Source organism: Cololabis saira, chromosome 15 (genome assembly GCF_033807715.1).
Source record: "Cololabis saira isolate AMF1-May2022 chromosome 15, fColSai1.1, whole genome shotgun sequence".
NCBI classification, from domain to species: Eukaryota; Metazoa; Chordata; class Actinopteri; order Beloniformes; family Belonidae; genus Cololabis; species Cololabis saira.
In genome coordinates this window covers 36603101-36747279 of record NC_084601.1, presented here as the reverse complement: position 1 = coordinate 36747279, position 144179 = coordinate 36603101, and the positions used below count along the sequence as shown (strand labels likewise).

The following is a 144179-nucleotide window of genomic DNA, read 5'->3' as shown; positions in this document are numbered from 1 at the left end:
AAAAACTCTCATTACACTTAGAACAAGAGTCATTACCAGAAAAATAACTTGTTATTTGACAATTTTCACCTGTTTCAAGTAAATTTTCACTTGAAATAAGTAGGAAAATCTGCCAGTGGGACAAGATTTATCTTCTCATTACAAGCAAAAAAATCTTCTTCCACTGGCAGATATTTCTACTTATTTTAAGTGAAAATCTACTTGAAACAGGTGAAAATTGTTGTTTTTTTCCAGTGATGAGTCTTAAGTGTAATGAGATTTTTTTTGACTAAAAATGAGACATTTTAACTAGAAATAAGACAAATATTCTTGTTAAGATTTTGAGTTTTTGCAGTGTGGCAACAGAAAATAGGAATGAAAAAATGTCTATAATTGGTCTGATGGTGCAACTTTTATAGCCTGAGAGTTTTCTTTCATCTTAATTAGGGCCCGAGCACCTTCAGAGCGAAGGCCCTATTGTATTTGCAGGAATTTTTATTATTATTAGGGCCCGAGCACCTTCAGTGCGAAGGCCCTATTGTATTTGCAGGAATTCTTTGTATTATTATTATTATTAGGGCCCGAGCACCTTCAGTGCGAAGGCCCTATTGTATCTGTAGGAATTCTTCGCGTTATTAGGGCCCGAGCACCTTCAGTGCGAAGGCCCTATTGTATCTGTAGGAATTCTTCGCGTTATTATTATTATTATTATTTTTCTGACGAAAGGAGGGCCTTTTTGCCCCCCTAAACGTGCCCAAAAAGTCACCAAATTTTGCACGCAAACCAGGCCTGGCGAAAAATTTGATATTTTATGGTTTGCATTAATGGGTGTGGCAAAATGGCTCAACAGCGCCCCCCGGAAAAATTTGTGCCTCAAGCCCCACGATACGGTTTGACCTACATGCACGAAAATCAGTAGACACCTGTATCATTGCACAACTTAAAGAAAAGTCTCTTGGGGTCATGCCCGAAACCGAACAGGATGTCGGCCATTTTGAATTAATCGTGTCATTTTGGCGAAATTTATGCCATTCCTTCGGCAGTTAATACGGCCCGAACCGTAACGTGCCCCCAAGTGTGTTATACATCAAAATGTGCGTCTCCATCCTCCGACACCACGCATTACTTTTCTCTCTCAAAAGCGTTACCGTGGCGACGCTAGACGCCAAAAAGCGCGCCCACCCATCATCTGATTGGTTCAGACAGAAAAAACTTTGCGCCTCAAGCCCCAGAATACGGTTTGACGTACATGAACGAAAATTGGTACACATCTTTATCATGTCGCTACTTAAAGAAAAGTCTCTTGGCGCCATGGCCTAAACCGAACAGGAAGTCGGCCATTTTGAACATTCTTAATTAATCACGTAATTTTGGAGCAATATATGCCATTCCTTCGAGAGTTAATACGGCCCGAACCGTATCGTGAACCCAGATGTGTTATACATCAAAATGTGCGTCTCCATCCTGCGACTATGCGAATTACTTTTCTCTTTCAAAAGTGTTACCGTGGCGACGCTAGACGCCAAAAAGCGCGCCCCCCCTTCATCTGATTGGTCCATATTTGATAGTTTCCCAAAAGTCACCAAATTTTGCATGCAAGCCAGACTTGGCGATAAATTTGATATTTCATGGTTTGCATTAATGGGCGTGGCCTAACGGCTCAACAGCGCCCCCTAGAAAACTTTTCTCTGCCATAACTTTTGAATGGTTTGACATAGGAAGTCGTGGGTGGTGTCATCAGATTCTTTATGGAGTCCTTGACCTTCATTGGCCTGAATTAGCCCCGCCCCTTCTTCTGATTGGTTGTCCCTTTTTTCTGCTATAAATTTTTAATGGTTTGACATAGGAAGTCGTGGGTGGTGTCATGGGACTCTGTAATGAGTTCTTAAGCTTCGTTGGCCTGAATTAGCCCCGCCCCTTCTTCTGATTGGTTGTCCATATTTTCTGACTATAACTTTTGAATGGTTTGACATATTTGAAATATGCTGGTAATGTGTCAGCCAACCACAAAAATCTCTGGAATTTTGGTGGAATCATTTATTTTTTGTCCTTGCCCGGTGCAAATGACATAAATAAAGTGCGTGGTTTGGTTGTGAAAAAATAAAAGTAATGTTACGTGAACAATAAATCAAACGCTCCCTTCCATGCAGTGTGTGTGTCTAGGAAGTAAAGACTGGAACATGCTATTCACAAAAGAACAAATAGTGGGGTTTTACTAATATTTATATCTTACAAATATTTTAAAAATTACGAAAAAACAATTCGGGACTCAGATTACATCGCTATGTTGGTATCTCCTAAGTCAGTCAGTCAGAAAATGGCCAAGCTGATTCGTGGCTCAGCGGTAATGTCACCGTCTTTCGTATGGGAGATCGTGGGATCGATCCCAGCTCAATGCAAAGATTATTGTCAGAAATGTGTGTGTTTTTTTTTTTACATCAACATGTGCGTGTCCTTCCTGCGACGACGCGCATTACTTTTCTCATTCAAAAGCGTTAACGTGGCAACACTCGACGCCAAAAAGTGCGCCCCCTTCATCTGATTGGTCCATATTTGATAGTTCTCCAAAAGTCACCAAATTTTGCACCAAGCCAGGCCTGGGGATAAATTTGATATTTCATGGTTTGCATGAATGGGCGTGGCCTAACGGCTCAACAGCGCCCCCTAGAATACTTTTTTCTGCTATAACTTTTGAATGGTTTGACATAGAGAGTCGTGGGTGGTGTCATCGGACTCGGTATTGAGTCCTTGACCATAATTGGTGCAAATTAGCCCCGCCCCTTCTTCTGATTGGTTGTCCCGATTTTCTGCTATAACTTTGGAATGGTTTGACATAGAGAGTCGTGGGTGGTGTCATCAGATTCTGTATGGAGTCCTTGACCTTCATTGGCCTGAATTAGCCCCACCCCTTCTTCTGATTGGTTGTCCCTTTTTTCTGCTATAACTTTTGAATGGTTTGACATAGGAAGTCGTGGGTGGTGTCGTTTCTGATATGCTTATGGGGGGCGGTGGCCGTGAGTGCGAGGGCCCGTTCATCGCTGCTTGCAGCTTTAATTATTATTATTATTTTTCTGACGAAAGGAGGGCCTTTTTGCCCCCCTAAACGTGCCCAAAAAGTCACCAAATTTTGCACGCAAACCAGGCCTGGCGAAAAATTTGATATTTTATGGTTTGCATTAATGGGCGTGGCAAAATGGCTCAACAGCGCCCCCCGGAAAACTTTGTGCCTCAAGCCCCACGATACAGTTTGACCTACATGCACGAAAATCAGTACACACCTGTATCATTGCACAACTTAAAGAAAAGTCTCTTGGAGTCATGCCCGAAACCGAACAGGATGTCGGCCATTTTGAATTAATCGTGTCATTTTGGCGAAATTTATGCCATTCCTTCGGCAGTTAATACGGCCCGAACCGTAACGAGCCCCCATGTGTGTTATACATCAAAATGTGCGTCTCCATCCTCCGACACCACGCATTACTTTTCTCTCTCAAAAGCGTTACCGTGGCGACGCTAGACGCCAAAAAGCGCGCCCACCCATTATCTGATTGGTTCAGACAGAAAAAACTTTGTGCCTCAAGCCCCAGAATACGGTTTGACGTACATGAACGAAAATCGGTACACATCTTTATCATGTCGCTACTTAAAGAAAAGTCTCTTGGCGCCATGGCCTAAACCGAACAGGAAGTCGGCCATTTTGAACATTCTTAATTAATCACGTAATTTTGGAGCAATATATGCCATTCCTTCGAGAATTAATACGGCCCGAACCGTATCGTGAACCCAGATGTGTTATACATCAAAATGTGCGTCTCCATCCTGCGACTATGCGCATTACTTTTCTCTTTCAAAAGTGTTACCGTGGCGACGCTAGACGCCAAAAAGCGCGCCCCCCCTTCATCTGATTGCTCCATATTTGATAGTTTCCCAAAAGTCACCAAATTTTGCATGCAAGCCAGACTTGGTGATAAATGTGATATTTCATGGTTTGCATTAATGGGCGTGGCCTAACGGCTCAACAGCGCCCCCTAGAAAACTTTTCTCTGCCATAACTTTTGAATGGTTTGACATAAGAAGTCGTGGGTGGTGTCATCAGATTCTTTATGGAGTCCTTGACCTTCATTGGCCTGAATTAGCCCCGCCCCTTCTTCTGATTGGTTGTCCCTTTTTTCTGCTATAACTTTTTAATGGTTTGACATAGGAAGTCGTGGGTGGTGTCAAGGGACTCTGTAATGAGTTCTTAAGCTTCGTTGGCCTGAATTAGCCCCTCCCCTTCTTCTGATTGGTTGTCCATATTTTCTGACTATAACTTTTGAATGGTTTGACATATTTGAAATATGATGGTAATGTGTCAGCCAACCACAAAAATCTCTGGAATTTTGGTGGAATCATTTATTTTTTGTCCTTGCCCGGTGCAAATGACATAAATAAAGTGCGTGGTTTGGTTGTGAAAAAATAAAAGTAATGTTACGTGAACAATAAATCAAACGCTCCCTTCCATGCAGTGTGTGTGTCTAGGAAGTAAAGACTGGAACATGCTATTCACAAAAGAACAAATAGTGGGGTTTTACTAATATTTATATCTTACAAATATTTTAAAAATTACGAAAAAACAATTCGGGACTCAGATTACATCGCTATGTTGGTATCTCCTAAGTCAGTCAGTCAGAAAATAGCCAAGTTGATTTGTGGCTCAGCGGTAATGTCGCCGTCTTTCGTGTGGGAGATTGCGGGATCGATCCCAGCTCAATGCAAAGATTATTGTCAGCAATTTGTGTGTTTTTTTTTTACATCAACATGTGCGTCTCCTTCCTGCGACGACGCGCATTACTTTTCTCATAACAAAAGCGTTAACGTGGCAACACTCGACGCCAAAAAGTGCGCCCCCTTCATCTGATTGGTCCATATTTGATAGTTCTCCAAAAGTCACCAAATTTTGCACCAAGCCAGGCCTGGTGATAAATTTGATATTTCATGGTTTGCATGAATGGGCGTGGCCTAATGGCTCAACAGCGCCCCCTAGAATACTTTTTTCTGCTATAACTTTGGAATGGTTTGACATAGAGAGTCGTGGGTGGTGTCATCGGACTCGGTATTGAGTCCTTGACCATAATTGGTGCAAATTAGCCCCGCCCCTTCTTCTGATTGGTTGTCCCGATTTTCTGCTATAACTTTGGAATGGTTTGACATAGAGAGTCGTGGGTGGTGTCATCAGATTCTGTATGGAGTCCTTGACCTTCATTGGCCTGAATTAGCCCCACCCCTTCTTCTGATTGGTTGTCCCTTTTTTCTGCTATAACTTTTGAATGGTTTGACATAGGAAGTCGTGGGTGGTGTCGTTTCTGATATGCTTATGGGGGGCGGTGGCCGTGAGTGCGAGGGCCCGTTCATCGCTGCTTGCAGCTTTAATTATTATTATTATTATTTTTCTGACAAAAGGAGGGCCTTTTTGCCCCCCTAAACGTGCCCAAAAAGTCACCAAATTTTGCACGCAAACCAGGCCTGGCGAAAAATTTGATATTTTATGGTTTGCATTAATGGGCGTGGCAAAATGGCTCAACAGCGCCCCCCGGAAAACTTTGTGCCTCAAGCCCCACGATACAGTTTGACCTACATGCACGAAAATCAGTACACACCTGTATCATTGCACAACTTAAAGAAAAGTCTCTTGGAGTCATGCCCGAAACCGAACAGGATGTCGGCCATTTTGAATTAATCGTGTCATTTTGGCGAAATTTATGCCATTCCTTCGGCAGTTAATACGGCCCGAACCGTAACGAGCCCCCATGTGTGTTATACATCAAAATGTGCGTCTCCATCCTCCGACACCACGCATTACTTTTCTCTCTCAAAAGCGTTACCGTGGCGACGCTAGACGCCAAAAAGCGCGCCCACCCATTATCTGATTGGTTCAGACAGAAAAAACTTTGTGCCTCAAGCCCCAGAATACGGTTTGACGTACATGAACGAAAATCGGTACACATCTTTATCATGTCGCTACTTAAAGAAAAGTCTCTTGGCGCCATGGCCTAAACCGAACAGGAAGTCGGCCATTTTGAACATTCTTAATTAATCACGTAATTTTGGAGCAATATATGCCATTCCTTCGAGAATTAATACGGCCCGAACCGTATCGTGAACCCAGATGTGTTATACATCAAAATGTGCGTCTCCATCCTGCGACTATGCGCATTACTTTTCTCTTTCAAAAGTGTTACCGTGGCGACGCTAGACGCCAAAAAGCGCGCCCCCCCTTCATCTGATTGCTCCATATTTGATAGTTTCCCAAAAGTCACCAAATTTTGCATGCAAGCCAGACTTGGTGATAAATGTGATATTTCATGGTTTGCATTAATGGGCGTGGCCTAACGGCTCAACAGCGCCCCCTAGAAAACTTTTCTCTGCCATAACTTTTGAATGGTTTGACATAAGAAGTCGTGGGTGGTGTCATCAGATTCTTTATGGAGTCCTTGACCTTCATTGGCCTGAATTAGCCCCGCCCCTTCTTCTGATTGGTTGTCCCTTTTTTCTGCTATAACTTTTTAATGGTTTGACATAGGAAGTCGTGGGTGGTGTCAAGGGACTCTGTAATGAGTTCTTAAGCTTCGTTGGCCTGAATTAGCCCCTCCCCTTCTTCTGATTGGTTGTCCATATTTTCTGACTATAACTTTTGAATGGTTTGACATATTTGAAATATGATGGTAATGTGTCAGCCAACCACAAAAATCTCTGGAATTTTGGTGGAATCATTTATTTTTTGTCCTTGCCCGGTGCAAATGACATAAATAAAGTGCGTGGTTTGGTTGTGAAAAAATAAAAGTAATGTTACGTGAACAATAAATCAAACGCTCCCTTCCATGCAGTGTGTGTGTCTAGGAAGTAAAGACTGGAACATGCTATTCACAAAAGAACAAATAGTGGGGTTTTACTAATATTTATATCTTACAAATATTTTAAAAATTACGAAAAAACAATTCGGGACTCAGATTACATCGCTATGTTGGTATCTCCTAAGTCAGTCAGTCAGAAAATAGCCAAGTTGATTCGTGGCTCAGCGGTAATGTCGCCGTCTTTCATGTGGGAGATCGCGGGATCGATCCCAGCTCAATGCAAAGATTATTGTCAGCAATTTGTGTGTTTTTTTTTTACATCAACATGTGCGTCTCCTTCCTGCGACGACGCGCATTACTTTTCTCATAACAAAAGCGTTAACGTGGCAACACTCGACGCCAAAAAGTGCGCCCCCTTCATCTGATTGGTCCATATTTGATAGTTCTCCAAAAGTCACCAAATTTTGCACCAAGCCAGGCCTGGTGATAAATTTGATATTTCATGGTTTGCATGAATGGGCGTGGCCTAATGGCTCAACAGCGCCCCCTAGAATACTTTTTTCTGCTATAACTTTGGAATGGTTTGACATAGAGAGTCGTGGGTGGTGTCATCGGACTCGGTATTGAGTCCTTGACCATAATTGGTGCAAATTAGCCCCGCCCCTTCTTCTGATTGGTTGTCCCGATTTTCTGCTATAACTTTGGAATGGTTTGACATAGAGAGTCGTGGGTGGTGTCATCAGATTCTGTATGGAGTCCTTGACCTTCATTGGCCTGAATTAGCCCCACCCCTTCTTCTGATTGGTTGTCCCTTTTTTCTGCTATAACTTTTGAATGGTTTGACATAGGAAGTCGTGGGTGGTGTCGTTTCTGATATGCTTATGGGGGGCGGTGGCCGTGAGTGCGAGGGCCCGTTCATCGCTGCTTGCAGCTTTAATTATTATTATTATTATTTTTCTGACAAAAGGAAGGCCTTTTTGCCCCCCTAAACATGCCCAAAAAGTCACCAAATTTTGCATGCAAGTCAGGCCTGGCGAAAAATTTGATATTTTATGGTTTGCATTAATGGGCGTGGCAAAATGGCTCAACAGCGCCCCCCGGAAAACTTTGTGCCTCAAGCCCCACGATACAGTTTGACCTACATGCACGAAAATCAGTACACACCTGTATCATTGCACAACTTAAAGAAAAGTCTCTTGGAGTCATGCCCGAAACCGAACAGGATGTCGGCCATTTTGAATTAATCGTGTCATTTTGGCGAAATTTATGCCATTCCTTCGGCAGTTAATACGGCCCGAACCGTAACGAGCCCCCATGTGTGTTATACATCAAAATGTGCGTCTCCATCCTCCGACACCACGCATTACTTTTCTCTCTCAAAAGCGTTACCGTGGCGACGCTAGACGCCAAAAAGCGCGCCCACCCATTATCTGATTGGTTCAGACAGAAAAAACTTTGTGCCTCAAGCCCCAGAATACGGTTTGACGTACATGAACGAAAATCGGTACACATCTTTATCATGTCGCTACTTAAAGAAAAGTCTCTTGGCGCCATGGCCTAAACCGAACAGGAAGTCGGCCATTTTGAACATTCTTAATTAATCACGTAATTTTGGAGCAATATATGCCATTCCTTCGAGAATTAATACGGCCCGAACCGTATCGTGAACCCAGATGTGTTATACATCAAAATGTGCGTCTCCATCCTGCGACTATGCGCATTACTTTTCTCTTTCAAAAGTGTTACCGTGGCGACGCTAGACGCCAAAAAGCGCGCCCCCCCTTCATCTGATTGCTCCATATTTGATAGTTTCCCAAAAGTCACCAAATTTTGCATGCAAGCCAGACTTGGTGATAAATGTGATATTTCATGGTTTGCATTAATGGGCGTGGCCTAACGGCTCAACAGCGCCCCCTAGAAAACTTTTCTCTGCCATAACTTTTGAATGGTTTGACATAAGAAGTCGTGGGTGGTGTCATCAGATTCTTTATGGAGTCCTTGACCTTCATTGGCCTGAATTAGCCCCGCCCCTTCTTCTGATTGGTTGTCCCTTTTTTCTGCTATAACTTTTTAATGGTTTGACATAGGAAGTCGTGGGTGGTGTCAAGGGACTCTGTAATGAGTTCTTAAGCTTCGTTGGCCTGAATTAGCCCCTCCCCTTCTTCTGATTGGTTGTCCATATTTTCTGACTATAACTTTTGAATGGTTTGACATATTTGAAATATGATGGTAATGTGTCAGCCAACCACAAAAATCTCTGGAATTTTGGTGGAATCATTTATTTTTTGTCCTTGCCCGGTGCAAATGACATAAATAAAGTGCGTGGTTTGGTTGTGAAAAAATAAAAGTAATGTTACGTGAACAATAAATCAAACGCTCCCTTCCATGCAGTGTGTGTGTCTAGGAAGTAAAGACTGGAACATGCTATTCACAAAAGAACAAATAGTGGGGTTTTACTAATATTTATATCTTACAAATATTTTAAAAATTACGAAAAAACAATTCGGGACTCAGATTACATCGCTATGTTGGTATCTCCTAAGTCAGTCAGTCAGAAAATAGCCAAGTTGATTCGTGGCTCAGCGGTAATGTCGCCGTCTTTCGTGTGGGAGATCGCGGGATCGATCCCAGCTCAATGCAAAGATTATTGTCAGCAATTTGTGTGTTTTTTTTTTACATCAACATGTGCGTCTCCTTCCTGCGACGACGCGCATTACTTTTCTCATAACAAAAGCGTTAACGTGGCAACACTCGACGCCAAAAAGTGCGCCCCCTTCATCTGATTGGTCCATATTTGATAGTTCTCCAAAAGTCACCAAATTTTGCACCAAGCCAGGCCTGGTGATAAATTTGATATTTCATGGTTTGCATGAATGGGCGTGGCCTAATGGCTCAACAGCGCCCCCTAGAATACTTTTTTCTGCTATAACTTTGGAATGGTTTGACATAGAGAGTCGTGGGTGGTGTCATCGGACTCGGTATTGAGTCCTTGACCATAATTGGTGCAAATTAGCCCCGCCCCTTCTTCTGATTGGTTGTCCCGATTTTCTGCTATAACTTTGGAATGGTTTGACATAGAGAGTCGTGGGTGGTGTCATCAGATTCTGTATGGAGTCCTTGACCTTCATTGGCCTGAATTAGCCCCACCCCTTCTTCTGATTGGTTGTCCCTTTTTTCTGCTATAACTTTTGAATGGTTTGACATAGGAAGTCGTGGGTGGTGTCGTTTCTGATATGCTTATGGGGGGCGGTGGCCGTGAGTGCGAGGGCCCGTTCATCGCTGCTTGCAGCTTTAATTATTATTATTATTATTTTTCTGACAAAAGGAAGGCCTTTTTGCCCCCCTAAACATGCCCAAAAAGTCACCAAATTTTGCATGCAAGTCAGGCCTGGCGAAAAATTTGATATTTAATGGTTTGTATTAATGGGCGTGGCAAAATGGCTCAACAGCGCCCCCTTGAAAACTTTGTGCCTCAAGCCCCACGATACGGTTTGACGTACATGCACGAAAATCGGTACACACCTGTATCATGACACAACTTAAAGAAAAGTCTCTTGGGGTCATGCCCGAAACCGAACAGGATGTCGGCCATTTTGAATTAGTTGTGTCATTTTGGCGAAATTTATGCCATTCCTTCGGCAGTTAATACGGCCCGAACCGTAACGTGCACCCAAGTGTGTTATACATCAAAATGTGCGTCTCCATCCTGCGACAACACGCATTACTTTTCTCTTTCAAAAGCGTTACCGTGGCGACGCTAGACGCCAAAAAGCCCACCCACCCTTCATCTGGTTGGTTCAGACAGAAAAAACTTTGCGCCTCAAGCCCCATAATACGGTTTGACGTACATGAACGAAAATCGGTACACATCTTTATCATGTCGCAACTTAAAGAAAAGTCTCTTGGCTCCATGGCGGAAACCGAACAGGAAGTCGGCCATTTTGTTCATTCTTAATTAATTGTGTAATTTTGGCGCAATTTATGCCATTCCTTTGCCAATTAATACGGCCCGAACCGTATCGTGAAGCCAGATGTGTTATACATCAAAATGTGCGTCTCCATCCTGCGACTACGCGCATTACTTTTCTCTTTCAAAAGTGTTACCGTGGCGACGCTAGACGCCAACAAGCGCACCCCCCCTTCATCTGATTGGTCCATATTTGATAGTTCCCCAAAAGGCACCAAATTTGGCATGCAAGCCAGGCATGGCGATAAATTTGATATTTAATGGTTTGCATTAATGGGCGTGGCCTAACGGCTCAACAGCGCCCCCTAGAATACTTTTCTCTGCCATAACTTTTGAATGGTTTGACATAGAGAGTTGTGGGTGGTGTCATGGGACTCTGTAATGAGTCCTCAAGCTTTGTTGGCCTTAATTAGCCCCGCCCCTTCTTCTGATTGGTTGTCCCTTTTTTCTGCTATAACTTTTGAATGGTTTGACATAGGAAGTCGTGGGTGGTGTCATGGACTCTGTAATGAGTCCTCAAGCTTTGTTGGCCTTAATTAGCCCCGCCCCTTCTTCTGATTGGTTGTCCCAATTTTCTGCTATAACTTTGGAATGGTTTGACATAGAGAGTCGTGGGTGGTGTCATCAGATTGTGTATGGAGTCCTTGACCTTCATTGGCTTGAATTAGCCCCGCCCCTTCTTCTGATTGGTTGTCCCTTTTTTCTGCTATAACTTTTCAATGGTTTGACATAGAGAGTCGTGGGTGGTTTCATTTCTGATACTTATGGGGGGCGGTGGCCGTGAGTGCGAGGGCCCGTTCATCGCTGCTTGCAGCTTTAATTATTATTATTATTATTTTCCTGACAAAGTGAAGGCCTTTTTGCCCCCCTTAACATGCCCAAAAAGTCACCAAATTTTGCACCCTAGTCAGGCCTGGCGAAAAATTTGATATTTAAAGGTTTGCATTAATGGGCGTGGCAAAATGGCTCAACAGCGCCCCCTTGAAAACTTTGTGCCTCAAGCCCCACGATACGGTTTGACGTACATGCACGAAAATCGGTACACACCTGTATCATGGGACAACTTAAACAAAAGTCTCTTGGGGTCATGCCCGAAAGCGAACAGGATGTCGGCCATTTTGAATTAGTCGTGTCATTTTGGCGAAATTTATGCCATTCCTTCGAAAGTTAATTCAGCCCGAACCGTAACGTGCCCCCAAGTGTGTTATACATCAAAATGTGCGTCTCCATCCTGCGACAACACGCATTACTTTTCTCTTTCAAAAGCGTTACCATGGCGGCGCTAGACGCCAAAAAGCGCGCCCACCCTTCATCTGATTGGTTCGACAGAAAAAACTTTGTGCCTCAAGCCCCATAATACGGTTTGACGTACATGAACGAAAATCGGTACACACCTGTATCATGTTGCAACTAAAAGAAAAGTCTCTTGGCGCCATGGCCGAAACCGAACAGGAAGTCGGCCATTTTGAACATTCTGAATTAATTGCGTAATTTTGGAGCAATATATGCCATTCCTTCGAGAGTTAATTCAGCCCGAACCGTATCGTGAACCCAGATGTGTTATACATCAAAATATGTGTCTCCATCCTGCGACTACACGCATTACTTTTCTCTTTCGAAAGTGTTACCGTGGCGACGCTAGACGCCAACAAGCGCACCCCCCCTTCATCTGATTGGTCCATATTTGATAGTTCCCCAAAAGGCACCAAATTTGGCATGCAAGCCATGCCTGGCGATAAATTTGATATTTCATGGTTTGCATTAATGGGCGTGGCAAAATGGCTCAACAGCGCCCCCCGGAAAATTTTGTGCCTCAAGCCCCACAATACGGTTTGACGTACATGCATGAAAATCGGTACACACCTGTATCATGGCACAACTTAAAGAAAAGTCTCTTGGAGCCATGGCCGAAACCGAACAGGATGTCGGCCATTTTGAATAAATTGTGTCATTTTGGCGAAATTTATGCCATTCCTTCGAGAATCAATTCAGCCCGAACCGTAACGTGAACACAGATGTGTTATACATCAAAATATGTGTCTCCATCCTGCGACTACACGCATTACTTTTCTCTTTCGAAAGTGTTACCGTGGCGACGCTAGACGCCAACAAGCGCACCCCCCTTCATCTGATTGGTCCATATTTGATAGTTCCCCAAAAGTCACCAAATTTTGCATGCAAGACAGACTTGGCGATAAATTTGATATTTCATGGTTTGCATTAATGGGCGTGGCCTAACGGCTCAACAGCGCACCCTAGAATACTTTTCTCTGCCATGACTTTTGAATGGTTTGACATAGGAAGTCGTGGGTGGTGTCATGGGACTCTGTAATGAGTCCTTAAGCTTCGTTAGCCTTAATTAGCCCCGCCCCTTCTTCTGATTGGTTGTCCCGATTTTCTGCTATAACTTTGGAATGGTTTGACATAGGGAGTCGTGGGTGGTGTCATCAGATTATTTATGGACTCCTTGACCTTCATTGGCCTGAATTAGCCCCGCCCCTTCTTCTGATTTGTTGTCCCTTTATTCTGTTATAACTTTTTAATGGTTTGACATAGGAAGTCGTGGGTGGTGTCATGGGACTCTGTAATGAGTCCTTAAGCTTCGTTGGCCTTAATTAGCCCCGCCCCTTCTTCTGATTGGTTGTCCCGATTTTCTGCTATAACTTTGGAATGGTTTGACATAGAGAGTCCCTCTTCCTGATTCAAACGTCTGCTGGCCCCGCCCCCGACCAATCAGTGGCGAGTAGGGTGATGACGGCCCCGCCCCCGACCAATCAGTGGCGAGTAGGGTGATGACAGCCCCGCTCCCCGACCAATCAGCTCCCTGTAATATGGTGATATCAGAAATAGACCCGTGCTCAGCCCGGTTAGAACCTCGGTAGAATGGTTACAGAAAAAGTAATAAAAATAGTAGTGTTTTACTAATATTTATACCTTACAAATATTAAAAAAATTAGGAAAAAAAAGTTCCAGGCATTTTATCGCTATGTTGGTCTCTCTTAAGCCAGTAAGTCGAAGTGAAAGGGATAGCTGAGACATAGCTCAGCCACAGCATTGCGGTCTTTGGTGCCAGAATTTGAGAGTTCGAACCTGGCTGTACCTATGATGAAATTTTTTGTCAGCAATTTTTGTGTTTTTACATCAAAATGTGCGTCTCTGTCCTGCGACGACGTACATTACTTTTCTCTTTCAAAAGTGTTACCGTGGCGACGCTAGACGCGAAAAAGCACGCGTCCCCTTCATCTGATTGGTCCATATTTGATAGTTCTCCAAAAGTCACCAAATTTTGCATGCAAGCCAGACCTGGTGATAAATTTGATATTTCATGGTTTGCATTAATGGGCGTGGCCTAACGGGTCAACAGCGCCCCCTAGAATACTTTTCTCTGCCATAACTTTTGAATGGTTTGACATAAAGAGTCGTGGGTGGTGTCATGGGACTCTGTAATGAGTCCTTGACCATAATTGGTGAAAATTAGCCCCGCCCCTTCTTCTGATTGGTTGTCCCGATTTTCTGCCATAACTTTTGAATGGTTTGACATAGAGAGTCGTGGGTGGTGTCATCAGACTCTGTATGGAGTCCTTGACCTTCATTGGCCTGAATTAGCCCCGCCCCTTCTTCTGATTGGTTGTTCCTTTTTTCTGCTATAACATTTGAATGGTTTGACATAGAGAGTCGTGGGTGGTGTCATTTCTGATATGCTTATGGGGTCGGTGGACGTGAGTGCGAGGGCCCGTTCATCGCTGCTTGCAGCTTTAATTATACTTATATTCTTCATGTAATACAGGACTGTCTCAGAAAATTAGAATATTGTGATAAAGTTCTTTATTTTCTGTTATGCAATTTAAAAAAACAAAAATGTCATACATTCTGGATTCATTACAAATCAACTGAAATATTTCAAGCCTTTTATTATTTTAATATTGTTGATTATGGCTTAGTTTAAGATTAAGATTCCCAGAATATTCTAATTTTTTGAGATAGGATATTTGAGTTTTCTTAAACTGTAAACCATGATCAGCAATATTAAAATAATAAAAGGCTTTCAATATTTCAGTTGATTTGTAATGAATCCAGAATGTATGACATTTTTGCATTACAGAAAATAAAGGACTTTATCGCAATATTCTAATTTTCTGAGACAGTTCTGTATTCCAAAAAAGGAAACTTTTTTTTTCCCATCATCTGAAATAAGGACAGAATAATGTACCCTGTTAACAGTTAACAAAGAGTTATGTAAGACCCAACACACGCCCAAGTGTGACTTACAGGAAACGACCGGCTGTATGTGAAAGTGAAAGTACAAGAGAGAAACCAAGAAAGCTGCTTCATGCCGGAGCAGCAGACAGAAACTCTGCTTTTCCAACTCTGATCAAGCGATTGAAAAGGCGATAGTTCTATTCCTGGCTCAAGGGCACGTGTGTTTCCAGCAGCATGCCGGGCACTCAGCTGTATCTGGAGGCCCTGTCTGCCCTCTCGGGCTGCAACGTCCAGCTCACCAGCGGGAACTCCCAGCTCACGTCGCAGGACTTTGTCAACATAGTGGCCCTGCGGGAGTTTTACAAGCAGGAGGGCCTGACGGAGCTGGAGTACCCGAGTCTGGGGACCCTGTCCCTGCAGGAAATAGACGACCTGGACAGCAAGGACATGTACAGTTCCCCACTGGCTCTCACTGCACCCGAGAGGAAACCTGCAAGTGCAACCACCGTCAAGATCAACCCTGCAGACTTCTTCGATCCTGCCTACAACTATGACTTTACCAACATAAAGGTGACGCTTTGTTTATTTGGTTACAAAAAGGCGATTGATTAAATGGATTCATTACAAAATCTTCATTACACTGCAAAAACTCAAAATCTTACCAGGAATATTTGTCTTATTTCTAGTTAAAATGTCTCATTTTTAGTCAAAAAAAATCTCATTACACCTAAAACAAGAGTCATTACCAGAAAAATAACTTATTAATAAGTTATTTGACAATGACAGAAAAATCTGCCAGTGGAACAAGATTTATCTTCTCATTACAAGCAAAAAAAATCTTGTTCCACTGGCAGATTCTTCTACTTATTTTAAGTACAAATCTACTTGAAACAGGTGAAAATTGTTGTTTTTTCCAACAAGAAATAAGACAAATATTCTTGTTAAGATTGTTTTTTTAAATGTTTTAAATGTTTTCTTGTTAAAATGTCTCATTTTTAGTCAAAAAAATCTCATTACACTTAAAACAAGACTCATCACTGGAAAATCAACAATTTTCACCTATTTCAAGTAGATTTTCACTTAAAATAAGTAGAAAAATCTGCCAGTGGAACAAGATTTTTTTGCTTGTAATGAGAAGATAAATCTTGTCCCACTGGCAGATTTTTCTACTTATTTCAAGTGAAAATTTACTTGAAACAGGTGAAAATTGTCAAATAATTTATTTTTCCAGTGATGAGTCTTGTTTTAAGTGTAATGAGATTTTTTGACTAAAAATTAGACATTTTAACTAGAAATAAGACAAATATTCTTGTTAAGATTTTGAGTTTTTTGCAGTGTATGCATGCAGCAATGTTTTTCTCACCATTCAATAAAAGAATACCTTTAACCTCAACGAGCTGAGTGAGATAGTGATCTGCATAAGAGTCCTCCTAAGTGTTTTTTTTTGTATAGATATCTTTATTGAGGGCAATAAAAAAAAGAAAAAAAGAAGATTTACAATAACAATATAATTATCAATACCCCCCCCCCTTTTTTTTTTTACTTTTCATAAAATTAATTAAACAAAAATAAATAAATAATAATAATAAGAGAGAAAAAAAATAAAAAATTTAAAAATAAAAAATAAAAAAAAAGAAATTTAAAAAATAAGAAAAAAAGAAATAAAAATAAATAAAACAACACACCCCTTTCCCCTTCCCTCCCTCATATGGTGAATAGATTACATCATTCAAAATCATTTAACTTCTTTTCACATATGCCTGTCAATACTGGAACAAATGAATAATAAATTAAATAATCAAGTCCTGCGTAAACACATTCATTAATATAGTAGATGATTCAGATCATTAGTCCAATAAAGGCAAAAAATCCAAAAAGGGTCCCCAAATAAGGTCAAAGTCAAGTCAAAGTCTCTCTTTTTTTTCTAACGGAATACAGTATTTTTTCTGCAGTACTATATGATGCAAGTTCATTGATCCGTCCTCCTACGTTTTTGACCGTTAGTTAACCCTTTGCTGACCTTGCAGGATGGAAGTGCAAAGTTCCTGCGCGGCGACGAGCCCTACGTCCGTCCCTGCGGGTGGAACCGGGTCGCCCTGCGGGTCATCAAGAAGTACGAGGACGGGGAGAAGTGGCTGGGGACGGGGAAGGACGCCTGGCCCGTCTCCTACCACGGACACAACATGGACGGCTCCCTGGGCATCATCCTCACCCACCAGGGAGACCCGGAGGACCAGCCCAGCTTCCTGGAGGCCGGGGCCAGCTTTCTCCTCAGCGAGGAGACCCGGGGCAAGGGCGTTTACTCCACACCGGAGATCAAGACGGCAGAGAAATACTGCAAAACCTTCAAGTCCAAGGCGGACGGGAAGACGTACAAAGTGGTTCTGCAGAACCGCATCAACCCAGAGAAAAGGGTGAAGTGCCAGAGGAAAGATATCTGGATGGTTTACATCCCCGACGGCTCCACTGAAGCCCAGAAGAGGGTGATCGTGCAGGAATCCATCCGTCCCTACGGGCTGCTGCTGAAGCAGGCGTGAGCCGCCGCCCAGGACGATTGTAGAATCCTATAATGTAGTTTCACCTGAATAACGCCTGAAAATGTAATAAAATCTGCACTTAACTCAATCGAAAATGTTATAAAACTTCCCCAATAATGTCATAAAATATCCTGACTGATATTGTAATACCATTTTTACCGATAATGTAATACCTTATTACGATATTGGGAATTTATTACATGGTACTTAAAGTCTGCAATTTAACACACTGCAAAACTCAAAATCTTAACAAGAATATTTCTCTTATTTCTAGTTAAAATGTCTTTTTAGCCAAAAAAAATCTCATTACACTTAAAACATCATTGGAAAAAACAACAATTTTCACTTGTTTCAAGTAGATTTTCACTTAAAATAAGTAGAAAAATCTGCCAGTGGAACAAGATTTTTTTGCTTGTAATGAGAAGATAAATCTTGTCCCGCTGGCTGATTTTTCTACTTATTTCAAGTGAAAATGTACTTGAAACAGGTGAAAATTTTCTAATAAGTTATTTTTCTGGTAATGACTCTTGTTTTAAGTGTAATGAGATTTATTGACTAAAAATGAGCCTTTTTAACTAGAAATCAGGTAAGATTTTGAGTTTTTGCAGTGCAATAGTCATTCTGGTGTTTCAAATCCAGTGTATATAACGTTCTTAGATGCTTAAAACACAAAATGTAGAACTCTGGACTGAAAATGAACATATATATTACATTATTTGTCAAGTTTCATTATCAGTTTTGGAAAAAAAAAAAAAAAGACCCACCTGAAAATGTAATAAATTCCCAATAATGTAATAAGGTATTACATTATCAGTAAAAATGTTATTACAATATCAGTCAGGATATTTTATTATATATTATTATTATATATTACATTATTGGTGAAGTTATTAAATTAATAGATTTTATTACATTTTTGATTGAGTTAAGTGCAAATTTTATTACATTTTCAGGAAATTATTACATTATAGGAGCTACAGGCTTAAATCACATCTCCAAAGTCACCGTGGATCAAAAAATCAGAAAAAAAAGCTCTCACTTTTGCCCTGGAATAATGTACAACAACGGCCTTTTAAAGCTGTGTTTATAAGTGTTATGTGGATATATTCAGTAAACAAGAGTTTACAGAAAAAAGACCTTTTATACCTCTGGCTGATCAAATATGATGACTCCTTGTCTGCTGCTAGATTTGATGTGAAGGTTGCAGTTAAAATTTAGAATTTTGGTCACTTTCCATTCAAATGAAAGTCTCTCCAACATCCAGGCGTGTTCCTGCACAACTCCTGAGTAACTCCTGAGCAGTCTGAAGGGAAAACTAATGCAGAAAATGAGGCCTGAGTGGAAACTGTGTCTGTGTCTAAACGCGCTTATGCTGCCACCTAGTGGCCATTCTTATTTAAAGAGGAAAGATCTTTCATAATGTGAAAACCTAATCAATTGAAATGATCTTACTATTATATCCTTTTTGAACATAAATGAACTGACTTAATAAACATGAAAAGGGTGATTTTTCAGTTAACCAATCTATTATAAAAATGAAATTTCCATGGCATATACAGGACTGTCTCAGAAAATTAGAATATCGTGATAAAGTCCTTTATTTTCTGTAATGCAAAAATGTCATACATTCAGGATTCATTACAAATCAACTGAAATATTGCAAGCCTTTTATTATTTTAATATTGCTGATCATGGTTTACAGCTTAAGAAAACTCAAATATCCTATCTCAAAAAATTAGATTATTCTGGGAATCTTAATCTTAAACTGTAAGCCATAATCAGCAATATTAAAATAATAAAAAGCTTGCAATATTTCAGTTGATTTATAATGAATCCAGAATGTATGACATTTTTATTTTTTTTAATTGCATTGCAGAAAATAAAGAACTTTATCACAATATTCTAATTTTCTGAGACAGTCCTGTAATCCAGCATGGGCATGTCTCGAGACCTTTAACTGGTGTAACACACTTGTATTTTCTTTTCTTATTTACAGCTCTCAGATTTATGATTTAACTTCTCTTATCCAAAGTGTTTTAACTCTAAGCAGAGCATAACTTTTGCACCATCAATTCTTTGTGGGTGTTTACCTTTTACTGTTTGCGTTAAGCTCTGCTGCCAAGGCCTGTAACGAAACTAAACTCTTCCGTGACTCAGTCCTCTGTTATGCTTTTTCATTTGTGTTATGTACCCTATCACCTATTCTAGTTCATAGTTAGAAGCACCATCATGTGTGGCAGATTCTCTCAACACATTCCCTTCACAGGCATAACAGATAACATCAGAGATTACTGTTTTATTGTTATGTAACTTCAGTTGGGAGCCTGCTTTCAAATTAAACACGATCGTGTACAAAGCTTTCTCCTAATAGTTTGAGTGTCTTTACACACATAAAAGCTTTTCCTGAATTATTATTTCTTCCAATATTCTTTTATGTCTGTAGATGATATTTTGGTATGATAACCTTCCTGAGTGGCAGCTGGATCAGAGTTATCAGCTCATGAAGTCACTCAGCCCCTTCAGAAAATTACATTTTAGATGCTGCTGCATATCCTGGTTTAGACTCATGTACAGGATATCTGTCAATGTTTCACAATATTGACCTTTAAAGCATTCATTCAAGCTAAGATGTGAATCTTTCTGACCAACATAGAGGTCACTGCAGCTCTTTAAACAACACACATTTTTACACCATTTTCACCTAAATGATATACTATCTTTTATCCCTGTGTCATCTAGGAACAACAGAGACACAAAATACAAAAACTGGAATACTCACAGGCCCATAAGGATTCAGGAAATGTATAAAATACCCCTACTATATCATTGTTACATGTCATTGTGAGCCTTAAACTAGAAGAGCATCATTAGGCTGCTATAAACTATAACAGCCACTAATGTCACAAACTGGTCTTTATCTGCAAATACACGACATAAAGGACATAACAATGAGATAAGGAACCAGCTTAGTTTTATAAACATAACAATATTGTAAACAAAATTAACATCATTATTAATGGGAATATGTCAAGATCTGATTATAGTTGGGCTATCAAGTTCTGTGTGTACCTAAGATAGTGTTAAGAAGGTTAACCAAGTAAAGAATCATCACATAATGTCACTCAAACTATGATACAGCTGCCACTCACGAAGGGTTAACTTATTATCATACCAAAATATCATCTACAGACATGGATATGTTCAAAAATTATAAGTAAGTTTTGTCACCATGAGTGGTTCTGACAAGAGAAATTTTGGGCTCTGGCCCGTGGACTAAACTGCTCGAGATTCCTTCATACAATGTTGGTCTCCCTCTCTGCCGCATGTTATCATTCAGTCTCTCTAAACCAGGGGTCGGCAACCCAAAACGTTTAAAGAGCCATATTGGACCAAAAACACAAAAAACAAATATGTCTGGAGCCGCAAAAAATGAAAAGTCTTGTATAAGCCTTAGAATGAAGGCAAATGGGGAAAGGTGAAATGTCGAGAAAAAAGTCGAAATGTTGAGAAAAAAGTCAAAATGTTGAGAAAAAAGTCAAAATGTTGAGAAAAAAGTCAAAATGTTTAGAAAAAAGTCAAAATGTTTAGAAAAAAGTTGAAATGTCGAGAAAAAAGTCGAAATTTCGAGAAAAAAGTTGAAATGTTGAGAAAAGGTTGAAATGTCGAGAAAAAAAGTCAAAATTTCGAGCAAAAAGTCAAAATGTTGAGAAAAACGTCGAAATGTCGAGAAAAAAAAAACGAAATTTCGAGATTAATGTTGAAGTACAATCTCGAGAAAGAAGTCGAAATGTCGAGAAAAAAGTCGAAATGTTGAGAAAAAAGTTGAAATACAATCTTGAGGAAAAAAGTCAAAATTTCGAGAAAAAAGTCAAAATGACGAGATTAAAAAGGAAAGGAAAAAGGGAGAAAAAAGAGAAAAAGAAGAAGAAAAAAGAGAAAAAAAGGAAAAAAAAAATTAAAAAAAAGAAGAAAAAAAGGAAAAAAAAGGTCAATCAGGTCAATCATTTTTGAAAAAGCTCCAGGGAGCCACTAGGGCGGCTCTAGAGCCCCGGATTGCCGATCCCCGCTCCAAACCCACAAAGGCCTTTAATCTTTTGACGTTAAAAATGCAGTTTCAGTTTGAATGAGCGTTGCAATTCCTTTAGGCCACCAACAGATAGCGATGACAGTATGAAGATAGAGGGAATGATCAGTGAACGGGGATAAAGAAGAAGCCAGACCTTTTACTTAAGGTCAATTAATACATTTTTTAAAACATAAAAAGAATCTGTACTTCATTAATTTGGTTACTCACCTGAGCAAAAGTAGAGTCCAAACAAAACCAGGAAGCAGATGGAGAGTAAAGATGGAAGGACGCAGATCCCGACACTCCAACACGGCTGTCCCACTCTGTCCTCCATTAACTCCCCATCAACCCCTGGAAACCAGCAGATAACAACGTCACAGCGGTTTACAGGCTGCTTTATTTAAACTCTGACCTCTTTAAAAGAGGTCAAACGCTACATTCACCCCGAGGCGGTAAAAGAAAGAACAGACCACAAGCAGTTTCAGTCTGCACCACCATGTTCAGCTAAATAAGTTATGTTACATTCTGAGTAACAACTGAAACCATGCAAACTCTGCACAGAAAGACCTGTGGCGAGATTCAAACAGAGAAACAAAGGCAGTGCTCGCGTATAAATAATATATCTGTGGTGTCTTTTTGTTATTTCCAGGGAGCCAGGTTCTTTTTTAAGTTAGAATTTTGAATAGACTGCAAATTAAATATAGAACAATAAGACTTAAGTTTACAGATACGTTTGCACAGAACTGCAGGTTTTAGTTCAAACAGCAATTGCAATGCTCCACGATTTTTTTTTAAATTTTTATATGAAAATCTATACAAGTAGCTCAGAGACAAATTATTTCATTCCATAGTACCAGGAATTAAAATAATAAACGGTTTTAATAATTAGATGCACAACTTGTTACTGGTAAAAGCAATAATATGGCAGTAGTAGTATGTTACTCCCCAATATTTTAAATAGTTGCTTATTTCACCTTTAAAAAACATCCATTATTTTTAAAAAATCACTAGAAATAAAATAAAAAACAACTGTATCTCACCATCCACTATCAGCTGAATCCCACTGGTGACATGTACATGACCTTCACCCGATTCAGCACAGAAATACCGCCCGGCATCTCCTTCTCCCACGGCCGTGATCTCCAGGTTGATCTTCCCGCTCTTCAGGTCTCGCGACCACGACAAGCGAGCCTTTTTTGTGTCAGAAATTGGGTCTACCTTTTTCAACTTAGACTGTACAATTGTGAGCAGATGCAGCAGCTGGTCTGAGCGCAGGTGGTACCAGTTGAGCACCGTTCCGGAGGTCACGTTGCAGGGGAGAGACACATTTCCTCCTGTCTGGACCTGGACCACCAGGGAAGTGTGGAGAACAGGTGAGGGTGCAGAGAGGTGGCATCCTGCAGCACCTGAACAGAGAGGAAGGAGAGTCACAGATAATAATAATAAGGATAAGGAAGGATGATAATCACTGTAAACACCATGTGTTCAGACAGACAATAAATGAGACGTGACTGATACGCACACTTGGATCAATGCAAGTATCTTTAATTAACCAAGCTTTCGGTCAGAAGACCTGCAGGGTAATAGTCAGTACTTGAGTTGTAAAATGCAGCCTTCTGTAAGCTTTAAATATCCACTGGGCTTACATCAAATACATCAAAACACAACAATAAAAAACACTTTTCTGAACTTATCAATATGACTCTGTCCTTCACAGGATAAGTAACATGGATCACTGCAAAAACTCAAAATCTTAACAAGAATATTTGTCTTATTTCTAGTTAAAATGTCTTGGTAAAAATTTTAGTAAAAAAAATCTCATTACACTTAAAATAAGAGTCATCACCATAAAAATAACTTATTTGACAGTTTTCACCTGTTTCAAGTAAATTTTCACTTGAAATAAGTATAAAAATCTGCCAGTGGGACAAGATTTATCTTCTCATTACAAGCAAAAAAGTCTTGTTCCACTGGCAGATTTTTCTACTTATTTTAAGTGAAAATCTACTTGAAACGGGTGAAAATTGTTGTTTTTCCAGTGATGAGTCTTGTTTTAAGTGTAATGAGATTTTTTTTACTAAAATGAGATACTTTAACTAGAAATAAGAAAAATATTCTTGTTAAGATTTTGAGTTTTTGCAGTGTGGGTTAAATTGCAGACTTTGAGTACCATGTAATAAATTCCCAATAATGTAATAAGTTATTACATTATCGGTAAAAATGTTATTCTGTTAGTTAGTCTGCATGGTTTTCCTCTGAAGATTGACTTTTTGCACCATTACAATACTTATAGGCAACTAGTCATCATATCTTCTGCTCTCTGAAACACATGTTAATGCTCAATAGTACACATATATGGTTTTATTTTTTATTTTATTTATTTATTTGCACAGTGATAACACAATAATTCTTTTTTTATCATACAAGGACAAATAATTTGTGCAGGAGAGGAAAAGAAGCCCGAAGGGCTTATAAAAAATCCTCCCCTCAATACAAAATCACCAAAACAAAACAGTCAATAGCAAAAGGTTCTTTAATATATTTGCATTATACTAAGCATTCATTTTCAATGGCTTTTGTCCTTAATGGCTTTTTTCCTCCTTACATTACTTTTACTTTTATACTTTAAGTAGTTTTGAAACCAGTACTTTTATACTTTTACTTGAGTAAAAAACTTGAGTTGATACTTCAACTTCTACAGGAGTATTTTTAAACTCTAGCATCTATACTTCTACCTGAGTCATGAATGTGAATACTGAAGACACCTCTGCTTCCTGCGTCAGCTCAGGGAGTTTAACCTCCACAGCAGCTGCTGAACCTTCTACTCTCCATCATCCAGTCTGTTCTCTCACGTCCATTACTGTCTGGTTTAGATCCACCAAACTAGACACAGACTGCAACGGACAATCAGGTCTGCAGAGAGGAGAACTGGACGGATCTACAGAGAACTGTACGCTAAAACCTCCAGACTCAGAGACAGTTTCTTCCCCCAAACTGTTGCTCTGATGAATCTCACCACTCAGTCTCAGAGAAATCAATCACTGCAATAATAATAATGATGATAACCACAATCATATATTGTAACAATATATATCATATCTACCTCATACTGCTGCACCTTTCACTTTTAAATTGTATATATGTAAATAAGAGCCATTTGTCTATTTACGGTTTGTAACTATTTAAATCTGGGTTCAGTGAGTGAAAAAAAACGAAAACAAATTCCTTGTCTGGCACATCCATTTCATTTCATCCATTTTCAAAATCTTCAAGCACCTTATCGCTGGGGTAAAATATCTACAGGAATATATATACTCAATTATTTTTCCCCCAAGCTGTTGCTCTGATGAACTCTCATCACTCATAGAGTCTCAGAGAAATCAATCACTGCAATAATAATAATAATAATAATAATAATAATAATAATAATAATAATAATGGTAATAATAATAATAATGATGATAATAATAATAATAATAATAACAATAATAATAATGATAATATAATAATAATAATAATAATAATAATGACAATGATGATAATAATAACAATAACAATAATAATAATGATAATATAATAATAATAATAATAATGACAATGATGATAATAATAACAATAACAATAATAATAATTATAATATAATAATAATAATAATAATAATAATAATAATAATAATAATAATAATAACAATAATAATAATGATAATATAATAGTAATAATAAAAATAATAATGAATAATTATAATAATAATAATAATGGTAGTAATAATAATAATAATGATAATGATGATGATAATAATAATAATGATAATATAATAATAATAATAATAATAATAATAATAATAATAATAATAATAATAATAATAATAATAATAATAATAATAATAATAATAACAATAATAATAATAATAATAATAATAATCACAATCATATGCTGTAACAATGCACCTTTCAATAACCATGTCTACCTCATACTGCTGCACCTTTCACTTTTTTTTTTTTTTTAATTGTATATATGTTAATAAGAGCTGTCATTTGTCTATTTACTGTACAGTGAGCGACAATAACCGAGTCAAATTCCCAGTCTTGTTTTACCTGACTTGGTCAAATAAACCTGACTCTGATTCTGATTCTGATAAGTGTAACTAAAAAGGCTGATTTATGGTCCTGCGTTACACCAACGCAGAGCCTACAGCGTAGGCTACGCGGCACGGTGCGCATCGCCGCGTAACCTACGCCGTAAACCCTGCGTCGATTTAACGCGGAACCATAAATCAAGCTTTAAGTTAGAGTCTGTTCAGAGACATTACGTATCAGCCAGACCTATAATTAGATCTGCAGTTTAGTTTAGTGATGTAAGGATCTGCATGTGTCAGCTGCTTGTGTTTTGGAAACACAAAGATGATCCACATGAGCCAAAACAAGACGCAGAAGCAAAACAAGTTTTTTTTAACATAATCAGACAGAATGCAATGACAAAGATCGAAAACTAACATTCACACAGAGTGTTAAACCCAAAATAAGTGACTTACAAAGGAAAGAGATAATCCAAGGGAGACCTGCCATCGCCTAGTGTGAGAAAGTGACTGAGGGAAATAACATTTCATTGGGTTCATATGGTGATTTCAGTGGGAGGAAGTGAGGAATTGTGTTTTTTTTCACACAAGACAACAGAGACCACCGAGGTGTTTGTGCTTTCAGCAGAAAAACGGAAGACTGAAGACCGTCCTCGGTTTCTCTGGACGGGGACAATTGAAACCTGAAGCTGCAGCGGATTTAAGTTTAAGTTTCGTTTCTCCGTCATTGACATTGGCAGCGTGACGTCACGCTTCAGTCACCTTTCAAAATAAAGTTTCATTTTTTCAATGCTGGTAAATCTGTTTATTTACTTAACATTACATATACTATTTGTTACTTTGATTATCCTAAAGATCGTGCTCTTGAACACCTATTGAATTGTATCATTATTTACGCTAAATTCTTTATTCACAAACAAAAATGTGCTGGTGCTAACCCTTTTTTACTAGAATTAAATTCTCTCATTAAATCTCTTTATTTGATAAACAACAAAAAAGCAATATATTTTTAATCAACTATGAAAAGTCTTTCCCTGTATCCTCTGACTAACCTTTTATTTATAACTGTCTTTACCTTTCCTTATTGTTTTCTATGCATCTGATTCTATTCCTCATACCTGTTTTATTTATTTATGTATTTATTTTATTCTCTATTTATTTATTTACTCATCTTTTTTATTATTATTATTATTATTATTATTATTATTATTATTATTATTATTATTATTATTATTATTATGACTGTTACCTACATTATCTATTTTATGACTTCTTATTCATACTAGATATTTTTATCATTTACTCCATCATTGTATGTGCTGTAATGTTTGTAAACTATTGTAAACCTTGTTGGTGTTTGTATAGCAAGATTTGCTAATAAAGTTTTTTTTTAAAAACCTTCCAAAATAAAATCCTGTATTATTATTTTTCTTAAACTGTTTTTATTTATGATTTATGTATTTATTTGTCACATATTATGACACTGTCAATACATTATTGTTATAAAATAATAAAAGATGCTCACAAATAATTTGAAATATAATGTAGCAGATCCAATACACAACAATGATTCCTAAGGTCCTCAGTGAATCCAACATTTCAGGAACTGCAACACCAAATTTTGCTGTAAAAAGAAACCTCAGACAGTAATTCCAGATCTGAGTGTTTCCAGAGAAATATAGTAACCTATCAAATGTGTTGAGGGAGGTTCTACTCCCTCCCTCCCTCCCACTTTAGTCATAATAGCCTTGACATGAAAACGAAACTTAAAGCCCGTTTAAAACTAAAATCAGCTGAGCGTTAATTTACAACAGCAACCGCAGCCGGAGGAGAGAAGAAGTCTCAACTAAGTTTCCAAGAAGAAAACACTATGAAAACCATGAAAACGGGCAAAATGCGACTTTGGTAAGACACTGTACTGTACTTAGGAAGCAACGAGTGTGTTTATAATGTTTATAGCTATTTCATTTATTTATATTATTAGTAATAGTAGTTACTTGTTTGATTATTGTATATTGGTGAAAATGTCAATCTATAGTTTGAATATATTTGTCTTCTTACATGAAAAATGTCAGGCATTAGCATGCATTCTGCAGGAATAGACGTTTGCAGAGTAAAAACTGTCATTTGCTGCAGAACTTGTGCAGAGGACAAATGTTGACACTGCAGTGATATGAGTTTCGTTTTCAGGGAAAACTAAACTTACGGAGATGACACAGGGGTGGGGTTACTATTAGTTAATTAATGATAGAGAGATGTCAATCAAATAATTCTAAAAGAAAACAGTCATATTTAAAAAAATAAAAAAATAAATTCATGAAGACATGAAAATATTTGTGAACATAGTGTAAGAGGAAATATTGCTGGTTTCTCATTTTTAATGGTGAGTTTCAATAACACTGTGTTAATATACACATACATATAAAAGTATGACAATTTGGAATGCAGTAGAGTTGATAGGCCCTTGACTTTTTTCTTCTTCTTCTTTTATTATTATTATTATTATTATTATTATTATTATTATTAGTATTAATAATAATAATAATAATAATAATAATAATAATAATAATAATAATAATAATAATAATAATAATAATAATATTATTACATTTTGGCAAAGACAGTGATGGACAAAGAAAGTACCTGCTGAAAATATACACCCTATTAATAAACATGTTATGACACCTAATGGTTTGGCTTCAATTATCTATTATTGATCCTGTTTCCTTCTGTTTCTTTCAGGTTTTTCATATATCTGTGTTTCCTGACTGGTGGTTTAGTTGGTAAGTGAGCCTTCAATTACTGGATTCCACCTAATATAACAGCCAGTATTGTTAAATATGTGAAGCTGATCTGTGTCTGATGTGTACGTTCGTAAGAATGACCCTATAAAAAATTACACACTGGATTGGCCCCAGTGTAAAAACAAAGAAAAACCCTGAAATGGTTCTCAAGGCTGAGAAAATTTTACTCCCTCTTGAAAAAATGTTGTTTTTAAGTTCTTATTTTAATGTACTTTTGTTCAAGGCTCATTTACTAACGTGGGTGGGGGTTGGGGTTGGATTTCTGACACGTATTGCAACTATTCCCCAGAGGACAACTGGGGAATCAAATAGAAATCACAAGGATCATTTGAAAAATGACATGTTTAATGTGAAAATGTTAAATATGTATGGGTGCTAGCCTTTTATATGGGACAAAGTGCTCCTTTTTTCCAACTTCTTTTTATTCCAATTTATCTTTGACAATTCTGAAGTGGAGAATAAACAAAACAACCATGTTAAGATTATTTTAATAAACGCTTGATAAGCAACACATCTTACATTACAGTATCACTATAATAATAAATAGATACGATATAATAATAACTCTTATTTATAATGGAAACAATATCTGATTAGCATATTTTTGCCTGAAAATGTTCTTTGTTTGTATTTCTGCCCCGGACTCTGAACTCATTCTTCTTTTGCGCCTTCTCAAAACGGTTGTGATGGATTCATTTAACCGTTTTCTTGTTACTTCATACAGTTGAGAATGCATGGGGTAACACTTAAAGGAGGAAATAAGACAGATCTGTATTGTCGGTTCAGTCCAGGACGCACCTTCAATCATCTAGAATGGGCTTTGGTCCAATTTCCTTGATGTTTTGGTGTTTTCTCAATAGTATACACCCGTAGATGTCAAAAGAAAAAGGTTCCTTGCAAAGTGGTGAGACACAACTTATCATTGCTCGTGATGATAAACCCTTGGATGTTCCTTTTATCACCAATCTTGATCCCCTCTCCTGTTACCGCCCAATCTGCTCATGATGCAATCTGCCACAATGATATATACAGTATATTCTCTCCCTAATTGGTTCAAGTGCGCTGCAGGTGTAAAATTACTATTATTTAATATATTACATTATTTAAATTGCTCAAATATAAATTAGTCTGCTAAAACCACCTAAGTCAGGGGTCAGCAACCCGCGGCTCTAGAGCCGCATGCGGCTCTTTAGCTCCGCCCTAGTGGCTCCTGGAGCTTTTTCAAAAATGTTTGACCTTTTTTTTTCCTTTTTTTTCTCTTTTTTCCTTTTTTTCTCTTTTTTTCTTCTTTTTTCTTTTTTTTCTCTTTTTTTCTTCCTTTTTCCTTTCCTTTTTAATCTCGACATTTCGACTTCTTTCTCGACATTTCGACTTTTTTCTCGAAATTTTGACTTTTTTTCGACATTTCGACTTTTTTCTCGAGATTGTACTTCAACATTGATCTCGACATTTCGCCTTTTTTCTCGAAATTTTGACTTTTTTCTCGAAATTTTGACTATTTCCTCGACTTTTCGACTTTTTTCTCGAGATTGTACTTCAACATTGATCTCGACATTTCGACTTTTTTCTCGAAATTTTGACTTTTTTCTCGAAATTTTGACTATTTCCTCGACTTTTCGACTTTTTTCTCGAAATTTTGACTTTTTTCCCGAAATTCTGACTTTTTTCTCGAAATTTCGACTTTTTTCTCAACATTTCGACTTTTTCTCGATATTTTGCCTTTCGCCATTTGCCTTCATTCTAAGGCTGATACAAGACTTTTCATTTTTTGCGGCTCCAGACATATTTGTTTTTTTGTTTTTGATCCAATATGGCTCTTTCAACATTTTGGGTTGCCGACCCCTGACCTAAGTGGAGACACGATATTTTTATTTCTACTGTTAAACACAGGTTCAAATTGATTCAAAAAAATATATCGACTTGTATTTGATATGTTTTAACAAGTGTAAATGCGTTATTCTTTTTAACAACCTTTCATAGGAGAAAATTAATAATAATGCAACATCTTCTGCAATTCCTTCCCATTTCCAGATTCTTCTTCTCTGGCCTCGCCTTCTCTCCCCCGGACGATCCAGTCCAAAGTGGGGAAGCAGGCGGTTCTTCCCTGCAGCTGGAAGTCTCGCCTGGACACCGGGGCCGGGTCTGCCTGCCACATCCTGTGGTCGGCGCCTCCCAACGTGGTGTTTGAGCGGCTCCGAGAGGAGAAGTGGGAGGCCACGGACCTGAAGGGTCGGGCGGAGGTTCCTGAGGAGAAACTGGAGTCGGGGGATTGTTCCCTGATCATTAACAACGTCCAGATCGTAGACACCGGGATCTACGAGAGCTTCATGGTGGTGGACGGAGTGAGGTCCAAAAAAACCCGGGTCTTCCTGCAAAGTGTCAAGCTCTCTGTGACGGGTTAGTACGGGATCTTTGTCCAACCCAGTCCTTTTTCATTTGTTTCTCAATACTTACCTTTACTTCCACTTTTCCACTCCACCTGTACACTGAAAAAAATTAATCTAAGAGCATGTAAATATAACATATTTAAATCTGTGATATTAACAATTAAAAATGAAGTTTGTTGCTTTACATGAATACATCTAGTTTTGAACTTAATCTGCATTTGTTCAAAAAACAAGACATTGTGCATTTTGTCCTTAACAGCAGTATTTATGTAATCCCAGGCAATCTTTTCATTTATACACAAACAACAAGCAATGATCTTGTTGTATTTACTTTTCCTTTAACAATTTTAATCAATTGGGCAGATTGACCAACGTTTAGATGAAACATGCTTTATTTGTTTAAGTAGAAACCACAGGAAAAAATATCTTGCTTGATCTACTTTTAAAAAATTAAGGCGACTTTTTCGCATGAGATTTTTATCTAGATCAAGAAAGACTAGTCTTTGTATAAACTACTTAATTTTTAGTATGTACAAAATTCATTTGCAAGTAAAGTCAACTTAATTATTTTTTTTTCCTTTTTTTTCTTTTTTTTCTTTCTTTTTTCTTCTTTTTCATTTTTTTCTCTTTTATTCCTTTTTTTTCTTTTTAAAGTCAACTTAATTTTGATAGAGTAAACTTAACACATTATTGACTATTATTTACATACATAAAATTAAGTAGTTTAAACAAAGACTAGTCTTTCTTGATCTACATAATAATTTCATGCAAAAAGTTGACTTATTTTTTTTAAGTAGATCAAGCACGATATTTGTATCAGTGTACAGAACATACCTTGCTTAATTGCAGGTTATACATTTATTAAGAAATTGTGCAGGGGTTAAACATAATGAGTTGTTAATTCTTCAAAATCAAGTTAAATTTTGAACCCAAACTGGATCAAATCCCAACCTTATCCCCCCAAAGCTGAGGCCAGTAAACAGCAGAGTAATGAGTAGCTGCTAGCTAGAAAGATGGCGCGTTAGTTTGCAGAGTCAGTGGATCCTACCGGGTTCATTACTATAAATGGTGATATAACAACTGAAAGAACAGATTTACACCTTCTGCTAATGAAAACCCGCCATCTGCACTTCTCTTTCCTCCTCTCATCCTTTCACAGATGCACGTGTGTTGTCGGTGACAGCCTGCTTTATGCTGAGTCACTTCTCTTTTTCCACAGCCCTCGTGTCTCCTCTCAGAACAATGAGTTTACATCAGTCACATCAGATTGATAATCATTTAACTTAGAATTTCACTACATGCATGTAATTTGTGGTCTGCAAATTCGGACAACTTCCATCGTAGCTATTACATTTGAAAATTCAGTTTTGAATTTTCATTTCTTCTCTTTCTCATTACTCAGTTTGTTTTAATTTGGAAAGACAAGGATGCTGAGATTCTGGTGTTCGATGTATCGTGTTTCTTTTCTTAAATCCTATTACCTTTGAAAACTCCTTTTGTTCATTTTACTCTAAACCAGGGGTCGTTAACCCAAAATGTTGAAAGAGCCGTATTGGACCAAAAACACAAAAAACAAATATGTCTGGAGCCGCAAAAAATGAAAAGTCTAGTATAAGCCTTAGAATGAAGGAAACACATGCTGCATGTTTCTATATTAGTTAGAACTGCTATATTAGCTATAACTATTCTGCACTTCGAGAAAAAAGTCAAAATTTCGTGAAAAAAGTCAAAATGTTGAGAAAAAAGTTGAAATGTCGAGAAAAAAGTCAAAATTTCGAGAAAAAAGTCGAAATGTCGAGATTAAAAAGGAAAGGAAAAGGGGAGAAAAAAGAGAAAAATGAAAAAAGAGAAAAAAAGGAAAGAAAAAAAGAAGAAAAAAAAGAGAAAAAAAAAGGAAAAAAAAGGTCAAACATTTTTGAAAAAGCTCCGGGGAGCCACTAGGGCGGCGCTAAAGAGCCACATGCGGCTCTGTTAACTTTTTGGGTTGATTTATTATGTCTGATTTGTTTCTCGTCTCTAATTTGTCCTTTTTTTCCAGTTCCGTCTTATTTGCCTGTTTTATTGACACATTATCTCATGATCTAGTCTACTTAATCTCACTTTTATTTCTATTTTAGTCTCCTAACATCCTGATATCTGGTAACACCCCTGAATTCTGTTCTGCATTCCCTCTTAGACCACCAGTCCAGGTACTCTCGGTATCCAGGTGAAGACTTGTTCCTGGAGCTCCACACCACCCTCTCATACCGACTCGTCTTCCAGGGCAGGTGAGCTTCTTAGTTACTAAAACAAAAGTAAAAAGGATGGTGCTTTCCACAGAAACCGTTTACAGATGGATTATTTTAGGGGGTTTAAGCTTTCCCTCTTCAGTACCGACAAATACAGAAGAAACGTCCCCTAGGCCGGGGCTCGGCAACCGGCGGCTCTTTAGCGCCGCCCTAGTGGCTCCTGGAGCTTTTTCAAAAATGTTTGAAAATGGAAATACATGGGGGAGGGAAATATATTTTTTGTTTTAATATGGTTTCTGTAGGAAGAGAAATATGACACAAACATTCTTAAAATTTTCAAATGCTGTAAAAATGTGTAGAATAAACATTCAATTTCAACATTTCTGTTAACGAAGATTTGTACGGAAGAGTATCAGGGCCGTGCAGGAGAGAAAATATTTGAGATAGGAAGATTTGTTTTTTATTTTGCACTTCGAGAAAAAGGTCAAAATGTCGAGAAAAAAGTCGAAATGTCGAGATTAATGTTGAAATACAATTTCAAGAATAAAGTTGAAACTTTGCCTTTTTACTCAACATTTCAACTTTTTCTCGACATTTCGACTTTTTTCTCAACATTTCAACTTTTTCTCGACATTTTGACTTTTTTCTCAACATTTCGACTTTTTCTCGACATTTTGACTTTTTCTCAACATTTCAACTTTTTCTCGACATTTTGACTTTTTTCTCAACATTTTGACTTTTTTCTCAACATTTTGACTTTTTTCTCGTCATTTTTACTTTTTTCTCAACATTTCGACTTTTTCTCGACATTTCGACTTTTTTCTCAACATTTCAACTTTTTCTCGACATTTTTACTTTTTTCTCAACATTTCGACTTTTTTCACGAAATTTTGACTTTTTTCTCAACATTTCGACTTTTTTCTCGATGTGCATAATGAAAAAAAAATCTTCCTTCTCTAAGATATAATTTTTATTTTTCTCCTGCCTGGCCCTAATACTCTTCCATAGATTCGCGTAACAAAAAGAGTAACGTGGAAAGACATTTTCATGCTACATTTGCAGCCGAGAACCCAGTTCTAACTAATATAGAAACATGCAGCATGTGTTGTCTTCATTCTAAGGCTTATACAAGACTTTTCATTTTTTTGCAGACATATTTGTTTTTTGTTTTTTTGGTCCAATACGGCTCTTTCAACATTTTGGGTTGCCGACCCCTGGACTAGACGCAATAAAAAAACAGAGCTGGCTGGTCTGAATTAGATGTCAAAAAGTGAACATCGTGAAACTGATTTGCATAGTTTCTGTGATTGAAACTGGACTGTTTTGGAAATGACATCTTCATGTACAGGACTGTCTCAGAAAATTTGAATATTGTGATTTTCTGTAATGCAATTAAAGAAACAAAAATGTCATACATTCTGGATTCATTACAAATCAACTGAAATATTGCAAGCCTTTTATTATTTTAATATTGCTGATCATGGTTTACAGCTTAAGAAAACTCAAATATCCTATCTTAAAAAATGTGAATATTTTGGGAATCTTAATCTTAAACTGTAAGCCATAATCAGCAATATTAAAATAATAAAAGGCTTGCAATATTTCAGTTGATTTGTAATGAATCCAGAATGTATGACATTTTTAGTTTTTTTAATTGCATAACAGAAAATAAAGAACTTTCTCACAATATTCTAATTTTCTGAGACATTCCTGTAGGGAACTGATCTGCGCTGAGTCTGTTTGCTCTAATGCTTGTGAAACCGTCCCGTCCGCAGGAACAGCTCCGAGTGGTCGGTCGTGTGGATGAGGGAAGGCGGAAACAGCCAGCGGTTTGAGAAACATCCAGTGCTCGAGCAGATAACGATAAAGAACCTGACCCACTCAGATGACGGAACGTACAAAGTGTTAGACGAGCACGGCCTCTCCGTCAGCACCGTGCAGCTCTCGGTGGAAGGTGAGACACCGTCATCTTCACCTCCTTATGCTCAACTGATCATCTTGTTTAGTGGAAACTGGGTAGAAATGACAGAACTCTCTCTGGTACCAACTTCGCTGGTAGGATTTTCCAAATTATACTCTCGTAATTTGAGTATCTTTAGATTCTGGGAGTGTTGATACTGGAAAATAACTTATCGTTTAGATCGTTATTAATATCAGACACCCGGCTCTAGTGGGGTTTTACCATAACGATGACTACAACACCTACGTTGTGAGATGACTCATTTTTTTAACTTGCATCAAGACCCTTTTTTTCCATTTTAACTCATTAAACTGGAAAGTAAAAGGTTAAGATTTTTTTTTTGTTTTTATTAATCCGGAAAAAAAGGCTCACCTGTGAATAAGATGTCTGCTCCTCTCACACTGCAAAAACTCAAAATCTTACCAGGAATATTTGTCTTATTTCTAGTAAGAATGTCTCATTTTTAGTCACAAAATCTCATTACAATTAAAACAAGAGTCATTACCAGAAAAATTACTTATTTGACCATTTTCACCTGTTTCAAGTAAATTTTCACTTGAAATAAGTAGAAAAATCTGCCAGTGGGACAAGATTTATCTTTTCATTACAAGCAAAAAAAATCTTGTTCCACTGGCAGATTTTTCTACTTATTTCAAGTGAAAATTTACTTGAAACAGGTGAAAATTGTCAAATAACAAGTTATTTTTCTGGTAATGAATCTTGTTTTAATTGTAATGAGATTTTGTGACTAAAAATGAGACATTCTTACTAGAAATAAGACAAATATTCCTGGTAAGATTTTTTTCTTATTTTAAGTGAAAATCTACTTGAAAAGGTGAAATTTTTTGTTTTTCCAGTTATGAGTCTTATAAGACCAATGTTCTTGTTAAGATTTTGAGTTGTTGCAGTGTATTCCACTATAACTGTTGGTGTTTTACATATCATTTTACTTGTAAGAGTTTTGGATGAACCATGGTTTTTTCATCATTATCCTCACATGCAACTTATTTCCTCACAGAACAATCAACAGCTTTCAGAGTCCAGCAGGAACTGGAAAACGCAATTACAGGTTAGTCGGACTGGTCTTCAATGTGACGTGACGTCACGAAAGTGGGACCAAAGTAGAGGCTCATTTTTGTGTTTTTTTTATTTGCTTTTACACTATTCATATCCATATTTTTATATAATTATATTTATAGATTATTAATCTGAAGTCTCTACCTTTGTCTCGCAGTGTTTTGATTTTAAAATGCAAATGTCTATTATCAGATATTGATGCATTCAGTCCTTGTAACTGCAGCTGAGCTGAAGAAATATCAGGGGAAGAAAAAGCCGTTTATAAAACTTGACCTTTGCTTCCACACTGATGTCTTTATAGATGCTGCTGCCAGAAGCAGCTGCTCGGATCTTCTCATCTTGTCTGTTCTTGTTTCGTGGCTGCAAATCCTTCATCTTCTCTGAAACTGTTTCATTTACAAAGCGGCTGCACGCCAGACCTGAGACTCCTTGCACGCCGGGAGCAGCGCAGCAAGTTTCTTAAGCCAGTGAGAACCTGTTGAGTTGGAATATTGCAAGATCGTTGCTTTCGTTCTTTGTCTGTGTTTTTAAAAGTACAGCTAGAGCAGGGGTCACCGATCCTGGGCCTCGAGGGCCGGTGTCCTGCAGGTTTTACATGTTTCGCTGCTTCATTGCACCGTGATAAAAGTGACTGTGTCCTTAAGAGAATTGTGCAGACCTCAATGACAAGCTGATGACGATGATTAATTAGAATCACGTGTGTTAAAGCAGAGAAAACTCTAAAACATGCAGGACACATTTGTCTTATTTTTAGTTAAAATGCCTAATTTTTAGTAAAAAAAATCTCATTACACTTAAAACAAGAGTCATTACCAGAAAAAAACTTCACCTGTTTCAAGTAAATTTTCACTTGAAATAAGTAGAAAAATCTGCCAGTGGAACAAGATTTATCTTTTAAAAAAAAATCTTGTTCCACTTGCAGATTTTTCTACTTATTTTAAGTGAAAATCTACTTGAAACAGGTGAAAATTGTTGTTTTTTCCAGTAATGAGTCTTGTTTTAAGTGTAATGAGATTTTTTTTTACTAAGAATGAGACATTTTAACTAGAAATAAGACAAATATTCTTGTTAAGATTTTGAGTTTTTGCAGGGTAACTATTGTATATAAGTTTAACAAATTATTTACTGAGGTTTAGTTGAACAGATTACCAAAAACAACGTAGAAGCTGTGGAAAAAGGTCTTTATGCCACTCTAATACTCATAAACTTCTGCAATGTTTTCCTTCCCCACTACCGAAGAACCTGCTAATTAAAGGAACCTTTTCAATTACATTCAATTCAACACCTTTTGGTGTTAAAAGAACAATAGATGGGGTACATTTTTGTCATGGACCAAAGTGATGTGAATAGAGGCGGTTTTTGGAGAACTGAACATAAACGCTTGTTGAATAATGACTATTAATGTGATATTAGCACTTACAACAGAATAAACTGTGATTTTGCACCTCTGATAAGACTCAGGAATGTCATTCCACATAGACATATATAAAGGCTAGATGACTCGTCCGCGCTGCTGCCAATGCAGAGCGACGTCGTCACACGGCGGCCATCTTGCCACAGGAGAGCTCGCTCACTTTAACATTGTGTTTAATGGTGCCTGTACTGCTTAAACAACCTTAACTTGCTCAATTCTCAACAGATTTTCAAACAGTTTGGTTTGTTATGAGAGTTTGTTAAGAGATGTATGCATACTTGTGAATAATTATAAACATTGAAAAACGTACTTTTATATGAAAATAACCAGAAACAGATAGCTATGACATGGTATTTTTATTAAATCAATATTTCTATATTATTCTTAGTAATATTTATATTTACATTATAACATATACATATATATTATTACCATATAACACACACATATATATATATATATATATATATATATATATATATATATATATATATATATATATATATATACATGTTATATGGTAATAATATATATATATGTATATATGTTATAATGTAAATATAAATATTACTAAGAATACAAATAATATTGAAATATTGATTGAATATAAATACCATGTCATAGCTATCTGTTTCTGGTTATTTTCATATAAAAGTACGTTTTTCAATGTTTATAGTTATTCACAAGTATGCATACATCTCTTAACAAACTCTCATAACAAACCAAACTGTTTGAAAATCTGTTGAGAATTGAGCAAGTTAAGGTTGTTTAAGCAGTACAGGCACCATTAAACACAATGTTAAAGTGAGCGAGTCTCCTGTGGTAAGATGGCCGCCGTGTGACGACGTCGCAGCAGCGCGGACGAGTCATCTAGCCTTTATATATGTCTATGTCATTCCACACAAGTGCCAGTGTGGATAAGGTCGTGCAGACGAACCAAGGTCATTTCATCTTTGTAAGTGTAAAGGACGTGTTTACACTGCAAAAACTCAAAATCTTAACAAGAATATTTGTCTTCTTTCTAGTTAAAATGTCTCATTTTTAGTAAAAAAAAATCTCATAACACTTAAAACAAGACTCATCACTGGAAAAAACAACAATTTTCACCTGTTTCAAGTAGATTTTCACTTAATGCAACAAGATTTTTTTGCTTGTAATGAGAAGATAAATCTTGTTCCACTGGCAGATTTTTCTACTTATTTCAAGTGAACATTTACTTGAAACAGGTGAAAATTGTCAAATAAGTTATTTTTCTGGTAATAACTCTTGTTTTAAGTGTAATGAGATTTCTTGACTAAAAATGAGACATTTTAACTAGAAATAAGACAAATATTCCTGGTAAGATTTTGAGTTTTTTCAGTGTAAAAACGACCGTCTGCACAGGCAGGTTTTTCCAGTTGCTGCCACCTTGTTGAGTCGAAAACTGAATGCCACATTAACGACTGCAATCAGAGACAAAGGGAGGGAGTTCCAGGAAAACACCTCTTCTGCTTCCAGTAATAAAATAATCACTTATAATTAAAAAAAAAATGTTAACCGTCTGCTGATAGTGCGTGCGACATTTCAGTCATCGACTTGAACAGTTTATAACAAGGTGGCTGCGCCCAGAAGTTGTCTGTGCAAACGGTCGTTTAAAAAGAAAATAATTTAAACACTTTCTCTACATTTACAAAGTTAAAATTGCCTTGTTTTGTCTGGAGAGACCCCATCAATACTATCACAAAGTGGAATTACATTTCTGAGTGTCGTCAGGAGCTTAAAACAGATTCCAGTTTTGAGTTCTCACCTAAATCTGCTTTTATTCACATCGTTTTGGTCCCTAATGAAAGTTTCCCGTCTACTTATAGACCTAGGGGTCATTTTAACGCCAGCTTGCTCCTTTATCGCCCCCGGCTGCAGACTTGACTTGCACACAACAGATTTCATGGTTTTCCAGCCAGTTATCTGAATATCTTTTAGTTCCATTCTTCAAGAAAACTCAGATTCCAGTGTGTAAATGTATAAAAGAGCAGTTACCTTCAGCAAATGATAGTTATTTTGTACATTATCTGTAAACGTAGCTCCTTTTGTCTGTAATGTTGACGTACTATATATATTTCTGAAAATCAATCTTCGGTTTTCTTGTCTGTTTCAGTAACGGGATATTAACCCATTTCAGAAATGTTATATCCAACTATTTGAAATGTAATTTATCTATAAAAATTGTCTACTACTTTAAAAAAAATTTTAATTCAACATAATCAAGGCGTAATATGTCAAAAGTATGTAACAAGTATGTATGTAAAGTACTAAAAGCACTAAAAGAATAAAACGCCTATGAATAGACAAGATCCTTTTGTTTATATTCATAACTACCAGTGTTCTGTTTTAAAGAGCAAATTAAAAAAATAAATAAATAAATAACTCATGATACCAATAAAAACAGTCTGTGTAAATAATTTTAAAGTTAATATATCAAAACTTGACATTTCCAGATATCCAAATGAAAGTTTTGGCTCCATGTTTCATTGCTGCAAAGTATTCAGATTAAACAAGAAACTGGTTCATAAAAAATGGCAACAAAACAAAAAAAGAAAACTATCAAAGAGTAAAAGCTGATTATTTAATTGATCGTAGAAGGTTTGGCTTGCCACTTTTATCTGAAATAAGTCAAATTAACCTTCAGTGTACCTGAGTAGTGTTTTGTTTTTTTTTTCTTTTGCTGTGATTTTCTGGGTGGGATTTTGATGACGCTCTTATTTATGATCTTATCCAATAAAAATATCCAAATAAAAGAAGCAAACACAACTCTGTCTAGTTTCATTATTCGTTGTTAAAGACCACAGGATGTTCGTTCTGCACAGATGAAAATGCAACACAACCTGCTGCACAGCTGGACCAAAGAGCGAGGTACACATCATCTAAAAAATAATAATAAATTACTCTCACACACTAAAGAAGTGCACCTTTTAAAAAAAAAAGCATTAACTTTGCTTTTGTCAACAAACCCAAAACAAATAACCAGAAATTAATATGTATATCTCCTAACTTGTGCCAAAGAACCTTCACTGTTTGTGGAGAATATTTAGGGACGTTTCACTGCAAAAACTCAAAATCTTAACAAGAATATTTGTCTTATTTCTAGTTAAAATGTCTCATTTTTAGTCAAAAAAAAAATCTCATTACACTTAAAACAAGAGTCATCACTGGAAAAAAAAACCCAACAATTTTCACCTGTTTCAAGTAGATTTTCACTTAAAATAAGTAGAAAAATCTCCCAGTGGAACAAGATTGTTTTGCTTGTAATGAGAAGATAAATCTTGTCCCACTGGCAGATTTTTCTACTTATTTCAAGTGAAAATTTACTTGAAACAGGTGAAAATGGTCAAATAAAAAGTTATTTTTCTGGTAATGACTCTTGTTTTAAGTGTAATGAGATTTTTTGACTAAAAATGAAACATTTTAACTAGAAATAAGACAAATATTCCTGGTAAGATCTTGAGTTTTTGCAGTAAAGTGACGACAAACTCAAAAACCCGACATGCCCCAGACGTTTATAAGTCTGAGAAAGTGTCGTTCAGTGACTCATTCAGATTGCAGAGTTAAATCCCAGACGGAGATCTGCGGCTCCTGGACGGCGGCCAGCGCCGAGAGAACAAGAACAACTTTAATTTCATTTAATTTTAAAAGAGACACACCCTGCGGTTCAGGGGAGAGACCAACTCCACCCACTAAAGGCAGACGATGGAGGGAAATGTACAAATAAGCAGCAACGGCGTCACATTTCATAAATACGTCAGGAGATTGTACCAACATGTGAAGAAAGGTCATCATTTTTATTTAGCATGTTAAAGGATGGATTTCCACAGCTGAAAAAAGTCCACCTCTGTTGTCGACAGTGAAGAATTCACCCCCATAATGGTCAGTTTTCAGGTAACATGTTCACAATAGTCACTAGTGCATATTATAAATCACACAAATCAATACAATTATGATTAATTTAGCTGAAAAACAAGAAACGACACATTCTTGCACATAAAATAAACATCTTTCTGACTTTCTGCTTGCAAGACTCAGCTGCAAAATACATGTTAAAGCACAAAGACACAAGACAAGTCCTTTCAGTGTTTAATAGTTGAACTTTTTTGTATTTAAACATATATGGGGGGAAAAAAACAACAAAAAAACAACCAAAACAATGTTCTGTCCTGTTTATTTCCACTGTGTCAAGATTTGCTTCACAGCTTAAACCTGCGGGTCAACCGGTTCATATTACCAGGTGATGGAAGTTTCTCTTCATACACCAGTATATTTTGCATCCTTTTTCTGTTTTCCCCGCTGTACAGATGTCAAACTTTCCAGTCCTTGTACTTTATGAACAACATTTTGCTGACGTAGGTGTTTTTACTGGATGAAGGTCACAGGAACAAAATGTCACCAGTAATCGAACTGTGGTGTCGGGGATTCTCCACAGTATACACTGCAAAAACTCAAAATCTTACCAGGAATATTTGTCTTATTTCTAGTTAAAATGTCTCATTTTTAGTCAAAAAATCTCATTACACTTAAAACAAGAGTCATTACCAGAAAAATAACTTATTTGACAATTTTCACGTAAATTTTCACATGAAATAAGTAGAAAAATCTGCCAGTGGGACAAGATTTATCTTCTAAAAAAAAAATCTTGTTCCACTGGCAGATTTTCTACTTATTTTAAGTGAAAATCTACTTGAAACAGGTGAAAATTGTTGTTTTTTCCAGTGATGACTCTTGTTTTAAGTGTAATGAGATTTTTTTGACTAAAAATAAGACTATTTTAACTAGAAATAAGACAAATATTCTTGTTAGATTTAGAGTTTTTGCAGTGTAAAGTTAGTTTAAATTAAATAAACATGCTGATTCAGGGAAGAAATGACCTCGCTCATCTGTGATTTATCTCGTTTTTTTCAGGAGAGTAAAAAAGAAGCAGGAATGCAGAGGGAAGTGTGGGGAGTGGTCACCTCCAGACGCCCTGCTAGAAGTTGGGTTTGTGTTTCTTCACCTCCACCATGAGGTGGTGCAGGTTGATGAGCTCGGAGCGGACGGCCAGGCTGCGGAACGTGGGCTGGTTCAGGAGCTTGTGGAAGCCGTGGTAGTACTGGATCAGCTGCGTCAGCGCGCCCTGCAGCACAAGCACGGGACCGTTGGTTTGTTGGCCCTCATTCATTCATTCATTCATTCATTCATTCATTCATTCATTCATTCATTCATTCATTCATTCATTCATTCATTCATTCATTCATTCATTCACCCCCATCAACTCTATCCTGCTCTGATTTAGGTAAAATCCTAGTCTTGGTCGGCAAGCTCTTCTGCTCAACTCATTTTAGGGAAGGAATTAAGTAGAAAGTCAAGGAAAGGAAAAAGCCTTACATTTTTTTGTAACCTGTTAACCCCTAGGTCAGGGGTCGGCAACCCAAAATGTTGAAAGAGCCATTTTGGACCAAAAACACAAAAAACAAATATGTCTGGAGCCGCAAAAAATGAAGTCTTGTATAAGCCTTAGAATGAAGGAAACACATGCTGCATGTTTCTATATTAGTTATAACTGGGGGAAGATTTTTTTTTTCATTATGTACTTTGAGAAAGAAGTCGAAATGTCGAGAAAAAAGTCAAAATGTTGAGAAAAAAGTTGAAATGTCGAGAAAAAAGTAAAAATTTCGAGAAAAAAGTCGAAATGTCAAGATTAATGTTGAAGTACAATCTTAAGAAAAAAGTCGAAATGTTGAGAAAAAAGTTGAAATTTCAAGGAAAGTCAAAATGTCGAGAAAAAAGTCCAAATGTCGAGAAAAAAGTCAAAATGTCGAGATTAAAAAGGAAAGGAAAAAGAAAAAAAACTGAAAAAATAAGAAAAAAAGGAAAAAAAGAAGAAAAAGAAAAGAAAAAAAAGGAAGAAAAAAAAGAAAAAAGAAGAGAAAAAAAGAAGAAAAAAAGGAAAAAGAAGAAAAAAGAGAAAAAAAGGAAAAAAAAGGTCAAACATTTTTGAAAAAGCTCCAGGAGCCACTAGGGCGGCGCTAAAGAGCCGCATGCGGCTCTAGAGCCGCGGGTTGCCGACCCCTGGTCTATGGATTTTGGAGGTGAATTTTGCCTGAACAGGCCTATCCAAATTAAATCAACAATATCTCCACAATTATAAGGACAATATGCATAATCTTGTTCTCAATTGCCGCTTTTGCACTAGGACTTACTTGGCCCGACTCGGCTCGGCGCGGCTTTACACGGTTCCACTGTGTGTTTTCGCACTGCCAGGGGAGAAGCGGGCAGGTTTGGGTGAAGCTGCTGTGACGTACTCGATTGCGCAACACCTTTGTTCATGTCGCGCTGATGAGAAATCAGCTGGAGCCGGAGCGGCTGAGAGTAAAACAGCCCGTCTACATCGCTTTTTTAATTTTTTCTCGACAGCCACCAGGTTTATGAACATCTGCACCTCAGAGTTGGATCACCAAACAGACGTTTTGTGCTTTATAATAAAATCGCCGCGAGCCGCGGGTCGCCTCGCTCTGACTCCCGCTTCCTGATTCAAACGTCTGACGGCCCCGCCCCCCGGCCAATCAGAGGCGCGGAGGGTGGTGACGTCCCCGCCCCCCGACCAATCAGTGGCGAGGAGGGTGGTGACCTCAGAAATAGTCCCTTCTCAGCCCGCTAAGAACCTGGCTGAAATGGTTACAGAAAAAAGTACCGACTTGGAGCGGCTCTACACGTCTCAGCCCTAGTGCGAAAGCGCAAAACGGGGCCATAGCGGGTAGAACCGGGGAGAAGTGAGACTAATGCAAAAGCGCCAAATGGATAGCTAAGACCTCCCAGCATGCATTTCCAGTGTCAGTGTCATGCCTGAGCTAATTGTGATAAACCAAAGGAAAAAAAAGGACATTTTTATTCTCGTCTATTTTTTTTTAGTTTGTACAGTGGAAAAAACCATGATAGCAATGGATATATGCATAAAGATACCACTGTCTGAACTCATTGACTCCAACTGTACCAAGTTACATGAGAATAGCTTAAAGCAAATGGATTTTATAAAGGTTTTAGTGTGGATAGAACCAGGCGGAAGTCTCGTTCAAGTGGAACATCTCGTCTGAAAGCTTGCGACATGTAGAATGTCAACAAAGTTTACGTAAATTCCCAAAAGCCACGAGAGGTGAACAAAATGGCTGCAACTGATGTTATTTTTTTGATATCTTTAACTTGAATTGATAGTAAAAAGAACAAACGTTTACAGCGAAGCAGCACTAAAGCAGGTGGACTGTGGTGCAGCTCACCTGTATGATGCTCGTCCCGTTCTTGAAGTTGGTGAAAGACCTCATGACGTCTTGACTCATCGACTCCACCGACTGTTTCCACGTACCGGAAAACCCACGAACTAGCTGAGTGATGCGCGCTACACACACACAAACACACACACATTATACACTGCTGCAAATGACTTAAAATCTATTTAATTCAGTTTATTTGTACGGTGCAATAACAGTTCTCTGACACAGAGACAAGCAAGAGTCATTACCAGAAAAATAACTTGTTATTTGACAATTTTCACGTAAATTTTCCCTTGAAATAAGTAGAAAAATCTGCCAGTGGGACAAGATTTATCTTCTCATTACAAGCCAAAAAAATCTTGTTCCACTGGCAGATTTTTCTACTAATTTTAGGTGAAAATCTACTTAAAACAGGTGAAAATTGTTGTTTTTTCCAGTGATGAGTCTTGTTTTAAGTGTAATGAGATTTTTTGACTAAAAATGAGACATTTTAACTAGAAATAAGACAAATATTCTTGTTAAGATTTTGAGTTTTTGCAGTGTAAAGTTAGATTAAATTAAATAAACATGCTGATTCAGGGAAGAAATGACCTCCTCGCTCATCTGTGATTCACAAACACACACACATTATACACTGCTGCAAATGACTTAAAATCTATTTAATTCAGTTTATCTGTACGGTGCAATAACAGTTCTCTGACACAGAGAAGGAACAAGTCCCATTTATTTGCTGTTTGTTATCAATTTCCTTTTTTTTTTAATCCTGTTCTTCATGTGAATAAACAGGTAGTCACTTTTTTTTCAGAAGTTTGACAGAGTGTGGGTTATTTCCTCTCCGGTTTAATATTTGAGTGGAACAAAAGATGAGGTGAGGGGATGAAACAAAGAGAAAAGGATGTGAGAAGCTGAGGTGGCAGTTCTGCAGGCTGCTGGGGAGAAACAAAACTGCAGGGACGAGTGAAGTCGTAGAAAAAGGAACTAACGTGTTACTCTGTAAAACAAAACTTAGCGACAAAGTGAAAGAAAGAAAGAAACTCACAGGCGCGTTCATGCATGTGGTTGAGGGAGAAAAAGAAAACAAAACCCTGACACATAACGACTGGAAGATTAAGTATAATCCCTTACAACATTCTCAACCCTGACTAAGCACAAAGTTCATACAGGACTGTCTCAGAAAATTAGAATATTGCGATTTTCTGTAATGCAATTACAAAAACAAAAATGTCATACATTCTGGATTCATTACAAATCAACTGAAATATTGCAAGCCTTTTATTATTTTAATATTGCTGATCATGGCTTACAGCTTAAGAAAACTCAAATATCCTATCTCCAAAAATTAGAATATTCTGGGAATCTTAATCTTAAACTGTAAACCATAATCAGCAATATTAAAATAATAAAAGGCTTGCAATATTTCAGTTGATTTGTAATGAATCCAGAATGTATGACATTTTTTTTTTTTTTTTAATTGCATTACAGAAAATAAAGAACTTTATCACAATATTCTAATTTTCTGAGACAGTCCTTACATTAGGAAATCTGAAAATACTTTTCCAAATTACAATGGCATGTTGTACGTGGACAGATTCACATAAAATATCTAGACAGAAGTCTACTGTATTTAAATACAAGTTCTTTTCATGGTACTTTACTAAAATGGAGTAAACTTCACTTAGTGAGAAAGTGAGAAAATTTGATAAAGTTAATTTTGTTCATGGCTTTACAATTTTACTTGCTATTTCTTTTCGTTGGAAAAGAATATCTAGGTTTTTTCAATACCTGACATGTTTCGGTGAATGAATGATGAAGGTGGAAGTTATCGCCGAAACATGTGAGCTATTTAAAATCAAAACGAAATATTCTTGTCTGACGAAAAGAATCAGCAAGTTCAAGTGAGAAGGTTTTGAAAAATCCCAGAAATGTTCAGTCGCCACAAAGACAATAACAGAAACAAGGCAACAGTCACAGTAGGAGATGAAAGTCTGCAGGGTTGGCTTTAGGGAGGAACCTTTCTTCTGTACAGATTAAATGTAAAAGTGGACATTTTAGATTCTGACGCTGAATGATTCACAAATAAATGGTTCCTTTTTTTTTGTTTTACGTCACACATGTTCCTTCAGTGATTGTTTATTTACACCCAACCCCTGCAAGTCCGTCTGAGGATCAGTGCTCTCTGTAGCGACGGTTGGCAGCGCTCAGTAATCCCGGCTGATCTGCGTCATCACTTCTTCACTCAACTGCATGTTTCACTCTGTTTCTCCTCACCTTCCTCATTCTTCAGTCGGTCCAGCTGACCTTTCTCCATCAGCGCCTCGGCCTCCTTCACGAAGGCGATCATCCCGCCAAAGGGCGGAGACAGAATCTCCTCGATAAACTCCTGGATGGATTAGGTGGAGGTGAGGATGTTTACTCGTACACTCGTATTCTCTTCAGTTTAACTAAGACTTCAAAAATGTCTCCACTGGGAGACGAATAAAGGAATTCTTAAATACTTTAATCAAGCAGGTTATGTGGAGTCCATCTATACCGGGGTCGGCAACCCGCGGCTCTAGAGCCGCATGTGGCTCTTTAGCGCCGCCTTAGTGGCTCCTGGAGCTTTTTCAAAAATGTTTGACCTTTTTTTTCCTTTTTTTCTTCTTTTTTTCCTTTTTTCTTCCTTTTTCCTTTCCTTTTTAATCTTGACATTTCAACTTTTTTCTCGACATTTCGACTTTTTTGTCGAAATTGTACTTCAACATTAATTTCGACTTTTTTATCGAAATTTTGACTTTTTTCTCGTCATTTCAATTTTTTTCTCGAGATTGTACTTCAACATTAATCTCAACATTTCGACTTTTTTCTCGACATTTCGACTTTTTTCTCAACATTTTGACTTTTTTCTCGAGATTGTACTTCAACATTAATCTCGACATTTTGACTATTTCCTCGACATTTGGACTTTTTTCTCGAAATTTCAACTTTTTTCTCAAGATTGTACTTTTTTTTCTTTTTTTCCTTTTTTTCTTCTTTTTTTCCATTATTTCTTTTCCTTTTCCTTTCCTTTTTAATTTCGACATTTTGACTTTTTTCTTGAAATTTCGACTTTTTTCTCAACATTTAAACTTTTTTCTCGACATTTCGACTTTTTTCTCAACATTTTGACTTTTTTCTCGAGATTGTACTTCAACCTTAATCTCGACATTTTGACTATTTCCTCGACATTTGGACTTTTTTCTCGAAATTTCAACTTTTTTCTCAAGATTGTACTTTTTTTTCTTTTTTTCCTTTTTTTCTTCTTTTTTCCATTTTTTCTTTTCCTTTTCCTTTCCTTTTTAATTTCGACATTTTGACTTTTTTCTTGAAATTTCGACTTTTTTCTCAACATTTCGACTTTTTTCTCGACATTTCGACTTTTTTCTCGAAGTGCATAATGAAAAAAAAAATCTTGCCCCAGTTATAACTAATATAGAAACATGCAGCATGTGTTGTCTTCATTCTAAGGCTGATACAAGACTTTTCATTTTTTGCGGCTCCAGAAATATTCGTTTTTTGTGTTTTTGGTCCAATATGGCTCTTTCAACATTTTGGGTTGCCGACCCCTGGTTTAGGCAAATTAGATGTTTCTCATTTTCATCTCTGCTCATCTCTGAAAGAAAATCCAAGAGATTTTCAAGTCTAAAAAAAGTAAAGTCTAAAATTGTTCAGATTTTTACAAACATTTAAGTGTTTTAAATGACAGATACACATTAATGACAAGTCAGAGGAAAGAAAACTATAATATATACATTTATATTTTTTTCTCCTCATATTTACTTGTGTTCTGGCCAGAAGCAGCTGCTGGAAACCTTCCACCTCTTTGCTGTCGTCTGCTGCCCTCTCCTGGACAAAAAAGGGAACAACCACCCAAATTATTAGTGTCACTGCAGAAAAAACAAGTACCGGTATTCAGAAAATAGATGGATATATTACTTGCGATACTGCCGTTGACCGCTCCACATGCTCCACACACCGTGGTGTGAGCTACTCACCATGAGCACGCTGAGCATCATGTCGTAGTTGTTGATGAGGAAGATGAGCTGGTCCTTCCTGGAGGGAAACTCTGCCGCCATCTTCAACACAAAGTTTTCTACCTCAATCTGGGGAAAGAAAACAAAAAACAAAACAACATTTTGTGTCAAGTCAAAGTTATTTTGGTGAGAGTCATAATAATAAAAAAAAAAAGGAAATAATGTTTTACTTTACTTTATTGCAATGCAAAAACTCAAAATCTTTACAAGAATATTTGTCTTATTTCTAGTTAAAATGTCTAATTTTTAGTCAAAAAAAATCTCATTACATTTAAAACAAGACTCATTACTGGAAAAAACATTGCAGAAGTTTCTCTAATAAAAAAATAATTGTTAGAGTATGAGAGTGATATAAAGAACGTTTTCCACAGCTTCTACGTTGTTTTTGGTAACGTATATCTGAACTAAACCTCAGTAAATAGTTTGTTAAACTTATATACAATAGTTACAATACATTTTAATCTGCACTGCAAAAACTCAAAATCTTAACAAGAATATTTGTCTTATTTCTAGTTAAAATTTCTCATTCTTAGTCAAAAAAAATCTCATTACACTTAAAACAAGACTCATCACTGGAAAAAACAATAATTTTCACCTGTTTCAAGTAGATTTTCACTTATAATAAGTAGAAAAATCTGCCAATGGAACAAGATTATTTTGCTTGTAATGAGAAGATAAATCTTGTTCCACTGGCAGATTTTTCTACTTATTTCAAGTGAAAATGTACTTGAAACGGGTGAAATTTGTCAAATAACAAGTTATTTTTCTGGTAAGAAATAAGACAAATATTCCTGGTAAGATTTAGAGTTTTTGCAGTGTGTTTACCCACACGTTAACACAATCACTCGTCTTCAGTATTGATTTTTGGTTCAACAAGACAAGTCCTTTGTTTAGTGAAGAAATTACAAATTTTTTTCATTTCAATGCTAAATTTCAGTATCTTATGGACCTCTTTACATAAAAGTGAAATATTTTTGTCTTCAAACCTCCAGAAAAGGGCGGTTGTGTGTGTGTGTGTGTGTGTGTGTGTGTGTGTGTGTGTGTGTGTGTGTGTGTGTGTGTGTGTGTGTGTACCTGCAGCTGTCCCAGCAGAGTGTGTGTCCTCTCATTGGGGAAGGTCTGGTTGATGCTGACGATGGCTGAGGAAAACTCTGCGTAGCGGCGAGTGATCTGAAATGATGGAGCAGAAGTCACTGAGGGGCTTCGGTGTGTGATGAAGCTCAGACGTGAGTGACGTTAGGTGTGTTTGAACCTACGTAGTGCGGTCTGGTGTCCAGAACTCCCAGCTTCTGAGGGTCGGTGTTCCTGATGCTGTGGATGTTCATCTCCAGGATCAGCTCGAACCTCGGCCACAGCAGTTCCAGCACGGCCTCCCAGTACCTGAGCAACACATGTCAGGTGAGCTTTGAGTTTCTTTTCCTGCACGTTTGGTGACTTTAGAGCTTCTGGTTGAAAAAGCTCCAGTTGGCTAGACGTGACACAGCAACCATGTTTCCTGTTTGGGCTCAGTTATAAATAGTGTTGTCCCGATCGATGATCGATTGAAGTTACTTTTTTTTTTTTTTGTTATTGCACTATTCTGCACTTTTTGTTTTAGTTTACAATTTCATGTTTTTACATTTTGTGGCACCAGAGCTGATAAGCTTTGTTGAAATAAATGTCCATGTTGTTCTCCAACGGACAATAACAGAAACTTGGGATAATTTAGTTTTAGTCCTCTTTTTCTTTTTTTTTTTTTAATTCATTGCCAAAATGTATCTGATCGGGAAAAAGTATCGGAAATGTATCGGGAGCCGAAAAAAGTGATCGGATCAGGAAAAATCGGGATCGGCAGATACTCAAACTCAAGTGATCGGCAGCTAAAAAATCCTGATCGGGACAAATCTGTTGTTCTGCAGTGAAAGCAGGTGTTTTCATCAAGGAACAACCAAAACAGCTAGACAACATGCTCCTGCAGCATTCAGTAGTCTAATCAGTCATGATAGGGTTGCAAAATTCCGGGAATTTTCAAAGTTGGAAACTTTCCATGGGAATTAACGGGAATATATGGGAATTAGCAGGAATATATGGGAATTAACGGAAATTAACGGGAATAAATAAGAAATTTACAGAATTGAAGGTTGGCCCTTAACAGGGAACTTAAATATAGTTGGGGGAAATATATTGTAGCATAGTCTTGGCTAAAACAACCAGATTTAATGCAAGTACACTCCTCAATCACATGCACACAGCACATTGCTTACTGCAGGGCTATTGAGGCCACGCCCCCTACAGGCACTGTGCATTCCTCCATCACATGCACAGGTGATTTCTTGAAGCCTGGAGGCCACACATTTGAGCTCAAAGCACAAGACTATTGAAGCCACACATTTGAGCCCACGGACTATATAAAGTCAAGTAAGTTTTGATAATATTATGGGGTAAATATATTTGATCTATAATGGTATTAATGTTTAACTTGCAAATATTAAATAAAAATGTATTAACACAGTAGCTAGCTAGCTGGTAAGTTAGGTGCTAAATGAAACCTATTTTTCATTTCATTGACCATTTAAGAGGCTAGCTTATTATGGTGGTAGCTACCTCAAATTTGATGCTGTTTTTTCTGACTCCAGCAAGACGTTTTTTTGTAACCATTCAAGAATTTATACATCAATTGTCAAATATTTTGAAGACCATTCCAATTGTTTAACCAACTATATTTCTGTTCATGCCATTGCTTTAGTGTTTTTACAAGCTTTTTTTTTATGTTATTCTGGATATGATACAGTTTGTTTAAATTACCCCCAATTTCCAGTTAATTCCCATAAATTCCCAATAATTCCCATAAATTCCCAATAATTCCCATAAATTCCCATAATTCCCATGGAAAGTTTCCAATTTGGAATATTTCCAAAATTCCCCAGCTTAATTTCCCATGGATAGTTTCCGGAAAGTTTCCGGAAATTTACCGGAAATTTTCCACCCCTTTGCAACCCTAGTCATGAATCAACTTTATTTCTAGAGCACTTATAACAAATAAAAATCACAACGTGCTTTACAATACAAAAGCGGAGCAGGATAAAAGAAGAAATATAAAACAAATAGGGAACAAAAAAGAAAATAAAAGAGCAAAGTAAAACAAAAAAAAATGCAAGTCAAGGTTATTTAGTCAACTAAAAGCTTTTCCAAAGAAAAGGGTCTTCAGTTGTCTTTTAAAAGAGTCAGCACCGTTGGTCAGGTGTATAGAGAGAGAGGAAGAGCTTCTCCTCTTGTCTTAACGGGATCTTGGGACAAATAATACGTTTTGTTCTGATGACTGAGTGACCGAGCTGGGGTATAAACAGTTAAAATATCACAAATTTATTTTGGGCTTGGCCATGAAAAGCTCTAAAAGACAGTATAAGAATTTTAAAATGCATTTTTTGCTTTACTGGCAGCCAATGTAAAGAAGATAAAATGGGGGTGATGTGGTTCCATCTATGATCTATGCAGCAGTCTCTTTAAAGAACAATTGTTAAAACCGGTAAAAAGAGAGTTTGAGAGCTGATGAAGACCAAATCCAAGGCGAAGATGACTCCAAATAAAACAGCACCTGAAAAAGGTTTCTTTGGATTTCAATAAACTGTCAGGCTCTTTGTTATTTGAAGCTGTTGATTTGCTTGAACCACACTGTGAATGTATCCCTTATCAAATACTTCAGAGTGTAATAACTGTTCTTTTCTTTCTAATGATCTTTTTCACCGTCTTCTTGATTATTCAGTCACTTGTATTTAGTAGTCAGGCAAGCAACAAGGCAATTAAAGGTGCTTTACGTACTAAAAAACATGAAAAGTTAAGAAGAAAAGAAAAAAAGAGGAGCTACAGTGCAGTGGCAGAATAAAGAAGACTTGAGTTAGTAGTAGTAATGTAAATGTGAATGAGCCACTGACTTGTCGAGAGCGGGGATCGTCCTCTTGGCCGTGATGGCTCTGAAGCGGAGGATGATGTGGATGCACAGGAAGATGGCGATGCTGTCGTAACAGTCGGACACGTAGGTGGACATGCTCTTCTGCAGGAGGACACGGACAACAAAACAGAGAAGTATTCACAAAACGGAGCCGTGACAATGAAAATATTTAGTTTCAGATTACACACCTAGTTTTAGTTCAAGTGTAAAATTATATTTAGACCAGGGGTCGGCAACCCGCGGCTCCAGAGCCGCATGCGGGTCTTTAGCGCCGCCCTGGTGGCTCCTGGAGCTTTTTCAAAAATGTTTGACCTTTTTTTTCCTTTTTATCTTTTTATCTTCTTTTCTTCTTTTTTCTCTTTTTTTTCTTTTTTCTTCCTTTTTCCTTTCATTTTTAATCTCGACATTTTGACTTTTTTCTCGACATTTCGTCTTTTTTCTCGACATTTTGACTTTTTTCTCGACATTTCGTCTTTTTTCTCGAAATTTCGACTTTTTTCTCAAGATTGTACTTCAACATTATTTTTGACATTTTGACTTTTTTTTTCCTTTTTTTCTTCTTTTTTCCTTTTTTTCCTCTTTTTTTTTCATTTTTTTCTTCTTTTTTTTCCTTTTTTCCTTCCTTTTTTCTCTTTTTTTCTTCCTTTTTCCTTTCCTTTTTAATCTCGACATTTCGACTTTTTTCTCGAAATTTTGACTTTTTTCTCGACATTTTGACTTTTTTCACGAAATTTTGACTATTTCCTCGACATTTACTTTTTTCTCAACATTTCAACTTTTTTCTCAACATTTCGACTTTTTTCTCATGATTGTACTTCAACATTAATCTTGACATTTTGACTTTTTTCTCGACATTTCGACTTTTTTCTCGACATTTCGACTTTTTTCTCGAAGTGCATAATGAAAAAAAAGTCTTCCCCGAGTTATAACTAATATAGATTCATGCAGCATGTGTTGCCTTCATTCTAAGGCTTATACATACAAGACTTTTCATTTTTTGCGGCTCCAGACATATTTGTTTTTTGTGTTTTTGGTCCAATACGGCTCTTTCAACATTTTTGGTTGCAGACCCCTGTTTTAGACACATCAATCGAATGAAAACATACAGTATATTAAAATTAGTGACAGCCATTTTTTATGGTTTTGATGCTTTTTGGAAATATTTCAGCAACCACAGTCAGACAAAAACTGCTTCATTAATTAGTTAAAATCAAAAATATGTATCACTTGAAGTAACGGGGCATTGTCTGTGATGCAAGTGCAGTGATTGGACCGTCAGCCGCGAAAAAGCATTGCATCTTTCTGGGCTTTGGGGGCTGAAAAACTCAGCTGTTGTAGTGAGAAACCGTGGAGAGAAGTGTCTCGTACCAGGAACATGCTGAGGGTTTTCCCCATGATGCTGTTGAAGAGGTCGAGGGCGGAGTTCCCTGCAACCATGAAGAAGTCGGACAGGAAGAGGAATTCTCTGCAGCCGTTGTCCAGCAGGGCGTAGTGTTGACTGCGAAACAGCGTCTCGTATGGATACTGCAGGACACAGAAAATTAATACCAATCAGATCGTTTCCTGACTATTCCCAAGGTTTAAACAGTGTAGAAAACTGACATTTTGCATTCAACTTCTTATTTACACAAAAGTTAGTCAGGCTTTACCCCACTCCATCCATCCACTCCAGGTTTTCCCTTCAGTTCATGCATCATGTCCACAGCTTTGAAATGCTTTATTTTATCTATTTATTTGGGAAGGGCAGTTAATATCTAAAGTAAGTGACTTTAGAGGCTTGGAATACTGAAAAGTCCATTGGTATTTTTGTCCTTTTTGTTTTTTTAAACCCATTTGCAAGCTCATTACAATGACACAGGGAGCATGGTGTTGAAGACAACCAACCAACTTAATCCATCATGTTAAGAAGCATCACCCCGCTGTGAATGCCCATCGTTACAAATGCAGCGAGTCTTCACACAGAGCCATGACTGACCTCATCACAGACTTCTGTCTCTCCTTTCTCTGTTCTTCATTCTCTCTGTCTGTTTTCTCTTTTCCTGCTCTGCCCAGCTGGTCCCCCGTTATGATCCTGGTCCTGCTCAAGGTTTCTTCCCTTCTAAAGGGGAGTTTTTCTTTGCTACCGTTTGGCTTAAGGTTTTTCTCCCACTAGGGGAGCTTTTAACCTGCTGATGTTTATGTTTATGTAATAATTGCTCGGGGGTTTATGTTCGGGGTCTTTGGAAAAGCCCTAGAGACAACATCTGTTGTAATAGATCAGGGGTCGGCAACCCAAAATGTTGAAAGAGCCATATTGGACCAAAAACACAAAAAACAAATATGTCTGGAGCCGAAAAAATGAAAAATCTTGTATCAGCCTTAGAATGAAGGCAAATGGCGGAAGGCGAAATGTTGAGAAAAAAGTCGAAATGTTGAGAAAAAAGTCGAAATGTCGAGATTAATGTTGAAGTACAATCTCGAGAAAAAAGTCGAAATGTCAAGAAAAAAGTTAAAATGTTGAGAAAAAAGTCGAAATTAATGTTGAAGTACAATTTCGACAAAAAAGTCGAAATGTCGAAATTAAAAAGGAAAGGAAAAAGGAAGGAAAAAAAGAAGAAAAAAAAGCAAAGAAAAGAAGAAAAAAGAGAAAAAAAATAAAAAAGAAGAAAAAAGGAAAAAAAAGGTCAAACATTTTTGAAAAAGCTCAAAAAAGTCAAAATGTCGAGAAAAAAGTCAAAATGTCGAGATTAATGTTGAAGTACAATCTCGAGAAAAAAGTCGAAATGTTGATAAAAAAGTTGAAATGTTGATAAAAAAGTTGAAATGTCGAGGAAATAGTCAAAATTTCGAGAAAAAAGTCGAAATGTCGAGAAAAAAATTGAAATGTCGAGATTAATGTTGAAGTACAATCTCGAGAAAAAAGTCTAAATGTCGAGAAAAAAGTTGAAATGTCGAGGAAATAGTCAAAATTTCGAGAAAAAAGTCGAAATGTCGAGAAAAAAGTTGAAATGTCGAGGCAATAGTCAAAATTTCGAGAAAAAAGTCGAAATGTCGAGGAAAAAGTTGAAATGTCGAGATTAATGTTGAAGTACAATCTTGAGAAAAAAGTCGAAATGTTGAGAAAAAAGTCAAAATTTCGAGAAAAAAGTAGAAATGTCGAGATTAAAAAGGAAAGGAAAAAGGAAGAAAAAAAGAGAAAAAAAAGAGAAAAAAAGGTCAAATATTTTTGAAAAAGCTCCAGGAGCCACTAGGGCGGCGCTAAAGAGCCGCGGGTTGCCGACCCCTGTAATAAATAATGTTATAAATAAAATTGGAGACGATGATGTCTTTTCTTTGTCGTTAATCTGTTTTGTCCTGGGGGTTTTGAACGTGTGCCAGGTCTCACCCTGCTGTCTCCTCTCTGGGCCGTATGAGGGACCAGGATCGGCCCCTCCAGCTCAGCAGGACTCAGTATCGCCCCCCGCTGGCCAACCGTGAAGATGGTGTTCCTGCTCTTCAGCGACGGCTTGGAGAAGAAACCTGCAGCGCCGAGTCAAGGACGTTGTTGAAGTGTCAGCCTGTGTCGGAGAACCAGAGGATGTTCACCGCCTTGAGCCTGATTAACGACCGTCGTCCATATCAGAGCCCGCCGGGCTGAAGAGGGGAACTTTTCTGTTTTTTTTTTCTTTTCTTCATCAACAATAGTTGTTACATTTACAGTTCGCCCAGTAATACTGAAATGTGTTTCCACAATAACAAAATACTAAAGATCTCAAACAGGCCATCTTATACACTCTAGGACAGTTTGAATGTGATGTGTAAATATCTCAAAACCATCTTCCCATGGAAAAAGTTAATGTACAGGACTGTCTCAGAAAATTAGAATATTGTGATAAAGTCCTTTATTTTCTGTAATGCAAAAATGTCATACATTCTGGATTCATTACAAATCAACTGAAATATTGCAAGCCTTTTATTATTTTAATATTGCTGATCATGGCTTACAGCTTAAGAAAACTCAAATATCCTATCTCAAAAAATTAGAATATTCTGGGAATCTTAATCTTGAACTGTAAACCATAATCAGCAATATTAAAATAATAAAAGGCTTGCAATATTTCAGTTGATTTGTAATGAATCCAGAATGTATGACATTTTTGCATTACAGAAAATAAAGAACTTTATCACAATATTCTAATTTTCTGAGACAGTCCTGTATGTATAACAGATGAATTAGTTTCATGTTTTAACTGCTGAATTTAGGACAGTGTGTGTTTTTTTTATTTTTTATTATAAAACAACCCCCCCAAATTTTCATTTGTTTTGTGTACAAAAAAACCCAAAAAGACTGTCTTTAAAGGATATCTTTCTTGGCTGTATCTTCTACTCCCATCAGGTCATCCTTGTCTGCAACTTCTTCATACTGCAGCAGGGCAGAGAAACACCAGATAAAGTGTTAAAGTAAATACGAAGGAGCTCGTGGTCTTGTTTTCACATCAACCCACTGACCTGAACTTTCAGCAGCCTGCCGCTGTAAGACTTGAAGTAGCTGTAATAAATCTTGCTCATAGTGTCCACGTATTCGTCTCTGATCTCCTTTGCAACCGTTCTCTCGTTGGCCAAAAGGAACTGGTAAAAAAATCTGCAGCAAAAACATGGATGTTGACTTTCAACCGTTTTATCGCAGGATATTAAAGAGTTACAAATCTACTGTTGTGTTCCTCTGTCTGACATTTATTACACTATTTATTTTGTACTTGATGAAAAAGCTGTGGGACTCACCTGTATTTCAGCAAAGTGTTCTGGGGGATCTGGTAGTTGGTCATCGGTTTCCTGAAGGAGTAAATCTTCTGAAGAATGAACTCTCTGATCTTGGAAACTGCCTGAGGTGGAAATCACATTCAATCTGGTTACTTTGGTTGATATTTGAACTTGTAACAAAAGGTGCAATATGTTATACATTACATCCAGTAGTCGAGTTGTAAAAAAAAATCAGGGGGGATGGTGGATTTTATCATATGGGGACGGATAATTTGTGCTGATTACAAATAATATAATATATTACAAATAATAGCAGTGACCAAAACACCTGCAGAAATACTGCAGGAATGACATAGCAGCAGTTAAATGCAGCCTTCTGTAAGCTTTAAATATCCACTGGGCTTACATCAAATACATCAAAACACAACAATAAAAAACACTTTTCTGAACTTATCAATATGACTCTGTCCTTCACAGGATAAGTAAAATTGATCACTGCAAAAACTCACAATCTTAACAAGAATATTTGTCCTATTTCTAGTTAAAATGTGTCATTTTAATAAAAAAATGTTATTACACTTAAAACAAGACTCATCACTAGAAAAAAAGCAACAATTTTCACCTGTTTCAAGTAGATTTTCACTTGAAATAAGTAGAAAAATCTGCCAGTGGAACAAGATTTTTTTGCTTGTAATGAGAAGATAAATCTTGTCCCACTGGCAGATTTTTCTACTTATTGCAAGTGAAAATTTACTTGAAACAGGTGAAAATTGTCAAATAAGTTATTTTTCTGGTGTTATTTTTCTGGTGATGACTCTAAATGTTGAAATAGCAGTAAAACCACATTCATTGATGAAATTACTAATGGATGGAAAGGGGGGATGGCAGTTTTACAGGGGGGATGATTTGGACCGTTTTTATTTCAGGGGGGGATGCCATCCCCCCTAATCCCCCCTCAACTCCAGTACTGATTACATCTAACATTACCTGAAACGTACTAAATCAATAATCACAATAATGTTAGTGATGAGAAACTGCTGATCATTTTAAGACCATAATGGTTAATCTATACAACACTTTGCTATGAAACAAGGTCTTTTTCCTCAAATATTTTTTACCTAATCAGAACCTTTTGTTTGATTCCGTGTTTATTCTAAAACTAAAACCTCCTAATACACGTCTCCGTGAAGCACCTTGAGTTTGAGGCGGTCGACGATGTCCTGAATATCGGAGCAGGCCAGCGTTTCTCTGAAACTCAGCTCTTTGGCGAAGTTGATCTTGGTGTTGAGCTCGTGGAGCTGCTCCAGGAACTCCTGCTCCGTCACGGGACTGTCCAGGATGGTGCTGCAACGGGACGGGAACATTAACAAACAAAAGAAAGAAAGAAAAACTCCCCGACACTTCTGAAAGGGTCAGATAAATTACGGTTCATTATAACTTACATTTAACTTACATTATCATAATCAATTATAATAATAAATGATTTTTTACTGTGAAAAAAAATTGAAAGGGTATAGAATTATAGCTTTTATAATTCTTTTAGTCATACAGGACAAATGTGATGAAGCTAAAATGCCAGGTTTACAAAAGTAAAATACTACATTTGCAAAAAAACAATTAAATAAATGAAGCAAACCATTATCCACCTGTAAACATCGCCCCAGCTTTGTGTAAAACACGTTTGGATAATAGTTTTTAACTTGAACACAGAATAACAATTTCAGTTTATAAAACTGGAATAAAGTTTGATAGAAATGTGATCAGGTGAGAATGTACTGACAAACTAATGGTGGTGGATTAAACATATTATTCCATTAGTGCTGGGCGGTATGACCAAAAATGTATATCACGGTATTTTTCAAAATTATATCGGTTTCACGGTATATCACGGTATTTTTTTTTCATGCACAACTGGGTGTTAACCACATTTTCTAATGATTTGGAAAGGGATTGCTGTAGTAAATTGGCTTAGAATGGCCTATTTTACTGTCATGAGGAGGAAATATTGTAGAAAAACATTAATGTCCACACTAGTATAAATACAGGTTTGCAAGTTCCCCTGTGTCATGTTCTGGAACAGTTGTGGGACTTTCGTTTTCAGCATCTTCACCCACATGTGTCCGCTGTAAACAATGCACCTGCTAAATAGTGATGCACCGAAATGAAAATTTGTGGCCGAAACCGAAAATAATAATAAACACTTGGCCGAATTCCGAACAACACCGAACATGGTTCTTTGCAGTTTTTCATTTATTTTGCCAATTTTTTCACCCTTGCATAAATCAAATAAATTTGATTTAGGCATGCTTTTCAAAGAAAAAAATATTTTACAAAATTACAAGGTAGAAAATATTTATTGAACATAAAAAAACTAAATTTTTTTAATTTCCCAGCATTATGTTGTTTTGGTTCCACCTCCTGGTGAATGTTAGGTAAAATTCTTATGTGGTTACTTTTTGGTTGGCCAACGATTTATGTTTGTGGTGCGCAACTGTTACGGGAGCGGTCAGTCTATTTCCTTATATTACAACGCCGTTATTGATTGGTCGGTTTTTTTCCCACTTATTCCACCGAACACCGAAAGTGTTTTTTTGCCATTTTCGGCGCTACGTTCCCAACGTTGTGTTCGCTACTGTACATACTCACCGGTATTACGGTATATGAAAAATTCATATCATAAGAAAAATAAACACCGGTATTCGGTATGAACCGGTATACCGCCCAGCACTATATTCCATAGAGATTATCAAACTCCTGTTTTATTTTAAAGAAAACTTCAATGGGGGATGTTGTTCTGAACAAATGAATCAACAATTTCAAGTGTTTTTTCCACACAATAATCCATCCATTAATTATTTATACCAAATTATTCTATCCTTCTTTCAAATTAAACAAAATAACCTAACTAGTCATTACAGAAGTGCTTCCTGAGTTTCTACTATGCATGCACAGAAAGACATCATGCTTCCAGTCCCATTACAGCACGATGATTTACTGGCAAGACGGGCTAAACCGGTTGATAAAGTGGACAATGTCATTAACAGCCCTGTGAGGTTTATTAGCACTGAAGTTCCACACGTGTGTGTTATACTTCCGTTCATTGTCTTTTCAGAGGTTAAACCAGGGGTCGGCAACCCAAAATGTTGAAAGAGCCATATTGGACCAAAAACACAAAAAACAAATATGTCTGGAGCCGCAAAAGATAAAAAGTCTTGTATGTATAAGCCTTAGAATGAAGGCAAATGGCGAAAGGCAAAATGTCAAGGAAAAAGTCGAAATGTCAAGGAAATAATCAGAATTTCGTGAAAAAAGTCAAAATGTCGAGAAAAAAGTCGAAATGTCGAGATTAAAGAGGAAAGGAAAAAGGAAGAAAAAAGAGAAAAAAAGGTAATAAAGAAGAGAAAAAAGGAAAGGAAAAAGGAAGAAAAAAGAGAAAAAATGAAAAAAAGAAGAGAAAAAAAGAAAAAAAGAAAAAAGAAAAGAAGAAAAAAAGAGAAAAGAGAAAAAAAGGAGAAAAAAAAGAAAAAAAGAAGAAAAAAGAGAAAAAAAGAAAAAAAGAAGAAGAAAAAAGAAAAAAGACAAAAAAAAGGAAAAAAAGACAAAAAAAAGGAAAAAAAAAGAAGAAAAAAAGGAAAAAAAAGGTCAAACATTTTTGAAAAAGCTCCAGGGAGCCACCACGGCGGCTCCAGAGCCGCGGGTTGTCGAGCCCTGGGTTAAACTTACGAGATCATGACTCCCGGCACCACCAGCTCGTCCACCAGCTGGCTGAGCTGACTGCGAACGGCCTGCCGGTTCTTCAGCCGGATGTTCATGCTGACCGACTGCTGCTGCAGCGTCTGGATCTCACTGCTGATGGACGACAGGTCGCTCTGGAAGCCGCTCAGCATCCCCTCCATTCGCTGGGGAGGGAAGAGGAAGAACAGCTATGAATCCCTGTTAAAAATTGCTCTAACAGAAGCTTTTTTCAAAGACAGGAAGATACACTGAAATAAATAAAAGCTGCTCCCTCCATCTAGAAAAGCTTTTAGTAGTACCGGTAACTAAAAACCACCATTTACCTCAAAGAAATTCATCTTCATGAGCCAAAAAGAAGTAACTTACTCTGAAGTCTGCTTTATTCTCCTCACATAAACACAATGGATGCCATTTAGAAATATAAATAATGATGTTAGGACATCTTACCTCCAGGATGGAGTCGCAGGCAGTGATCTGGTTGTGCAGAAGAGCAATGTTCTGACTCTCTTTAATGTCTGACGGGTCAGCGCTCAGGAAAACTCAGGAGACCTGGCATAGTGCACTTTTACATGTACTTTTACATGTTGGTGCTAATAATCATAGGGTCTATTTGAACACATTGCTGTGGAGTCGGGGAACTGTTACAGAGTGTCAACGTTTTCAAGACACAAATGCATTAAAAGATAAAATAACAAGCAGACTAAAGGACACTGCAAATAACTTTGTTGTGCCAAAATTCTCTACTTAATTACTAGAATATTCAAATTGTGTGCCAGTTGAAGTGAATAAGCAAGAAAAATACAAGGCAAGGTCCTGTATTCTTAATCTACTCAGAAGGGTTGCTGTTTGTTTCAAAACTAACATTTCCAGATGTGACTAAAAAAATAAACAAGCACGACACAATTCCTGATGGGTTTTAGCAATAAATAACATTTATTCAATGACCTGTGAAGGATACAGTCTTTGATGGAGGCCTGCTCGATCCTCTGCAACTCCGTCTCCACCTGCTTGGAATACTGACGGAGGTCAACGCCCTGAAAACAGAGGGAGGAGACGGATTTCATCACGGCTGTGTCACTTGGTAATTAGGGCCCAAGCACTTACAGTGCGAAGGCCCTATTGTATCGGTAGGAGTTCTCGTTATCTTTGTTTTTATTTTTCCGTCGAAATTAGGGCGTTTTTTCCCCCTAAACGTGCCCCAAAAGTCACCATATTTTGCACCAAGCCAGGCCTGGTGATAAATTAGATATTAAATGGTTTGCATTAATGGGCGTGGCCTAATGGCTCAACAGCGCCCCCTAGAAAACTTTGTGCCTCAAGCCCCACAATACGGTTTGACGTACATGCACGAAAAGCAAGAACAAATATTAAAAACAAATATTAAAAAGAGATGTAAATCAATTAAGGCTAGAGAAATATGGAATATTTGTGACAACGACCTAAAAATGTGCAGTTCTATCTTCAAGTTTAAGGAAATGTTTAAAGAAAATATTGTAAATAAATATAAAACACTATAATTATAAAATATATTATCAAAAACATTCTAGAATGTGAAACGTCAATTTTATATGTTGTCTTATTTATTTTTGTCTTCTTTATGCATTGTTTGTTTCCACGGAGTAATGATAATGCCTCATATTTTTGCTGATCATAAAAAGGCACTATAAGCTACGGCTTCAGCCTACACCTTTTCGGCAAAAGAAATGTTTATTTTACCTTTTCATCTTGTTTTGCAAAAAAGTGTGTACAAGCCGAAATAAAGATTAATTAATTAATTAATTAATTAATTAATTCATTCATTCATTCATTCATTCATTCATTCATTCATTCATTCATACATTCATTCATTCATATCGGCACACACCTGTATCATGTTGCAACTTAAAGAAAAGTCTCTTGGCGCCATGGCAGAAACCGAACAGGAAGTCGGCCGTTTTGAATTAATCGTGTAATTTTGGCGAAATTTACTCCATTTTTTTTTTTAGATGATGGGCTTTTAAAACAATGCTGCTGTTCCTCCAAGAAGTTCACCTATTTTGCTCTTTCCTACAATAGAATTAAAAAGTGAAGAGAACAAAACTCTAAAACATGCCAATTTCTTTCCCTCTCCATGAGTAAAACTTTGTCGAGGTATTCTTAGTACGCTGCAAACAAAGAGTCTTATTTAACCACTGCAGTGATGTATATTATAGCAAGAACCCGTAAACTAAGAAAGTGACATTACGGGGACATTTTTAAACGGTATTTAAAAAAGGCCTGAAAATCCGTCTGCACAGAAAAGTTTAAATAAAGTTCAAGAGCCAGACATTAAATACTGTGATGAAACTGGCTTTTGTGTCTGCCTACCCCAGAAAAAGAGAGCTAAAGGTTCCCAGTGGCGCAAAAAGTGATTCATTACAATTATCAGCCTCATAAAATAACATTTGACCACATTGAATATTAGTACTTAGTATATTATTAAACAGTTTCTTAGCTGCTGTCCATATCGCTGCTGATGTGTGTAAAACGATAGTGGTGTAAAACGATATGCAGCCGTTACAATAGACGATGGGGACAGGAGTCTAAAGTAAATGTAGCTCTTTTATTTTCAACGGCACCATAACAGACCATAACAGCTAGACGTTGCTTCTTAAAAGTAAGAAAATATTCCTTGAAACAACACTGAAAATTATATTATAATGTGAAATTAAGCCATAAGAGCTGCTTCAAAGCAGCAGACGTTTCAGCCACAGAAAAGACAAGAGACCAAGAAAAGAAAACACCAATGAACAAGACTGAAACCTTTAGCACAAATAAGAACAAGGACTTAAAATGAACCCGCTGGAAATCTGGACTTTGGTCTGATGAGTTTCAATTCTACAATGTACGTCCAATGTAAATTTAGAAAAAGGGCCTTGAAAGCTTGTTAGTGTTCTCAGATTATTACCGTTTTCAGTGCCTCCTTCACAAGATCATCTTCCAGATTGGCCTGAATGTGAACTGCAAAATAGCAACAAAAAAAAAAAGTTACATTTACTTACTAAACAAATCCTGCAGATATTCATGCAAGAAATGACTTTTACCAAGTATCAACTTTTTTCTAGACGTTGAGACTGTGTACATTTATTATGCAAAAGATTGCATGGGATTTTACATTTAGGAAAATATGTGATTTATAAGAGTAATTAGGCGTTTTCTTACTATCCACTTCATCTAGGATAAACTCATCTGTGGTGAGGTCCAGTTCTCCCAGGTTGAGGTTTACAATGTCTCCATCAGTCTTCTGGGGAAAAATGCACAAAAAAACATACACAAATAATCTATCTATTTCCCAGACTTGCCTCGTTTTCACGGCGGAGGTGTGAGGTGTGAGGTGTGAGGTGTGAGGTGTGAGGTGTGAGGTGTGAGGTTGGAGTCAAAGCCGGCTGTCACTGGGTAAATGGGAGGGTATGGTCTGGTCAGGTCACACAATTAACTGGCCATCCATCTCTCCATCAACTATACCTGCTTAGTCGGGGTCAGGGGTGTCTGCTGGGGCCGATCCATAATAATAATAACCACTGTATTTGTCAGTATACATTGGAAACACACTGAAATGTGTCCCCTGTTTTTTTCATCCATCACTAGTTAGAATAGTAGCAGTGGGCTGCCTTTATTCTGGCGCCCGGGGAGCAATTAGTGTTAAGGGCGTCGCTCAGGGACCCAAGGTGGTATATTTTGGTTGCCATCTCCGGAGCTTGAGCCTGAGTCCTCTGTAACCACTAGACTACCACTTCATGCTGCTAATTTAAGTTTAAGATTAAGATTTCCAGAATATTCTAATTTTTTGAGATAGGATATTTGAGTTTTCTTAAGCTGTAAGCCATGATCAGCAATATTAAAATAATAAAAGGCTTGCAATATTTCAGTTGATTTGTAATGAATCCAGAATGTATGACATTTTTGTTTTTGTAATTGCATTACAGAAAATAAAGAACTTTATCACAATATTCTAATTTTCTGAGACAGTCCGACTCCTGTATATAAACACAACATTTAGAATTTTTCATTTTACACCAGACCTTATCTTTCATTTGCACTGATGCATATATGAATGCAACACATATTCACATTTGCAATCACTGTCATCTTTGGTTCTTTGCAACGGCACTGTCTTGTCGTTAAAAGCACCCCTGTAGCGGGGACGCGCATTTCAGGATTCAGAGATATGTATTGTTAAAACTGAAATCAAGAGCCTAGAAACACGCAGTTACTGGTAGACATATGAAAAACACACATCAACACAGTTTCTAATCATTCTTGGACCAGTTTTATCATTTTTTTTCTTCTCGTACTGCACTACTTTTATTTTTATCCCACTGTATATACTGTTTATATTTTGTAATTATATATTTTTTACTTTTTTTCCATCTTTCTTTCGCTGCATGTGTGTGTTGTGTGTACTGCTGCTGCTCAAAGCTAATTTCCCCACTGAGGGATGAATAAAGGACAATCTAATCTAATCTAAAATTAAAGTATTGCAGTGGAAAACTGCTGCCAAATGCGCGTGTCCGTGAAGAGTGTAACTGTTTTGGAAAGGTTGCACGTCGCACCACAACACCTGAAAGATTACTTTGTCAATGAATTTCAGTCTGTTGGAGCTGAATGACTCCTGGCTCATGCACGAAATAACACAGGCATTTTGACAGCATGCTGAGGAAAAAAAAACATTAGTTTCAAACACCTTCTCTAAACGTAGGGTTCCTACACATTTTACAAGGTCAAATTCAAGCACTTTTCAAGCACTTTCAAGGGTCATTTTCAAATTCTTCAAGCACCTTATCGCTGGGGTAAAATATCTACAGGAATATATATACTCATAATTATTTTTTCCGCTTTTTATCACAATTATGTACAAGGTATCGTGTTGTAAACATCTAGTTATGTTTTACAGGGTTCCTACAGGGGCTTGAATTTCAATGTTGTGTTTTCAAGGCCTGGAAAGTGCTTGAATTTTAGTTTAAGTGCTTGAAATTATAACTGTGTCTTTCACAAAATTGGGATCAGACTGAATAGTTTAGTTATTACAAGGAGAAATAAAATGAGTAAGATGAAACCTGGGTTCCTACACATTTTTCAAGGTCAAATTCAAGCACTTTTCAAGCACTTTTAAGGGTCATTTTCAAAATCTTCAAGCACCTTATTGCTGGGGTAAAATATCTACAGGAATATAAACAGGACTGTCTCAGAAAATTAGAATATTGTGATAAAGTCCTTTATTTTCTGTAATGCAAAAATGTCATACATTCTGGATTCATTAATAATCAACTGAAATATTGCAAGCCTTTTATCATTTTAATATTGCTGATCATGGTTTACAGCTTAAGAAAACTCAAATATCCTATCTCAAAAAATTTGAATATTCTGGGAATCTTAATCTTAAACTCTAAGCCATAATCAGCAATATTAAAATAAAAAAAGGCTTGTAATATTTCAGTTGATTTGTAATGAATCCAGAATGTATGACATTTTTGTTTTTTTTTAATTGCAATTACAGAAATTAAAGAACTTTATCACAATATTCTAATTTTCTGAGACAGTCCTGTATACACTCATAATCATTTTTTCCGCTGTTTATCACAATTATGTACATTGTGTCGTGCTGTAAACATCTAGTTATGTTTCATCTTATGATTTTATTTCTCCTTGTAATATATTACAAGGAGAAATAAAATCAGTAAGATGAAACATAACTAGTTATAACTAAACTACACAGATCCCAATTTGGTGAAAGACAGAGTTATAATTTCAAGCACTTAAACTAAAATTCCAGCACTTTTCAGGCCTTGAAAAAACACAACATTGAAATTCAAGCACTTTCCAGGATTTCCAGCCCCCTGAAAAAGGTAATTGATGGCTTGATTATTTTGAATTCTACCAAGTCTAACTCTAGATAGATCATACACCACACATAAGCAGCTCATTGTTAAACCTTTCCCCCCACTAAACAGTCAGCCCTAGGTAATGACAGACGCCACCTCGTCCTGCAGGTACGCCATGGCCGTTTCTGTGGGGTTTCCAGCGGTGTTTCCAGCTGTGTTTACATCCATGACAGCTGCTGCTGCTCCCGTCTCCTCCGCCATTGCGGCGGAAATGACGCAAGCGGAAGTAGAAAAAAAACAACACAAATTAAAGTTCCTGCTGGGCTTTTTACTTTTATAAGCCAATCAAAATGTTGTAATGAATGTCAGATAAATACAATAAAATAATTATAAATATAAATATATTTAATGAAAATTAAAATACATAGCTTAAGTTAACTTTTTGTTTCATTTAATTCTTTTTTTTTATTTAATTTTTTTTTTAATAAATCTTTTTTGACAAAGATCACAATACAGTACACAATACAAGGCACATAATAGTCATATCAGAATTACAAACTTTTGCCTTGGGTTGAGCAAAAATATACACTGAGAATCTAATTATCGTACAACATAAAATTAAAATGAAAAAAAAATAAATTAAATTAATAAAAAAATAACTCACAAGGGCCATCTCATATTAAATCATATCTTTCAAGTAAAGAAAACAGTTTAAGGGCTTTATTTTCTTTAACAAGACTCAAGGACTTACTCAAGAGCTTTAACTCATTTCTCCAATGGGTCAAACACGGTTTGGTCTTAAAATATCTACATTTGTGAATGAAGAACTTTCCTAATAACACCAAATTATTAAGGACAAAGTCCAAATTCTTGTCTTCAGCAAAAAAAAACAAATATAACTGTCTTCACTGTTAAATGTAGCTGAATCTCCTTGGACTGTAGCCAGCTCTGCATCTCACTCCAGAAATATTGCACTGAATCACAATGAAAGAAAAGATGTTGCAAAGTTTCAATTTCCCTTTCACAAAAAAACACAATTATTCAATTCAAAATTAAATTTTAATCTTAAAAACTCGTCTTTTTTTTGTCTTTTTTTCATTTAAAATTTTGAAGTTTACCTCTTTTATTTTTGGAGGAATTGGAAATGAAATATTTTTTTTCTTATTTTCCTAATCTTTTCCACTTCAAATTCCTTTAGGATATAAAAACAACACTAATCTAAAGTTCCTGCTATGCTTTTTACTTTTATAAGCCAATCAAAATGTTGTAATGAATGTCAGATAAATACAATAAAATAATTATAAATATAAATAGAATCAATGAAAATTAAAATACTTAATAGCTTAAGTTCACTTTTTGTTTCATTACATTCATTACATTCTTTTTTTTAATAAATCTTTATTAACAAAGATCACAGTATACAGTATAAAGATCACAACGTACAGTGAACAGTAAACAGGTGGAACAGAGAACAGAAGAGCCAGGGGTTACAGTGGATTATATAAAAACTTTGTAGAAGGTTCAGTTCAGTTCAGTTTATTTTCGGTCATGACATCACAAAAAAATAAGACAAACATCAAAATAGCTTTTACGAAATTAAAAATAAAATAAAATAAAAAATGACAACAAGGAAACAAATACACTGTTCAAAGAAAACATTACAAAAAAAAAGTTTCCAATATACAAATAACATCTAGACCGAAAAAGGTGTAGGCTGAAGCAAAGCTTATTCATTGCCTACCCTCAAAATGATTATTTAAAGTACCGAAATAAAAGCAAGAAGTAAGAGATAAGTATGACTGCGAGTAAAACAAATTGCCTTCATGGGAATAGCAAAGATTCCTTGAACCTCAAGAAATAAGAAAGAAAAATGGTGCAGTCTACATGTTTCCTTCATCCTTGAATAATCAAATCAAATCACCAAATAAATGAATAACCAAATCAACATTACAAGCATCACATGCACTCATTACTTTGATATAGAGAAATCATCCTTCTTTTCAATGTTTTTTTAAATAAGGTTAAGGTTCTACTTGATTTCAAATCCCTCTCCAACTTATTCCAAACATCCACCGCAGCCACTGTAGCATCTCAGTTTGGTGTTGCTTCTGATGTTTGATGTCCTGTATCTCTCTCCCCTCTGAGGTTGTGGCTTTGTCTTAAATTAAATATGTTTTGGATACAGTCTGGCAGCATGTTCTTGTTGATTTTGAACATAATCTGAGCAGTTTTGAAGTCCACCTCATTGAATTTGAGCTCATTTGTATCTATAAATAATTGGTTGGTTGGGTGCTTGTATCCAACTTTGTTTATGAATTGCATTGCTTTTTTTTTGGAGTAAGAATATTGGGGTGCACACAGTCTTAACAGCCTTTTGATTAGAAGAATCAATAAATGATTTAAAATAAATTTCCATGTCCTTCTGAAACACAACAAAACAAGTTTTTTTGTTAATTTTTATGTCTAAAAAAATGTGACAAAATTAAAAATAGATTTATTAAAAAGTAACACTTTTATTGTAGGACATATTAGGAAGCCAAATACAACATTTTCCCAAAACAAATAGTCCACGGGCCAAAGCCCAAAATTTCACTTGTCAGCACCACTCAAGGTGACCAAACCTGCTTATAATTTTTGAAAAGATCCATGTCTGTAGATGATATTTTGGTATGATAACCTTCCTGAGTGGCAGCTGGATCATAGTTATCACCTCATGATGTTACCCAGCCCCTTCAGAAAATTACATTTTAGATGCTGCTGCATATCTTGGTTTAGACTCAGGATATCTGTCAATATTTCACAATATTGTCTTTGGTATCATTTTAAAGGGGACCTTTAAGCATTCATTCAAGCTAAGATGTGATACATTTCCTGAATCCAGTTTTTGTATTTTGTGTCTCTGTTGTTCCTAGATGACACAGGGATAAAATATACTATATCATTTAGGTGAAAATTGTGTAGAAATGTGTGTTGTTTATAGTTTAAAGAGCTGCAGTGACCTCTATGTTGGTCAGAAAGATTCACATCTTAGCTTGAATTAATGCTTAAAATGATTCCAAAGACAATATTGTGAAACATTAACAGATATCCTGTACATGAGTCTAAACCAGGACATGCACCAGCATCTAAAATGTAATTTTCTGAACTTCATGAGCTGATAACTCTGATCCAGCTGCCACTCAGGAAGGTTATCATACCAAAATATCGTCTACAGACTAGGGCTGTTCGATTAATCGATTTTAAATCGTAATCGTGATTATGTAATTAGAGCGATGTTAAAACGATGATTGATACCATATTAATGATTGATGGAAATACCTCTCAATACCTGCGACAGGTGCCCCATGGGAGAGGCTCTTTAGTGTAGGAGGGGGCGTTGTAACATGCCACCGGGCATCCCTCAAGCCAGATGCGGTAGACCGGCTCGTGTTCCTTGCAAAAAACTTGCAAATGTGAATAGCAAATGTAATGACTGACATTACACACCTCTACCTCCTTCATGGGTTGCATTATTATTTAGCATGCAAAGACCCAGTTTAGTTTAATTAGAACATTTCTTGTTTTATTTAATTGGAAATATAACTTACTGTATGTTTGCAAGTGCTGATTTGCTGTTTTTTTTTCAGAGATAAAACTTTATATTTTATTATATTTTTTAAAACTTTTTTTCAACTTATTTGACAGAGTTTTGCACTTTATTCATTCATTTTTGGTTTAATAAGAGCAAAGTTTGCACTTAAAGCCCAATGGGGCAAATGTTCAATAAAAAAACAGCATATTTGAAATCATTTCTTTGCCTTTTTACAATTCACAAAATAATCGAAAATCGGATTTGAGAGAAAAAAATTGAGATTTTATTTTTGGGCAAAATCGAACAGCCCTATACCAGAATATCATCTACAGACATGGATATTTTCAAAAATTATAAGCAAGTTTTGTCACCTTGAGTGGTACTGATATCTGGTCTGGCCCATGGACTAAAAGAAAAATCTTTGGGTTTCATTACATTCACACTGTATTTTATTTTATTTCTTTACAACGTTTTCGATCCATGCCACTGACGGACCAACTTCCTGTTTGGAAACCTGAAACTCTCGCGAGAACTTCTCGGCTTCCTCTTCGCACGGAATCTTCCTCCAAGATGGTGAGTCCAATTTTTACTAACCGGGATCACTTTTTAAATCCGTGATCATCCAGCTCAAATGTTGCTTAATCTCTGCACTTCGACACGTTATAAACTACACACATCGTGCTTGTTTGAACGAGAGTCCCATTACTGGTGAAACTGGTCCAGTAGTTTATAGAGAACCGTGTTTTGATGTCAACGCTGAGCAAAGCTACAGGAGCAGATTGAAGCTTGGATACTTTTATGTGAAATAAATATCGCCATGTGGTGATTAAGCTTCACACATTCAGCTTTTTCAAAGCTTATATAGTTGAGGTTTATTCGGGCAGCGGATCTGTTCACCAGAAATAAGTATTTAAGATAGTATTGGGGTGTTTGTGAGGCTAACCGGGCTTAGCTTTGCCCTGTGCAGCATGTCAGTCATGCTCGGCTTCATGCTGGATTTATTGGTAATAAAAGATAAAACCAGCGGGTAATTTGAATCATAAATGAGATGCAGTAAACTTAAAAAGTTCAGTCACTTTTTGCTATCGTGTCTCTCCAATTGAAGCTGCAACTACTCATTTTGTTCTGTGCTAAATGGAGCCAATAGTGTGCAAAAGTTACAGGAGAGATACATGATTAAACTGCAAGGAGATAGTCGCAGTTTACAGGGTTTCTACGGGTGCTTGAAGTGCTTGAATTTCAATGTTTTCAAGGCCTGAAAAGTGCTTGAATTTTAGTTTTTAAGTGCTTGAAATGATTGAAGTTTGAAAGTGAAGTTTTTCTGTGATTGTTTTTTAATATTGGCTGCCAGATTAGATGGCAAACCAAGACTTCTTGCAGTTAAGTGACACATTTTGAAACAGAAATTTATGTCAAACAAGAAAATGATCTCTGTCTCAGTGCGAGTGTGCCTGAAGAATGCCAAGTGGCTTACCTTTTTTTTTGATAAAATTTTGTGTTCTTTAATTTCTAAACATTTTGCTATTATGAAACATAACTGTTTACAGCACGATACACTGTACATTATTGTAATAAAAAGTGGAAAAAATAATTGAGTGTATATATATTCCTGTAGATATTTTACCCCAGCGATAAGGTGCTTGAAGATTTTGAAAATGACCCTTGAAAGTGCTTGAATTTGTCCTTGAAAAATGTGTAGGAACCCTGTATAGAATAGAATCGGCTTTATTGGCCAAGTATGAACATGCCAAATGGCTCTTATTAATATATATACCGTATTTTCTGGACTATAAGCCGCTACTTTTTTCATAGGTTTTCAACCATGCAGCTTATACAAATGTGTAGCTATTCTGTGGTTTTTCTTCCACCGCTCGGGGCGCTCTAACCGGAATTGGACTCAAAACTAAGACAAAATAAATGCAAAGAAGAATACGCTACTTCTTCTTTAGCAGATAGAAGTAGGTAGAAGCAGATTTCAAACAGATGAATGGATAAATAAATACCGGTTATTTTCTCTTGGTTCTGTCCCGTTTTAATCAGCAAAGTTGCTGCCGTGTTAAAAGACACTGTTAGGAAAGGATCTATTTAGGTACAAACATGTACATCATTTACAGTTCAAAATCGTTCTGTACATGTAGTAAATATCTAATCTAACAACATAAATATCTGCGGCTTGTATATCTTTTTTTTAATTATTTTTTAAAAAAATAGAGCGGATGCGGCTTATATGCAGATGCGGCTTTTAGTCCAGAAAATACGGTACAATTTAAAAGTGAAAGGGGCAGCAGTCTGAGGTAGACTTGGTTATTCCACAGTGCTGATCAATCACTGCAATAATAACAATCATATGCTGTGACAATGCACCTTTCAATAACCATAGCTACCTCATACTGCTGCACAACCACAGTCAAATTCCCAGTCTTGTTTGACCTGACTTGGCTAAATAAACATGATTCTGATTACTGAGTGATGATCATCAGAGCAACAGTTTGTCCTGGGTGTGAGGGGTCTGGTCCTGGTCCAGGTCCTGGTCCTGGTACTGGTCCAGGTCCTGGGTAGATGGGAGGTTAGTCCCAGTTCTCCTCTCTGCAGACCTGATTGTCTAGTTTGGTGGATCTGAACCAGACAGTGATGGACGTTCAGAGAACAGACTGGATGATGGAGAGTAGAACGTGATCAGCAGCTGCTGTGGAGGTTAAACTTCCTGAGCCGAATCCAGAAGTACAACCTTACAACTTCTGCTGAGCTTCTTCCTGAATCAAATTTGTGATTGTCAAACCCTGTTGAGACTCTTGCATCACTCATGATGTGTTTTTATTTTATTTTTCAGTCTTTGGTCATCCCTGAGAAGTTCCAGCACATTCTTCGTGTTCTGAACACGAATATCGATGGCAGGCGGAAGATTGCCTTTGCCATAACTGCCATCAAGGTAAGTTGAGAGGAGTTTGCTGTGGCGCTTATACTAAATATGTACTTATTCCTTTGTAAAAGTAGATACCTGTGGTTGTTGGAGAGCGTCAGACCCTGACACACCAACCCAGCTTTTGGGTACATTAGTGGACGTGCATCTCATCCTTTTGTGGCATGGTCGTCTATGGACCCTGCTATGGATGCATGATAATTAATTGCCGTTTAGGGATTTAAAAAAGTATTCATGAATTGAAAATGTGGAACTTAACCCAGGATTTAAAGTTAACTGCTTCTGTATAGCCAATACGATAACTGATAAGTGCATATTTTTACATTCGCAATGATCTTTTTAATTTTCCACAAAGTGAATGACAATGACAGAGAATGAGCTCTGTGTGTTAAATAAACCACTGTTCTTTTTCCACAAAGCCTCAAGTCCAAAGTATAACTGGATTAAAACAATCCTGATGGTGTTAGACATGTTTCAATTTAAAATAACCTAAAACTTTAGGATGTTGAGCACTGAAATAATTATATAGACTGATTTTGCTGGACAATGGCAGCGTTAGGATAAATGGAAAGAGTTCTTTTGTTGAAACCAATAATGGACTTTCTTTTTATGCGTCTCTTGTTTCACTGTCCTTTAGTCCCTCCTTGTGTTCTCCTGATTCTTTATCCAGTATTAATTGTGACCCTCTTTGTCTGGTTTCAGGGTGTCGGCAGACGCTACGCTCATGTGGTCCTGAGGAAAGCTGACATCGACCTCAGCAAGAGGGCGGGAGAGCTGTCTGAGGAGGAGGTAAGGGAGCAAACATGAACGTCTTCAGTAAAAGCTTGATTTACAGGTGAAGATGCTTGAAGACAAATTCAATGAAGTTCTGTCTTTGAACAACTGGTGTTTCAACCGAATTGCCTTTTGAATTCACTACTCTGAAGTCTCACACAATGACCTAGAAATCTCTCGCCTGTGGCTCGCTCCACATACATAGTTGCAAATGTTGAAGATTGTTTTTTTTTTAATAAAAATGACAGTGGTTAAAGAAATAGAGGTTGTGCAATTATCCTTAGGACTCATCACGACAGGAGAAAACGTGGTCTTTGACGTGTTACTCAGAGGCCATGTTTTCTCCTGATATGTCACCTTCATGAACAAACTTTCTTTACTAATACAGGACTGTCTCAGAAAATTAGAATATTGTGTTTTTTTTTGTAATACAATTACAAAAATGTCATACATTCTGGATTCATTACAAATCAACTGAAATATTGCAAGCCTTTTATTTTAATATTGCTGATCATGGCTTACAGTTTAAGAAAACTCAAATATCCTATCTCAAAAAATTTGAATATTCTGGGAATCTTAATCTTGAACCGAAAGCCATAATCAGCAATATTAAAATAATAAAAGGCTTGGAATATTTCAGTTGATTTGTAATTAATCCACAATGTATGACGTTTTTTTTTTTTTTTTTAATTGCATTACAGAAAATAAAGAACTTTATCACAATATTCTAATTTTCTGAGACAGTCCTGTATGCATCTTAATTGAGCGCTTGGTTAAGCTCTAACATTGTTCTGAAATATTGATTAAAGTTATGCCACAACTGTCTGCTGTTGCACATTCACAATCAGAAAATGATTTGTGATGGGCTGCAGGTGTGATATAAGTATAAGCTACTTCTGCAGCTGTGTAGAAGAAAAACAAGGATGCTTCAGCGTCTAGTTGACCTGGTTTAAAGACCAACATAAGCAGAGTTTAACTATATATAACGTTTCCTGTATTGGATTTTTTTTATTTACTTCAGCCAGTTTTATATTAAATGTTTCATATCTGAGTGTGTCATCATATTCTTTTAATTTCTTCCCCCCATTAAGTGAACTGTGTTTGTTCTCAGGTGGAGCGTGTCGTGACCATCATGCAGAATCCTCGCCAGTACAAAATCCCCGACTGGTTCCTCAACAGGCAGAAAGACGTGAAGGACGGCAAATACAGCCAGGTAGCTGAGCAGCAATAAAGTCAAATCTCCTGCAGGATTGTGCATTATGGATGAGAGAGTTTTAAAAACACAAGCTTAATCTGCACAATGGAGTATTTGATTAGATCAACCTGTCTGTGGTTTATTTGCCATGATTGATGACAACCATGTCTGCCCTTGTTTGGTCTTGATTTAGGTCCTTGCCAACGGTCTGGACAACAAGCTGAGAGAAGATCTGGAGAGGCTGAAGAAGATCAGGGCTCACCGCGGGCTCAGACACTTCTGGGGGTAAGATTTGATGGAAGCCTCGGTTTTCTTTTTCTTTTCTTTTTTTTTTTTTTTTTTTAAACTGTAATTTATTGTTGAGTTTAGCAGGAAACATATGGAACACGTAGAAAAGTGCAACAACAAAACAAGTATACTTAAAATAGGCAGTCATACATTCGCATTTCTTCTTAAACATATGGGCAAATGATAACATTACAGAGAATGATATACTTTAATCAGTATTACTCATTTTAAAATGCAAAATATTACAATTTTTAATTAAATAATTAGTACTTTTTTTTTTTTTTTTTAAACACAAAAATCAAAACTTAATTTGAACCGACAAAGTACATAGAAATTGCACCATCATGTCATTGGCACAATCCAAACATCAAGTCACAGGGCCGTCTGGGAAAAATCTACACATAAATGTACAGCATCAGATAGATTTTCCGGGATTTTATCAGTTTTTGTCTAAAGACGAGAAGAAACTTCAGCTCTGCATCATTAGATCTTGTTTACCAGAATACGTGGTGTTCAAATTGCACAGAACCTGCTTTTCTGGGACTACCCTGAAATTGCCAACATTGTCTAAACCAGTAGTTCTTCTGCGCCCGCCTTTGATTCGTAAGAAAAACTTTCTCTTCACCAACCTTTTTTTTGAACAAATACAGGTAAACTGCAGTAAATAAACTACAACCTCTTAACCCCCCCCCACAAGCGCTGCAGCTGCCGCACAGACCACCAGATATAATTTAATTGTTAGGCTACAGAGATAAGTTCTTGAAGTGTAAAAATTAGATTTGTATTAATGCTGCTTCTCCTACATATTTTGTCTGCACATCTGCGTGGGGTGGGGGGACTAATATCACGGCTGTTTCGTTTCTCTGTCATTTAAATTAACGATTATGTCGTATAGTGAACAATATTACGTTTCAAAAGATGTGAAATATGTTAACGGCACCATCACACTTCTCAAGCCGTATTATTTTAACAAACTACATATAAAACAAACACGCAAACCGCAGCGGTGCGTGCACAAACCTGTTTCTCTTGATTCTGTCTAGATTAAACAGGTTTATAGTATTTTCATAACGGTTTACTTTGTGCTTTTATAATAATAATAGTCCTAGATGTTGTTGTCTAGGTTGTCACCGACATCTACGTGATGTCGGTGCTGAAGTCGACATAACCCAGTTCTGCAGCTGCTGGTTGTAACTGTTAAAAGGAACAGCGGTGGATATAATTGGCTATAATTCTTTATTCGTTGCCCTAATTTAAGATCACGCTACAGAACAAATTTGTATTAATAAAATGTCTGTGTAGAAACCCTGCCTGCTTTGCAGGCTTTGAGGATTTGCAGTGCATGTACTGAAGTTCTTAAAACTAAAAATGACATTGCACTTCAGGATTAACAGCTGGATCAGAGAGAGCCTGTTCTGGAAAAACTTGAATTGTTTAAGTTTAGTGACGGAACAAGAAATACACTTGTTAAAGCGGGGCAGAAGACTCTTTGTTCAAATATTACTTCCATTTGTCACATACATATGTCGTCCTTTGTCAGATACGACTCTGTTTTCTAATTTGACTTCTGTCTGAATTAGTCGGGTTGCATTTAATCCGTATTTGACGTCGTCAAATACGTCGCTGCTCTTTTAAGATGGTGTATCATCGCCGTTGGATTTGCTATTATGAAATATAATACCAACACTTTGCTAAAGTTGGCATTTGTTAAATGGCAGAAAACTGCTGCGCAAACTAAAGTAGGCTGTTTGATTTCTGTTGATGACTTTACACACAGAGCAGTTATTCTTTTAGGCTAAAATGTTGATATAAGCTGAAACACAGGACAGGCCTTTTTGTCCAAGACAAATATCTCTTGGGTCAAATAAATAAATCAATCAGGGACAGGTTTTTCCTTGAACATTAAACTAGTAATTTAATGTAATAAGATCACAAATTACATGATTTAGTTGCTGATAAGTGATAAAGAGCATTATGTTGTGGATAAAACTAACACTATATCGTGTCCAGCTTGTTAATAACTTTTCTCTTTTCTTTTCTCCTGCAGTCTCCGTGTGCGCGGTCAGCACACAAAGACCACCGGCCGTCGTGGTCGCACTGTCGGTGTGTCCAAGAAGAAGTAAAGTCCTGTGCTTTCTGTAGTTTCAATAAAATTCCACAAATTCTTCCTGGTCTGGTGTTTGTTTATAGATAGAACTAGGGCTGAAACAATTCCTCCAATAATTCGATTACAAAAAATGGAGGAATTTTTTCTGCCTCGAGGAATCGTTTAATTTTGCAGCTCAAAGCAGGTATTTCGCCCGGCCTACGTTTAATGCGACACAACGCGCTGACGCCGCGCACGTAAAGGAAGAAGAAAGAGGATATGTTTGTTTTTTGTAACATGTCTTGCTCAGGCAGACGGGAGACACATGTAGCTCAGGGTTTAACTTTTATTTTTAATCCACGCTATATTCTTGTGGTCCGTTCTCCTATATGTTCCCCCTCTAACCCGGTACACACAAAGGTTCCTCTAAACATCTGTTCCCGCTACAGTTTTAACTAAAAGAAAATGTGCTCCAATACAGCAGGTCTGATAAGTTTATTTTCAACACTGCCAAAACTCAAAATCTTAAGACTTTAACTTAAAACTGAACTAGAACTTAAAATGTGCTTGACACAAATGAAAGTTCAATTGAAACACGTGGGAAAAACACCTAACCTTTTAAGTGATGTGTGTTATCAGGTGTAATTACATTTTTAGGTTAGAAATAAGAACATTTCTTGGTAAGATCCTTAGTTTTTTGAGTGAAGGCAGTGAATTTGTTCAGCTGGTGTAAGTTCAGGGTTTTTAAATGCACAGCCATGAACCTACTGTAGTATATAATTTAGCTTTAGTAATGTCAATTAACATCTAACATCTTATGTATATTTATAATTCTTTAAACAATGTTTTATCTGATTTAATGGGTGGAATTTTCAGTAGAATACTCAATTACTAAAATATTCGATAGCTGCAGCCCTAGATAGAACCAATTTTGTAATTGAAAGAATTGCTAAATAGCGATTTCTGGCCTGTTAATGTCAGTTACTCGCTTCATGCAGGGAGAGTATGATGCTAAAATAAAAAAACAGGAAATTGATACAAAATCTCAAAAGCAGTTTTACCGAGGTTCAAAATGTACATTTATTCTGCATTGTTTATATAACAGGAACAGAAATACAGCGTTCTTAAATGGCCCATAAACTGAAAGTAGGAAAAAGTTATGGCTGGACATTTAAAGTGCGGAGGAGCAGGTGGATCAAGCCTTGAATGTCCTGGGGTTTAAACGTTAAGGCTTATGGCTTATGATTTCTCCATGCATATAAGTTTCAATGCTTGATAGGTGTAAGTGAAGCTCGCACAAACTAAACCTGATTTGGGTTTAAAAAACAAAGACATAAGGCTGAATGTAAGTGAAACATGATAAAGCCTTTGTCTATATTGAAAAGGAAATGTACAGACGTGAACATCCTCTGGTTGTGCAGTATAAATAAAACAGCTACAGATGTCATGTTTCATTTAAAAAAAAAAAAAAAAGGCTCTGAAACATGCCAGCCCCATCTTTCCCCTCTAAGACATAATCAGCTCATTCTGCAGAGAAATAAACTCCTTGGTTTCTTTTAAATGGTACAAATGGCAGAAATTTAGAAGGATGATTGAGTCAAACAGCATAAACGATTATATGCTACAAAAACATTTTCAAGTGTCAGTCTGTTCAGATGAGTTACCTGAAGTCATTTATCCAAACGTGTAGAGATTGAAATACAAAGGAAGTGAGCTAAAACATGAAGCTAATCAAAGCTTTAAGCAGATTGCAATTTTGAGCAAAATGGGCTTAGGTTCATAAGTAAAAAAGCATATTCTCCAAAAATAAATATGCCAAGAACTCAGGATTTTTAACATCTGTTAAATTAGGATAAAACAGAACAAAGACATGGTAAGTGCATGTACTAGTTAAAGAAGCAAAATGTTGACCAACGAGCAGGAAAAATGGACTAATTTAGTTGTCAATGCAGCTTCCAGGCTTGTTACCCAATATATATATAGTGTAAATATAAAAACATTTGTTTTATTTAAACAATTCTTTGAAACTAAGGAATGTTTACTCCAAACGTCTTTTCGGCCGTCCTTTCCCTGGGGGAGTTGCCGATCCTCAAATAACCGTATCAAAAGTTCCTAAATTCATACATTTCACCAAAATCTCCTTAAAAAAATAACAAATACAAGTTTTTTATCCAAACAGGTGAGTCGTTTGAGTTGAAAGTCAGACAAGGACTTGGTGCTGCAGTAGTTTAGTCTCCAGCTGAAACTACGGTGGTGGGTTAATCGTGGGGACTCGGTGCAGCAACAAGCGAGTTATCTGATGAAGCTGGAGAGAAGCAAAGGTTTCCACGTTTCCATGATTCTGTACAGCAGCCGCAGCCGAGGCCTCAACCCAAACGTGACTTCAGTAACGTATCAGCCAGTAGGTGCTCGCTGGTTCATCCTCTTCACTGCTGCTCAATATGGGTCACATTTCCCATTAAAACAGTTCCAAATAGTCTGTAAATTCAATTAAATAATTCCAGTTTAATGCTAGTCGCTAAGAATCTTATGGCGGCTGAGAGGGGATGTGGTTATAAACACCATAGACATGTATCCGTATCCTTCCATGGAGCTGCTGCGATAAGTCAACGTCGCCGCCATATTGGATGTGGCAAGACTGCGCTGTAAACTAATACAAGTAAATGGACTTATTTTCATAAAGCGCCTTTCTACAAAGAAATGTACGTTTTACGTCTCATTTATTCATTCACACACGCACTAATATACTTAGGAAACAGTTAGGCACCAAATATAATATATTTAATTTTCTCAGATGACAAAAATAAGAACTTTATTGATCCCACATAGGAGTAATTCATGTTATATCAGCTATAGAGAACAAGGTAGTGCCAAAAAACTATATATATCCCCCCTCACACAAATAAGAAAAATAGAGAAACATTTTCTCATCAACAAAACACATTTTACGTAAACATATTTAAAATATTTCAATTTACAAAATAACATTTGAACCATTTTATTGTCTGAAAAATGGTTCAAATTTTATTTTATTGTCTGAAAAATGGTTCAAATTTTATTTTATTGTCTGAAAAATGGTTCAAATATGTTATTTTGTTATTTGAAAAATTTTAAATTTAATTTTGTTGATGAGAAAATATGTTTCTCTATTTTTCTTATTTTTGTGAGGGGGGATATATATTGTTTTTTGGCATTAACTTGATCTCTATAGCTGATATAACATGAATTACTCCTATGTGGGATCAATAAAGTTCTTATTTTTGCCATCTAAGAAAATGTAATATATTATATTTGGTGTCTAACTGTTTCCCAAGTATATTAGTGCGTGTGTGAATGAATAAATGAGACGTAAAACGTACATTTCTTTGTAGAAAGGCGCTTTATGAAAATAAGTCCATTTACTTGTATTAGATTACAGCGCAGTCTTGCCACATCCAATATGGCGGCGACGTTGGCGTATCGCAGCAGCTCCATGGGCCGGATACGGATACATGTCTATGATAAACAGGAGGCGGGTGGAGAGGAAAGCAGCCGTCCGTTCTTCCTCAAGCCTCCTTCTGCGGGGGAGACGGCGGCGGTGGCGGCTGCTGCTGCTCCTTCGTCGGGGCGTAGTAAAGCTCTAGCGGCTTCCTCACCTTCCAGTACTTCTCATTGACCAACTCCAGAGTCAGAGAGCCGTTGAGCGTCTGAGAAAAAGGGATGAAGGGAAACAAAAGCGGGTAGAACAGAAATTTAAAGTAATTTCAGATTAAAATGGAAAATATAAAGACGGGTCTGATTTTGGACAGGGTGATTTAGTGGTTAACAAACCTAAAACCCTACCGGATTTTTAAATCAGATCTCCTACTTGCTTATAATTTCGTGATATATAAAAGACAAATCTTGCGTTGGAACAAACCGCTGTTACAATACGTATACGTTTTTAAAAAAAACCTGTGATTTCTGTCACAGGTTTAGATTCCCACCTCCACAGCAAATAGGCAGGAAATAATACAGGACAAGAAATAATAACCCGAGATCCTCACTGCGCCTGCATCTGTCTGATAAGATTAAAATTGAATTATTTGGTCACAAGCATTAAGGGGAGGGGCTTGCAGACCTCAGAATACAATCCCAGCCATTGATTATGGGGATGGCAGCATTAGTTGTGGGGCTGCTTTGCTTCAAGAAAGACTGCTGGATTTCAGCAGTCCAGGAGAGAATATGTTGATATCAACCAGCAAGCTACAGCTTAGGTATGGAAAGGCCCTCAAAATAGACAACGAGCCCAAAACATTTTCCACATTACTTGAAAAGTGGATTGAGGACAAGAAATTGAAGTCATAGAGTCGCCGTCACAAAGCCCTGACTGCAGTCCTACGGAGGATTTATGGTGGCCGTGAAAACATCCACAAACGTAACATAGCTCCACCAGTTTCCTCAGTCAGATGTTTCCATACACCTGGTTAGGATTTGCTAGTCAAACATCCCGATGACACACATGTGTTTCTAACTGCAGTACTCACAGAGAACTGTCCTCCCCTCGTCGTGATGTAGATGGTGTATTGTTTCTCGCTGATTTTGGTCAGGTTGGTTCCCTCTCGGCTCCTTGACGTTCCCTCAGGTTCTCCTCCTCCCTCTGCCACCTTCTCCTCCTCTCTGGCCTCCTCCGCCTCTCCGTTCGCCTGCTTGTCCTCCAGAGCGATGCGTAGGGCCAGGTATTTGGACAGATGGTCCACTGTGGCGTTGGCGGTCGTCTTCACGTATCTGGAACAGGAAGAAAAGGAAGGTAGATTATAAAGATATGTCATAAAAGTGGAAATTACTAAATCCTTTAAAGATAAAAAAGAATTTAAAATCTTTCTTGTGAGTATTAGATTAGATTGTCCTTTATTCATCCCTCAGTGGGGAAATTCACTTTGTGCAGCAGCAGTACACACAACACACACATGCAGCGAAAGAAAGATGGAAAAAAAGTAAAACATATATAATTACAAAATACAAACAGTATATACACACATGCAGCGAAGGGATACAAAAGTATATAAAATATATAATCACAAAACATAAACAGTATATAAAGTGGAATGAAAATAAAAGTAGTGCAGTACGAGAAAGGAGAAAAAAAAAACAGTGCAAAAAGAAGCAGGTAGAAAGATACAGTAATACCTGGCTATAACGGTTCACCTTTCACGTCTCGCTGCTTTTCGAATTTGCATTGTGTTCTGCATTCTGATTGGCTAAACAGTCTCCGTGCTTCTTCACTTCCTGTATCAATAACGTTGGTTGCTTAGCAACAAGCTGAGAACGGCCAATGAGCTGCAGCAGCAGCTGAAGAACGGGAGCCTTTGATGAATCGGTCATTACAGTCTCAGATATAATCCATGGTGACATGTCGGTTTATAAGAATCTTTTTGTCCAGAAGAAAAAAAAGGGCAACAACAACGACCCATAACTATGTTTTTCTCTCGAAAAAACACACCTGCACTGCGAGCTTTAGAAGAAAAAGACGCTGCAGAGCGAGTCAGGATGCAGCAGCATCAGAAGAGCAGTGGAATACGCGCCAGTCACAATTTGTCTTACTGTAGCTACTCGTATTTTTTTTTTCATAATAATTTTTCATTTTCTCCCGTTCAAATCCAATTAGTCGGGTGGCGGTGCTGATCTCCGCAATTTGAAGCCTTGTATAATAATTGTAAAAAAAAAAAAAAAAGAAAAAAAAAGGTTGCTACTTCATGGATTTCACTTATTACGGGTTCTTTTTGGAACGTAACCCCCGCGAAAAACAAGGGATTACTGTAATGTACATCTTGTTGTTATGGTCCGTTGCTACTGTGAGCAGGCCTGGTTGTGTAGAGTACGGCGATACTCCTAAGATACAGATAAAGGTTGAACATATTTTTACCACTAATCTGGGGTCTGCTATTTAATCAATAAGGATTCTTTCAAAGCCACATGTTCTTTAAAAACGTGTGATCAAAAGGATGAAAGGTTGTATACTGTATTTTTTGTCCACTCATTATCTGCCCTTCAGAAAGATTCGTTCTGTCAAGCCTGTGCAGATGCATCAATGACTGCATTTCCATGCAGCCAATAACCCTTTTAAAACCCGAATATTGGCAATAATCCGGTTTTGCACGGCCATGTAAACACCAATAACCCCTTTGAATATCCCGAGTTTGCTCATATTCGGGTTTTTAAAAACCTGAATATGACCCCTGGGTTACTCCTTTTAAAACCTGAATATTGGGTCATGTAAACGCCTAACGGAATATCCCCATCAAACGGAACATGAATTTGTTTTCTGCACATGCTCTGTTCACAAGGAATCCTGGTCTTTTGAGTCCAGGAAGTTCTTATAAACACGGAGAAACAAGACCTGGAGGAGACTAATCACTTCATAAATGTAATGAAGGATATGAACATTTCTGCATTTGTAGACGGTAGAAAGTACCGGGATAGAAGATTTAAAAGAAGGTGAGAGAAAAGTTGCGCGAAGCAGCATTTGTTTTGAATTTGGATACAGGAAGAAGAAGCGGAAATGACGGGAATTGCGCCATCACGTTCTCCGTGCGTCGCTGGTTTGATCCAGATATCCTGAATGATTAATTATCATGTAAACGGAATATTCCGAATGTTTCAGTAACCGGAATATTAGCAATAACCCCAATTTTGACTGCACGTAAACGTAGTCTATATAAATCTGTCTGCATGTTTAGTGTTTTCCAGGAGTTGGTCCTACCTGGTCTGGTTGTAGTCTTGGCCGTGGACCAGCTGTGGGTGTGGCCTGAACACCAGCTCGATCTCCGACGCCGTCCCCTCCTTGCGGCGTCTCAGGGGGGGAGTGGGACTCCCGCTGTCGGCCTCGGGCCCCGAGCCCTCGTCGGAGGCGCAGCGCCGCTTGCGGCTCGGCCCGGCCTCCGTGGGGGTTTGACCGCGGGGGTTTGGTGTGTTTGACGGGGCCGAGTCGTGGGACACGTGAGAGCGGGAGTCGCCGTTGTCCTCCCCGCCGCTGAAGGTGGTGTTGTCACTCTCTTGGGTCGGCTTCTTCACCCGGTGGTTCCTGCAAAGACCAGGTCAACGTCATCTTTCCCCCTTCTTTTCTTCTTAAAGGGGATCTATTATGGCATCTAATCCCTATTTTAAACAGGCCTTGAATGTCTTAAAAACAAGCTTTTGATTGTTTTTGCTAAATAAATTTGAAATTCAGTCTCTAAACCATGTCTTTATCTTCCCATTCTCTAACCTCATTATCTATGCAGGATTCTGAGTGGGCGGGGCTATGATAATGAGGCTCTGTGCTGATTGGCTGCCTGAATGACGCGATACACCGCTACCGAAAAATGGTGGAAGCTCCGGCCGGCGGAGTTAGTTGTGGGCGTGGTTTCACGTATCGGAGGCCAACCGATGTAAATCGCGCCCGTCGTTACGTAACGACGGGAGCAGAATCTTATTGTCTCGTAGATCCACATCACACTGGACGATCATCCGGGCGGCTGTACAGACACTGCAGAATTTGGTTTCCTTCCTCCTTCTCTGAGTTGGCAGGCTGAGGGGAGACCACTTTATATATGTTAAAGTAAGAGAAAACCTGGTTTTCAGAATAGGTCCCCTTTAATCTCGACATTTCAACTTTTAATCTCGACATTTCGACTTTTTTCTCGATATTTTGACTTTTTTCTCGACATTTCGACTTTTTTCTCGACATTTTGACTTTTTTTCTCGACCTTTTGACTTTTTTCTCAAAATTTCGACTTTTTACTCAACATTTTGACTTTTTTCTCGAAATGTTTTGACTTTTTTCTCGACATTTAAATTTTTTTCTCAGCATTTTGACTTTTTTCTCGAAATTGTACTTCAACATTAATTCCGACATTTCGACTTTTTTCTCGACATTTCGACTTTTTTCTCGACATTTTGACTTTTTTCTAGAAATTTCAACTTTTTTCTCAACATTTTTTTTACTTTTTTCTCAACATTTTTTTTACTTTTTTCTCAACATTTTTATTTTTTTTCTCAGCATTTTGACTTTTTTCTAGAAATTTCAACTTTTTTCTCAACATTTTAACTTTTCTCTCGACATTTTACGTAACGACGGGAGCAGAATCTTATTGGCTCGTAGATCCACATCACACTGGACGATCATCCGGGCGGCTGTACAGACACTGCAGAATCTGGTTCTTTCCTCCTTCTCTGAGTTGGCAGGCTGAGGGGAGACCACTTTATATATGTTAAAGCAAGAGAAAACCTGGTTTTCATAATAGGTCCCCTTTAAAGGCAAAATAAATACTTGTGTTGAATGTGGAGTGCAAAAAAAATAAGGTCTGACTTATTAACAATGGGGTTCTGGTGTAACTTCTTATCTATAAATCCACCAATAATTGCTCTAAAATGTACAACTAACCCACACTGGCTCAACCAGAGACAGTGAAGGAAATCTTTCTTCATCACAAGCAGAACAGCAAGTGATTATATTTTCCATTTCTGCCAAAAGTGTGAGGTTACTAGGGGTGTAACAATATATCGTGCCATGAAATTTCGCGATACAAAAACGTCACGATACGTGTCGTGGAGGTGACAAAGTGTATCGCGATATTGGGTTATTAATATTAATCTATTGTGTTGACAAGTAACGGCCGCACCTCGACCCGCGGACGTAAATCTTCCTCCGCTCAGAAGAAACTAGTACCGTTTTGGTCCCGATCACGGGACTCTTGCAGGGTTTAGAGCTCTGAACTTTTACTGATGTAAGGCTGGTGTAGAGTTAAGCCTTACCTTATTAAATTAAACCTTTTTGGGGTCGTGAGTAGGATAAACACGGGGACAACTTCTGCTGAGTTCCAGTGTACTTTAATGTCCCTCAACAGTGTAGGATTTTAGAACATCAACACAGCATCTAGTGCCGTACTGTGGCGTATCACTCCGCCCAATCTAAAACACACTAATCACTACAGATAAACTGACTAGTGTCATTATAGTCCCTGATTTACATCAGAATATAAAGAATATATTTATAAAATAATGAACCCTGAATTACCAAAATAATCTTCTTAACAAAAATAAATCTCCTCTTACACTTATAAGGTGAGCATGAATCAATCTTTTTTATGATTTAAAATTGTATGTATTTATTTACTTTTATTTATTTATTTAATTTTAGTTGTTAAATTTATGGAAAAGAAGAGCTCCAACGAGGCACAAGACAAGGCTGCCCTCTGTCGCCCCTCCTGTTTGCAGTTGCAATGGAACCGCTTGCTCTTGCTCTGAGACAGAATACTGATATCAAGGGTATTCAGCGTGCTGGACTGGAACACAAAGTTTCGCTTTATGCGGACGATATGTTACTGTACATTTCGCAACCACTTTCCAGCCTCCCCAAATTAATGGTTCTACTTAAAGAATTCGGCCAAATATCTGGTTACAAAGTAAATTTTCAGAAGAGCGAGTTAATGCCAATTGGTGCTAGTCAGATAGCTTTGGATTCATTCCCATTCCGAATTAGCCTCAAGAAATTCAAATATCTTGGAATTTGGATCACCCACAATCATAAAGATTTATACACTGCAAATTATCAGCCTCTTCTGTCTAACCTTAGTAGTGATATTGAGCGTTGGGATCCCTTGCCTCTCTCCTTAGGTGGTAGAATTAATACCGTGAAGATGACTGTCTTGCCCAAATTTTTATATGTCTTCCAGTGCCTTCCTTTTTTTTTGACAAAATCTTTCTTCTCCAAACTGAACAATTATATTTCGACTTTTATCTGGCATAAAAAACCACCTCGAATTAAGAGAAGTGTGTTGCAGAGAGCTCGTACAATGGGGGGCATGGCTCTCCCAAACTTTATGTGTTATTACTGGGCTGCTAACATTAGAGCCATGTTGTACTGGGTGAACAGTGACATCACGGCCCCTGCGTGGACGGTCCTGGAGGGAGCCTCAGTTAGAACTACCTCTCTGTCAGCCTTAATGTGTGCCAAATTGCCATTCGCGCAGCCTCTCTCTCACTTCACCTCTAACCCAGTTATTATACACTCAATTAAGATTTGGAATCAATTTAGAAGGTCCTTCTCCCTTAAAGACATGCCGCAAGCTGCACCGATCGCAAAAAATCATATGTTTACCCCATCAGTGATTGATGATTCTTTTGATGTTTGGTGTAGAAGAGGTTTGATCTCACTGTCTGATCTCTACACAAATGGCATTTTTTCCTCTTTTGAGCAGTTGGTGCAGAAGTACAATATCCCCAGATCGCATTTCTATAGGTATCTGCAGCTCCGGAACTTTGTAACCTCAAACTCAGGTTGTTTCCCAATGTCCCCACCCGATTCTCTGTTAGATACAGTTTTTACTTGGAAATCAACCACTAAGCGGGCTATCAGTCTGATTTATGATCACCTCAACACCCACAATCAGACAGCTTTAAACCTCCTTAGAGGTAAGTGGGAGGCTGACTTTGATGAGGCAATCCCAGAGGGAACCTGGCAGAAAATAATTAAGAATATTTTTTCATCCTCCATATGTCTAAGATATGCTGTAATCCAGTTCAAAATTGTTCACCGTTTACACTGGTCTACGGTCAAGCTTTCAAGGATCAATGCTGACATAGATCCCACATGTGATAGATGCAGCCGGGCCCCTGCTACTCTTCTGCACATGTTTTGGACTTGTCCTAAACTTTTTTCATTTTGGCAGAACATTTTTGAGACTTTTTCTACAATATGTGGGAAAACAATCCTGCCGTCACCATATATTGCTCTGTTTGGCGTGGCTCCTGTGGACTCTCCTCTGCTTATGCAGCGGGAAACCAACATGATGGCATTTTGTTCCCTCCTGGCTAGGAGACTGATTTTGTTTAAGTGGAAGGACTCTGCTCCACCATCATCTAATCACTGGATAAGGGAAGTCATGGCTCATCTCAAACTGGAAAAGATCAGGTACACTGTTCGGGGATCCACTGAGACATTTTATAGGATCTGGCAGCCTTTCCTGAACTTTGTGGAGGGTATGGATGCTGATAATATAATGTAGGAGTCTTCATTCATTTTCATTTGTGTTGGCCCTGTGTCTGATGGTTATCTGGCAATATGTTATTTATTTTCTTTTTTTTTTTTTTTTGTCTGGTTTTTGGGGGTTATTTTTCTTGTTTTTGTTTCTCTTTTCTGTTTGACTGTACAGTCCTGTTTTAATGATAAAAAACTAATAAAAAGACTTTGATCAAAAAAAATTTATGGAAAAGAAAAAAGTCAAATCATACATGAGAGAAACTATTCAGTTTGTGGCAAAATATTTGTACTTGTATGAAACTGAAGATGCATAATGCAAACCTGACATTTACTTTTAGTTCAGTTTGTGGAAAATGGTAAAACTTAAACAGTTATAAAGCATTACAAACTGTAACAATAGGGCTAACGCACAGTATTGTTTTGTATTTTGTGTCTTTCAAATAAATAAAAGACCATTTTTTCCAGTCATATGTTCCTTATTCAAGGTTGTTAAAAAAAATACTGCTATAATATCGTATTGTACCGTATTTTGAGATTAGTGTATGGTTACACCACTAGAGGTTAATAACCTAGTAATGACTATGTAATAAGCCCCTGTCCTCCCCCACCTCTCGGACCTGTAGCGGGCCTGCTGCCGGAGCCCCTCCTCGATGCTGGAGCTCAGCGCTTCCTTGTTGTGCAGCCGGTTGAGCCGCTCCAGGACGCTGCGCTGGTGCGCCTCGTACTCGTCACGGCTCGGGTAGATTTTGGAAATGAGCGCGTCGAAGTTGGAGTCTCTGCGCAGCGACCGTCTGGACACCAGCTTCTTCCTGCAGGTCGGGCACTCCTTGTTGCTGGAGGGGGACAAACGATTTCAAGGTTGCATGTTAAATGAAAGAAGCTAATGATGCACCGAATGTTCGGTAACCAAAATAGTTCGGCCGAAAATAGCAAAAAAAAAAAAAATAAGTGGGGAAAAAACCGAACAATTAATAATGGCATGTTTAGATGACGCAAAAAAAGTGGATAAAACAAAATAAATAAAAAGAAAATCAATCCCTTTCCCATATTAATACTTGTATGGGAAAGGGAGTGATTTTCTTTTTCTTTATTTTGTTTTATCCACTTCTTTTTCACTTTTTTACAATGCACTTTAATACATTAAATGCATTTTAAGGCCTATATTACAATTTTGCAGCAGTCAGTTATGGGCCTAATCTGTAAGCTCAAAGTTGACTAAAAAAATTATTTTGCCAATTTATTTATTTTAAGTTATTGTGCTTTGTTGGTATAATGTCTGCTGGAATATTAAAAAAATGCTGGGAAATGTTCAGTTGTTCATGTTCAATACATATTTCTACCTTGTAATTTTGTCAAAGATTTTTTTTCTTTGAAAAACTTGCCTAAAGCACATTTATTTGATATATGCAATGGTGGAAAAAATTGGCAAAATAAATGGAAAAACTGCGAAGAACCATGTTCGGTATGTTATTCAGTATTCGCCCCAGTGTTTATTATTATTTTCTGTGCGTCACTAATAGAAGCCGGTGTTCACCCTGATCGCAGCGCAGTGACGATGCAGTCGGAGCAGAAGCGGTGCAGACACTCTTTGGTGGTCATCGTGTTCTTTAACATGTCCAGGCAGATGGGACACATGAGCTCGCTGTGCAACGAACGAGGAGACACGGCCACCTCCGTCCCGTCCACGATGGCCACCTGAACACACAAAACCCTTCAGGTTATTAAACTGCTGGCTGCAAGCTGGCTGATGCAGCTCAAAGTTCAATAACACCAATATTTCTGACATAGTTATGCTACATGATGCTAAGAAATGTCTTTCAATAGTTTACTTGGACATTTTGATCAGATATTTAATGCATCAGCATTCACCAAGTAGATAAATACATATATATAGAGCAGATGCAGTTAATAGAGACAGTATAGTATAAATAAGTATATTTATATAAATATTTATATGGGCATGTGTGTACAAATATATAGAACATATATAGAAATATTCAACTATGTGTATGTATGTATGTACACTATGTGTAGTGTGTGTGAGCATAATTACAGTATATAATAATAATAATAATAATAATACTACTGTTATTTAGCAGGGTGAGTACAGTGTGTGAATATTTATAAATACGGGTTAAATGATTAGTGAACGGGGGTAGAATTAAATAAATTTACACTTCTTCCTACTCCTTTTTGTAAATTAAGATATCAAGTGTTAAAGTATGAAATTCTTTGTTTTGTTGTTTCGTTTTCTTATCTTCTCTTGAATTGTTGTTTTTTTTTACATGTACAAAATAAATCAAATCAAATTAAAAAAAAAAAAAAAAAACAAGCAGCCATGGGATTTTCAATTTGGCTTCATAGTTTGGAAGCTATTCCATATAAAGTTTGACTAAATTAAATAAAAAAAAGAAAAAAGAAAAAAAAGAAAAGCATCTAGACCTGCTTTATTTCATGTTTTAATATTTAAAAATAAGGAATGTACTATATCAGAGAGAGAAAACTGGTTCACAACTTTGTTACTTCAAGGCTAAAATACTGCCGTTTCTTTGGACTAAAATGCCCTAAAATGACGATACGAAATGAGTTTTTTATTTGTCATTTTCAGGACACATGTAACACACAGTGCACTGGGAAATGAAATTTCGTTGCCTCTGGCTCAGAAAAGCAAATAATGATACAGTTTAAAAACATCCTAACTCAAACTTAACTAAAACTAGTGCTTGAGTGCTTAAAAATATGAAAATAAATAGAATATGCAGCTTTACATTAAAAAAAAACAACAAAAAAAACAGTTTGGTCATTATAATTGGTTATTATAATCTTTTCACTCTGAACTGCCTCCAGATTGTCTGATGAGGGTTAGAAGGAAAGATCCAGTTTCTCCTTCTTACCTTCCTGTTAAATTCAGGATAGAATGTAGCATTTCCGCCCGATAAGCAGGTTCCCCATCAGGGTGAAGTTTACTGCAGACCCTCCCCCGCTCTCTCTGGCCCCATTTCCTGTCTCTAAACTGTGAACAAATGCCTTTAGAGTCGCCAACATAAAAAGAGTTTATGGGTCCGGAAAGTCTTAAAGTAACTAGCAAATTTCAGCTCTGAGGGTTCCCCGAGAGGGGCGGGAGTCGCCTTTATGACACTGTCTTAGATTTACTCTCGTCCGTCTCTAGCTTGGTCACGTGGCGTGTTCTCATTAGGGATGGGCGGTATGGATGAAAAAAAATGTATCACGATAATTTCTGGCATTTATCCCGATAAAAATTACGATAAGAAAATACCAATTCAACTCCATCTTTGTAACTATAAATCTATCTCGCTCTCAGCTCCGCCATGTTTGTTACACAAAAACCTCATCAACGGGAATTTATTTATCCATCCATCCATCCATCCATCCTTCCTTCCTTCCTTCCTTCCTTCCTTCCTTCCTTCCTTCCTTCCTTCCTTCCTTCCTTCCTTCCTTCCTTCCTTCCTTCCTTCCTTCCTTCCTTCCTTCCTTCCTTCCTTCCTTCCTTCCTTCCTTCCTTCCTTCCTTCCTTCCTTCCTTCCTTCCTTCCTTCCTTCCTTCCTTCCTTCCTTCCTTCCTTCCTTCCTTCCTTCCTTCCTTCCTTCCTGGCTCATTTCTTTCTTTCTTTCCTTCCTTCCCTTCTTTCTTTCTTTCTGGCTCATTTCTTTCTTTCTTTCTTTTTGGCTCATTTCTTTCTTTCTTTCTTTCTTTCTTTCTTTCTTTCTTTCTTTCTTTCTTTCTTTCTTTCTTTCTTTCTTTCTTTCTTTCTTTCTTTCTTTCTTTCTTTCTTTCTTTCTGGCTCATTTCTTTCTTTCTGGCTCATTTCTTTCTTTCTGGCTCATTTCTTTCTTTCTTTCTTTTTGGCTCATTTCTTTCTTTCTTTCTTTTTGGCTCATTTCTTTCTTTCTTTCTTTTTGGCTCATTTCTTTCTTTCTTTATTTATTTATCCTTTTTACCGCGAGATAAGAAATTCTTATCGTGGGGAATTTTTTTGACGGTTTATCGTGAACGGTAAAATATCACCCATTCCTAGTTCTCATCCATCATTTCTGCTTGGGTAACACTCAGAGATGTTTACCTGAGGACTTCTGTGCAGCTCATACAAGCTCAGCTCCCAGGTCTTACTGGGATTCTGGACGTTTACAGGAGCTGCCATGTTTCCCACAATCCCTGTTGATCCAAGAGAGACAGAAACACTTTTCAGGGATATTATTCATTCATGCACTTACTATACATCACACAACGTTTCTTCTAATCCCACCCCTTCTGTAACAATGTTTTAAATGTCTACTAAAACGTGGAATAAATCCTGCTCTTTATTTCACACTCCCAGTTGTGAACCCAAGTTAAACTGTTGGAAAAAACACAATCTAACAACCGTTATGTTTTCCCCCCGTCTTGTCGTTAAAACTTCCACAACTGAGTTTTATTCTTCAGGCTTGCTACGTCACTGCGTGGTTTACGTTCGGGTACGTAAGCGACTGCGTAGTAACGTTTGCACATACGTCACACCATATCAGGAGCTAAAAGCTGTTGTAATTTCAGCTGTAGCGCAGATAATATGCCACTTTATTAAGTTTTAATATTTTTTCAGGCATAAAAGTAACCGTTAAGATCCCAACCTGGGCTCAGTTTATCCAAATAACGCCTGTTAAGAAATTTGCTGCGATGTTTTCGGGATGATAGAGGCTCGGAGCTGATTTATGGTTCCGCGTTACACCAAAGCAGAGCCTACGGCGTAGGGTACGCGGCGACGCGTACCAGAGATGTTTTTATTCTATGAACCAGGAAGGAACTCAGATCCTCTGGCTCTTTTTTTTTTTTTTAGCTTTTTCACAGAGTAGAACAAACATTTGCTGCTTTTAGCCACGATGCTCCAAAACTGTGGAACAGCCGGAGGATCTGAGAGGAGCTGGAAATGTGGACATTTTTAAACGTAGACTAAAAACTCATCTCTTTGGTCTGGCTTTTATGTAGCATCAAATTTTATAGTTTATTCTGTTTAACATTTTTTAGAGGCATTTGTTTTATTTATCTATTTCTTGTAATGTTTTTATTATTATTATTATTATTATTATTATTATTATTATGAGTGGACTGATTATTTTTTAGCCTTAATCCTTGGACTTTTATCATTATTTCATTTTAATTAACTATATTGTATGTCAGTGTGCATTGGTCTCCCAGTTTTTATTTTTATTATGCTTATTTTTCAGTCAAAGTTAAGCACTTTGTATTTCATGTACCTGGATGAAAAGTGCTATACAGGACTGTCTCAGAAAATTAGAATATTGTGATTTTCTGTAATGCAATTACAAAAACAAAAATGTCATACATTCTGGATTCATTACAATCAACTGAAATATTGCAAGCCTTTTATTATTTTTAATATTACTGATCATGGCTTACAGCTTCAGAAAACTCAAATATCCTATCTAAAAAAAATAGAATATTCTGGGAATCTTAATCTTAAACTGTAAACCATAATCAGCAATATTAAAATAATAAAAGGCTTGCAATATTTCAGTTGATTTGTAATGAATCCAGAATGTATGACATTTTTGTTTTTTTAATTGCATTACAGAAAATAAAGGACTTTATCACAATATTCTAATTGTCTGAGACATTCCTGTATGTAATATATATATATATATATATATATATATATATATATATATATATATATATATATATATATATATATGTATGTATGTATGGGTGTATGCATATGTATGAGTATATATAAATATATGTGTGGTGTGATTATGTGGGTAAGTAGATATATAGATAGATATAGAGCAGATACAGTATAGTGTAAATAAGTATATTTATATAAATATTTATATGGGCATGTGTGTACAAATATATAGAAATATTCAACTATGTGTATGTACAGTATGTATGTATGTATGTATGTATGTATGTATGTATGTGAGTATAATTACAGTATATAATAATAATAATGATAATAATAATAATAATAATAATAATGTTATTTAGCAGTGTGAGTACAGTGTGTGAATATTTATAAATACAGGTTAAATGATCAGTGAATGGGGGTAGAATTAAATACGTTTACACTAAGTTCTTCCTACTCCTTTTTTGGGCACATGTAAATCAGGATAGCAAGTTTTAAAGAAATTCTTTGTTTTGTTTTCTTAAACTTCTCATGAAGTGTTGTTTCTTTTTTTATATGTACAAAAATAAAATAAATCAAATCTTCCAGCAATGACAGAGATGAGGACGTGGTCACGATTCACAGCTAAAAATAACTTCACAAACTTTTCTACGGCAAAAAATCGCAGAAACTCGGGAGTCGGTGAGAACCGGCGGCAGAGCGGGGGGAGCCCGAGCAGAGCCCGAGCAGAGCCCGAGCAGGAGACTCACCTGGCGGGCAGCTGCAGCAGGACGAGCCGCTGCTGGACCAACACCAGCCCGGCGCTCACTAACTCCTCCCCGGGGGCTCCGAGGGCTCGAACCGGCGCTTATTTCCGAGCCAGATCTGTGCAGACTCTGTAGACGGGGTTGTGTTTTGAAACCGAGGAATAAAAGCGCCACAACGACCGAGAGAGAGACATTTCAGAGTATCAACATTTAGCTGAGATTAGCGGCGGCCATCTTTCTTCCTCGTCTTCTTCTTCTTCGTCTCTCCGGAACAAACGTCCAGCAGCTGCTCGATTCTTCACACGGCAGCGACCCCTAGCGGCGAAATCTTACATTACACACAGTAAAATAAAAACATTCACCCCTGTCTTAGAAAATTAGAATATTGTGATAAAGTTCTTTATTTCTTTAATGCAATTAAAAAAACAAAAATGTCATACATTCTGGTTTCATTACAAATCAACTGAAATATTGCAAGCCTTTTATTATTTTAATATTGCTGATTATGGCTTACAGTTTAAGATTAAGATTCCAAGAATATTCTAATTTTTGGAGATAGGATATTTGAGTTTTCTTAAACTGTAAGCCATGATCAGCAATATTAAAATAATAAAAGGCTTGCAATATTTCAGTTGATTTGTAATGAATCCAGAATGTATGACATTTTTGTTTTTTTAATTGCATTACAGAAAATAAAGAACTTTATCACAATATTCTAATTTTCTGAGACAGTCCTGTAGATTCTAGAGCAGACATGGGCAAACTACATTAACAGATCAATACTGGAAGCTCTTAATTTTAATTGTATGTTTCTGCTGCAGGTAGGATATTTAATACAGCTTATGTCTGTACTCCTAAATTAAATACTTACCCGCTGTACTCTACTACCCTTATTTTTAACAACTCGTGCTTTTTATTATTTTACCTCTTTTCTTATCATTTTATTTCATTTATTTGTTATTTAATCGTACTCTTAAATTAAATACTTTCTGAAAACCGCAAATGAGATGTGTACCTGTGGTATTCTACTGTCCTTAGTTTTCAGCAACTTGTGCTTTTTATTATTTTACCTTCTTTTCTCATAATTTTATTTCATTTTATTTGTTACTTACTGTCTAATTGTGTCTTGCCGCTTTTAATGTTGATGTAAAGCACTTTGAATTACCTTGTGTTGAATTGTGCTATATAAATAAACTTGCCTTGCCTATGTCTGTGTGCTTGGCGACGGTACACGAAGGTGAGGGCATCCGTGGCGTGTTTATAGAGAGTGCGGTCAGGATAACACAATTACACAATTGAGCTTGAGTATTTTGTTGAGGAATAATATGTTTTGAATATTGAAAGTGATTCCATTCCTTTTTTAATACATTTTGATTTCTTTAACTTTGTACCTTCGATTGAAACGTATTAAAAACAGAAGTAATCTCCAGGTTTGATAAATCACAATGCGTACACTATGCTATTTTAATCTATTTACATTTTCTTCCTTCCAGTATTGTGCAAAATAGTGTGTAAACGCCATATCTTCCTTGAGACAAACTTATTAACTAATAAGGGCTATTTTTGCATATTTGAAAGACAGTCCTCAGTGCAAATCTGTTAATAAATCGGGTTGTACATTTATTTGTGTGTTCTTACTGTTCTATGAGGTTTGCACACACTACATGCAATGCTTTAGTATATCCAGCCCAAACAAAATTATGACCAGACCTTTACCTTTATAACCTTTACGACCTGAGGAAAACGAGACGAGACGCAACGAAAATGCTGGTCATGTGACGATGACGATAATTAAATACATAATACGATATAGTAGACGAATAAAAACGAGGCTAAAACGTAGATTACAAAATAAAAACTGTGCTAAAATGTGTCTTCATTTTCATTGACCAAAATAAGACCAGACGAAATGTTATAACAAAGATCCTTAATATACATTTTTAAAATTGTTTCCTCTGGTTTAGTCGCTTCTGCTGGGTGACGTTACACAACCTAATATTAAAGATCAATACTGATACAATGTAGGTTAGTAGGTTGGTATGGCATGAAGATTAAAAACCAACAAAAGATTTAGAGATACATTATAACTCATTCAAGTTCATACGTTCAAAATAATTTATAAAATACATTTGCCATCTCATTTTCTCATTTGTGCAGATATATAAAAACTTGATGTTGCTTCAGTGAATACAAAGAAACACAACACGTTGTATCAGTGATGTAATCTGTGGAACAAAGTGTGAAAGCACAACAATTATCCAGGAACCCTCTGTCCTCAAAGAGCAGCTGCTCCCTGTTTACTCGGTTTGCACGTGCTGCAGAGATTGTCTATTGACCTAGAAATAAATAATACAGACAGACACTCAGGTATGACAAGTCTGCAGCCCTGTACAAATGATCATTTGCTTGTTGAGATGAAAGCTTTCATATTCAATTCAATTCAATTCAATTTTATTTATATAGCGTCTAATACAACAGAGTTGTCTCTAGACGCTTTACAGAGACCCATACCCAGAACATAAACCCCCGAGCAGTTATTACATAAACAATGGCAGGTAAAAACTCCCATAGTGGGAGAAAAACCTTAAGCCAAACAGTGGCAAGAAAAACTCCCCTTTAGGAGGGAAGAAACCTTGAGCAGGACCAGGCTCATAAGGGGGGACCCTCCTGCCGAAGGCCAGACTGGGGGGTCGGGGACGTCAGCAGCACAGCAGGCAGGTGGAAGCAGCAACGGGATGACCGGGGGTGGGGACCGCAGGCCAGCACGCAGCTCCCGAAGCTCCGGCCCAATCAGCAAGTCCCAGGTTAGGTTTAGGGTCGGGGAAAGGTTGAGAAGGGGCAGGGCCAGGGAGAGGAGTCTTGACGGACAAACCTCTCCCCCGCCTGCCCGGGCCGTTACCCTGCCCCCTCACTCCCACACTGCAGGATCCGGTGTTGTGCATTCAGAGAGGCTCTTCGCCACCGGCAGAGGATGCTGCACCATGTACAAAGAGAAAAAAAGAAAAGAAAAGGGGGGCCGGCACAAGAAACTACAGGAGCGATGGAAAAAAATGATGGCTATGAGATACTTATAATACATAAAAATGGAAATGGAGAAGAGAGAAAGGGAAGAGGAGAGGAGAAGAAGGGTGAGAGGCACCGCCCAGCGGATCATGTCGGTGCCCCCCTGCAGCATAGGTGTAATGAAGGCCCTCTTCATTACTTGTTGATATCTGTATTTTATAGTATTTATGGTGGTCAACAGTAAATTAAGACACAAACACAAAACATTTAATATTTTTATTGAAGTTGTTTGTTAATTTTGTTGTGTTTTTGTAGATTTTTGTTGCTGGGAGGAATTGAAGGCCAGCCTGTAAAACAGAGACAAACGTTTGGTTTGGATAGCTCAACACATGTGCTTATGTGATTGGTTTACCTGTGCCATGCTGTGTAGTTTACTCACCTCTGTTTCTCCTCTGCAGGGTGTTCAGGCTAAAAGTGTCTGCAAGGGCTGAGCACCAATTTAAAGGCTCGGGAGAAACCAAGTCGGCAATTAGTGGAGGGGTGTTAGGTTCTTTGATTGACTCTTCAGCTTTTGTTTGATTGCTAATTGATTTGTGTAGTTTATCATTAACCTTAGTTAGAGTATTTGAGGTTTAGTTGTAATAATATTTTCATGTATTTGTGTTTTGGGGTATATATTTAAATGTATGGTGAGGATGAGTTCTCCCTTTTGTTGTGGTCATTGTCAGTGGCAGGGTGTATATAAGGCTGCCAGTTTCCATCAATCCTGGTTGCTGCCAGGACCACGTGCTGCTGTGGGTCTGCAGCCATTTTTGAGAGAATGTGTTTTGGAGATGTGTCTTTTTGGTGAAATAAACACCGAGTTGGTATACACCTGACCTCTGCCTCAAGCCTCCTCTTGTCTTCAGTCCAGCCGTTACCCGGCCATCCTAACAAGTGGTGTCAGAAGTGGGATCTGTATCGCAGTGAGGAGTTGAGAATGAAGAGAGGTAACAGGAAAAATGACCAACAAGAAGAACCAGATGAAGGCGCAAGTACATCAGTTGACCAAGGGGCCACGGCAGCCAGCACCAAAGAAGGAAAGCTGGAAGAGCTGGCAGGGCTGGTCAAAAATCTCATTCAGTCTCAAGCAGCCAGAGACCAGCAGATGGACAAAGACCTCTCCCGTCAAGACCAAAGATGGAAGAGTATGCAGCATCAATTTCAGCAGATACAGACACAGGTGAATTTAATGAAAGAAGACCACGGACGTGAGCATGAGCAGCAGGAGTATGAAGAGGAAATTGATGACCCAGGTGAGGGGACAAGTCAAATAAATATCCTCAGACTCCAGAGGGAGCTACCAGTCCTCAGAGAGCCATCAGTCCTCAGAGAACCAAAGCTACTCCCACTGGCTCCAGATGATGATGTTGAACATTTTTTGACGACATTTGAGAGAATGGCCCAAGTCTGTCGATGGCCAAGAGATGAGTGGGCTGTTCGCCTGGTCCCTTTACTAACAGGCAAAGCACGTAGTGCCTATGTGCTTATGGACATTGCAGACTCTGAAGATTATGGTAAAGTGAAAGCAGCAATATTGGCAAAATATGAAATCACAGCAGAGACCTACAGGCAGCGATTTCGGGCCATGAATATTCTGCAAGAAGAGACCCCACGTGAGCTGTATGTTCGCCTAAAAGACTTGTTTTCCAAGTGGGTCAAACCTGAAACTTCCACAGTGAAGGAGATATCTGAGACGATGATTCTTGAACAGTTCCTGAGGATGGTGCATCCTGAACTTGAGGTTTGGATCCGTGAACATGACCCTCGTACTGCAGAGAAAGCAGCTGAGCTGGCTGAAGTCTTCACAGCAGCCAGGAGAGGGACCAGAAGCACAACCTTTGGCCGAGACAACAACTTTGCCCAAAGAAGTAAGTCCAGCGGGGGTGAGCGGGGCTATGGTCACTCAGGTCAGGCTCAGGGTAGAGGTTTTTCCAGTGGTAGACAGTTTACAGCAAGTAACACCAACAATTCACCCTGCAAACAGACGCCTCTGGAGTGGGCCTTGGTGGAGTGCTGCTGCAGGAAGTGGAGGGAGAGATGAAGCCAGTTGTGTTCCTGAGCCGCAAGCTTCTGGACAGGGAGACCAGATATTCAACCGTGGAGAAGGAGTGTCTGGCGATGAAGTGGGCCATTGATTCACTCAGGTACTACCTTCTAGGAAGACACTTCTATCTGGAGACAGACCATCGGGCCCTTCAGTGGTTGCACCGGATGAAAGACGCCAACATGCGTGTAGCTGGGTGGTACCTGGCCCTGCAACCATACAGCTTTACAGTCCGCTACAGATCTGGGAAAACCAACATGGTGGCTGACTGTCTGTCTCGGGTCCATGAAGTCTGAGGTACTGTACTCTTCCAGAAGAGGGGGGAGGAAATGTAATGAAGGCCCTCTTCATTACTTGTTGATATCTGTATTTTATAGTATTTATGGTGGTCAACAGTAAATTAAGACACAAACACAAAACATTTAATATTTTTATTGAAGTTGTTTGTTAATTTTGTTGTGTTTTTGTAGATTTTTGTTGCTGGGAGGAATTGAAGGCCAGCCTGTAAAACAGAGACAAACGTTTGGTTTGGATAGCTCAACACATGTGCTTATGTGATTGGTTTACCTGTGCCATGCTGTGTAGTTTACTCACCTCTGTTTCTCCTCTGCAGGGTGTTCAGGCTAAAAGTGTCTGCAAGGGCTGAGCACCAATTTAAAGGCTCGGGAGAAACCAAGTCGGCAATTAGTGGAGGGGTGTTAGGTTCTTTGATTGACTCTTCAGCTTTTGTTTGATTGCTAATTGATTTGTGTAGTTTATCATTAACCTTAGTTAGAGTATTTGAGGTTTAGTTGTAATAATATTTTCATGTATTTGTGTTTTGGGGTATATATTTAAATGTATGGTGAGGATGAGTTCTCCCTTTTGTTGTGGTCATTGTCAGTGGCAGGGTGTATATAAGGCTGCCAGTTTCCATCAATCCTGGTTGCTGCCAGGACCACGTGCTGCTGTGGGTCTGCAGCCATTTTTGAGAGAATGTGTTTTGGAGATGTGTCTTTTTGGTGAAATAAACACCGAGTTGGTATACACCTGACCTCTGCCTCAAGCCTCCTCTTGTCTTCAGTCCAGCCGTTACCCGGCCATCCTAACAATAGGCCTATAGCAGCATATCTACCGCGAAGCTATATTTGAGACTATTATAGTCTTGTTCTATAGCTGCAACTATGACTACTGACTCTAACACACTAGAGTTTACACTACCTAGAGATTTACCAACACCAGCTAGAGGTTTACTAAACACTAACTATAGGCTTTACTAAACAGAAAGGTTTTAAGTTTAGTTTTAAAGGTGGAGGTGGTGTCAGCCTCCTTAACCCAGATCGGAAGTTGGTTCCATAGTAACGGTGCCACGATAGCAGAACGCCCGCCCTCCAAATCTACATTTAGATACTCTAGGAACTACGAGTAAACCTGCACTCCGAGAACAGAGAGCTCTGCCAGGAACATATGTGTCAACATCACCTGCTCAGAATCCTTCCATGAAGTTGAACCAAAGCTACGCCATCAGGAGAAATCTGCCATCTTTGAGGCTGAACAAAAACACTGGACATTCAAGATGTAAGTTGTATATACACGATTTAACTACACCAACTTAAAGGGGACCTATTATGGAAAAACAGGTTTTTTCTTGCTTTAAAGGAGCATGAGGCTCCTTTTAAGAAATGAGACTCTCTAGCGCCACCCTTCGCCACCACGGCCGTCGGGGGTACTGCAGCCAACAGTGAAGCCGGCACGGGAGAACGGGGAGAACGTGCATGCAGCGTCATGTGACGTCACATCCGCAGGACAGCGCGGGAAATTCGGGACCGAATTGCAGCACATTTTGCAGCACACAGCCTGTTCAAGGCAACGGAGAGATACACTAGAGGGCTCATTCTTTTGGGTTTGGAACGCTTCATCTGACATTATTACTAGAAAACTTAAAATGTATACGAATTTTTTTCATAAATCCTGCCTCAATCCTGCCTCAAGCTCCTTTAACATATATAAAGTGGTCTCCCCTCAGCCTGCCAACTCAGAGAAGGAGGAAAGCAACCAGATTCTGCGGTGTCTGTACAGCCGCTCGGATGATCCGTCCAGTGTGATGTGGATCTACGAGCCAATAAGATTCTGCGCATTTTCGTTACGTAACCAAATGCAAACCACGCCCACAACTATAAAACCGTGTAACTGCATGCGAGCGTCCGACTATCGCAGCACTGCGTGACATCGGACGCTCTCTGTCCATCTCCCTCCAGCAGCTGCCACTTTATTGAGGTTTTTGTAGTGAAATGAGGAGGAATCATAGAGATAACTTCTCATTTCAACTAACTGGATCAGCCGTTCCTCATCATGACTGTTTCCTACAGCGCTTTCAACCGGCTTTCAACGCGAGCGACAGGAAGAAAATAGAAGCAGGGCGTTCGACAAATGTTCAGCTCAAAATGGCGCCGCGTCGCTTCGGCCAGTTAGGACAGTCCAATAGAAAATAAAGCAATGGAATTGATTTTGTCGCTGACGCTCGCTCGCATCGCATGCAGTTAGGACACGGTGTAAAAACTCAGCCGGCCGGAGCTTCCGCCATTTTTCCGTATCGGTGTATCGCGTCATTCAGGCAGCCAATCAGCACAGAGCCTCATTATCATAGCCCCGCCCACTTAGAATCCTGCATAGATAATGAGGTTAGAGAATGGGAAGATAAAGACATGGTTTAGAGGCTGAATTTCTAATTTATTTAGCAAAAACAATCAAAAGCTTGTTTTTAAGACATTCAAGGCCTGTTTAAAATAGGTATTAGATGCCATAATAGGTCCCCTTTAAGGAGCCGAAACATCTCTCATGAAAAAAGATCTCAAGAAACTCCTTCACCAGTCCCAACCTGAAAAAGGCATTCCTCCCTTTTCCATCTGGGAATCATAGACGTAAATATCGGTGGTGCAACCGGTTGAGCTACACCGCTGCCCAGACGCTGCAGGGGCCCATGAAGGAGGGAGAAAAAAAAGGTTTTGTGAATGGAATAGTCTAGTCACCTTAATAGGATACCTGTCAGTCATGTTAAGAGCATGATGACGCGATGATGTGACGTGAGTTTTAAGCACACACAAAGTAAACGGGAAAAGACCAAAAATAGCGTAGCACACTGAAAAAAATAAATCTAAGCGCATGTAAATATAACATACTTAAATCTGTGATATTAACAATTAAAAATGAAGTTTGTTGCTTTACATGAATACATCTAGTTTTGAACTTAATCTGAATTTGTTCAAAAAACAAGACATTGTGCATTTTTTCCTTAACAAGCAGTATTTATGTAATCCCAGGTAATCTTTTCATTTACACACAAACAACAAGCAAAGATCTTGTTGTATTTACTTTTCCTTTAACAATTTTAATCTATTGGGCAGATTGACCAACGTTTAGATGAAACATGCTTTATTTGTTTAAGTAAAAACCACAGTAAAAAATATCTTGCTTGATCTACTTTAGAAAAATTAAGGCGACTTTTTCGCATGAGTTTTTTTATATAGATCAAGAAAAACTAGTCTTTGTATAAACTACTTAATTTTTAGTATGTACAAAATTCATTTGCAAGTAAAGTCAACTTAATTTTGGTTAATAAAGTAAACTTAACACAATTAAGTTGACTGTACTTGCTAAATGTATTATTTACATACAAAAAATGAAGTAGTTTATACAAAGACTAGTCTTTCTTGATCTACATAATAATCTCATGCAAAAAGTTGACTTATTTTTTTTAAGTAGATCAAGCACAATATTTGTATCAGTGCACAGGAGGAACAACACGTACAACACACACTGAGAAGATGCCAGTATCCACAGAGGAGCAGCACGGGTGAGAAACAGAAACACCACAGCACGGGGGGAAATAAGAAACAAACAAATAAACAGGAAAACCGAGGCGTAGTAACGCTGCCATACATAACTCACAGACGCATCCAAAGGACAATGAAAAAATACAACATCAACACACCCGTCAAACCACACACAACACTGCGCCACATACTGGTTCATCCCAAGGACAAAATATACCCAGAAAACAAATTAGATTCGATTCAACTTTATTATTATTGCACATGTTAAGGTTCAGGGCAACGAAATGCAGTTAGAATCTAACCGGAAGTGCTTGTGCAGTGAAATAAACACAATGTACAGCATATACACATATATACACATATATATAAGTATGTATGTACACAGTGCAGATTAATAAATACTGTTGTTATGAGGTGCAGGTCAGACATGAATGAGTTATAATATATATTATAAACAGATTATAAACAGATGCAGAGGTGGGTAGAGGAGCCAAAATCTGTACTCAAGTAAAAGTACTGTTACTTCAGAATAATATGACTCAAGTAGAAGTAAAAAGTAGTCATCCAAATAATTACTTAGTAAAAGTAAAAAAGTACTTGGTGAAAAAACTGTACTGAGTAACTGTTGAGTAACGTCTGATTTATTTCTTTAACACAACCATTCAAACAGACAAAAGTACAAAATAATCATCTTCACGCAAATTAAATCAATAAAATAATAAAATTAATAAAAAATAGCTTAACATTTTTTAAAATAATAAAGTAAATTCAAGTACTTTAATAAATAATAAAATAAATAAAATAATAACAGAATAAAAAAATAAATTAAGCACAAGTAGCACAAAATTTCAAGCCTTTGTACTTTTCTTTTTTAACCAGGCAGAACTAGAACAAACATGAACTCATAGAAACTCTGTGTGTGTTTGAGTCTGTGTAAATGTGACAAAACATGCAAAAACTAACATTTTTCCCAAAATCACTCAGTGATGTCATGAGATTGACGCGTACGTGGATAAAAGGGATAAAAGAAAAGTAACAGCTCAACGTAGCCTAATGTAGCGGAGTAAGAGTAACAGTTTCTTCTTCACAAATCTACTCAAGTAAAAGTAAAAAGTATAGTGATTCAAAACTACTCCTAAAAGTACAACATTTCCCAAAACTTACTCAAGTAAATGTAACGGAGTAAATGTAACTCGTTACTACCCACCTCTGAACAGATGAGATGTGATTATATGATTTACAACAGATTTGAGTTACAGTATGTACATGGGTGATTGCAGCATTCCCACTGTGGAAGTATTTACAGCAGTATTTACAGTAGTGCGAGGAGGTAGTTGGTAAAAAAGTCCAGTGCAATTACATTATGTACAGATGTGCAGAATAGTGCAAAGGTTCATGGGTACTAGCCCCGTTCACAACACCAAATCTGCAACACCATTTACGAAATACCATGCCGCTCGTGCAACAAAACATACATCGGGGAGACAGGGAGGAGTTTTATTACAAGAAAAGAATGCGAGAAGGAGACAGCAACAAGACAAACAAGAGCAACAAAAGAAAAGGCACAACAAGAACGCTACAAGTCAGTCATCACTGATCACTGCAAAAGGGAAAAACCACATCATGGACTGGGAAAAGGCCAGAATCATCCGCACCAAAGACAACAAACACCAGCGCTGGATCAGGGGAGGCTGTAGACATCAGGAAGCGGGACCCGAGGACCAGTACTGCAGTTGAGGGGGGATGAGGGGGGATGGCATCCCCCCCTGAAATAAAAACTGTCCAAATCATCCCCCCTGTAAAACTGCCATCCCCCCTTTCCATCCCTTATGTCATTTCATCAATGAATGTGGTTTTACTGCTATTTCAACATTTAGAGTCATCACCAGAAAAATAACTTATTTGACAATTTTCACCTGTTTCAAGTAAATTTTCACTTGAAATAAGTAGAAAAATCTGCCAGTGGGACAAGATTTATCTTCTTATTACAAGCAATAAAATCTTGTTCCACATGCAGATTTTTCTACTTATTTTAAGTGAAAATCTACTTGAAACAGGTGAAAATTGTTGTTTTTTCCAGTGATGACTCTTTTTTTAGGTGTAATGAGATTGTTTGGGCTAAAAATGAGATATTTTAACTAAATAAGACAAATATTCTTGTTAAGATTTTGAGTTTTTGCAGTGTGGGTTAAATTGCAGACTTTGAGTACCATGTAATAAATTCCCAATAATGTAGTTATTACATTATCGGTAAAAATGTTATTCTGTTAGTTAGTCTGCAATTTAAATTTAAAATGTCTAATTTTTAGCCAAAAAAATATCATTACACTTAAAACAAGACTCGTCACTGGAAAAAACAACAATTTTCACCTGTTTCAAGTAGATTTTCACTTAAAATAAGTAGGAAAATCTGCCAGTGGGACAAGATTTATCAAAAGAATCTTGTTCCACTGGCAGATTTTCTACTTATTTCAAGTGAAAATTTACTTTGTTGTAAATTGTTGTTTTTTCTTGTTTTAAGTGTAATGAGATTTTTTTTCTTGTTAAGATTTAGAGTTTTTGCAGTGATCCATGTTACTTATCCTGTGAAGGACAGAATCATATTGATAAGTTCAGAAAAGTGTTTTTTATTGTTGTGTTTTGATGTATTTGATGTAAGCCCAGTGGATATTTAAAGCTTACAGAAGGCTGCATTTAACTGCTGCTATGTCATTCCTGCAGTATTTCTGCAGCTGTTTTGGTCACTGCTATTATTTGTAATATATTATATTATTTGTAATCAGCACAAATTATCTGTCCCCATATGATAAAATCCACCATCCCCCCTGATTGTTTTTTTACAACTCAAGTACTGCCGAGGACCATCAACAGGGACGAGGAGCCTACATGCTCCCTCCCTCCTGGAGCATCCTGGGGGGGCAGACAGCAGAGGGCGGGACTCACCTGTCAAATCTGACAGGTGAGTCCCGCCTCCTTTTAACAGCTGATTATTTGTGGGACAAACATCATCTTGTGACTGATGTAGGTGGACGTAATCGCCGAAACATGTCAAGAATTTATAAAACCTAATTGTAGTGATTTAGACTTTAGACTCTTTAGACGTTTTCTTCTTTTGCAAACCTTGTTACTCACTTCATGAATATGTGGTAATGACGACAGGAGATTGTTTACGCGTAAGTAAAGTACGTCAACAGAACGTCAACAGAACGGTAAAACACTGTGTTGCTCCACCGTCACTCGTTTATTCAATCAACTCACAAAAAACACAGTCCCGCACTTCCTCCCGCTACGGAAGCCCCACAGGCCCAAACTACAGAAACCGTTAAGGCAAAACAAATCTCAGTAGTGAAATTTAGGTATTAATCACTAAAGTATAAAATAATAACTCTCAAAATTTAAACTGAAATATATTCCCTGTGTGTAAACAACAAGGCATATTATGCAATAAAAGAGTTAAACTATAAAGTTAAACTATACATGGCGCTTACACTAAATATTCTTGTCCGATGAAAAGAATCAGCAAGTTAAATTGTAAAGCCATGAACAAAATTTGATTTGATTGATTGATAGAAATTCTTTATTCAGTCACATCACACTACAAGCATTAAACACAAACATTATTGAAAAATAGTGAGTGAAAAGGCACAGGCAGAAGCAAAGTGCTTATATTAATGCCTGTCCTACATACAAACAAACAAACAATAGCAAAACTAAACCAGAAAAGGACCAATAAGGTTTACATATATAGTAGTAAAGACATTTTTTTTTAATATAAATATCAGAGAACAGCAACAAACAAAAACAAATAAACATTATTATTTGTAGTTTTCAAAGATTGCTCTACAAATCTTTTTTTTGTGTAAACCGAAAATGAGCTGCACATTGGTAAATCTAGGTTAGCGTCATTCCATAGTTCAACTCCCACAACAGATAAATATACGTCACCTTTTAGTCTCTTTTCTATCTTTTTGTACAACAAATTTACAAACATCACACAAATTATATTTTGACTCATGTATTGAGAAAAGCCGTTGTACACAGACAGGGAGTAACTTTAATTTAGCTTTATACATTATTTGCATTATTTTATCATAAACCAAATCATTAAATTTCATAACCTGGGATTTTATAAACAATGGATTTGTATGTTCATAGTTTCCCACCCTATTAATAAAACGTTTTGTAAGAGGACTATAGCATTTACTGTTGTCTTATAGGTCGAGGCCCAAACTCCCACACAATACCATATATAATGTAGTATTAGTGAACAATAAATTAAATTGTAGTGCTTTATGATTTAATATATTTCTGGACTTATACAGGATTGCTATTGACTTTGCAATCTTGAACTTTATTAAATCAGCGTTGCATCATGTTTTGAAAACCCCAACAAAAAAGCGGCACACAAAAGAGAAAAGAAAAAAAGAGCCAGGATGATGTTTAAGCAAAAATGACAAAATTAGATCCGTTTTTTACTGCAACCGGAAAAAAGCCAGCGTCCCACTGGAGAATAGCTTGCCAGCTACCTGCATAGATGAAAAGGCATTGAGCCGACCGCCGGGGGGCCGGGAGGAGACAGCACGTTAGCCTACATGGCAACAATAGCACTTCTCTATAGTGGCTGTGCATGTGTGTGTGTGCATGTGTGTGTGCATGTGTGTGTGCGCTTTTGTTTAGGGCAGGGGTGGAGGAACAGAAAAAACTAAAGCTGCAAGCAGTGATGAACGGGCCCTCCACCCTTGTGCACGTTCAGGCTGCAGTGGAAGCTTGTATGACTTGCATGTAGATTCTTCAGGCCTGGACATTTAGCAGATGAAACCACCCACGACTCTTTATACCAAACCATTCAAGAGTTATGGCAGAAAGTAGGAACTATCAAATATGAACCAATCAGATGAAGGGGGGGCGCGCTTTTTGGCGTCTATCGTCGCCACGGTAACGCTTTTGAATGAGAAAAGTAATGCGAGTCGTCACAGGATGGAGACGCATATTTTGATGTATAACACACCTGGGTGCACGCTACGGTTTGGGCGAAGAAGCGGCCGAAGAAATGGCATAAATTGCGCCAAAATTACACAATTAATTCAAAATGGCCGACTTCCTGTTGGGTTTCGGGCCTTGGCGCCAAGAGACTTTTCTTTAAGTTGCGACATGATACAGGTGTGTACTGATTTTCGTGCATATACGTCAAACCGTATTGTGGGGCTTGAGGCACAAAGTATTTTAGGGGGCGCTGTTGAGCCATTAGGCCACGCCCATTAAGGCAAACAAATTTTTCGCCAGGCCTGGCTTTTGTGCAAAATTTGGTGACTTTTGGGGCACTTTTATGGGGGCAAAAAGGCCCTCCTTTCGTCGGAAAAATAAAAACGAGGATAAAAAAACGAGAAAAAAAAAATTCCTACAGATACAATAGGGCCTTTGCACCGTCAGTGCTCGGGCCCTAAAAATTGCACCAGGGCCCATCACGGCGATGTTACACCACTGCTGAGAACGATCTGAGTTCTCAGGTAAACTGAGATCCACAGCTCTGGAAATGCTCAGAATGATTCTGCTGGAGGAAATACTACTTTGTTTATCAAAGATAAATAGGATACATGTACTGCATGCATGTACTGTTTAAACGGTGAGAGACACACACATGCTAAAGACATGTGGGTGAAAATCAGACGGCTACCGAGATCCATGGGTCCATGACACGAGCAAACAATGTGTGAAGCCACGATCTGGACAACGGGCTGATATTGTGCGGTCAAACGTACAATAGGAGTTTATCTTTGTGAAAACAGACGAACAAGGCCGCAAAGTGTGTTAGTCTCTACATGTTCTTCTTGGGAGACATGATTCCTGCTCGTGTTTTGCAGATTCATTCAGCCATGGAAGTCACAGAGCTTAAAGTCTTTAGAGACAGCAAAACATTAGAGTATATTTCAATAGCAGGTTTGACATCTGCTTTGGTATTTCTGGAAAGAGGGCTTTAGTTTAGTTTAGTTTATTTCGGTCATGACATCACAAAAAGAAGAATAAAAATGACAACAAGGAAACGAATACACTGTTCAAAGAAAACATTACAAAAAAGTTTCCAATAATAACATCTAGACCGAAAAAGGTGTAGGCTGAAGCAAAGCCTAATCTACTCTCAAAAAGATTATTTAAAGTAATGAAATAAAAACAAGAAGTAAGAGATAAGACTGCCAGTAAAACAAATTGCCTTCATCCTTAAATAATCAAATCAAATCATCAATTAAATGAATACCCAAATCAACATAATAAGCATCACCGCTCATTAATTTGATATAGAGAAATCATCCTTCTTTTCAATTTTCTTTTAGTTTAGTTTAGTCTAGTTTTTTTAAATAAAGTTAAGGTTCTACATAATTTCAAATCCCTCTCCAACTTATTCCAAACATCCACCGCTGCCGCTGTAGCATCTCAGTTTGGTGTTGGTTCTGATTTTTGATTTCCTGTATATGCTACTCCCCTCTGAGGTTGTAATGGCTTTGTCTTAAATTAAACATGTTTTGGATACAGTCTGGCAGCATGTTATTGTTGATTTTGAACATAATCTGTGGGTTTTACTGATAGAATACCTAAGTAAATATACATAAAACACACCGTCAAATAATGAGACATACTGTATATTGCATGAACAATTTTTGCTGAAGATCATCCAATGCAAAACCTATGGAAAATCAATATGCACACAATGGTGCACTGTTGCAGGAAAAAAAGTGGCATCCCATAGAAGGGAAATGCAAACACACAGCTACATTAAAAAAAGCCAAATATGCCTGCCCAGCATCCAAAGCTTCCAGATCTGATTAGACCGGGCATTTATGGAATTCACTGGTAATAAAACTGATCCACAGGAACTTCAGTCTCAGCCCACAAGGCCAAATATCCCTGCAGCGCTGCAGACTCCCACACGTCCTCTGCCCATACTACAATGAATCAGAAGTGATCTGGCAGAAAGGCAAGAATCTTTTCAATATTAGAAATATAGTTTTACAACTGACAAGTCACCAAACAAACTTTAATTTGAACATTTTTAAACATTATTACAAACACAAAGTATTCTGTTGTGTGATCAGTTCATGTTTCCTTGATGGACCAGACTATATGTCAATGTCAATGACTTTTAATGTCAATGTATAGCACTTTGAATTACCTTGTGTTGAATTGTGCTATATAAATAAACTTGCCTTGCCTTGCCTATTATCTGCCAATGCTGCATATGACATCATCAGCTCTGCCGTTGCCTGGTTACAGGAATAACATAACATAACATAAGTGCATCCACCTTAATCTGAAGGCCTCCATCAAGGCCTCTGATAGTCTACTGGCCACTTTGTCACTTCATATTTATTTAAATTTTATGTCTTATTATAATTAACTTGTCCAGGTGTATAAGTCATTTACACTGCAACAATATCATTCTATTAATTAAGTTGATAACAGTATATATTATTATTCATTCATGTCATTTATTATTTGATTACAGATTGAGAGACAAAGTCTGCTGAATCAAACTCCTCCAAATTTTAACAAAAAAAAACAGCAGGCCCAACAATAAATAAAACATCCTTAACTACAACCACATCCACTCCAATGACAACAGCGACCAATTTTAGGAGGGGAGAAACCTTGAGAGAGAGAGAATGTAGGAGAGACACAGACACAATGGTGAATTGCTGCACTACAGGAATGACTATATAAGCAGATTTAGACAGAGGGTGGTCAGAGGACGGAACTGTAGGTCAGGATGTCAGCAGACATCCATACAGACAGGTGGAAGCAGCAGTGGGATGATCAGAAGGTGGGACTGCAGGGCAGCATGCAGCTCCTGAAGCTCTGGCCTGCAAACATGCGCAGAAGAGAAAAGGATGGCGCAGACCGGCACAATAAACTACAACAACAATGGAGGATAATTCTGGTTAGGAGATACTTCTAATGAATAACTGAGGGGTTGATCTGAAGACAGGAAAGAGGAGAGAAAGAGAGAAGAAGGGGTGAGGGGCACCGCTCAGTTGATCATGTTAGTGTCTCCCTGCAGCGTAGGCTGTAGCAGCATATCCGCTTCCCCAACGACAACCACAGCAGCTTCCTGAACAACCACAGCTGCTTCTAAAACCACCACCACTTCACATACAACAACCAGGAGCGACGCACCAACCACAGCTGCTTCATCAGCCTCTTTTGCTACAACAGCCACAACTGCTTCAACCACGTCAGCAGGTGCATCAACCAGAGCATCTGCCCAAACACAAAACCTCCTCAGCAATCATTCACAAATCAAGCTTCCTTTTTGTCACAATTATTATGACAACAGCTTTTTGAAATTAAAAACTGGTGAAGCACCTTTTTCATACCATAAATATATTTAAGAGAACTAAGAATTTGACTAATGTATTGCTATTTATAATGTCTATATCTTTCAAGCAGTATTATATTTGAACATACTTTGAATGTGATCATTACTTTATGCTTTTACTAATTATGAAATGTGTGTTATTTTGAGGAAAAGAAAGGAATGACACAAGTTTATTCAACTGCTTGAATAATTCACATAATCACATAAAACACATAATCTAATGAGCCACATAGCAGTAGATGATACAACATGATAATTCACTTTGCTATCTAATATATTTGTCAAGATATTTATCTATTGGTCATCACAACACATAACCTGTTACAGATGTTAACTGGAAATGTTAATCTTCTTTTCTCTTTTCTCTCAGGGAAGTCTAAGAATGAAACAATGCAATAGTGAACATACAGTATATAAAAGTGTTTATTCTCCATAAACTAGTAATGCGGCTGCAGCATAACCAGTTCTTTCATACTATTTAAAAGTATCTCATGTAAAAGAGTGAGTCGAGTCTGGAGAAGCATGTTAACATAATGAATGCAAATACATTACAAAAGAATGCAATAGAACAATACTCTTAAACTTTTGGTTTTTCCACCACTTTGTTTGATGTGAAAGTAGTCAATTTATATCACTTTGAATGACAAGTTTTTAGCAATAAAGACAACTTAAGACATTTGTTTTAAGCTCTTATGTTATGTCAACACTAAGGAACAAATTATTAGCGGGTGGCTATGAGCCAGAACAAAAAAAATACTTTTGTTTTATTCTTGTTAAGTAGTGCATTAACATAGGTATGATAAAATACCTGGATATTGTTTGCTTTTTATGCAACCAGGTGTAAAAGCTAAGGCAATTTTCTTTTAGGAGAAATATTAACATATGAATGAAATTAAAGATTTGAACAATATCAATCCTTATATAATTTCAAATATTTGTATCTTTCATTTTAAACGCTGCAGGCATATTTAGATATACACGTCTGCTAAAAAAACACCTAACTTACCCAGTTATGATAACAATGATAATAAATACGGTCTGTGACGGAGAACAGATGCTTGGGGACCTTAATCATGAACCAGATATACTGGTTTATATAACAGACGGTTAGGTCAACGCTGCACAAACGCTGCTCCTTTTTAACCTCAAATTCTTTTATGTACAGTATTACTTATAGACACTGATGGGTCAGCAGTCAGCTGGTAGTTTAAAATATATAACAGGAGTCCAAATTAATACAAATATTATTAACTGTTAATTTGTGTGACTTAAGTTTAGAGCTCCAAGTTTCAAAAACAGTTATATTTCATGTTTTCTTAGCAATTCAGTTTGTGCTTTTAATTGCTGTGAGCAAAATGCATGAATAATGAAGGGAAGTTGTATATTATGAACTTGTGATGGATTATTATTATTATATATTATATATTATATACAAATTACAGTTTAAAATCTGTCATTTGTTTTTCCTTTTTGGTTTTCATTAGGAGTTTTTACTTCCATGATTTATGTAGTAATTGCTGGGGGGTTCATGTTCTGGGTCCTTGGAAAGCACCTGCAGACTACTTGTATTGTAATAGATGCTATATAAATAAAATTGAGTTGAATTAAATTTTACAGATAGTGTATTGTCTACGTAGTAAATGAGGGTTTAAAATCTAAAACAATCTACCATAACTGATTTCTGAAAAACTGATTATTTGTGATCATCCATGAATCATTTTCAGTTAATTTAAACAAAGTATAATATCAGAAGTATAGCTGTAACAACATATGGTTTAAAATTGTGTTAACCCTTGCCATAAAGAGATTTGAAAACAAGGTTAAATCTGAGATGGAATTACAGAATAGAAAAAGCAAGAATTTACTGAAACCAGTTGAAACTCAGACAGCTGCCTGAGACTGCTACCTTTAAAATGTTTTCTTGCATTTGTACTACTTTTTCCAAGTGTTGCTCAAGGGAATTAATTGATTTCTCTCTGACTTTTCATGTCCTGAATTGACTTCATAAAACGATTGCTCAGTTTATTTGGGAAAATGAAAGCACGCGGTATTCAGAATAAAATGACTCTACACGCTGGAGCATACTGTATAGGCTACCCCAGAAACTGTAGAAAGCAATGCTTAAAAAAACATAGCATTCATGAGGTGATACAAAGTTCTAAGTAACCAAAGGGATTATAATATCCATATCTAAAATCCAAATATGTGTGCTGTGTACGTATTAATGTGAGATTGTGCGGGAAAATAACCTTATGTGTGTTTTTAACCATGAGTGTGTCAGTTTTTATATGTTGGTGTTTATTATGTAAAGCACTTTGCGATACTTACCCATAAAAAGTGCTATATAAATAAAGTTTGATTTGAATATCCTCCCTCTATTGACACCTGATGTTTTGACTTGCTGATTTAAATGGTGAACAGTCGCAGAAATATTATTGTGATGCAGGGTAAAACAAAAGAAGCCGTTTTGTCACACCTAGCACGTACAGATACCATGTCATACAAGAAAAAATGCAGTTCTATGTGTTGCAAAATTCCCATTGTGGCTATGTCAGTGGAGGGAGGTGAGGGAGGTGGAACAAATGACTATCCATCTACAAGCAAACATAAATATAAAAGGTACCAACACCCCAAACCACGCCCTTCAGTCTGACGTTACCTCAGGTCGTCGTGTGCCATTAAAAGAGGAGCTGAACTCAGAAAGCATCACAGATCTGCTGAGGAGAAGACAATCAAAGAATCATCTGTAAGTACTGCATATACTTCTATAATCAGTAAAATATACAATACAGGTTAACCTTCATAATTATGATCATTTCCTTTATTTTTGTAAAACTTGTCTTTATTTCTATTTACCATGCTACAGTCATCATAGACAGTATTATACATTTTTTTTTCTTCTTGTAAGCACTTTGAGATTTCCGAATGGAAAGTGCATTATAAATTAAATTCATTATTATTATTATTATTATTATTATTATTATAAAGGAAAGTAATAAATAAACTTGTTTTAGAAAAAGCTGGGGTTCTGCATCACATGCAAAACAAAATCCCAAACTAGATTAATAATTGTAGCCAGATACTTAATTGAACAAACACACACCTGTTTCTTCGGTTTGCCTACTACACCTAATAAAGTGGGTGGTCAGCATGTAGCAAATGTCAAAATATGAACTTCAGTCTAAACGATTATACGTTCATTTTGAAACATTTTTCAGAAATATAAATGAAAGGACAAAATGACTGAACACGTTTTGCAATGATAGTTTGATAATCTGATAACAAATGAGATTGACTGCATTTACAGACATTAGTTTAGTAGTTGACTTGTTAGAATGTGTAACAAGGCGGTGGTTATCAGAAGAAGATGCCTGTACAAATAATCCTTTTTTGAATTGCAGGTTGAATTGCATTTCTGAGTTGATGAACATTTGAGTTCAAAGGACAGATAATTCTTTTATTTATCCTATAATGACTGTTATCAACTTTATTTTCAGGAACCAGACAAGAGAAAATACATGACCATGCTTGGAAACGTTTGTATGATTCTTCTTCTGTTTGTTGGTGAGTGGAACTTTTATTCCTCACAGATATTGTAACATTTGTTTGAAATGTGTGATTGAACATAATATTAATTAAATGCTTCTTTATAAAATAGCCTCTGGAAATGGAGTGCCGACGGTTGCTCCAGTCACCACCACAGCTGCACTGGCAACTACAACCACACAAACCCCCACCACCACCACTATAGCTGCATCTACCACCACCACTACAACTGGAACTACCACCACTATAGCTGCACCAACCACCACTACTACAGCTGCACCAACCACCACTACAGCTGCACCAACCACCACTACTACAGCTGCACCAACCACCACTACAGCTGCACCAACCACCACTACCACAGCTGCACCAACCACCACTACAGCTGCACCAACCACCACTACCACAGCTGCACCAACCACCACTACAGCTGCACCAACCACCACCACTACAGCTGCACCAACCACCACTACAGCTGCACCAACCACCACTACAGCTGCACCAACCACCACCACAGCTGCACCAACAACCACTACAGCTGCACCAACCACCACTACTACAGCTGCACCAACCACCACTACAGCTGCACCAACCACCACTACCACAGCTGCACCAACCACCACTACAGCTGCACCAACCACCACCACTACAGCTGCACCAACCACCACTATAGCTGCACCAACCACCACTACAGCTGCACCAACCACCACTACAGCTGCACCAACCACCACTATAGCTGCACCAACCACCACTACTACAGCTGCACCAACCACCACTACTACAGCTGCACCAACCACCACTATAGCTGCACCAACCACCACTACAACTGCACCAACCACCACTACTACAGCTGCACCAACCACCACTATAGCTGCACCAACCACCACTACAGCTGCACCAACCACCACTACAGCTGCACCAACCACCACTATAGCTGCACCAACCACCACTACTACAGCTGCACCAACCACCACTACTACAGCTGCACCAACCACCACTATAGCTGCACCAACCACCACTACAACTGCACCAACCACCACTACTACAGCTGCACCAACCACCACTATAGCTGCACCAACCACCACTACAGCTGCACCAACCACCACTACTACAGCTGCACCAACCACCACTATAGCTGCACCAACCACCACTATAGCTGCACCAACCACCACTACAACTGCACCAACCACCACTACTACAGCTGCACCAACCACCACTATAGCTGCACCAACCACCACTACAGCTGCACCAACCACCACTACAACTGCACCAACCACCACTACTACAGCTGCACCAACCACCACTATAGCTGCACCAACCACCACTACAGCTGCACCAACCACCACTACAGCTGCACCAACCACCACTACAGCTGCACCAACCACCACTACAGCTGCACCAACCACCACTATAGCTGCACCAACCACCACCACTACAGCTGCACCAACAACCACTACAGCTGCACCAACCACCACTACAGCTGCACCAACCACCACTACAGCTGCACCAACCACCACTACAGCTGCACCAACCACCACTACAGCTGCACCAACCACCACCACTACAGCTGCAACAACCACTACTACAGCTGCACCAACCACCACTACAGCTGCACCAACCACCACTACAGCTGCACCAACCACCACTATAGCTGCACCAACCACCACCACTACAGCTGCACCAACCACCACTACAGCTGCACCAACAACCACTACAGCTGCACCAACCACCACTACAGCTGCACCAACCACCACTACTACAGCTGCACCAACCACCACTACAGCTGCACCAACCACCACTACAGCTGCACCAACCACCACTACAGCTGCACCAACCACCACTATAGCTGCACCAACCACCACCACTACAGCTGCACCAACCACCACTACAGCTGCACCAACAACCACTACAGCTGCACCAACCACCACTACAGCTGCACCAACCACCACTACAGCTGCACCAACCACCACTACAGCTGCACCAACCACCACTACAGCTGCACCAACCACCACCACTACAGCTGCAACAACCACTACTACAGCTGCACCAACCACCACTACAGCTGCACCAACAACCGCTACAGCTGCACCAACCACTACTACAACTGGAACTACCACCACTACAGCTGCACCAACCACCACTACAGCTGCACCAACCACTACTACAACTGGAACTACCACCACTACAGCTGCACCAACCACCACTACAGCTGCACCAACAACCACCACTACAGCTGCACCAACCACCACTACAGCTGCCCCAACCACCACTACAGCTGCACCAACCACCACTACAGCTGCACCAACCACTACTACAGCTGCACCAACAACCACTGCAGCTGCACCAACCACCACTACAGCTGCACCAACCACCACTACAGCTGCACCAACCACCACTACAGCTGCACCAACCACAACTACAGCTGCACCAACCACCACTACAACTGGAACTACCACCACTACAGCTGCACCAACCACCACTACAGCTGCACCAACCACCACTACAGCTGCACCAACCACCACTATAGCTGCACCAACCACCACTACAGCTGCACCAACCACCACCACTACAACTGCATCTACTTCCACCACTACAGTCACCACAATGCTCACCACGACTACAACTGGCCCAACTACCACTACTACAGCTGCACCTACCGCCTCCACTATGCCTGCTGCAACCTCTACAGCTGCATCCACCGCCATCACGACACCTGCACCTACCGCCACTACAGCTACCCCAACCATCTCTACCATAGCTGGCCCAACCACCTCCACTACACCTGCACCTGCTGCCACCTCTACAGCTGCACCTACCGCCACCTCTACAGCTGCACCTGCTGCAACCTCTACAGCTGCACCTACAGCTGCACCTGCTGCAACCTCTACAGCTGCACCTACAGCTGCACCTGCTGCAACCTCTACAGCTGCACCTACAGCTGCACCTGCTGCAACCTCTACAGCTGCACCCACAGCTGCCCCTGCTGCAACCTCTACAGCTGCCCCTACAGCTGCCCCTGCTGCAACCTCGACAGCTGCACCTGCTGCAACCTCTACAGCTGCACCTGCTGCAACCTCTACAGCTGCACCTACAGCTGCACCTGCTGCAACCTCTACAGCTGCACCTGCCGCAACCTCTACAGCTGCACCTACAGCTGCACCTGCTGCAACCTCTACAGCTGCCCCTGCTGCAACCTCTACAGCTGCACCTGCTGCAACCTCTACAGCTGCACCTGCTGCAACCTCTACAGCTGCACCTACAGCTGCCCCTGCTGCAACCTCGACAGCTGCACCTGCTGCAACCTCTACAGCTGCACCTGCTGCAACCTCTACAGCTGCACCTGCCGCAACCTCTACAGCTGCACCTACAGCTGCACCTGCTGCAACCTCTACAGCTGCCCCTGCTGCAACCTCTACAGCTGCAACCTCTACAGCTGCACCTGCTGCAACCTCTACAGCTGCACCTGCTGCAACCTCTACAGCTGCACCTACAGCTGCACCTGCTGCAACCTCTACAGCTGCACCTACAGCTGCACCTGCTGCAACCTCTACAGCTGCCCCTACAGCTGCCCCTGCTGCAACCTCGACAGCTGCACCTGCTGCAACCTCTACAGCTGCACCTACAGCTGCCCCTGCTGCAACCTCTACAGCTGCACCTGCCGCAACCTCTACAGCTGCACCTACAGCTGCCCCTGCTGCAACCTCTACAGCTGCACCTACAGCTGCACCTGCCGCAACTTCTACAGCTGCACCTACAGCTGCACCTGCTGCAACCTCTACAGCTGCACCTACAGCTGCCCCTGCTGCAACCTCTACAGCTGCACCTGCCGCAACCTCTACAGCTGCACCTACAGCTGCCCCTGCTGCAACCTCTACAGCTGCACCTACAGCTGCACCTGCCGCAACTTCTACAGCTGCACCTACAGCTGCACCTGCTGCAACCTCTACAGCTGCACCTGCTGCAACCTCTACAGCTGCACCTACAGCTGTCCCAACCATCTCTACCACAGCTGCACCTGCCGCTAACACTACACCTGCACCTATTGCCACCTCTACAGCTGCACCTACAACGACCACTGCAGCTGCACCAGCCACAGCCGCAACAACCACCACAACAACTTCCGCATCCTCAACCACCACAACTACATCTACTGCTGCTTCTTCTGCATTTCTCAACAAAATTAGCCTCCTCTCAGTCCTTGTGGCTGTCATGTCACATTTTCTTTACTCATTCCATTGATGTTAGTTTGTGCGATTCACATTGAATATAAAAAGGCATATTTATAATATATTAACATATTTATTAAGATTCATAATGGTCTGAATGTTTTATTATTTATTTTTAATAATACCTCTCTCTTTATGCTGGAGTTATGAATCCAGCTCAATACTGTTTTGACTGGAGTGTAGCCTCCAAAATAAACAGCTTATCTGTATTTTTGCACATTTTGTCGTTCTGTATTTTCTTTGTATTTATAATAAAATCTTATAAAATTTATATTTTCGTACAGTTTGTATTCTCTCTTTAAGGTTACTAAAACCTGGTGTGTGACTGAAAAAACAGTTTACTAGTCTTTAACAAAAAAAACTGATAACCATTTACTACAACTGAAAAAACGCCAAAAAACATTGAAATAATTTCCTTAAAACAAAGGAAATGATTTCAATGTTTTTGGTTCTTGGAATCAAGCTGCTTCATTGAGGCATTGAGAGTGTTTAAAAGAAAAGAAAAAGTCTTATTACACCATATTATTTAAAACATTAAAGCAGTAGCGGAACATGTCAGAGCCGGGCCTGGGGCGGGGCTTATGACCTTGCCCGTTGCAGCCTGGAGCCAGTTAAATAGCATTAACATCGTTAAATAGCACTAACATCGTCTCCCGTTCGTCTGGACCACTTCACTTTTGGAGGCTCATCCCTTTTCAAGGTGCTTTTAGTTTCATTCTGACACCATGTTACGTTACTCTAAGCTTAACTATCTCAAAATAACGAGATAGTGACTTGCTGTTAACCATTTACTTCAACGTCCTTAGCAACAGTAACCAATGACAACACATCCGGGTCCCTACATACTAAGGCCGCGTTCAGACAGCAGGCAAATCTGATTCATATCTGATTCCTTCTCATATCCGATTTTCAGGGCTGACTGTCCACACTGTTTTTAGCCAGTGTCCAAGTGTCCAAATCGGATCTGGCTCTGTTCAGACTGGGCCACATCATTGACTGATCTGACGGGTTGCCGTAGCAACGACGTCGGAGCGGAGGCGACACCCAGCGCGTGTATTGTGTGAAGTTATGTAATTGCGACATCAAAAACAATAACAATATGGAGCCAGCTCACATGCTGTTCCATACCTGTAAAGCTGGGCATACACTGTGCAATATTTTAAATCGTTTGAGACTGCCCCATCTCACTCTAATCCTCCCGTCGGACCTCTGTTACTGGAACTCGAGGCTGGTTTCGGGGCGGGGGGGGCTATGTCCACCCAAACGTGCGTCCTGCCCACCCAATCAAAGGTTATGGGGATCCGTTATTTTTTTATATATATAAAAAAATCCCAAAATATCTGTACCGTTTCTGATTGGGTGGAACCAGCAAACCAACAAACCAACCAACAAAGCTCACAGTTAACAAAACGAACCAGCAATGAACAACTGGCAGCCCTGCTCTTTAACCTCTCCTCCTGATGAGCTGACGGGCTGCAGGTTCAGGCTCACAGCGCGACTGAAGGCTGATTTATGGTTCCGCGTTACACCAACGCAGAGCCTACGGCGTAGGGTACGCGGCGACGCGCACTTTACGTGGAAATGCGGTCTTTTTTCCTGCTATTACATGATTTGTAATGTGAATTTGCAACACTTAAACTACAAATAATAGGTTTTGACGTGACATCAGAGATTGTACATACTCTCTGCGAAAGGATGAGTAGCTCCACAACTGGAAATGGGCGGGTGGTTTGGAGCGTCTGGGACAGTCATATCCGATCTGAGTGTTTGGAGATGTTCAGACTGAGACGCATCTGCCCAAATGCGATAATGATCGAATATGAAACTACCTCCCGGAGGTGGTTTCTATCTGGTTTGCAAAAATCGGATCTCATGCGGTTTGGGACTGTTCAGACTTCAAAAGAGTCATCCAGTTTCAATCTGGATGGGCTAAAAATCAGATATTGGCTGGCAGTCTGAACGCGGCCTAACCACCAGCCCTCTGATTGGCTGAGACATAACCAGGCTTGTACTGTAACAGGTTGGATTAACTTTACACAACAACAAAGTCTAACAAACCACAAAAACAAAAAAAAGATAGCCTAATAAAACAAATACATTTCAGACACAAATTCAAGGCATTTGTAGGAGTTCAGCACCAGGGATAACCTCCAGATCACTCTGAAATCACCATCCTACATCCACTTCAACTAATGACAGTAGTGTAGTAAAATTGGCATGGAGGCCCATAAATTCACATACAAGTTCAAATCAATTTGAAGTATTGTGTCCTACTCACCACTACTTGAAGGTACTCGGCGAGCCTTGCGTTCCATGAACTCGCCTGGGGATAAATCGCTGCTAATAACGTCGGCTTCATCTCCCACAGGAGGAGGATTAGGGTGAACAAAATATGGCCAATCTGGCTTTTTCTTGCTCCCTTTTTTCTCTGGGGCTTTCACATACAACGCGGTTTGCGCCGCGCACACCGCCGGGGTGGGCGCGGACTCGGCGCGGACTCGGCGCAGACTCGGCGCAGACTCGGCGCAAGGGACCCGGCGGGACCTGCAGGTTCGCCACAGCGGTCCTGGAGGATGCCGACCCCCAACCCAAAGGGCTACGAGATCAATACCCCCCCGCCCCCACTAGGTAACGAAGCCAATAATCGGGGACCACAGAGAGTGCAATTCAGCCGAATGTTGTTCGGTGGAGGCAGACATTATCTCACTACTAATATGGTCTGATAAAAGATTCCTAAAATGGTTGATACATAAACTGGATTTTTGTTTCCAATTTACTAGAATGGTTTTCTTTGCGATACATAAGGCAGTGAGGACCCGGTGTGTCCAATTAGGTTCTATTTCAATGTCTCCCAGGTGACCTAATATACATACCGTGGGGCACACTGGGATTCTGTAGTTGATCCATGTGGATAAATCCTCACAAATCTCCTTCCAGAACCTCTGTACCGGTGTGCAGAGCCATAAAGCATGCATATAATTATCCGGAGTGTTCTCTGTGCACTGTGAACAGATATTAGAGGTGACAAAGCCCATCTGGAACATCCTTTGTCCAGTATAATGTATTCTATGAAGAACTTTGTACTGTATAAGTTGTAAGTTTGGGTTTTTAGTCATAGTAAACGTATTTAAGCATATTTGTGACCAAGAAAACTGGTCGGTATTAAGAGAGAGATCCGCCTCCCACATGGAAATCGGAAGAGAGACTGAATCGTCCAGTTTAGATATTAACCTGTAGAGTTTTGATATTACCATATATTGATAAATGATTCAATTGATTCTGATATGAGGCATGGAAATGCTATATTTTATTTTAAACTAAACCGTTGTTAAAACAGCAAAATAATATTACATTTCTACCACTTTTAAACACACCAGGTATCTCCAAATTCTGGGAGATTTCTCTCCACTTTTGTCCCTTTTTATTGATGTCTCGCATCCCACAGCTCCTCACACAGACTCGCAGCCAAGATCATTCTTTCCTCCATCTTGATCGTCTCTGATCTACAACCTGCAAGTTTTTTTTCACCCTCCACCAACTTCTCTCCTATTGGACACCGGGGCACACGGTGAAATTAAAAAATTTTCAATTCGCAGCGGCAGCCTGCGCCCTGTTGCGCCCTTTGCCGCCGCGCAAACCCGGCGGGTCAACTGATCGATGATGACGTTGATAGACGGCTGTTGATGACGAACTATTTTACCCAAAATACACTTGGAGATTCACTTGCAATTTTTGTTTAAATCTTAACTGTGAGTGTGAAAATCTCAGCACAACATATTATACAATGCTTTATACCTAATATGAACCAAGTGGTGCCACAAAAAAAAAAAAAAAAAAAAATCTCACAGGGTCCCGGACCGGGGGGTGTAACGCCCCCCCCAGTCCCCTCTGAAGCCCCGGCCCTGCATTAAACCACAGTCCAAGTAGAGGTCACCACTTCTTGCAGGACCACATGGTATACTGTGGTGTGTTGACTTCACTGCAGCGCGGCAGCTGCAATTATCCAATCAGCTAAACTGTTCTTTGCAAAATGATGACTTCAGTTGTAAGCTTCACAGGCTCTTAAATGTAAATTTAATATTTTCTTACAAAGACAGAGGCGAAAACTGCATTACAGAGAAAATTATGTATAACTATTTAAACAAGTATGTGCTGTTTACAGTGTGAATGTAAAAATTACAACATAATCAGGTCCTCTGGCCTGGTAACATCCTGATGATTCGCTCTGGGTATCCTTTTGGGTATTGCCTATTCATGAGGTGATACAAAGTTCTAAGTAACCAAAGGGATTATAATATCCATATCTAAAATCAAAATATGTGTGCTGTGTACATATTAATGTGAGGTTGTGCGGGAAAATAACCTTATGTGTGTTTTTAACCATGAGTGTGTCAGTTTTTTATGTTGGTGTTTATTATGTAAAGCACTTTGCGCTACTTACGCATGAAAAGTGCTATATAAATAGAGTTTGATTTGAATATCCTCCCTCTATTTACATCTGATGTTTTGACTTGCTGATTTAAAAAGTGATCAATCGCAGAAATATTATCGTGATGCAGGTAAAACAAAAGAAGCCATTTAGTCACACCACACACCTACAGATACCATGTCATACAAGAAAAAATGCAGTTTTATTCGTTTCAAAATTCCCATTGTGACTATGTCAGTGGAGGGAGGTGAGGGAGGTGGAACAAATGACTATCCATCTATAAGCAAACATAAATATAAAAGGTAGCAACACCCCAAACCACGCCCTTCAGTCTGACGTTACCTCAGGTCGTCGTGTGCCATTAAAAGAGGAGCTGAACTCAGAAAGCATCACAGATCAGCTGAGGAGAAGACAATCAAAGAATCATCTGTAAGTACTGCATATACTTCTATATTATAATGTAATCAGTAAAATATACAATACAGGTAATCTTCATAATTATGATCATTTCCTTTATTTTTGTAAAACTTCTCTTTATTTCCATTTACCATGCAGAGAATATTATAAAGAAAAGAAGAATAAACTTGTTTTAAAAAAGCTGGGGTTCTGCATCACATGTAAAACAAAATCCCAAACTAGATTAATAGTCGTAGCCAGATACTTAATTGAACAAACACACTCACCTGTTTGCCTAGTACACCTGGTGAGCGTGTAGTAAATGTCAAAATATGAACTTCAGTCTAAACAATTATATGTTCATTTTTCAGAAATATAAATGAAAGGACAAAATGACTGAACCCGTTTTGCAATGATAGGTGGATAATCTGATAATGATTAGTTTAGTAGTTGACTTGTTAGAACTGTTCTGTACACTTAGGGAGATAAAACTACTTTGGTTTGTCATGACTTAACCACAAATTGCTTGAAAATAAAAAGATCTTGACGAGGAAGAAAGATTAGCTGTTTTTGAATTGCAGGTTGAATTTGCATTTCTGAGTTGATGAACATTTGAGTTCAAAGGAAAGATTATTCTTTTATTTATCCTATAATGACTGTTATCAACTTTATTTTCAGGAACCAGACAAGAGAAAATACATGACCATGCTTGGAAACATTTGTATCATTCTTCTCCTGTTTGTTGGTGAGTGAAACTTTTATTCCTCACAGATATTGTAACATGTGTTTGAAATGTGTGATTGAACATAAGATTAATTAAATGCTTCTTTATAAAATAGCCTCTGGAAATGGAGTGCCGACGGTTGCTCCAGTCACCACTACAGCTGCACTGGCAACTACAGCCACACAAACCCCCACCACCACAGTTTCACCTGCCGCCATGACTACAGCTGCTTCTACCTCCACCACCACAGTCACCACAACGCCCAGCATGACTACAACTGCCCCAACCACCTCCACTACAGCTTCACCTGCCGCCATCACTACAGCTGCACCTTCTGCAACCTCTACAGCTGCACCTGCTGCAACCTCTACAGCTGCACCTGCTGCAACCTCTACAGCTGCACCTACAGCTGCACCTGCTGCAGCCTCTACAGCTGCACCTACAGCTGCACCTGCTGCAACCTCTACAGCTGCACCTGCTGCAACCTCTACAGCTGCACCTACAGCTGCAGCTGCTGCAACCTCTACAGCTGCACTTGCCGTAACCTCTACAGCTGCACCTGCTGCAACCTCTACAGCTGCACCTACAGCTGCAGCTGCTGCAACCTCTACAGCTGCACCTACAGCTGCACCTGCTGCAACCTCTACAGCTGCATCTACAGCTGCACCTGCTGCAACCTCTACAGCTGCACCTACAGCTGCACCTGCTGCAACCTCTACAGCTGCACCAACAGCTGCCCCTGCTGCAACCTCTACAGCTGCACCTACAGCTGCAGCTGCTGCAACCTCTACAGCTGCACCTACAGCTGCACCTGCTGCAACCTCTACAGCTGCACCTACAGCTGCAGCTGCCGCAACCTCTACAGCTGCACCTGCTGCAACCTCTACAGTTGCACCTGCTGCAACCTCTACAGCTGCACCTGCCGCAACCTCTACAGCTGCACCTGCCGCAACCTCTACAGCTGCACCTGCTGCAACCTCTACAGCTGCACCTGCCGCAATCTCTACAGCTGCACCTGCCGCAACCTCTACAGCTGCACCTGCTGCAACCTCTACAGCTGCACCTACAGCTGCACCTGCTGCAACCTCTACAGCTGCATCTACAGCTGCACCTGCTGCAACCTCTACAGCTGCACCTACAGCTGCACCTGCTGCAACCTCTACAGCTGCACCAACAGCTGCCCCTGCTGCAACCTCTACAGCTGCACCTACAGCTGCAGCTGCTGCAACCTCTACAGCTGCACCTACAGCTGCACCTGCTGCAACCTCTACAGCTGCACCTACAGCTGCAGCTGCCGCAACCTCTACAGCTGCACCTGCTGCAACCTCTACAGTTGCACCTGCTGCAACCTCTACAGCTGCACCTGCAGCAACCTCTACAGCTGCACCTGCCGCAACCTCTACAGCTGCACCTGCTGCAACCTCTACAGCTGCACCTGCCGCAATCTCTACAGCTGCACCTGCCGCAACCTCTACAGCTGCACCTGCTGCAACCTCTACAGCTGCACCTACAGCTGCACCTGCTGCAACCTCTACAGCTGCACCTACAGCTGCACCTGCTGCAACCTCTACAGCTGCACCTGCTGCAACCTCTACAGCTGCACCTGCCGCAACCTCTACAGCTGCACCTGCCGCAACCTCTACAGCTGCACCTGCTGCAACCTCTACAGCTGCACCTGCCGCAACCTCTACAGCTGCACCTGCTGCAACCTCTACAGCTGCACCTACAGCTGCACCTGCTGCAACCTCTACAGCTGCACCTGCCGCAACGTCTACAGCTGCACCTGCTGCAACCTCTACAGCTGCACCTACAGCTGCACCTGCTGCAACCTCTACAGCTGCACCTACAGCTGCCCCTGCTGCAACCTCTACAGCTGCACCTGCTGCAACCTCTACAGCTGCACCTACAGCTGCACCTGCCGCAACCTCTACAGCTGTACCTGCCGCAACCTCTACAGCTGCACCTGCCGCAACATCTACAGCTGCACCTGCCGCAACTTCTACAGCTGCACCTGCTGCAACCTCTACAGCTGCACCTGCTGCAACCTCTACAGCTGCACCTGCTGCAACCTCTACAGCTGCACCTACAGCTGCACCTGCTGCAACCTCTACAGCTGCACCTGCTGCAACCTCTACAGCTGCACCTGCTGCAACCTCTACAGCTGCACCTGCTGCAACCTCTACAGCTGCACCTACAGCTGCACCTGTCGCAACCTCTACAGCTGCACCTACAGCTGCACCTGCCGCAACCTCTACAGCTGCACCTGCTGCAACTTCTACAGCTGCACCTACAGCTGCACCTGTCGCAACCTCAACAGCTGCACCTACAGCTGCACCTGTCGCAACCTCTACAGCTGCACCTACAGCTGCACCTGCCGCAACCTCTACAGCTGCACCTGCTGCAACTTCTACAGCTGCACCTACAGCTGCACCTGTCGCAACCTCAACAGCTGCACCTACAGCTGCACCTGTCCCAACCTCTACAGCTGCACCTACAGCTGCACCTGCCACAGCCACAACAACCACCACAACTACATCCACTGCTGCTTCTTCTGCATTTCTCAACAAAATTAGCCTCCTCTCAGTCCTTGTGGCTGTCATGTCACATTTTCTTTACTCATTCCATTGATGTTAGTTTGTGCGATTCACATTGAATATAAAAAGGCATATTTATAATATATTAACATATTTATTAAGATTCATAATGGTCTGAATGTTTTATTATTTATTTTTAATAATACCTCTCTCTTTATGCTGGAGTTATGAATCCAGCTCAATACTATTTTGACAGGAGTGTAGCCTCCAAAATAAACATTTTATCTGTATTTGCACATTTTATCGTTCTGTATTTTTTTTTGTATTTGTAATAAAATCTTATAAAATAAATACTTTTGTACAGTTTGTATTCTCTCTTTAAAGTTACTCCAACCTGGTGTCAGAGTGAAAAAACAGTTTACTAGTCTTTAACAAAAAATACTGATAATCATTTACTACAACTGAAGAAACGACAAAAAACATTGAAATCATTTCAGAAAAATAAAGTCTGATTACATCATACTATTTAAAACATTAAACCAACTTCACTGTCTTCACTGTATCGTGGCAGCTGCAATTATCCAACCAGCTAAACTCTTCTTTGCAAAAAGATGACTTCAGTTTTAAGCTTTACAGGCTCTTTAATGTAGATTTAATATTTTCTTACAAAGACAGAATGAAAACTGCATTAAAGAGAACATGATGTATCTCTATTTAGACAAATATGTGCTGTTTACAGTGTGAATATAAAAATTACAACATGCTCAGGTCATCTGGCCTGGTATACATCCTGATGATTCGCTCTGGTTACGCTTTTGGATACACTTTTATGAGAGATCTTCGGCCATGATTTTGATTTAAAGTGATTGCCACGTCATCACACTTCAGTGTAGCTTTGCCGTCATGGGCTAGGTAACAGGATGAGCAGCACTCGATACAGATGCCTTGACCTTGCAGGAAATCTTTTTGTTCTATAAGAGTTTAACTCTTTATGACTAGCGGCAGCGTTTGCATATAGATAACAAATGCCTGCACAATTGCAATCAAATAAAATACGTTCTTTTTTTGCACAAACTGGAAGAGTTACACTTACATGTCTCGCATTCAGTGTGTCCCAGGGCGCTGTTTCATTCCATTCATTTGTTTGGGAAAAATCTAGTAAAAACCACACACAACAAAAACGTCATAATTCATACCACAGGTTATTTATAGATCTGATATGTGTTCGCAGCACATCCTATGTTAAAATATGCAAATTCTCCTGGGAAAGTAGTTGGATTGTATATGTGCCCTCACTCTTGTCATATCACACACTTAATGTCGTCACTTCACTGAGGAAAAGTCAGATAAAATGAGGGAATAGCTAAAAGAAACATAACTGAATAAAGGTCAAATAAAAATAAAATCAGAGGAAACTTACCATTGGTAGCATTTCTGTTCCTTCGTTAAGTGACTTACTGTTGATGTATCCTGAAAAACAAAACAAATATATAGGCTGCTTTTTACACTTTGTGATTAAATGCAGTCAAAATTACATTAAAGTTAAAACATCCTTTGATCCCATACTTTAAAGACTGGGTAACATTCATAGCTTGTTAAAATTAAATATGGCATGTCATAACCTCATAACCTCTCAATCATTATTACTCAAGCAGTATACAAAAATATACAAAAGCCATGTTCTAGAAAAAACCATGACATCATTAATTTTCCCACATTTTTTTTCCCATCATTAATTAATTTATCAAACAATTACATTTTACTTAACGTTGATTTTGGATATTGAGTTAAACGCGTCAGCTCAGACACTCAACAGTTACATTTCATTGACCACATTTTGACAAGTGACAAAATTGAAAAATGGCGTATTGGCCCATGTGTTTAAGTTGCCATGGTAATAGTAAAATCAGTGCTAAACATAACTGGAGCTTTAGTTGAAGCCCTAGAGGTTTTGTGCTGTCGGAGGCTTTAAGCTTGATGAAGGACTAAAAGTTTCTTGCGTGCGTCATGCAGCCACACGTGTCGTTATCATCTCATGGTCGTTCTTCTGCTGACTTGGTCATGTACAAGTCTCGGTGTGAAGCTTCATGGTGATTCTTTTTCAATGTTATCAGCAAAAAATATCAGATCATAATGCTGCAGATGGTGGACTCATCACTCCAGTTCTGATTCTGATCCTATTCCTTACACTGGCTCCCTGTACCTGTTGTGGTTTTTAGGGCCCGAGCACTGACAGTGTGAAGGCCCTATTGTATTTGTAAGAATTTTCCTTCTTCTCTCGAAAGGAGGGCCTTTTTTCCCCCTAAACGTGCCCCAAAAGTCACTAAATTTTGCACGCAAACCAGGCCTGGCGAAAAATGTAATATTTAATGGTTTGCATTAATGGGCGTGGCCTAACGGCTCAACAGCGCCCCCTAGAAAACTTTGTGCCTCAAGCCCCACAATATGGTTTGACGTACATGCACAAAAATCGCTACACACCTGTATCATGTCGCAACTTAAAGAAAAGTCTCTTGGCGCCATGGCCGAAACCGAACAGGAAGTCGGCCATTTTGAATTAATCGTGTAATTTATGTCACAATTTATGCCATTTCTTCGGCCGCTTCTTCGCCCGAACCGTAACGTGCACCCAGGTGTGTTATACATCAAAATGTGCGTCTACATACTACGACGATGCGCATTACTTTTCTCAGTCAAAAGCGTTACCGTGGCGACAATAGATGCCAAAAAGCTTGCCCCCCCTTCATCTGATTGGTCCATATCTGATAGTTCCTACTTTCTGCCATAACTTTTGAATGGTTTGATATAGAGAGTTGTGGGTGGTTTCATCCACTAAATGTCCAGGCCTGAAGAATCTACATGCAAGTCATACAAGCTTCCACTGCAGCCTGAACGTGCAAAAGGGTGGAGGGCCAGTTCATTGCTGCTTGCAGCTTTAATGGATGGTGTTATTAGCAAAAGCAGCTCAAAGAAAAGCCCCTCTTATACACACTGAGACAGTGATGTCTTAGAAGACAATGCAATAGTGAACATACAGTATATAAAAAAGTGTTTATCTTCCATAAACTAGTAATGCGGCTGCAGCATAACCAGTTCTTTCTTACTATTTAAAAGTATCTCATGTAAAAGAGTGAGTCGAGTCTAGAGAAGCATGTTAACATAAGGAATGTATACATTACAAAAGAATGCAATAGAACAATACTCTTTATACTTTCAGTTTATCCACCACTTTGTTTGATGTGAGAGTAGTCGTAGTTGTAATATATACAACTTTCAATCACAAGTTTTTAACAATGAAGACGACTTAAGACATTTGTTTTAAGCTCTTATGTTATGTCAACACTAAGGAACAAATTATTAGCGGGTGGCTATGAGCCAGAACAAAATAAATACTTTTGTTTTATTCTTGTTAAGTAGTGCATTTACCGGTACATAGGTATGATAAAATACCTGGATATTGTTTGCTTTTTATGCAACCAGGTGTAAAAGTTAAGGCAATTTTTTTTTTAGGAGAAATATTTACATATGAATGAAATTAATGATTTGAACAACCCTTTTATGATTTTAAATCTATTAATCTTTAATTTTAAACGCTGCAGGGATATTTGGATATACGAGTCTGCTAAAAAAACACCTAACTCACCCAGTTATGATAACAATGATAATAGATACTGCCTGTGGTTGAGAACTAGGGTTGGGCCTGACCTGCTCTTCATCATGAACCAGATAAACTGGTTTATATAACAGACGCTTAGTTCAATGCTGCACAAACGCTGCTCCTGTTTAACCTCATATTCTTTTATGTATTGCTTATAGACACTGATGGGTCAGCTGGCAGTTTAAAATATACAGTCCAGTGCCAGATTAATACAAAACGTATTAACTGTTAGTATTAACTGAGCTTCAAGTTCCCAAAACAGTAACATTTCTTGTTTTCTTTTCAAATCAGTTTGTGTTTTTAATTGCTGTGAGCATGAATAATGAAGGGAAGTTATATATAATGAAATTACTGTTGGATCCTGACTAAGGAATTAGCCTTGTGGTATATGTTGCTTGAAAGACGGGTGTTGTTTTTGTTTTGTGCAAATACAGAGATTATACATATTAAATGTTTTATCTTAAAAATGTTGCCTAGCAAGAGGAGTGACTTAGGCTCTACCAACAAGTATCTGCGGAGCATTACTGAACTGTTAGGATGAAGTAACAGAAAACACCTTTTAGCTATAACAATGATTCAAGACGTCGGATTCAAAAAAATGTACCGGCCCAGTAGGTGCGACCAAATTGCCGTTCAAGGCTAGGCTATGACTCAAATTGATATACCACACCTAAGATGCTTTAACTGTCCCTTCTTTGTCCTTTATTCCTCACTGAATCAGGCAAAAACACCCAAAATATATATAACAAATTAAATTCCCAATAGAGAAAAGGATCATCAATACCTAATAGGATATTTTACTGTGACATGCACTAATCACATTTTTTAGGCAAAAGCTAATAGGGTAACTTGATTAAATCCCAGCATATTAAAGAGGTAAATTATGACACAAAAAATTAAATTTTATAACATATTTCATTCCGGTTCTGTGACTGAGGAACAGACGGCCAAATGAATAATGTTAAAGGTTTACTAGTTACTGGGGGCATCATTTCATGAGCAGCTTAATCAGGGGTTAAATTGGGCCGTCCGGGAGACTAAAAGTCTAAACGTAATAAATGTTTCTGATGATTTCTGTTCTGAGTAAATAAAACAACATTTTCAACAAATAACTCATTGCAGCTCCTTTATGATTCTTTTCCTGCTGTGGTCAGAACTCTCTGATCAATTGTAGAGCGCTGCAAACCTTTTTTTGTCATCACTCAGTGGCCGTCGGTTGCAGTAACAACATGAGGATTATGGTAAGGTGTGGCAAAGAGGTGCTGAAACATAACGGCATCAGATCTGTCTTGAGTTTCCTTGAGCTTTGGTGAGTGTAACTTTCACACTGAAGTGGAGGAGCAACGATATCTGCTACCACACTGTAAAAACTCAAAATCTTAACAAGAATATTTGTCTTATTTCTAGTTAAAATGTCTCATTTTTAGTAAAAAAAAATCTCATTACACTTAAAAAAAGACTCATCACTGGAAAAAAACAAAATTTTCACCTGTTTCAAGTAGATTTTCATTTAAAATAAGTAGAAAAATCTGCCAGTGGAACAAGATTTTTTTGCTTGAAAGATAAATCTTGTCTCACTGGCAGATTTTTCTACTTATTTCAAGTGAAAATTTACTTGAAACAGGTGAAAATGGTCAAATAAGTTATATTTCTGGTGATGACTCTTGTTTTAAGTGTAATGAGATTTTTGACTAAAAATGAGACATTTTAACTAGAAATAAGACAAATATTCCTGGTTAGATTTTGAGTTTTTGCAGTGCAGGATACACATAACACTCAAGTTTTTTCTAAATCAGACTGAAGGACCGTTCCACTGGATTTAAAGCAATGGTCCAGGTGGAAAACCCTGTAGGTTAGGGTTGCGTTTAATGAAGAGTGGATACAGAAATGTGTCTGTTAATCCCATTAGTTTGATCTTAACCATAGCTTCTGCACTGGCTTAGTAGTTAACATTAGCTTCTTCATCTTCACCGTTTTCCACTTTTTCTTATAGATCTGTGTTTGTTTGCTGCTTAACCCGACGTCATAACTGGAAGTTCCCACCGCTTTATACGCGGTGGTTTCTCTGGGTCGCTCCACTTTACTCCCAAAATCCAACAAACACCAATTTATACGGTTAACTGGAAACATCTAAACTGGCTCGATTAATTTTAATTTGCTACAAACTGTAAGAGACCCGAGGAAAATTTTCTCCACCCTTCAACCCTGAATAAATAAACGTCATTCCTTTTTTCTTAACCTCCTCTACGGCTTGTTCATCCGTTCATTCTTTGCACCTCCCCACCACCACACACACACTTTTCCTTATCATTTTTTTTAAATCAAGATAACAGAATCTTTGCACTTCATATTTGAGCTTACTTTGCTGGGATGGGGTTTTTAGGGGACGAATAATAAGAATAGTTTTTATAAGAAATTTCATGTTTTTTGTTTCTTTAAAAATAAATAAATAAAGAAAGACCTTTAAAAAGAAACATGCAGTTTTATATAATTTGGTATTGTGTGTTTGGAGGTTATATTCACTGTAACTGGTCTGCTAACTTCAACACTACTTCAAACCAGCTGGTGAAATAAACATTGGCTGCAAACACCTTTGATGGAGAGGTTCATTCAGTGTACTTCAGAAAAAAGATACTGTACCTTACTATCATTTAATTGGAGCACATTTAATCACACATTAGAAAACAGCATCAAGCCTATTTGTAGTGCTTTTTGGGATTAACAGCATGAACAGTTCTGTTTCTTAACTGAAGTAACAAAGAAGAAAACATGGAAAAATTGTAAGCTTTATTAGAACCATAACATAACAAGTTGAAAGTGGGATTTTTTTTTTCTGCCACTGCAGTAATATCACTTTATAAGCTTATAAGCTTATAAGCTTTTGAAAAAGAATTTCAAAAGCATGTTTTAAACATTCTACAGTCTCCAAATTCTTTTTAGATGTTATGTATGATCAATTATTAACTTGATTAGAAATGAAAAGCACTATTTTTGCACTATTTTCAGCCTGTCCAGAAAATCTTTTTTTAATTGTTTTAACTTATTCAAGTTATTCACTTAGAGTCAGTTAATCTCATTTTAATGTGATTATACACCAATTCTGGAAACAAAAAAGGCATTGCGCTGGAATGCTGAATTTGATGGTAACTTACTCCACTGGTTCAACAAATAAAGTCACAGTGACAACTTACAGTTTTTAGCATTTTAGGATTTTAGTTCCTTCATTTAAGTAACTCACTGTTCATGTTTCCCAAAAAAACAAAACAAATACAAATATACTGCTTTTTTCACAATCTCTGATCAAATGTGGTGAAAATGAATTGAATTGCAGTTATAATGTCCCTTTACCTGAGAGCACGGAACATAGTTACTCTCACCATTCCAAGACTTTTTTATGAATGACTAGATCCTGTTATTAGTGTTGTGAAATGAAAGATGTCATGGGACAACAAGGTGACAGTGTCACAACAGGGTGTACGAGCATAACAGAAATAAACAAAAGCCATGCCTAGAAAATGCCATGACATCATTAAGTCTGTGTACGTGAGCAACCTGTCGTGCACGAGACAGTTACGTTTCTACAGAGACCTGAGACGTCAGAGAACAGAGAATCAATCGTCAGAGCACAAATCGATAATGTAACAATTTCGGGCAAATACGTTTTGTAATAAACCTTATACATGATTTTTTTTGATTGAACTTTTTATTTACGTGTCATGCACATGAAGTGCCCAGCCCGAGTGGGCTTGTTACAAGACACCAAAAAAAGAGAAAGGAACATAAAGCAAATGAAAGCCAGACAACAGACCCTGTACCAATTAAACATAGAAACAATCCTGACGCTTTATCCAGGCTTGTCCATTCTATCATCGTCAGAGCACCAGAACATTTCCGGGTTTTTAACAGACATTTCAGTAAATAATGGAGTTCTCAGTTCATCATACAGAGGGCAATATAACAGAAAATGTGATTCACTTTCCACTTCGTTAAGTTCACATAATTCACACAACCTTTCATCTTCGGGAATGTTTTTAACTCTGCGACTTCAAGATTCAAGGGAAGGATTCCTGTTCTCAGCTGAGCCATTAAAGACCTTTGATTTCTTGTTAGGTTTGCTTTAACATAAGGGTCAGGGCCATAATTGTGCTTGATTTGGATGTATGTTCGTAATTTGGGCTTAAACAAATTATCATTTAACCATTTTGTCTCAAATAAAGCAAATAACTTCACTAACTGAAGTTATTGAACAGGTTAAGTTATTACTATACATATACTGTAATCCAACCTCTTCAAATAATGCAAATATTTCTTTAGCCCATCGCGAGCCATTTAATTTACTCCAAATAAAAACTTTCTTATTAGTGCCCCTTATCTAATGTTATTAGTGTTGTGAAATGAAAAGATGTCATGAGATAACATTTGTGACAACAGTGTCACAACAGGGTGTACGAGCGTAACAGAAATAAACAAAAGCCATTCCTACAAAATGCCATGACATCATTTAGTCTGTGTACGTGACTCTGAGCAAGCTGTCGTGCACCGGACAGTTACGTTACTACAGAGACCTGAGACGTCAGAGAGCAGAGAATCAATAGTCAGAGTACAAATCAATAATGTAACAATTTGGGGCAAATACGTTTTGTAATAAACCTTATACAACTGGATATCCAGCCTTCCTTAACCCTTGTACTTTGGGTCAAAATGACCTAATTCTCCTGTTCCTTCTTTCCTCCTGCTCTCTCCTTCCTTCTTCCCTTCCTCTTTTCTCCCTTCCTTCCTTCTTTCCTCCCATCCTTCCTTCCTTCCTTCCTTCCTTCCTTCCTTCCTTCCTTCCTTCCTTCCTTCCTTCCTTCCTTCCTTCCTTCCTTCCTTCCTTCCTTCCTTCCTTCCTTCCTTCCTTCCTTCCTTCCTTCCTTCCTTCTTTCTTTCTTTCTTTCTTTCTTTCTTTCTTTCTTTCTTTCTTTCTTTCTTTCTTTCTTTCCTCCCTTCCTTCTTTCCTCCCTTCCTTCCTTCCTTCCTTCCTTCCTTCCTTCTTTTTTCCCTTCCTTCCTTCTTTCCTCCCTTCCTTCCTTCCTTCCTTCCTTCCTTCCTTTTTCCTTCCTTCCTTCTTTCCTCCCTCCCTTCCTTCCTTCCTTCCTTCTTTTTTCCCTTCCGTCCTTCCTTCCTTCCTTCCTTCCTTCCTTCCTTCCTTCCTTCCTTCCTTCCTTCCTTCCTTCCTTCCTTCCTTCCTTCCTTCCTTCCTTCTTTTCTTCCTTCCTTCCCTCCTTCCTTCTTCTTTCCCTTCCTTCCTTCCTTCCTTCCTTCCTTCTTTTTTCCCTTCCTTCCTTCTTTCCTCCCTTCCTTCCTTCCTTCCTTCCTTCCTTCCTTCCTTCCTTTTTCCCTTCCTTCCTTCTTTCCTCCCTCCCTTCCTTCCTTCCTTCCTTCCTTCTTTTTCCCTTCCGTCCTTCCTTCCTTCCTTCCTTCCTTCCTTCCTTCCTTCCTTCCTTCCTTCCTTCCTTCCTTCCTTCCTTCCTTCCTTCCTTCTTTTCTTCCTTCCTTCCCTCCTTCCTTCTTCTTTCCTCCCTTCCTTCCTTCCTTCCTTCCTTCCTTCCTTCCTTCCTTCCTTCTTTCCTCCCTCCCTTCCTCCCTTCCTTCCTTCCTTCCTTCTTTTTTCCCTTCCGTCCTTCCTTCCGTCCTTCCTTCCTTCCTTCCTTCCTTCCTTCCTCCTTCCTTCCTTCCTTCCTTCCTTCCTTCCTTCCTTCCTTCCTTCCTTCCTTCCTTCCTTCCTTCCTTCCTTTTTCCCTTCCTTCCTTCCTTCCTTCCTTCCTTCCTTCCTTCCTTCCTTCCTTCCTTCCTTCCTTCCTTCCTTCCTTCTTTCTTTTCTTCCTTCTTCCCTCCTTCCTTCTTCTTTCCCTTCCTTCCTTCCTTCCTTCCTTCCTTCCTTCCTTCCTTCCTTCCTTCCTTCCTTCCTTCCTTCCTTCCTTCCTTCCTTCCTTCCTTCCTTCCTTCCTTCCTTCCTTCCTTCCTTCCTTCCTTCCTTCTTTTCTTCCTCCTTCCTTGACCCAAAGACAGCACAGGGTTAAGTGGTGACAGGTTAATGTTTTCTTGAAGCATGGAGGTGCAGGGGGAAGAGGTGGTGGGGTCGTCTAGATCTGCAGGGCTGCATTTGACGTTCGGTAAACGCGCCCCCATGGCTGTGATTGGACGAGCTGCAACTGGAATTCGTAAAGTCGTAAACTGCCTAGATCCTATAATGTGATAACAGGTATGAGACATAGTCATCCGTTCAGGTTGCTCACGTAAACAGGTGCATGTCCTTTTAGAAAAATGTGATGATGTATGTTACTAAATTCAGACTGGGATCGCCTCAGTGGAACAATGAGAGAAAAAAGACTGATCGTTAACATATGTAGACTATATCATCATCGGCTAGCCTCACCCATCTTTGTTCTCAGTGTGATGTCACCTCAGGTTGTGAATAAAAGCAGCCTTTAGATCAGAAAACATCACACCTTCTGTCTCTGCTGAGGAGCAAAGAACCAAGCAAAGAATCATCTGTAAGTATTGCTTACACTTGTGTATTGTAAAATTATCAGTGCATTGTGTATTTTGTATGTGTATGGTTTCAACATTTCTTTTAACCCAAACCTTTATTAATTTATTACAAAAATTAAGTTTTTGTGAATAGGATTGGATTTACAAAAGGGACTTGTTAAATGTAATATAGTAGTTTTCTTAATCATTTTAGCCAGATATTTATTTAAAAACTACAAAAATAAAAATGAAAACCATGAGGGATGTTACTATTGTTTAACTGATTTTACAGGGACGTTTTTGAGGAGGAATGTTAAAACTGACTTTACAAAACCAGCTACTCCGACACATTGAGACTGAGGTTTCTCAGAGTTAAAGCGTTTTTCCATTCGGACATGTATATAGTTTCATGCTTTTCAAATTCAAATTGAACTTGAAATGACGGTGAAATCTGGCCTTAGTGCCAGGAATTTGAAAGCTATCGACTTGACCAACTTTCCTCTCCATATAATGTTTTATAATACTATTGTTTCCATCTTTACTTTCAGAAACCAGGCGAGAGAAACTACATCACCATGCTTGCGAACGTTTGTGTTATTGTTCTTCTGTTTCTTGGTAAGTTCACTGCAAAAAACTCAAAATATTACCAGGAATATTTGTCTTATTTCTAGTTAAAATGTCTCATTTTTAGTAAAAAAAAAATCTCATTACACTTAAAACAAGAGTCATTACCAGAAAAATTACTTGTTACTTGACAATTTTCACCTGTTTCAAGTACATTTCACTTGAAGTAAGTAGAGCAATCTGCCAGTGGGACAAGATTTATCTTCTCATTACAAGCAAAAAAATCTTGTTTTTTCCAGTAATGAGTCTTGTTTTAAGTGTAATTAGATTTTTTTGACTAAAAATGAGACATTTTAACTAGAAATAAGACAAATATTCTTGTTAAAATTTTTTGTTTTGCAGTGTTAAACTTTTAATTCTCAGAAAATTCTAACTTTGGTTTGAAAACTTTCAGTGTGAATGTGAAATTAATAAAATGCTGCTTCAATCACCACTACAGCTGCACCAACTACCCCCGCCTCTACCAATGCACCAACCACCACCATGACAGCTGCACCAACCACCACGGCAGCTGCTGCACCAACCACCACAGCAGCTGCTGCACCAACCACCACCCCAGCTGCTGCACCCACCACCACGCCAGCTGCTGCACCAACCACCACGGCAGCTGCTGCACCAACCACCACGGCAGCTGCTGCACCAACCACCACGCCAGCTGCTGCACCAACCACCACGGCAGCTGCTGCACCAACCACCACCCCAGCTGCTGCACCAACCACCACGCCAGCTGCTGCACCAACCACCACAGCAGCTGCTGCACCAACCACCACGGCAGCTGCTGCACCAACCACCACGGCAGCTGCACCAACCACCACGGCAGCTGCTGCACCAACCACCACGGCAGCTGCACCAACCACCACGGCAGCTGCTGCACCAACCACCACGGCAGCTGCTGCACCAACCACCACGGCAGCTGCTGCACCAACCACCACGGCAGCTGCTGCACCAACCACCACGGCAGCTGCTGCACCAACCACCACGGCAGCTGCACCAACCACCACCCCAGCTGCTGCACCAACCACCACCCCAGCTGCTGCACCAACCACCACGGCAGCTGCTGCAGCAACCACCACGGCAAGCTGCTGCAGCAACCACCACGGCAGCTGCTGCAGCAACCACCACGGCAGCTGCTGCAGCAACCACCACGGCAGCTGCTGCAGCAACCACCCACGGCAGCTGCTGCAGCAACCACCACGGCAGCTGCTGCACCAACCACCACGGCAGCTGCTGCACCAACCACCACAGCAGCTGCTGCACCAACCACCACAGCAGCTGCTGCACCAACAACCACGGCAGCTGCTGCACCAACCACCACGGCAGCTGCTGCACCAACCACCACGCCAGCTGCTGCAGCAACCACCACCCCAGCTGCTGCAGCAACCACCACGCCAAGCTGCTGCACCAACCACCACAGCAGCTGCTGCACCAACCACCACAGCAGCTGCTGCACCAACCACCACCCCCAGCTGCTGCACCAACCACCACAGCAGCTGCTGCACCAACCACCACCCAGCTGCTGCACCAACCACCACGGCAGCTGCTGCACCAACCACCACGGCAGCTGCTGCACCAACCACCACCCCAGCTGCTGCACCAACCACCACGGCAGCTGCTGCACCAACCACCACCCCAGCTGCTGCACCAACCACCACGGCAGCTGCTGCACCAACCACCACGGCAGCTGCTGCACCAACCACCACTACAGCTGCACCAACCACCACTACAGCTGCAACAACCACCACTACATCGACTGCTGCCTCTTCTGCATTTCTAAACAAAATCAGCTTCCTCTCTGTCTTCGTGGTTGTGATGCCACATTTCTTTACTCATACTGTTGAAGGTCTTCTTTGTGTGTCACAACTTGCAAATCAAATTAATGTAAATATTTTTTTGTATGAAATTGATATTCTAGTTCCAAGCTGATCTTCCTGGAGATCATGAGGAACTGAGGCCTTATTTTCTATTTATTAAGTCTCTATTTATATATTTATTAAAATAAGAATAAATATCTTTACAAAGAAAGTATTGTGTTTGAAAAGTTACCTCCAATATCTGTCCGTGACAACACTACATACTACATTTCTTTAGCATTAAATACTGATTAAAATCTGAAAGGATTATTAGAATATTGAAAGCTTAATTTCTTTGGAGGCAACATATCCAGATTATGTCAGAGGGTCGGTCTCGGGACTGAGCGGACGGATCAGATGGATCAGAGGGAACCCGAGGGGCGGCTTCTGGGGACTAGGAACCCGAGGGGCCGGCTTCTGGGGACTAGGAACCCGAGGGGCCGGCTTCGGGGGACTAGGAACCCGAAGGGCCCGGCTTTGGGGGACTAGGAACCCGAGGGACCGGCTTCAGGGAATAGGAACCCGAGGGGCCGGCTTCGGGGGACTAGGAACCCGATGGGCCGGCTTCTGGGGACTAGGAACCTGAGGGGCCGGGTTCGGGGGACTAAGGATACGAGGGGCCGGGTTCGGGGGACTAAGGATACGAGGGGCCGGGTTCGGGGGACTAAGGATACGAGTGGCCGGGTTCGGGGGACTAAGGATACGAGTGGCCGGGTTCGGGGGACTAAGGATACGAGTGGCCGGGTTCGGGGGACTAAGGATACGAGGGACCGGCTTCGGGGGACTAAGGATACGAGGGGCCGGCTTTGGGGGAACTAAGGATACGAGGGACCGGCTTTGGGGGACTAAGGATACGAGGGGCCAGGTTCGGGGACTAAGGATACGAGGGGCCGGGTTCGGGGGACTAGGAACCTGAGGGACCAGCTTCGGAGGACTAAGGATACGAGGGGCCGGGTTTGGGGGACTAAGGGACCTCGGCACCGGCTGATGTGCGTCCAGTCGCCGCAGTCGGGCGCATCGGTCCCTGTTCCTTTTTTCTGTTCCGGCGGTGGTCCCGGGCGCATCGGCCCCTGCTCCTGTTTCGGACATACCTCCCCATGTTTCCCTGCTGAGACCCGTGGGCTCGGGCGAGCTCAGCCCTCCGGCTGTCGCCCCCGCCTCCCCCCGACTCATCGTTGGTCGCCCCGCCTGCGCCGTTTCCCCGACGGGCCGGGTGGAAACGCCGAGGAGCGTTCGTTGAGGGGGGGGTACTGGACGCACCTCAGCTGGTGCCGAGGACCCGGTGTCCCCCTCAGCCGGTGCAGAGGACCCGGTGTCCCCCTCAGCCGGTGCAGAGGACCCGGTGTCCCCCTCAGCTAGCCCCTTGTATCCTTAGTCCCCCCGAAGCCGGCCCATAGGGTCCCCTCTGACCCGTCCGCTCAGTCCCGAGAACGGCCGTCCGCTCAGTCCCGAGGATGGCCCCCCAACCCGTCTCGCCGGTCTGCCAGGCACCGAGGACGGCCCCCTGAACTTTGACTGTCTGTTGATCTTGTCTTCTTTCCATCAGCTTTCGACTAGTTTTGCCTGACCTGAGGACATGGACATGCCACAGGAATTTGAATAGAAAAAACTGAAATTGAATAAAGAGAAGTGAAAGTGAGAATGATGCTGCAACATCTGTCTGGAGCATCATGAGCATCAAGCTCAACAGCGTTCTTCTGTTTTCAAAACGGGCTTCCTTCTGCCCTCTAGTGGGTATATGTGGTAACTTCACTCAGCGTAAAGTTGAAAGAGTGACATCAATTCACATATCCTGTTTGGTCTTTCAAAATGAAAGACAAGTAAACAGCACAACGTGAGTGAGTCTGACACGATCCCTGAATTCCAATCTCCCCACTCACAGACTCACACACTTACAGGCGCGCTCCCCCAGGTTCAGGGGCCTCATCTATAAAGCTTGCTTGCGCAGAAAAAGCGCCTGAAAGTTGCGGAAGCCGCCATCTACGCAAATCCTCGGATCTAAAAAGAAAAAACTAACCGAAAAATCTGCTTATCTTTACGGCAACTAGGACCCTCCCGTAAGAATTTACTTAACACGGGGAACTGGCGACGCAGGGTTTGAGGTGGTGAAATGAAGCCAGATTCATGTCATACTCTTAATAATGTCATCACATATCACAACATATATCAGACTTATAATAAAATAAAATAATAAAATAAAATAATATAGCGCTGATCGTGTTCCTCTGTGTGTGAAGCTGTCAGTCAGGACTCTGTTGCTGCTGGAGCTGCAGCCGCGGTGCAGGACACGCCGGGAACCTCCTTCACCGCTTTAGGACAGAACAAATGAGGGGCTGCGTTTAGGGAGCCCCACGGAGCCCCTCATTTCTTCCCTAAAGGGACTCAGATTTGTTTTCATATATATGAGTTTTACGGGCGCGTGAAACCTTTAGGTGCGGGTGTAAGCGTTAAAACGACGCAGAGCCTACGGCGTAGGGTACGCGGCGACGCGCACCTACGCCGTAGGCTCTGCGTTGGTGACGCAGAACCATAAACCCGCCCTGAGCCGCTCTGAGGGGAGACGGGAGGGGAGGAGGGGGAGCGGGAGCGGGGGGGTGAAGCGGGGCTGCGGGGCCGTTCTCGTATCGCTTTCATACAGTGTCTTGATAATTTGCAATTTAAGGCTGAGCCTACCGTTAGTTTTTAAACTGTAAAAAGTAAGGGGAAAATAAACATGATTTTGAAAAGACGGGGGGACGTGTGTCCCCCTGTTGCGCCGGGGAACTCACGGCGTTCCGCGCAGCAACGGCGTGCTGCCACTCACTCGCTTTATTTTATACTATTTATTTTTCTACTTTTACTGTGACCACAAAATAATGTGGTTTTCCTGTCCTCCTCCTCATCAACAACATCTAGATCTCAGATCTCAGTGAAATTCAGTGGCACGGTGGCTCGACACGTTCATTCATTCATTCTGAAGCCAAACAGGTTGCAGGAAGCCACTGCGCATGCTCAGCAGGCTCATTCATATGCAAAATGATTCCATTTTCGGTAGAAAGTGGGCGTGTAGAGGGAGGGATACCAGGCGGATTCACGTGCGCAGCCTTCCAGCTGGACTGTGATTTATAAAGAGAACCTTACGTGGAAGTCTGCGTGCACGCGG

General features: G+C 38.9%; 6 protein-coding genes and 1 long non-coding RNA gene across 9 annotated transcripts; 5 read left to right on the top strand and 2 right to left on the bottom strand.

Moving 5' to 3' along the window:
* Window positions 1-15057: 15057 nt before the first annotated feature.
* LOC133461305 (uncharacterized) lies at window positions 15058-17531 on the top strand. The gene is made up of 2 exons (XM_061742166.1): window positions 15058-15546; window positions 17004-17531. The coding sequence occupies exons 1-2, from the start codon at window positions 15211-15213 to the stop codon at window positions 17511-17513; spliced, it is 846 nt and encodes a 281-aa protein (XP_061598150.1). The 5' UTR covers window positions 15058-15210; the 3' UTR covers window positions 17514-17531.
* Window positions 17532-29331: 11800 nt separating this feature from the next.
* Window positions 29332-36775, top strand: lgals17 (galectin 17). The gene is made up of 6 exons (XM_061741615.1): window positions 29332-29362; window positions 30490-30855; window positions 33022-33112; window positions 34849-35027; window positions 36052-36102; window positions 36412-36775. Exons 1-6 carry the CDS (start codon window positions 29332-29334, stop codon window positions 36492-36494), a joined length of 801 nt encoding a protein of 266 aa, XP_061597599.1. The 3' UTR covers window positions 36495-36775.
* Window positions 36776-42365: 5590 nt separating this feature from the next.
* On the bottom strand, window positions 42366-67327 carry vps52 (VPS52 subunit of GARP complex). 2 transcript variants are annotated; one of them, XM_061741473.1, is made up of 20 exons: window positions 67223-67327; window positions 64407-64488; window positions 64153-64205; window positions 62185-62260; window positions 61674-61741; window positions 61215-61390; window positions 58685-58835; window positions 57513-57613; window positions 57240-57372; window positions 57098-57153; window positions 56137-56272; window positions 54141-54296; window positions 52756-52874; window positions 50101-50224; window positions 49919-50014; window positions 48806-48913; window positions 48591-48656; window positions 47064-47175; window positions 44802-44920; window positions 42366-42664 (listed from the first exon to the last, which is right to left on the bottom strand). In XM_061741473.1, exons 1-20 carry the CDS (start codon window positions 67325-67327, stop codon window positions 42518-42520), a joined length of 2184 nt encoding a protein of 727 aa, XP_061597457.1. In that variant the 3' UTR covers window positions 42366-42517. The 2 variants fall into 2 exon arrangements, with proteins under 2 accessions (XP_061597457.1, XP_061597458.1); XM_061741474.1 differs by having other exon boundaries at window positions 64407-64485.
* A 3809-nt stretch (window positions 67328-71136) lies between these two features.
* On the top strand, window positions 71137-77981 carry rps18 (ribosomal protein S18). Its single transcript, XM_061742165.1, has 6 exons — window positions 71137-71210; window positions 73468-73566; window positions 74260-74346; window positions 75443-75544; window positions 75720-75811; window positions 77862-77981. The coding sequence occupies exons 1-6, from the start codon at window positions 71208-71210 to the stop codon at window positions 77935-77937; spliced, it is 459 nt and encodes a 152-aa protein (XP_061598149.1). The 5' UTR covers window positions 71137-71207; the 3' UTR covers window positions 77938-77981.
* Window positions 77982-81339: 3358 nt separating this feature from the next.
* On the bottom strand, window positions 81340-95508 carry LOC133461303 (E3 ubiquitin-protein ligase RING2-A-like). Of its 2 annotated transcripts, none has more exons than XM_061742163.1 (7): window positions 95272-95508; window positions 92963-93054; window positions 90416-90576; window positions 89490-89714; window positions 84622-84942; window positions 82406-82646; window positions 81340-81586 (listed from the first exon to the last, which is right to left on the bottom strand). In XM_061742163.1, the coding sequence occupies exons 2-7, from the start codon at window positions 93038-93040 to the stop codon at window positions 81446-81448; spliced, it is 1167 nt and encodes a 388-aa protein (XP_061598147.1). In that variant the 5' UTR covers window positions 93041-93054; window positions 95272-95508; the 3' UTR covers window positions 81340-81445. The 2 variants fall into 2 exon arrangements, with proteins under 2 accessions (XP_061598147.1, XP_061598148.1); XM_061742164.1 differs by having other exon boundaries at window positions 89499-89714.
* Window positions 95509-115228: 19720 nt separating this feature from the next.
* LOC133460736 (uncharacterized) lies at window positions 115229-116280 on the top strand. Its single transcript, XR_009784150.1, has 3 exons — window positions 115229-115283; window positions 116035-116101; window positions 116196-116280. It is a non-coding gene; the product is annotated as an uncharacterized LOC133460736 (long non-coding RNA).
* Window positions 116281-118687: 2407 nt separating this feature from the next.
* LOC133460869 (uncharacterized) lies at window positions 118688-120108 on the top strand. The gene is made up of 3 exons (XM_061741614.1): window positions 118688-118924; window positions 119262-119380; window positions 119613-120108. Exons 1-3 carry the CDS (start codon window positions 118688-118690, stop codon window positions 120106-120108), a joined length of 852 nt encoding a protein of 283 aa, XP_061597598.1.
* The last annotated feature ends 24071 nt before the right edge of the window (window positions 120109-144179 follow it).

Bases quoted from the DNA above. Each gene is read 5' to 3' on its own strand.
- LOC133461305 (XM_061742166.1), top strand. From the start codon at position 15,211: ATGCCGGGCACTCAGCTGTATCTGGAGGCCCTGTCTGCCCTCTCGGGC. The intron at 15,547-17,003 runs GTGACGCTTTGT...CTGACCTTGCAG, and splicing joins ATGACTTTACCAACATAAAG to GATGGAAGTGCAAAGTTCCT.
- lgals17 (XM_061741615.1), top strand. From the start codon at position 29,332: ATGTCAAAAGAAAAAGGTTCCTTGCAAAGTG. The intron at 29,363-30,489 runs GTGAGACACAAC...TCCCATTTCCAG, and splicing joins AAAAGGTTCCTTGCAAAGTG to ATTCTTCTTCTCTGGCCTCG. The intron at 30,856-33,021 runs GTTAGTACGGGA...ATTCCCTCTTAG, and splicing joins TGTCAAGCTCTCTGTGACGG to ACCACCAGTCCAGGTACTCT.
- vps52 (XM_061741473.1), bottom strand. From the start codon at position 67,327: ATGGCGGAGGAGACGGGAGCAGCAGCAGCTGTCATGGATGTAAACACA. The intron at 64,206-64,406 runs GTAAGAAAACGC...GCTATTTTGCAG, and splicing joins TATCCTAGATGAAGTGGATA to TTCACATTCAGGCCAATCTG. The intron at 52,875-54,140 runs GTACGAGACACT...GTCCTCCTGCAG, and splicing joins AAACCCTCAGCATGTTCCTG to AAGAGCATGTCCACCTACGT.
- rps18 (XM_061742165.1), top strand. The intron at 75,545-75,719 runs GTAGCTGAGCAG...GTCTTGATTTAG, and splicing joins AGGACGGCAAATACAGCCAG to GTCCTTGCCAACGGTCTGGA. The intron at 75,812-77,861 runs GTAAGATTTGAT...TTTCTCCTGCAG, and splicing joins GGGCTCAGACACTTCTGGGG to TCTCCGTGTGCGCGGTCAGC.
- LOC133461303 (XM_061742163.1), bottom strand. From the start codon at position 93,040: ATGGCAGCTCCTGTAAACGTCCAGAATCCCAGTAAGACCTGGGAGCTG. The intron at 84,943-89,489 runs GTGGGGGAGGAC...TGGTCTTTGCAG, and splicing joins GCCCGCTACAGGTCCGAGAG to GAACCACCGGGTGAAGAAGC. The intron at 82,647-84,621 runs GTAGGACCAACT...TTCCTGTTCCAG, and splicing joins CAAGACTACAACCAGACCAG to ATACGTGAAGACGACCGCCA.
- LOC133460869 (XM_061741614.1), top strand. From the start codon at position 118,688: ATGCTCACCACGACTACAACTGGCCCAACTACCACTACTACAGCTGCA. The intron at 118,925-119,261 runs GCAACCTCTACA...CAACCTCTACAG, and splicing joins CCTCTACAGCTGCACCTGCT to CTGCCCCTGCTGCAACCTCT. The intron at 119,381-119,612 runs GCAACCTCTACA...CTGCACCTACAG, and splicing joins CCTCGACAGCTGCACCTGCT to CTGCACCTGCTGCAACCTCT.